The sequence below is a fragment of the Amblyomma mixtum genome, chromosome 5, assembly GCF_055824585.1.
Source record: "Amblyomma mixtum isolate Tamu chromosome 5, ASM5582458v1, whole genome shotgun sequence".
NCBI lineage: Eukaryota > Metazoa > Arthropoda > Arachnida > Ixodida > Ixodidae > Amblyomma > Amblyomma mixtum.
Window position 1 is genome coordinate 6497700 of NC_143016.1, and position 143483 is coordinate 6641182.

The 143483-nt window shown below is 46.5% G+C and overlaps 4 protein-coding genes and 2 long non-coding RNA genes across 9 annotated transcripts; 3 read left to right on the forward strand and 3 right to left on the reverse strand.

Moving 5' to 3' along the window:
* The first annotated feature begins 13272 nt into the window (after nt 1-13272).
* Nucleotides 13273-56301, forward strand: LOC149341224 (uncharacterized). Of its 3 annotated transcripts, XM_089543168.1 has the most exons (11): nt 13283-13602; nt 17371-17682; nt 19641-19796; nt 24729-25022; nt 32611-32871; nt 42644-42796; nt 44814-45012; nt 46457-46575; nt 47258-47496; nt 49524-49717; nt 50920-56301. In XM_089543168.1, exons 1-11 carry the CDS (start codon nt 13540-13542, stop codon nt 51174-51176), a joined length of 2247 nt encoding a protein of 748 aa, XP_089399294.1. In that variant the 5' UTR covers nt 13283-13539; the 3' UTR covers nt 51177-56301. The 3 variants fall into 3 exon arrangements, with proteins under 3 accessions (XP_089399296.1, XP_089399294.1, XP_089399295.1); XM_089543170.1 differs by lacking the exon at nt 49524-49717 and having other exon boundaries at nt 13273-13602; nt 50920-51140; XM_089543169.1 differs by lacking the exon at nt 32611-32871 and having other exon boundaries at nt 13292-13602.
* Nucleotides 56302-57705: 1404 nt separating this feature from the next.
* Nucleotides 57706-61322, forward strand: LOC149341225 (uncharacterized). Its single transcript, XM_089543172.1, has 4 exons — nt 57706-58061; nt 58155-58184; nt 58380-58409; nt 60332-61322. Exons 1-4 carry the CDS (start codon nt 57764-57766, stop codon nt 61246-61248), a joined length of 1275 nt encoding a protein of 424 aa, XP_089399298.1. The 5' UTR covers nt 57706-57763; the 3' UTR covers nt 61249-61322.
* A 12665-nt stretch (nt 61323-73987) lies between these two features.
* On the reverse strand, nt 73988-96523 carry LOC149341226 (advillin-like). Its single transcript, XM_089543171.1, has 24 exons — nt 96387-96523; nt 93911-93986; nt 93746-93820; nt 93404-93442; nt 93196-93261; nt 91230-91360; nt 89316-89418; nt 88023-88136; nt 86484-86585; nt 85271-85380; nt 84960-85038; nt 84320-84418; nt 83646-83799; nt 82899-82999; nt 82300-82437; nt 82094-82180; nt 81631-81702; nt 80089-80366; nt 79163-79256; nt 77140-77343; nt 75095-75217; nt 74817-74885; nt 74620-74736; nt 73988-74291 (listed from the first exon to the last, which is right to left on the reverse strand). The coding sequence occupies exons 2-24, from the start codon at nt 93980-93982 to the stop codon at nt 74178-74180; spliced, it is 2541 nt and encodes an 846-aa protein (XP_089399297.1). The 5' UTR covers nt 93983-93986; nt 96387-96523; the 3' UTR covers nt 73988-74177.
* LOC149341227 (uncharacterized) lies at nt 78423-82704 on the forward strand. 2 transcript variants are annotated; one of them, XR_016282881.1, is made up of 5 exons: nt 78423-79526; nt 79964-80023; nt 80096-80279; nt 80350-80487; nt 82077-82704. It is a non-coding gene; the product is annotated as an uncharacterized LOC149341227 (long non-coding RNA). The 2 variants fall into 2 exon arrangements; XR_016282880.1 differs by lacking the exons at nt 78423-79526; nt 79964-80023 and having other exon boundaries at nt 80030-80279.
* A 6791-nt stretch (nt 96524-103314) lies between the features above and the next one.
* LOC149341228 (uncharacterized) lies at nt 103315-104667 on the reverse strand. Its single transcript, XR_016282630.1, has 2 exons — nt 104468-104667; nt 103315-103557 (listed from the first exon to the last, which is right to left on the reverse strand). It is a non-coding gene; the product is annotated as an uncharacterized LOC149341228 (long non-coding RNA).
* A 17996-nt stretch (nt 104668-122663) lies between these two features.
* Nucleotides 122664-124161, reverse strand: LOC149341229 (uncharacterized). Its single transcript, XM_089543175.1, has one exon. The coding sequence runs from the start codon at nt 124096-124098 to the stop codon at nt 122695-122697; it is 1404 nt and encodes a 467-aa protein (XP_089399301.1). The 5' UTR covers nt 124099-124161; the 3' UTR covers nt 122664-122694.
* Between the last annotated feature and the right edge of the window lie 19322 nt (nt 124162-143483).

A 143483-nucleotide genomic window follows, 5' to 3' on the forward strand; every position in this document is an offset into this window, starting at 1 on the left:
TCGCTTAAAAGTATCGTGCAAGCGAGTGCTGCTAAGGCACTGAAGAAAAAAACATACGACGCCACAGCCAAAAATATGACCAGAAGAGAACAGAAAACTGAGGGCGGCGGGCGGAAGGGGGGCCAGGAGCTTTTCATAAACAGGTCGAAGGGTGTCGACATATTCGACATTGTACTGTGCTCGCAGAACAGGAAAGAGTTGAAAAAAATTCAGGGGGCACTTTGACTGTCTAAAGTGGGTAGAGGCGGAAGCGTTTTCCGCACCACCTTCGCTGTTTCTGTGGCACTGGTGGCGTCACATATAATTGAGTACTAATTACTAAGGGATGACAAATCACTAATCAATGGTTAATTACTGATTAATGTCTGAATACTAATTAACTGCTAATTAATGACGCTTAAGCTTCGCCTTTAGGAGTGGAACGCGACAGCGCGTTGTAGCGCTGCCAGGGAGTCCACGGAACGCCACCACCCGTTCGGCGCGATGCCTTGCCCTTTGAACGCAACGCTTTTTGAGGAAAGGAAATGGCGCAGTAATTCTCCGTCATCTCGGTGGACACCTGAACCGCACCGTAGAGGAAGGGAGGAAGTGGGAGTGAAAGAAGATAGATAGAGAGGAGCCGTAATGAAGAAAATGGAAATTGTATTTGAGGAAAGGAAATTACGCAGTAACTGTCTCACAAAATTCAGGGGGGCACTTTTTTGACCTAAAGTGTGGTCACTGATGTGTGGTTAAGATGTTAAGCATCGCCCCTAAGAGTGGAACGCGACAGCGTCTTGCAACGCTGCCAAGGAGTCCATAGAACGCCATCGCCCATTCGGTTCTACGCCTCGCTCGTCGGTAAATTGGTTTTTGAGGAAAGGAAATGTATCTGTCTCTCATTTGTCGGTGGACACCTAAACCTCGCCGGAAGGGAATGGAGGAGGATGAGAGTGAGTGAAGACACCGTATTCACTAGACGCGCCTTTGTTCATTCCAAACCATCGAGCTGGCATGGCGGAGTGGATAGCATGCTCGTCTCTCACCCCGAAGACCGGGGTTCGATTCCTGACCTCGACCAATTTCTTAATCGGTTTTATTTATTTATATGGCCTGACTAGTAAAGCTAATTAGGCTAACTGGGTAATTAAGCAATTAACTAAGCTCAGTCCCACTTACTTGGAACAGCACTATACGATACTAGTCAAAGTACAATTGGCCCCGTTTGAAATTCGCGCACTGTGACGTCACGTCCGTTTCCACCAATTGAAAAGCGTGACATCTTCTGTCGACAACTGCTGCTTACAACGATGAGACATTAAAGGCTTCCGCCTTAAAATTAAGCTCCACCACGCTCTCCCCGGAGTCCAAAAATATATGTTTTTTCTTTGGTCATGAATAGGCTCCCATCAGCATCATGTAAGCAGAACTACGCCGTTGGCAATATGAGCGGGTGGGGAATGCCCTGGCAAGTCAACAACTGCATACAAGCTTCCGCTGTATGTATGCGAGGCTTGGTTCTCATTTGTGTCGCCTACTCTGTGGCATTTGGCGAGTGAAACCGAAATGAGCTCGTGAAATGCGATTTTGTTCAGTTTTCGTGTTTTAGTACAGTAAGGGTATTAACTTCTGTTTGCACGCACCGATTTCAGCAATATTACCCTAACTGATATCTGGACAGCATGAGGTATCCTTTGAACCAGATACTATGATTTCCACCAAGAACTTCTGGATAGCGCTTTTTCCCAGTAAAGTCATATCGTTTCAGATTGGCTCAAATTGGCTTACAAGTTAGCTGCATACGCATTCTTCCGAGAACGACGTTGGAGAATAATCGGGTGCAAAGTAAGCACCCCCTATTACCACGCGGATGCGCACGTGGTCTCCGCATGCACTGGCCTCAAAAACACCGCGCTGGTTTGTAAAACTTCCTTCAGACAGGAAATATGTGCAATGCAGAAAACGTACTGCCCTGCAGACATGTACACAGATCGGTCACACGTAGTAAGCTTAGTAGGTTTTGTAAATGGATTGATAATGGCAACTTACCCCAGCATCGTTATTACGCAAGGAAATCCTCTACTTACGACCCATTCCAGCCATTTTCCTTTGCGTGAGGAAATCACTCGATTGTTTGAAAAACACGCTGCATTTTCCATGCCGCGAAAAGTATTCATAATCGCCACTTGACTCCAATGAGTTGATGCAAAGTCACGGACACGTCATTGTCAAGAAAAACCAAATCTTTGTAATTAGACCCCATCCAAGAATATTGTGAAGGCAAACTCATTATTTTTACTTGCGCACCGTCATAGGCACATGCACAAGGGAAGGGGGTGCGCCCCCCCCCCCCCCCCCACCCTCTAGTGCTACCGCCAAGCAGGTTTTTTAACGGCCAAAGACCTGTGATGTCGCGTTCCAAGAACATGTTTACTTGCCGGGTCATTTTGGAGGCAATCTTTTCAGTTTCTTTTTTGCTGTGACAGTAACCAAAAAACAAATCTGTCATAGTTTCTGTGGTCTACAGAGAACAGAAATTACTCCGGAAACGCAATGCTACATCAATGCTCCAGCGACGCAGTGACTGCCTTCCTCTGCCGGTACTCACGTGGTGAACAAGGGAGGGAAAGCCTCAGGGTGTTTGCGAACGTTTCAACAAGAGGACTCTCTTCGCCTGGGTGCAGACAAGACCTCTTGTGGAAACGTTGGCAATGCTCTGAATCTTTCCCCTCACTTGTTCACATTTTGAGCGTCAAAAAAACCAGCCGCTTATACTCTCTATACCCTATATTCCTCTGCCGATGTTACAGATTAAAATAAAAACTACACCTCTATAATATCCTGTACATTTAGCAATTCCATCATATGGCAATAAATGTTTTATAGTCATTCTTCATATTTGCTCTCCGTTTTGGCGGCAGGGGCCTAGGTGAGAGGTGGTTGAGGTGGGGGGCGGGGAGGGGGGACACTGCGCTTAAACTTGGCTCATTCTCATGTAGAACCCTGCGCACGCCTATGGACACCGTTCAAAAACTTGTCTAAGCATCTTAGCTGCTGACGCTATACAGGCACTCATCGTCTCAGCAGCAAGCGCAGGAGCACACGTGCGTAGCATTGGGGGCATGGAATATGCGTGATGAGTGACCACTTTCTTCGAGCATCGAAACTGCAAATTGGCCAAATAGCCCGACAAAGCCTAGGCAGCTCACCACCACATCTTTGCGAATCAGGCTGATGTTAGGGGAGCGACGAGGGCAGTCGCCGCGACAGTAAATCTCTCATCCCCTCCGTTGTCAGGAAACAACAGGCGGAAACAACAGGGGGAAACAACATCCCCTCCGTTGTCAGGCGTCACCGTAGTGCAGGTCTCCCGAATAATTTCGACCACCTGAGGATCTTTAACGTGCACTGACATCGCACAGCACACGGGCGCCTTTTGCGTTCCGCCTCCATCGAAACGCGGCCGCCGCGGTGGGGTTCGAACCCGAGTACTTCAGCTCAGTAGACGAGCGCCTTAACCACTGAGCCACCGCAGCGGGTCGACCCTTCTCCGAACCTGCTTTTCGGACAAAAAGGAAACGAGTCTGAAATTGCAGCGAGGTCGATGACTCCCGCACCGCACGCAACGCAATCCTGTTCGACCGGCCGTAAGCAGCCGTCGCAAGTGGAGTTCGAAGCCTTTTCTCTTGTCATTGACGAAAACACTATTACAGATAACGCCCAATGTGCCAATGGCGCAGCTGGACTTCGCCCGGTCGTCCCGGTGAGTGGAGCCATTCACCGTACAGGAACGGACATTTCGATGCTTGAAGCAGTTGTTGAACGCACCGGCTTGCAGTGGAAGCTGGTGGCGTGTGCGACAACCGACGTTGCGTCATCAATGGTCGCAAGCAAGAATTGTCTTGTACGGCGTTTGCGAACGAATTCGCTTGCTGGGCTCTGAGTCGCCGAGCAGTTTGCACGTGGTGCACTACATCTTGCTCCAAGGAGCACAGCGCAGCAAGACACCGAATATGAAACCTGTCGTGGACATTTTGTTTGGCGCAGATAACTTCGTTCGTTCGATAGCGCGCCTTTGTTACGAGAGGCAGAATGCAATCATCGTTGGTGGAGTCGCGGAAAAGTTCTGGAGAGATTTTTTGGACTACGCAGAGGAAATCGCGAAAGCTTCTCGAAGAAGAAAAATAAGCCAATTTCTTCGCTGTCAAACAAGAATTGGGTTCGTTTCCTTGCATTCCTCAGTATACGTGATGACCTGCACATCTTGAATTCAAAATTTAAGGAAAAACAAAAAATCATAACGAAAACGAGCGAACGCGTTCGTGCATTTCAGGTGAAATCACCTCCAACAGCGAATAAGCTGGACCCCTTTCCAACTCCCCAGTTTATAGAGCATGTCGCCCAAGAATTTTGTGATGTTTTCGCAGATTTGCTCCGCAATCTCCAGAAAGAATTTGAAATGCGGTTTCAAGACGGCCGCATCCTCTCCTAAAAGCTCGAAATTTCTCTTCCACCCTTCGTTGTGCGATGCTTACACCGAGTTTCAAATATAACTTTTTGAACTACGTGCAAGCACAACATTGCGACAGAAGTTTGAAGACGTAGGTGTGCCGGAGTTTTGCTCTTTTACAAGAATCATTTGCCATGTTCGGAAGCACACATTTGTGCGAGATTTGACCTTGGCTGGTTTGGAGCAAAATCCATGTCCAACCATAACTGGGCGTTGCGGACACGATGGTGATCCCCAAATTTGGCCTGGGTCATTCCGAAAAATTTGGCCTGAGTGACCCCCGAGATTTGACCTTGGACAATTTGGACCAAAATCGATGCCCAGTCATAACTGAGCGTGCCCGACATGATGGCGACCTCCAAATTTTTCTCCATATCTTGTTTCAAGGAAACGCCCAAAGGCGAACACTTGCAGCGGCGTCACCCGCGCAGTTGACAGTGCTGTGTCTGTGTGTTTCTTGACTGTGTCCTGTCCCTGCGCACTGTTTTAAGTTGACAAAAGAGCGAAGCGCGGATGAATGGCAGACGCGCGTCTCCACGCGTGGCAGCAGGCGTTGAGTGATGTTACCCTGGTGGATGTACACTCATGGTCTCAGGGTCAATACTGCTGCGTTGGGTGCTGTTTAAGGGGAACTCCTTAAGTCGGGAAAAATACGTGGTGGCAGTTATACCGCAGTGGAGGTACGTGGAATCAAGGAGTCGTATCCGTCCCTCGTGTCCGGTTCCACCTTTCTTTTCAGGAGGTCGCATGGGAGCGCGTGCTTGGAGAAACAGCACTTTAGCAGAACTCTGCAATGCCTCTGGGAAAGGCGTATGTGGAGACGGATGTGGCGGGAACACATAATAGGGGGGGGGGGGGGGGGGTAGATTCACAACACTGCCTCACATTTCTATGGACACCTCAACCGCGCCTTGAGGGTAGGGGTAAATAGTCTGGGAAGGCATACAATTGAGGGTGCATATGTCGTCGGTTCGAATCCCTGTCGCAGGCTAGCCTTCAACTTGACTAGCACATGTGACCTACATGCAACGAGTAATCGCGGGACTGCACTCGGAACGCTGTACGACAAACGGTTGCGCCACACGTTTGGTAAGAATGTTGTCGGGAAAACTGGGGCCATATGGAAGTCGACTGGTGGCGAGGATACTTACGAAGGATTGTCTGAAGTGGCGGTGCCCGGTTTTCTGCGTGCGTCATACAGCCGCTCAATGACGTCTCCCTATTTTTCTTGCCATCGCTGGGATCATTCTGTACCATCTGCAAGTGCACATACTAACACACACACACACGCCGCCGGTTTTTCTCGTAGTGGGACTAGTAATGCTTTCGCACTAAAGAAAAAAAAACAGCACTGTCCGCGAGTCCTCCCCCTCTCTGGAAGGGGGGTGGGGGCTGCTGTTGTAAAGAGAGAGAAGGGGAGGAATAACAGCTGGAGGAATACAACCCATCGCAACGCATGTAAACCATGTAAACGCATGTAAACTCGCCCACCAGTTCATGATGTAAACACAAGTTTTGAAAGTAGTCATCTGATTTCACAGAACACGTGCGACGTCATATCTTCGTTAAAGAAGTCGAGTACAGCCTAGAACAAAATTAGAAGTGCGAACTGTCATTTCCAAGCCGATGCACATTTGCTGCAATTACGCCCCCAAGGTGAGGGTACTGCGGGACGGAGTGTGATTGAAACAGATGCAAGCAAAACTTTACGAAATATTTTCTAATTTCACAGACCGCCTTTCAAGGCAGCCGTTCGTGAATAGCTGGAGAGTACTTATAGGAAGAGTATGAACAATTGTACAACGCCATTTCGAAGCTGATATGTTTTTAAGGCGCCAAGATAAATGTGTCGTGATACTGGACATACCCCTCGCCGCGTCTTGGCGTTCTTAAGTCCGACATGCTCCCACGTGTGCTACATTTGATCGCAAATGTAGTCTAATAAAGTTCTACATAGAAAACAGCTCAGACGGCATAAAAAAAATGGCGCGCCATAGTCCCCGGTAAGGTGCCTCGATACTGTATCGAGGCCCCCAGTAGGGAGCCTTCATAGTGCATGTACAGTCGGGGACAAAAGTCTCCGGACCACGTGTTCCTCTAACGAAGCCGATAGCTCTGCTATTGGTCGGCGACTGGAGACCACACTTGTGGAGGTAAAAGTTAAATTTTTGTTCTTTCATATCCACAAGTGCGGTCTCCAGCCGCTGTCTGATAGTAGAGCTATAAGCTTCGTTTGAGGAACACGTGATCCGGAGACTTTTGTCCCCGACTGTACGCTCCCTAGCCACCAGCGACCGCGAGCGCCCCTTATGTTCGAAAACATGCTGTGTCGGTCGAAATGATTCTAGCCAGAAGCTGTTAATCCGAAGTTCCCTCCCTTCGTTCCTACGCGGAAAACATGACCACTAAGCAGGCTGGGAGCATTCTTAGGTCTACAGCGCCAAGTATTGGGTTCGTTTGGACGCGGTGCACATTGATGTAGGAGTGAGTACTGCATGCCTAAAAGGACCAACTATCCTCCTTGGCTAGTAAGCACTCTCGGACGAACAATTAAATTCTCACGAGACGCGCTTCACTGACGCCCTTCGGTTCCAGTGACGTCACTGGAGCCCGCGCTAACGCTTCTCGGCCCCCTGTCCGAAGGCTGCCGAACGGGAGGGGCAGGAGGGGTACGCATCGCCGTCGCGCGCGGCGCGTGGCAGGGCGAGGCTGGCGGTGGTGCGGGCCCACCTCTGCCGCTGCGCATTAGCCGGAGGGAGGGTCACCCAAAGCGGACGTCAACAACGCCGCATGTGGGTGGGCGGCCGGCGCGACGCACGTGGTCGCCGCCGCTGCCGCGACGGGAGGAAGGGCCGCGGCGCCACGAGGGAACGGAGCGCGCGCACCCCCGCGCTTATTTTTTGCGCGCGGTTTTGGCGCGAAGGCGCTTCTCTGGCCTCGCGTCCAAGCGCCCGCTCTTCACTCTTGTGGAGCGCGACGGCGCGGCGAGCAGCCGAGAAGACGCTAGGGCGGCGGCGAGGAGGAGGCCTCGTATCGCGTCCGTCCGCCGGGGGCGTTCACCTTCTTCCCTCGAGCCCCCTCCTTCGGCGCCAGCCCCTCACAGCCGCCTTGGGGGCTGGGGGGCAAGTGCAGGGGAGGGGTGGGGGCAAGTGCCGTCGTGCTGTGCCGGCGAACCGAGGTTCTTCTGAACACGGAGTCGATGGCCTGGCCGCTAGGCAGCAAGTCGTTTCGCCCAACTGTTGCATTCTAGTGAGAGGGAGTAGACGAGAGTACTCACAAAAGGAAACAACCTGCTACATATCTTACCTGTGTCTCAGCAGCGGTGATTATCATCGCCACTTAAAACTAACTTCACTACCAAATTTGATCCCTTACAGCATTTAGTCCGCAAGTCTCTCTCGATAGATTCTTGAAGTATGTGTGCAGTGGGCAATTACTTCTTCTTTGCCACTGAACTTGACTGGCGGCTAGCCATCACTGAAGCCCACGCCTTAATATACTGTTATGGCACTTTTTAAACAGGGACTCAGCTAAACAAGGCTGCTTGCAACACTTGCCAAACCCTGCGTGCCAAAGCCTGACGCCTCCTCGCATTAGGGTGGGCGATAGGAAGCAGTAGACGGACATGAAATCTAAATGCATCCAACTTCAGCGTCGTGATTTGGAGTGCTGTTCGAATAATGCAAGTAAGGCTAGGTTACGCAGAATAACCCTTGCTCTTTTATGAGAACCCAGCGGGATAAATCCAGATGCGAATTTTAGATAGCACTGTGGGCATGTAGCACTACGGAAGTATTGCGGACACGCGGTAAATGTCTGCAACGACGGACGTGCGACGTGTGATGCTTGCATCGCTGGATGGGAAGCAGAAGCTATACCTCGCAGGGCGCGCCCTGGCCTCTTGCCAGAACGCAAAGCCAGAATCGTGAAGAAAGCCGGACGCTCGCCGTCGAGGCGGCCAGTACAAAGGCAGTCTCGCAACACGAGCTCGTAAGCAGAGACAAGTGCGAGGACTCCCGAAGGAAGGCATACAGTTAGCAACGAAGTCTATAGTGCTCTCGGCCTTGAGGGAACAGCGACGCGGGCACCTTGCATCACGAGAGCCTTCTTGATGTTGAAATAACCATGCATTTCCTTTGCGCTAGGTCTTTAGCTCGCGCATTGACAGCGGCTCGCGCGCCATGCAGTTTTCGTATTTCACGCAGTTTTTCTCGGGGCCTCATAACGAGTGAACGACTAAATTTAACAAGGATGTGCCCGGCTTCGCGAAAACGGGGTGTTAAGATTGAGGAGAGAGAGACTTTAATGAATAAAGGAGAGGTCTGCCTGGTTATTAACCTAGCATTCTACTCCAAAGATTGAGAATGAGGATGCTTGGAGATATGTGCGTGATCTCTGCTTGGTTCTCAGGTCTCTGTCATAAGGTGCACCTTGAACTTCGGCGCAAACTGCCAGAAACTAGTGACGGTGGCAGCAACGTGGATCTAGGACAGGCTCTTGGCAAGGAATATTCAGTCTTCGAAGGTCTGGAATTGCGGGGACATTTACCCGTTCCTTTCGTAACAAAACGTGGAACAGTATACCACAACAGGGGCGGCGATGTCTGATCTGTCAAGTTTGCATCTGGAGCACGCCATGGTTGGCGAGTCCAGGATGAAACGGCTTGGTTTTTCGATGAAACCCAAGGACATGAAAAGGGTCGCTGCAACAAGCGAAATACATATCCTCACTGCTTCCGTGGCCACTGTAAAATGTACACGTGTACACATTGCATAGTTCCCTATTCTGTGCAGGCGTTGGACGTTATTGTCAGCCGGCTTTTCTTTCTTCCAATAAATGGTCGATTCATACCTGCTTCAGTATGCAAGATTCCTGCCGGCAACAAGGAATTGTAACAGCTATATACAGAGGCTCCTTTTGTAGGTTTTATCAACATTATAAACGTATCTATACGCCACTGCAAGGCAAAGGCCTCTTCCATAGCCCTCAAATTACGCATGTTCTGTGACAAAGCCCGTCGTGCTAATAGGCGGCGCGGTGGGGCACTGTTAATTTTCACCCTTTTTCTAGCCCTCTCTAACGTGTGTCATGTGCCAGCTGCTGCCACCCTGTCCCTGCAAACTTCCTAACCTCATCCGCCCACCTGACTGACGCCCCCAGCTACGCTTGCCTTCTCTTGGAACCCAGTCCTTTACCGTATGAGACCATCGATAATCTTGTCTTCGTATTAAATGCCCTGCCCTCGCCCATTCCTTCTTGATTGTGACTAGGATCATGAACTCGCGTTATTTCCCTGATACATTCTGCTCTCTTGTCTCTATTTTCATTTCCATGGCTCGCTCCACTGTCCTCAATTTAAGTTATATTCTTTTAGATGGATGGAAAACTTTATTATGCAAGTGAGTTTGGACCCTTCAAGGCCTCAGGGCCATCGCACAGCCCTCATATTACGCGCATGTGTACAGGCCACGTATGGCCATGGCACTGGCAACCCGGTTCACACAGCGAAGTTGGATGTCCGGGTCCTGCGACGCAAGGAGCGCCTATCATTCTTCCATGTTACGATGGCAGGTTGTCCCTGCGGGGGAGGATAAGCAGGGCAGGCGAAGAGGATGTGGTCCAGGGTGGCGTGCGTTTCTCCGCAAAGAGTGGACAATGGGGCAACGGAGCGGAACTAGGATAGAAGCTGAGGGGTGGGAAAAGTTCGCTGGGAGCGGGACAGGCGGGTGTGAGGGGGGTACAGTCGACGGGCAGGGAATGATTGTGTGAGTTCTGAGAACGTGAGTGTCCACTCCCTGAAATCAGTCCTCGGGCTATGTTATCGGCGGCCTCATTTCCGGGGCTGCCATAGTGAGCCGGCACCCACGCGAGCTCAATACGCTTATCGGAATTTAGGGTGGACATTCTCAATATCTGCCACGCGGAGGGATGGACGCGTCCGCGGGCGAAGTTAAGATTGGCTGTTTTGGAATCGCTAACTACATAAGCCGCATTGGTTTGGGCGATGGCTAATGCTATAGCAGATTCCTCTTCTTCTTCCGAGGTACGGGGGGGTCTGTGAAGAGGGTGGCGGGGCTGCTAGATAGTAAGCCACAGCTACTGAACGGTCTGGACCACACGCGGCGTCCACCCAGAGCACATCCTCTGAAGTACCATATTCTTTATGGAGAGCTTTGGCTCGCGCGACTCGGCTGGAGTGATAACCCCTTCCTAAGAACGTCCTTTCGGTTAGCCTCCACATTTCTTCCCCATAGGTTAGTACAAGTAAGATAAACCTGTTATATATACTTTACTCTTGGGGGATACTGGCAAACTGCTGTTCATCGCGTGAGAGTGCTTGCCAAAGAGTCGAGTTGAGTTGTTCGACTGCTACAGGTGGAATGCACTCCACCTCATTATTTCATTCTCGTGGTCCGGATCTCGGCCACTACCTGCCCTGAGTAGATGTATTTCCTTACCACTTCCAATGCCTCGCTGCCCACCAAAATGTGCTTCCGAGACTGCAGAGCGTTACTTTAGATTTCTTCGCATTAGTTTTTATACCTATCGTTCTACTTTGACTGTCCCATTTTCAAGGCACAAAAAGAGAGTACTATATTCTTCATAAGTTCGCCAGTGATGTTTTATTTTTGGGTGCTGTATGCACTAGCGTGTCTGCTGTGTAATTAGTTCCTTTGTGGCACAGGCCCGCATACTTCTTGCCGCTTCCTCCGGTGCACCACGGAAATGCTATCTGAAGCACCGTCAGGGAATCTTAAATATTTATTCTTGTGCTCTCAAAGCAAAACGGACTGGTTGCAGCCCATTAAGACATATTCACACTAGCACGGCAAACGAACGCGCTTCTACAAAAATACACTTCGGTCAACCTAAGTATATTGCGATAAGGAAACTAAAAGACGACTGTTCCACTTTTCTCTCTATAAGTGAAAATGCAAAAGCGCGCAATACCAAGTGAAGAAGCATAAGTCCACGTGCAGGCGGCGTACGCAGCGGAGTAATATACTTTGCAACGATTATTTCTTCTTGTCACTTTATCCCTGGATGCGACCGCCTGTGACGTCAGGGCCGATAACGAGCAAATGCTGTCATTCGCCGGCTTTGCAATCAAAGTAGATATTGGCCCGAGGAAGAATGGATCAGAAACACAATCGTTATAGAATATGACCCCTGTGCGCAGCGTCACCACCACTCGCTTTGCTCGGCTCGGTGAGAGCACCCGCCTAGAAAATCGCCATTCCGCATGCAATTGCTGGTAACGCTCGACGTTTCGCTAGTTCTAAACGCGTCGTAAGTGTTGTTCCTTTTCACATTTTCGGCCCCGTCCGCCTGCCGAGCGGCACTTGCTCTGGAGTAGCAGCCTGAGCCTGCGTGCTAGCAGCGCGCGCAGGTGCAAAAGCGAAGCAGATCAAAGGGAAACCAAGCGCTGTTTAAACCTGGCAGCGCGGTACAAGCGCCGCCACTCTGCAGCGGCGGACCACGCGGAATCCGCGTGGCAGGCGGCTGCGCTGCCGGCGCTGCGAAAGCGCGAGCGACAGGGGCGGAACGTTGCGGGCGATAAACAAACAAAGGAGAAAGACGGCTGAGGAAGAGAGAGAGGAACGAAAGGGCGAGGAGGCTGACGCGTCGCGCCGGTCGTCGGCGGCACGGCACGGCCAGCTGCTGTTGCGCGCCCCGCCGGCCCCGCGCTGCGGGCAAGGGCGGAGTAGGTCTGCGGGAGAGCGCCCGCCCAGCGATTAGGGGCCTCGCCAGTCTACGAGCAGATGTGCTGTCCCCTTTTGTGGCACACTGTGCCCCCCTCCCCGCGCGGCCGCGTAGCCGGCTTGCGTGCTTGAACCGCCGCGGCCACCGCCACCTTCAAGAGCGCTAGCGGACAGCGAAGGCGCGGCGACTTTCGCACCATTGCTCTCGAAATTTCGCTCGTAGTCAGAGTTGTATAAGATGAGATGGTCGTTGACAAGGCATAAATCGTTTGTTATCGCCCTGCGCTGACACACGATAGGAAGTTTATGCGGCGTGGACACAAAGTTGCTTTAAAAATACGGCCAGGAAATGAAAACTCTGAGGCCTGGTGTAGAGGATCATATTGTTTAGCATTACCACAGAGCGTTTCGCGCACGCAGGCTAGCACGAGAAGTGTCATGCAGCGCAAATAATCCCCCAGGACCATGAAAATGCGCATTAATTTGAGACTACGTTTGCTCGTAATACTGATTTCGTGCTCAGAGATTCACCTCCGCTGCAGTCTGTATCTCGGCTAAGTCAGTCGGGTACTAACTGTGTGAGCAATTCTCATTCCCATATGCAATAGAGAGAAAAAAAATATATCCTTCGTTGGTATTAGTTTACCGAAAAAGCTCTGGCTGAGAAGCACACATGTAATGCGCATGCAGCGCAGCGTACTAGCTCCAAACGTTGCTCGACAGCAGGAGCCAACGGTTCGCCAATAACTTTTTTTGTACGTGCATATTTTTTTTTCTAACGTGCCCGAAACTTCCCACGCGCTCCCCCTAAATCTGCCAACCCGCCCGGCTTCACACGGGGTGGGTGTTGTTCAAAATACGAACTGTCCATTGTCCCGCCTGTAAGGCACGCCTCCCATGCAACATGCGCCGCCATTTTGAACACGCCTTTACGTATCGTAGGTGTGTTCATCCGCGCTGCTTTTCCGCCGACGCTTCTTTTGCCGCCCGCTTGCCTCCGTCCCACCCGCGCGCCTGCGACCACCCTCCTATCCGTCAACAAGTTCAGTGTGCGCATGAGTAATACAAATAATTATTCGGAACATCTAAACGCAGGACAATGTTGAAAAATGCTCGAAATTTGATGCTGGTCGTCTAGAGATGAGAGAGAGCGGTGCCGGGTAGGGACTACATTCTTCGCAGCCTGCGCACGCCTCCGCGCGCCTTGAGAGGCAGGCAGGTTGCTGGGAGGCCGCCGCGTTTGCCTATGAAAATTACTTCCCATATGGATGGCATCCTCAAGTGCTGTCCCCGAAAGTCCGAGTCCCCCTGGGACTCGGCATAGGAGACAGTGCGCCGTAGCTCAGAATGAGCACGACTACCGAAAGGAGCCAAGAATCGGAATACGTCGTTCCCGGTGCTAACTCGCAAGTAAGTGATGCCGTCGCCTTCGGGCCGACCCCAACCCATCATGGCGTCTCAATGACCTGCCCCTCATCCCGTGACCCCGCCTATAACTGTGGTGTCGCTTGCCCCCACGTTTCGGACAGCTCGCTCACCGTCTCAAAGTGGGTGGGGAGCCGGGCCGCGAGCACATGTCCTATTTCTCCGTAGCTGCGTTGCTCTTGGTTGTATGCAGGCATTGTGTAGTGTCAGTGGCCATCATAGCTGCTGTGCGGCTGCACGGCTTCGAGGCGAGGGGCGCCACTAAAAGCGCTGTCGCAACGAAATTGTGAGTTTATGTGGAACTTAACGCGACAAACTGCAACCAGTATGATTTAGGCGGTGGTTGGCGGTCATTACACGATCAGTGATGCTTTTCAGCGTGCTACCGACGGCCGTACTTGAAACATGCCTATCCGACCGCGTTGGGCGACAGGTCACCAGACATTTGTTATGACGCCGCCTCAGCCTTTTTGTTTTTGGTATATGAGGTGTTCGGCGTCATTTGTTTTGTTCCGCGTGCTGTTACTGACTGCTGGCGTGCGATATGCACTTAAATTTTTGGTGTTTGCAAGTTCGAGGCGTAACTGACAGCACCCAGCCGCGCGACGGTACTGGCCTTGCGCAACGTCCGCGGCACGGTCTACGTCACACTTTCTCCGCGTGACGATTACGAGGGGCTCGGTGTGGAGCACATGATCGCAGTCTTACGAGCCACCTGTTGAACATGGCTGGACACATTCAGGCTGCTAGGCAGAAAGCGCGCTGTCCAAGAATCGCCGACGTGAACACTTGTCGCCATGCGCATCGATGGCCTTGAGTGTCGCGCCCAGGCGAAGTACGTAGTACGACAGGAGCTGTGGCCTCCGTAACTGCCGGTAGAAGCAAAATGCAAGCTTCAGTTAGCGCTCTCTGCGAATGTGCAGATGAACTGAAATATTCATGTCCCCTCGGAAAGTTGCGCAAGATGCTGCGCCTTTGTCGTGTGGCTGACTTGCTCCGAAAGTAATGCATTTCAAACGATAGGTGCATGCGACAAGAAAAAAAAAAAGTTTCTCCACTACTTCTGCAAGAATTGTGGACGTCTTAGCTTTCCCTGAAAAAGGTATTTTTGACTGCGCCTATTGTCCCTGGCCGTTAGCATTTGCCTGTGCAGGCAGTTGGCGTAGATGGGACATTACCCACATTTAAGATAGCATGTTGTTTTGAAAGAAGCTGAACGCCGAGACAGTATTGTTTGTGTTATGGAATGTCAAGAATGATGTGTTTTGCATCTAATAATTGTAATGTAAGGCCTTACCTGAGCCTTCTGTTCCTTGTGTTTCTTTGTTGTTTGCACCGAAGGCTCGTATGCTAGTGCTGTTACGCTAATGATTGTGGAAGTGACATTTCTTGCTGCTCTTGAAAGGAAAAACAAATTTGATGCCTGCTCTGTGTGCTGTCGCAGTACCATAATGCTACATCCAGAGTATCTCGTAGATGAAAGCATGATCAGGTACCTTTCGTTTACCACTATTGTCAAGGGCATCTCATATAGTCATTTAATGCGCTAGTGAGATGCACAGTGTCTATCATTCCACATGAAACAGTTCATTGCTTTTATGGACGTTGCTGAAAATTGGTTGCAAGACCTGTGCATTATGCAGCCACTGATCATGCTTAATCTGCAAGTGATAATAATTTATAAACTGCTTTTTTTTTTTTGCAGTTTTGAATAATTTACACATCGTATATCCGAGTGAAAATAACGGCATGTGATGTCAGAAACTGCATAGGCAAGCACAATGACCCTTTTACACTTTCCAAATTTCGATGATTTTTGCTGCGATGGGCCGCTTCGGTAGCTCAGTGGTTATAACAGTGCTCGGCTTTCCATACACGCAATGTGAACTTGCTTTTTGGAGAACTATTTGCAGCCGTCGCTGTGGCTCAGTGGTTATGGCGCTCGGCTGCTGATCCGAGAGACGCGGGTTCCATCCTGGCCGCAGCAGTCGCACTTTGATGCAGGTGAAATGCTAGAGGCCAGTGCACTGTGGGATGTCGGTGCACGTCAAAGAACACCAGATGGTTTAAATTTAGCCCGAGTCACTTTGGGATGTTAAATTCCATAAACCATAACCATAAACCATTTGTGTGATGGGTAGGATTCCAGTAGGTAGCCATCATGCAGTTGTTCTCATGTACGACTGCTATCATTTTGAGCTCTAGCCCTCTAACTTGCTAGAGCTGGACACCGACGGCATTAAATGCTCAGTGTTTTGAAGGAGATGAGAGAGTGTGTGTTGTTGCTTGCATAGTTTAGAGTTATGTGCAGAACTGCTGCACGAAATTACAACACTCTGCAGGTGCTATGACCTGTGTGCACATGGTGGCAAACATGCAACAGTTTTAGCACCATTCTTGCAATGAATGAAGCAGAACTGCTTTTTAGGAGAAACTTGAGAAATTCTACATCATGTGCCATGATTAGCAGAGGCGTTTGTATCTCTTGGTTAGTGCAGTAATTTTATGGAAACCCCCCAATATGGAGTAGATTGCAGTTAATGGAGTAATCACTCATTAGCATTCACCTGAGCGCAGCCATACAAAGGAAAGCTGTATAGCTGGCTTGGAATCTTCGCAGTAGTACAAAAATTTGTTCTGGTCTGGGATGTTGCTTTCTAGCTGTGTGGTTGAACTCTGGTGGATACTGATGCATGATAGCCTTTTTAACTGCATCACCTTGATGCATATGCTATAGCTTGAACTTTGATTCCTCTGCGCTTTTAAGGCATCTGTCCATGCACCATGCTTATGCAACTGTGGTGCGGAGGCCAAATGTAGGGTGGCACTGGATGGCCCTGAAGATGCAGGAGGTTGTGCACCAAAGGCCGTGGGAGGTCGATGGCTGGTGGTTTAGCGTCTTATGACCTGGGAACACAAACAAGGCATGGCAGCACAGGTTGCAGGACGCCTGGCTTCGGCGGTCCAAGGGAGGCCTAAGGAAGCACAGACCTGCCGCCCGACAGCTGCCACCTCCACGCTTGAATGCCATGGTCCCTGCTGCAGTCCATTCCCCAACACCCCTCATATTCCCGACACTTCAACCCTGCGCTCCTCATGCCATACCGCGCTTCCTCGTCTTCTCTTTTTTGGGCCACACTTGTGCATGCACCGTACCACTTGCCTTGGCCAGCAGGAGTTATGCTCTGATGTCAGTGCACCACACACTTTTCTTCTGCTCACGCACGTCACATCACACGAATTACAATATGGACTTGTAACAAAAAAGTGAAGTGTGACTAACTTTTTTTTTTTAACTGAATGCTCCCAGCATCTGACTAGGAATGATCATGAAGTAGTCCAGAAGGCATATCCAATGTTGAATACTACTTTTGCGTCACTGATCTTGTGCTGCTTACAGTAGGAGAGAAGAGAAGCACCTTTGTAGAGTGTACAAAGTGTTTGTCGTACCCAAAGTGTTTTCAAGCGTGCAGGAACGTGGGTGGGCTCCGTTGCAGGCACAGTAAATTTGCTAATTGCCTTTTCTTTGCTCAAAACCTCTTGGTTCTTGTTACAAGGCATCACATCCGATCATTTCTCACACCATGTGTCAGGCAGAGACATATGACCTTAAAAGAGGTTGGGTGGAGAAATTTATCATGTTGGTGTCAATCTGGGAGGGTGCGCATCTTTTCGTAGCATTTGGTGAGTCAGTGGCGAGCTACACAGTCGCTCTGTGTCAGTGTGAAAAGGTGTGTTTCCGTGCCCTTGCAGGAAGTACAGCCGTCCCCGTTGGCTCTGCTGGCCGCTACGTGTAGCAAAATCGGCTCCCCAACGGATTCCCCAGCAGACGACAGTGGTGGCGGCGATGGCGCCAATGGAGACGCCTCGCCCGCCAAGACCAACAGCGCCACCGTGCTCCCCGCAGGAGCAGCGGGCGAGCTGGTGGCGCAGTATGTGCAAGCGCCCACGATGGGTGTGCTCAACCCAGATGGCACAGTCACACCCATGGCTTCACCCACAGTCAAGGCGGCACCACAGGCACAGCAGACCGTCTTCTCTCCTGGCACGCAACTTGTGGCACAGGTCAGTTTGAGGGGGCTGCCCTGCATGTGGGGTGCGAAATGGGAATGCTATGCCTAGCTGGGTTGAGAGGTGAGTGCACTTAATGTGTCACTTCTACCGAGAGCCGGGCTAGGATAACTTGTGCATGGTAATTGCTTGAAAGCGGAAGGCATGGAGTGACTTTCCAGGTAAATTCTGTGAACTGCTCCAAGTAATTGGCGTTATTTGCTTACCTTGATTGGTTCATCACTTTCCCGACAATATATACAGCCTAGCTAGCGCCACTGACAGGATGAAAAAAGCAAGTGCTACCAATATATGGGAATGCAATGCTTTGCTTTGCATATTGTCTACTGGGGCTATACGAAGAGGTTGCTAAGCAAAAGCTCTAAGGGTCAATGCCACTGTTGCTGAATGGTGAGCCCATCATGTTTTAAGAAGGTGACGAACAGGATGAGGAGTGGTGCACAGTATGGTGGTACCATCTGCTGTACACATTGTGCAGCAAGGGGTCTGCCTGACTAGTGGGTCAAGCGGCTTTGTTTCCTAACTTTTCCCGGATTCACTGAAAAGTCAGCCTGTGTATCAGTATCAGCCATCTCACCAAGTTGCTGCAAAAAAGTGTTAGTGCCATATCTATATTGTTAATTGGTAGATTATATGCGAAGCCGCCACGGTGGCTCAGTATGGCATTTGACTGCCGACGTGAAAGAACGCCAGGTGGTCGAAATTTCTGGAGCCCTTCACTACAATGACCCTCATAGCCTGAGTCATTTTGCGACGTTAAACACTCATGAACCCTTCATAACCAGATTACATGCGCAAAAGACTGAAGATCTGAGCCATGTTCATATTGCTGTATTTAAGTTGAATGTAAACATCAAGAAATAAAGAAGGAAATGTGCAAGGTGTACTCACATGTGTAAAAAAGTAAACAAAACATGCTGTACTGTTGTAACTACATATATGCCTGCCTTAGGAATTTCCCCTGAGTAACATGTTAGCATACTGCAGCTTGCTTCATCTCTCTTAGTCCATGGTTCTAGTTATTCTTACCGGTGTTCTGTTCTCGTCTGGCCGAGTTTACTTATTATGTGTGCTGCATCAGTCTCTTTGACCTTTGCCAATTCAATAATACATGGAGTGTTTATGGGCCAAGTGGCAGCCATAAGCTCCGAATCATCCTTCTAGACTTTTTATTTCTGCTACCTCAGGCTGTTCAGCATTTGCCACTTTAATTTAATAAGACTGAGTATTTATGGGCTAAGTGGCAGTCATTGGCTCCAAATCATCCTTCTGGAGCCTAATCAGTGCTTTCTCTTACAGATAATTTGTGGATTCAACAGGTAGTGCTTCTGCCACTCTTTATAAAGCTTATTTACTCATAGATTTAGCGGCAAGCAGAAGACTTTGATGTGGCACCTCTGAATGCCATCAGGCTCCGTATTATTGAAGAGGTTGCAACTAAAAGCTTGAGATGAGGATCGGTCACTCGAGCAGCAAGAGGAGGTGTTCAAGTACAAACATGTTTTCTGTTGTTACACTTGTGGTCCTTAGAGCACTGGGCCTTCTCTGAGAATAATTCAAACACCACCGCTCTTCTGTGGCTGTGAAGTGAGGCAGTGAGGGGTGGGCGCCTGTTTGTTCTACCAGCATGTTGCTCAATCGTAGTTGCCTGTATAAGTGCAATGTGCAAAGCACTGTGTGGAATTTAAGTGACCTCTGTACACTGGCAGAAGACCTACCTGGCCCATCGGTCTGCAGGTGTTTCAAGTAAAAGTTAAAGCCTGGATGAAAAGAAAACCTGAGCCTTTGATAGGGTTTACAGATTAATGTTGATACTTCAAAGGTGCTTTTTTGTTTTTCCTTTTTTCCTCAAAGGATACTGGCATTAGCACAGTGGAGGACAGTTGCAGCGTCATTCAGTTTGGATGCCCTGATGCCCTTGCTGATGTCGGGTGTTCTTTCGTTTGTTGCAGATGACGCCCAGCGGGCAGATAACGTACAACGCCATCCCACAGATTCAGAACATCCAGATTGATGGACAGGAGGCCATCTTCATCCCAGCCTCCTACACTGGCGGTCAGCAGGCCATCCAGCTGGCTGGCGGAGCACCCACCCTGCTTGCTAACCAGGTGCCTACAACAAATCTTCGGCATTTGTGGCTATTTTTGGGGCAGTTGAGGACATGCGAGGGTAAGGAGGCAGCATATCTGGCACAGAAACTTCTGGGCTGGCACTGAATGTGAGGCTACAGCCTGGTTTTTCAAAGATGAAAAAAAAAAATGAGAGAGAGATGACTATAGGGCATTCACACATTTGTGGTGAATTGCTCCCTGCAAAAGTTTCAACCCTGTCAAGCAGGAAGCAGGCAGGATCAAGCACGAAGGAGACACCAGTGAAGTTGTTTGCAGGCATGTTGAGATTAGAATTCCTATTTATGGTGTTTGTTGTTCAAACAGCTCAGAAGGTTTTTCAGTGTTTATTTATTTTTAGGTACTGTTATCTTGTTAAAAGATCATAAACAAGTGCGAACATAGCTTTGGCACATGCTGAAGGTTACACCTTGACACTAATAATGGTTCACAAGCCATGTTCTTACCCACTGAGTAACAGACTACAAATAGCAGCCAGACATCACTTTGCTGCAGGCCAAAATGAAGCCTCAAGAACACACCAAAACTCAAGTTTATGCCAGTACAGTGGTGGTGGTGCAAATGACTAAGTGCTGCACTCCACAGGCACGACGCGGTACTGGTGACCAAGTGCATTTAAGCTGGAACATACTGGCAGTGATTTGCAAGGCAAGGAATAATGTGGTGGAAACAGTGAAACAGCACTACGCTAGTCTCCACTTTCTTGCGGTAATTTGATGGGGTTGCAGGCAGTACTGCAGCATGTGCACAGACGCTACAGTACAGCAAATCCTCTGCAAAATCATCATCATTGCCGTGGCACTATCAGCTTTGCAATGTGTTCTATGGCAAAATAAACTACTTATAACAATGCTGTCATATTACATCGTCAGTTATACCGAATAAATATCTTGGGAGGCGACCCTAAAAGAAAAAAAATGCTTAAACACTGCGACCACACTAGCCAAACCACACATACAACGCAAAAAGTGCACTCGTATATGTGGACCTGCTGGTGCAATAAAAGTGAGAAGAGCGCGTAACCATGCACACGGGCACATCGGGTGTGCCGGGGAAGCTTGTATGCCACAGCAGTGTAGAGAAGGAACAAGGACTGATACTCACGAGTTGCATGTTTCCTGTGGGCAGCGTACTGCATCATTGCATGTGCGTTGCCAGCGTGGTGTTCCTAGTCTGCATTGCAGTTGCCTAAGTCCTGCTGGTCCTGCAAGTCCATTGGAATTTCCGCAGAGTACAGCGATGGAGGATCCTCCTCCAGGAAATGCAGCACAACAGCTGCAGAAGAGGAAATTAATGGCAACGCTGTTGGAAGTGAAGCAGAGGATTGTGAGAGAGCACAAGGACAGTGAAAAAGTGTGAAACTTGGTACGCAGGTGCGGCCGGCGTGTCGCAACCGACAGTTTCGACCATAATCTGGAAGGTGCTCAAGCTAACTGATAACGAATGCCATGCCAGTGCTGGCCATGGTATGGATGATGGCCAGAAAAGGACTTGGCATGGGGCCTACAAAGACATAGAAGAGGCGCTGCACCAATGGTTCCTTAATGCATGTGCGATGAACCTGCCGATTAGCGGCTCGATTAAGGCGAAGAACTTCACACAGCTCCTTCACAACACTGATTTCCAGCCTGGTGGTGGCCAGATTCGGCAGTTCAAGGAGAGACATGGAATTGTCTACCAAGCAGTCATGAGCAACGAGGCAGGGATGCTTGATGTCGATGCTAGACGGAAGTGGATAGAGGCATCTATGAAGCATATGCAGACCAGCACTTGTACTATGGGGACGAGACTGGGCTGTTCTTCCAAATGCTGCTGTCGAAGAACATGCACTCAGAGGTGATCTCTGTAAGGGTGGCAAGCAAAGCAAGTTGCGGGTTGCCGTTTTCATGTGTGGGAATATGGACGGCAGCGACAAGTGCCCCTCCTTCAAGGATTCTGGTTCGCTACCGTTGTGACAAAAAAATCATGGATGACACGTGAACTTATTCAAGAGTGGCTTGTCGAGTTCTATCAACAAATGTAACGCGAAGGCAGGAAGGTGGCATTGGTTGTTGACAACTAGACTGTGCATCAAACAGCCCAAAAACTGTCGAACATGAAAATTTTCCTCCCACCATATGCAACTGCAGGCCTGCAGCCCATGGATGCAGGTGGGATTAGACGCTTCAAGGCACTGTTTCGCCGACGTATGTTAAGCAAGCTTGTGCGTAACTTGGGCATTCCTCTGCGAAAATGCCGATTGCCAGACTTCAAGATTTTGCTTCTGATGGCTGTCCAGTTCATTTATGGGGCATGGGTGAAAGTTGGCTCCTCCAACTTCATGAATTGCTTCCGAAAGACAGGCTTTGCTCGGGATACCAGTGACATCGATGGTCGCAAAGCTCCTGCCAATGCTGCGATGACAGAACTTTGGTCTTCGCTAAGTGGTGATGACAGCGACGCAGAAGGGCTTGAAGGATTTTTGCATGCCAATAATGCGGTCTCTACAAACTAAGACCTGTCTGATGAGGCGATCATCGCAGCAGTCATTGGCATGGAAGCGACAGCAGCAACGGTGATGATGGACCGGAACCAGTGCAAGTTGTGTTGCATCATGAGGCCTTAAGAAGACAGAGTCCGTGCAACACTTGATTTTTGCTAAAAACTTTTCACTCATATGTACAGCAGTTGTGGACACCCTGCAGAAAGAAGTCAAGAAGATTGCCGTGAAGCAGTCAAAGTGAAAAGTGTAATCTACTTTTCCCTCGTTCAATGCTCTGAAGTTTTCATGTTTTCAATTTTTTTTTTTCGGTATAACTCAGTTGCTATATAACAGTGGCACTTCAGTGTTGTTGTATGTGAGATTGACTGCATATCAATGTTGAAAACAACAGCAGACTGAGAGTGGATCTCATGGGAGTGCCAGAATTGATAACTTGATCAGAGTAGGCTTAATGAGTGTGACAAACTGGCTCTAGTTAAACATGTGCTCAGATGCATTCTAATATTTTGTTTATTATGAAGCAACTCAACTTATGAAGCAGTTTATTGTTCCTCATCAGACCTTTTTTTCGAAATGACATTGAAAGCTTTGTGGAAATCTATGCATATAACTTCTGTCTCATTTTCTTTCACTGATTGCAGTTTCTTCGTAGACACACTCTTTCATGTGCAGTCCCACAGAGTGCTGAATGCAGTAGGGTGTAGGCAGCATGCTGTGCTAAGTCTCTTGTGCATTTTTACATACAGAAAACTTCTCCCTCAGTGCCACTGATTTTGCAAAGTACTTCTGATGGCTTACATCCTTCGTTCTATGACATTCTATGCTCTTGTGCTGGAGTTTTTCTCTAAAATATACGTTACACTGCTATGTTGCACTTCAAAGGTGTTCGTAACCACTTCACCTCATTAAGGAAGGAAGGAAAAACTTTATTTTACTCTAGTCCTTTTTCCTGCGGTTTGGGAGCATCTTCAGAGACGTTTTCTCCTTGATTTTACCCCCAGGAGTCTTCTCTGTCGAAGTCGTCCGCCTCTAATCAGTGGTCGGTTGCCCTCAGTCCAGGGCTCCGCTGGCCACTGCCGCCCGTTGAGCTCGCTGTACCAGACCTTCTTGGTCTTCACAGCGGTCGCTGGACAGCAGAGTCTCCCACTGCTCCGCACTCGGGTTTTGTATTTTGGGGACCACGTCTATCTTTTGGCAGGCCCATGTGATGTGATAGAGAGTAGGTTTTCCGTCGCACCAGGGACATTTGTCCGCGTATATGGTAGGGTGCATTTTGTTTAGTATATGTAGGTTTGGCAAAGAGCCTGTTTGTAATTGTCTCCAAGTGACAGCTTCCTCTCTGCTGAGAGATTTGTGCGGTGGGGGATACCGCAATCTTCTGCCTCTGTAGTTTTGTAGTATGGCCGAGTAATCCCTGGGTGCTGGCGCGAGTTCCGCGGGCTCATCGGATGCTCGGAAAGTAATGTATCCTCGAGCTGTCCTGTCGGCCTCTTGGTTCCCTGCCACCCCCGTGTGCCCCGGTACCCACACAATTTTGTGTGGGATCTTGTCGCTTTGTTCTTCCTGGTTTTTAATTCTGTCGCTCGCTGCGAGGAGTATACGGAGCGCGTGACGACCTATCCTGCCATTCATGTAATTTCGGCAGGCTGTTTGAGAGTCGGTGAGTATTGTTAGCGACCGCCCGGTTCTATAGCCCTCCGCCACCGCTAGAGCAACGGCTACTTCCTCGGACTCTGCAGCTGTGCAGCCTCGGAGAGACGCGCTGGTCATTTCGCGTAAAGACGAATCGACCACCGCCGCCACAGCGATTTTGGTGTCTCCTCCTCTCCAAGACGCGTCTGCGTACACGGTCGTGGCTTGAGGAGCCACTGTAGTAGCCTTTTCTTCGGAGGTCAGTAAAAAAAAAATTGCTGAGGCTCAGCTTGGCTAAGCCTGGGGAATGCGAAGCATATTAGTGGCTAGGCTTGGTAATACATGGCTTTCCTTGGTTGAATACTTGGTCATTTTAATACAACCACTAGAAGCCTTTGTCGTGGGGGAAGACAACGGCATGGCTACAGCGGAACGCCGACTAACCCCGAGACGCGCGTTGGGTGAGCGCCTGGATTGCCACAGAAGCCGCGTCTGCCTGCCCGGTGGAGCGAGCGTTTCACCTACACAGTGTGTGAATGCGCGTTCGAAATGCGCGGGTGTGACGGCTAGGGGTCCCACGGCGACGGCGCGAGGTGGAGGCCGGCTCTCTCATCCGATGTCACGTGGTGTGACGTCACGGTGTCACGTGGGGGGTCCCACGGCGACGGCGTGAGTGGTAGCTCTAGCAATATGCTTCGCATAAAAAAAAAACGCAAAGAAAGCAAGAACAGCCTGCTTCAGCAGATGTGGAAGAGAGTAGTGTGCAGCAGGTGTTTATCCCCCCCTCCCCTGTGCAGGGCTTCCTGCGGCCACAGGGCTTCACGCAGAACGTGGCCATCCGGCAGGGCAACGTGGTGCAGACGCTGCAGCTGCCACTGGCGCATGCAGCAGCCCCCGTCCAGCAAACGCTGCCTGTGCAAGTGCCCATCTCGACGGGCAACGGCCAGACCGTGTTCCAGACCATCCACGTGCCCGTGCAGACCATGCAGGCTGTGGCCACCCCACAGGGGAACATGCTGGCCTCGGGCCAGCAGCTCGCCGCCGCACAGGTCGTCCAGCAGCTCACACAGATGCAACCGCAGATGGCCCAGGTGAGGACCTGCCACAGAGCCTCCCCCTTGGCGGTCTGCGCTCTCCTTGAGACTCGCATTATCAGGCAAACAGTGCACACTTTCGAAATGGAGTTCAGACCACTGTGGTTCAAATAAAAACATTGTGTGATGCCTGCTATAACACTTGCTCCAGATGTCACTGTGACAAGCATTAAAATTAGAATTGTTGGCTTGAAGTCGGGAAGGCGTAAGCCCCCCTCCCCTCAAACAAAGTGAGAAATTTTTCAGAGGAAAGTCACATTAGATCTCATTTTTCAATTAAAGATAAAATCAAGAAATGCATGGTGCAAATAACACCGCCCCTTCCAAGAATGACCCATAAATCTACTCCTGTTTGGGGTATGCTGCTCAGTGGAACTCAACTAGGGGGAAAAAAAAAAACTGCCAGTGGTACCAGGGGGACTGGTGGAGAGCTGACGTTAAGGCTTTGAGGTTGATAACGTGTCGTGGCAGGTAGAGGATAGTGCTGATTTGATCTCCGTGGGAGGGGCCCTTGTCCTGTAGTTGACGTGGTTCATGAAAATAATGACGGGGGAACTGCTATTTAGTTAGTAACTGCTAGTTATCCGAATAGCAGCTGATTAGTAACTGCTAGTTATCTATTCAGCTTAGGAGAGTTCGTCAGAGACTCATGTTGTATCCGTAAACCTGTAAACAGTGCCATCTAATAAATTTTTTCTGTTTTTGTTGTGTGCTCATATTGCTCTTCGCGTTGTTGTATACATCACATGAAGAGACGCTCTTAATTAAGCTGGGCAGGGTTTGGCTAGCAAAGCTACAGCACATAATGAGGTTTACACGTAAGTCTGTTTGCACTCTATTTTTAAAAATTTGCATGCCTGCAGCTAAGCCACCCACTTCGGTGGCTCATATGATGTTAGGGTGCTCAGCTTCTGAGCCCGAGGGTACGTGTTCAATCTCTACTGAGTGGCCATATTTCAATGGAGGTAAAGCAAGGTACGTCGGTGTACGGCGAGTGGTAGTGCACATTAAAGAATCCGAGGCAGTCAAAATCTATTTGGAGCCCTCCACCATGCTGCCTCTTTCTCTAAATCTTTCTTTCACACCCTTCTTCATCTCTTCCTTGACGGTCACCAAGAAGGACAGTTATTGTGCCTTTCCTTTCCCCAAAACCAATTTTCATTTCAGCTAAACCCGAAATCCTGTTTTGTTAAGCTAAGGCATACTTATATTTTAATGGAATAGCATAAATAGCCTCTTTAGGAAAAAATGTGTTGTTGGTCATAAAATTCGCCCATTGGCTGGGCAGAAGTGATGTCATGAAAGCGAATAATTCCCATTGGCTGGAAGAAAGTGACATCACCAGACCGGAAGTGACACCGCTTCCAGTGAAGGCATCAACAGCTTGTAATGCTATTGCATTGCGAACACACGACGCTGTGTCTGTGGAAGGGAGACAAAGGCTAACAGTTAATTTTGCGCAGCAACTCAAAAGTTGGGCCTGATATAAAGGATTCATACCCTCACCTGGAAGCGTGCCTTGTTACAAGTTTTATTGCATCTATTCGGGCCTCTGTGTTTTAGCACTGAAGGCGATCTTCTCATTCACCCATTTAAAAAAAAGAAAGAAAAATGTGTTTGGTAGGTTCATGTACATGTGTGAATAAAATCTTACTGCTAATCCTGGCAATAATGGTGCAAGAGTTGCATCAGATAGCATGTAGTCATGTGCCAATGATGAAAAGCCACAGCGCTGTTGCTACATAACCGTAAACAGGAGATGATGCAGTGGGATGTTTCCACAGACATCTAGTATCAGACTTGGCATCATGTAGAACAGCAGTCGTCATCAGTTGCTGACGCTAGAAACTGCATCTCCTTTACCCTGCTGTCTTTGTATAATGGCTGCTATTGTGCCACCTGGTGGAATTAATAAGATGCAGCCTGCACTGTGCTGCCACTGTTGGCTCACAGAAACTATACACCGTATTTTGTTCGCGTGATAAACCTGCTTTTTTTTTTAACCAGGAAAGTTGACATCAGTTTGGGGGGAGGGTTCATTACGTGGGGAAAAACGTTGCAGGTGATTTTTTTTTTTGTGAGTCGAAATTTGATATCATATGTCTGTCCGCCCACCGGCCGCTTGGTTTGTTCGTCCATCCGTCATCCATCAACAAACACGCAGTCGACCATGTTCTTGCCGTCAGTGTTTAGCATCGTTCACTTCTGAAGTATTTGCTGTAAAGCCCCTCAAACTTCGTAAAGTAATGCTAACCATTGAAGAATGCTGCCCTGCAGTCCCCATTCCGTCTTTTATTCTCCCCCACGTTGAGCGCGGCCGTCCTGCGCCTCCCCAGGCATGCATTGGACGCCATTTTTGATGCATGAATAGGCGTTTCTGCGTCAAGAACGAGAGGAGGAAGCGGAGGAGGGGAGGGGAGATGTCTCTACCTTGCGAAGTTTTAAAGGTGCACTGAAGAGGATTCTGAACATGTCTTTTTGCCGCGGGAACTCTATCCACACGTTCCTAGCATTCTTAGAAACAGTGACTTATTGCCCTGTGTGGCCGATTTCCCCAATTAAAACGAATTAACGTCCGGCTCCCGCCTTTTTTTTTAAATTCTGCCTCGTATGGTGGGTGGAGTCGACCAACGCGTGGAGCGCCTTTCACCCAGTCCCGTGGAGGCTTTGCTTTCGCTTTATTTTGTTTTTTAGGTTTCCATGAAGAAATAGTTCCATTCGCAGATAATACCGTATTTACTCGTGTAATAGGCGCACTCGCATAATAGGCGCACCCCTAGTTAGGGCGCGAAAAATCAGATTTTTTTATTTCCGCGCATAATAGGCGCACCCCGAACTTGGCACTGTGATCAATACTGTATTTACACGATTGCAAGCCGACGCCTCGCCACCCCCCGTTTCCCAATCTTTATTTTAACGAAGTTTTTGCTGAACTGACTACTAGTCCCTACTAGTGCTGCTGCCGTTGCAGCTGCTGCGGACCCACAGCACGTACAACGACATCGCGTAGAACAGCCGCACACAGTTTTCAGGGATGCTCACTTTAAACGTCTGTTTGGAAAGCTTCATCTCCAGCCGGAAACGTTCCCGACTTAGGCCCGCGAAAACCTCGGCGCTTGGAGTCGCGTACGAAAATTTAGGACGGCGCAGTCGCAACTGCCGCACTTCTCGGCCACGTCGTATTTTCCGACCTGCCGCACGCTTGCCGCGTTCGAGAGCAAACTCCCAGCCGTGTAGCTGTTAAGGTGCTTGGCCGTCGAGCTAAAACATCAACGCTCCGCGGCAAAGCCATAAACCACGATAACTATCGCGCTACCGCAAATCCCGGCACTTGACAGCAACAACAACAAAAAAAAAAAAAAACGAGCTGCTGATGCTGATGGCGATATGGATAGCGAAAGCTCGCGGCGGAGGAAAACGATGATGATGATGATGAGCTTGGCCTTGGGCGGCGTCTGGAAGCTCCTGTGCGCGTGTGTGGCCTCCGCGATCAAGCGCCCGTTGCGCGCAGCCGGAGTCGATCGCGGAGGCCTCGGCGCGTGCATTCCGAAAGTTTTGGTGCGGCCCTTGCACGGACCTTTTTTTTTTTTTAACATTTTCTTCGCGAAAACGGGGTGCGGCGCGTACACGAGTGCATATACGCGGTGTGTTCAATTTTGCGAGTCGAAAAATTTCCGGAAATTTTACCCCGCGTAATAGGCGCACCCCGAACTTTGAGCCGGATTTTCTGGAAAAAAAGTGCGCCTATTATGCGAGTAAATACGGTATAGCCGGAAAATAAGCCCGAAGAAATAAAGATATGCGTGGACTATTTGCTACTACGGACTACTACGTAGGTATTACTCCGCCGATGGCAGAGCGGCAAGCCGCCACGGGACTGGGTGAAAGGCACTCCACGCGTTGGTCGACTCCGCCCACCGTACGAGGCAGAATTAAAAAAAAAAAAGGCGGGAGCCGGACGTTAATTCGATTTAATTGGGGAAATCGGCCACGCAGGGCAGTAAATCGCAGTTTCTAAGAAAGCTCGGAACGTGTAGATCGAGTTCCCGCGGCAAAAAGAAAAGTTCAGATTCCTCTTCAGTGCACCTTTAAGGGCGTTAGTTTGCTGTATCAACTGTGTGATCCAGTGTTTTTGTGACAATCGACTGAGCAGGCCAGTCGCGGCGAGGTGAAGTGAACATGCTGTGCACTGGTCCTAGAGGTCAGGTGCGTGTTTTTGAGCAAGTTTAAAAAAAGACCTCTCGGGATGCTTACGGGTGTGTAATGCAAACATTTAAGTGCTAGATGTGGTGTCAGAGTGGTTAGGCATTTTCTTCCTGATTGTGAGAGTGGCTAGGCATTTCCACTCCTGATCTCGAGCTTGTTAAATCTCTTCGGGTGGTTTGAAGGTCCTGCTTCCTCCATGGCATTTCGGTGTAGAGGCTGTTTTATAGCTAGGGGTTGGACTTGTCGAGACTTGTCGGTTTTTATTGAAAATATGACAGACATTTTGCAGTGTTTATTTCAGAATGCTGCTTTCATTTTTTTTCCTCACCGAATGCTTTTTTTCTATGGATGAGCATAAGCATACTGGCTTTCTAAGTAATTACTAGCTTTTTTGGCAATTTAATATGGCACTCATGTATGGTCAAAAGTCACTTAGAATTTCTCTTGACCTTTCTTTAAGCCCGATCATTTGATCTACGAATAATTGGCAGCGTAAAAATGGTCGTACTTGGTGCTAAGCTTGTAGGAAGAAATGCCATAGCCAATAAAAAAGAAATTGAAGTAACCATAAGACAAAAACGCAAGTGGAAGTTCACTTCTAAAAGCTAGGTTGTTGTGGCAATGTTGGATTTCTGCTGGGTGGAGCAAGAGATCACATGGCCTCACATGGTCTGCATGTTGACGACAGTAACGAAACTGCCACCTGACTCTCAAGGTAGCCGGAACATTTATTTATTCACAGGTCGATCAAGGTAGTCGCTATCATACGAAGTTGATAGCGACCACCTTGATGGGTTTCGCTCCTCATGAAACCCATTCAACTGACTGAGCTAATTAGCGCAAAGCGTACCAGTTCCTTATTCTTACTGGTGCTAGCACCAGGCTTGGCCCTGTCTGCTCTCTCCATCACTCGACCAAAGGCAGAGTCAGGTCTTCCCTTTTGGCACCAAAAAACCACCCTACCAGTTGCATGCTGGTGCCCACGAGGTTGTTTACACACATATGCAGCTCAATACACTCACTCAAAAGGACAGCGGCAACCGAACGGGAGCAGATTTGCAGCCGGGACTGTGTGCACTAGCTCACTTCGTTGCTGTCTGTCTCTGGAGCATATGGTCCTCGTAACGCTGCATGCTCCTGAATGTTGTCTGGGTGTCGGCTGCTTTATGGCCCTCTGCCCAGCGGCCCCCCAACTTTACTGCTGGAGCCTCCTGGTAGCGAAGTAATACCTCAAAACACACAACTGCACTACTTAATCTGTTAATTTGGCCCCGCCGCGGTGGCTCAGTGGTTACTGCGCTCGGCTGCTGGCCCGAAAGACACTGGTTCGATCCCGGCTGTGGCGGCTGAATTTCGATGGAGGTGAAATTCTAGAGGCCCGTGTACTGTGCAATGTCAGTACCCAGGTGGTCGAAATTTCCGGAGCCCTTCACTACGGGGTCCCTCATAGCCTGAGTCGCTTTGGGACGTTAAACCCCAATAGACCAAACCAAACCAATTTTCTTCTTTGTGGAATGTAACACTTGTTGATAGCCAGCTAGTGGTGGCGTGTTTCGTTTTCGTTTCGAGAAATGAATTCGGCATACTTTATATATTTATTTTTGTTTTGTTGAAGATCGAAAAGTCGAACTTCTGTTTACAGCATTCTGGTTTAAACTGCTATGCTCCTCTGCGATGCTGATGCTCAAGTGCTCGCTGGCTGTCTAAGCAGACATTGGTGCAGCCGGGCGCACAGCAGTACGCTGAGCAACCCACCTCCACTGGTACTCCTGTCAAATGGGTTACAACGTCTTGGCGATCTGCCAAGTTGCCGAGCATGCTGCCTCGCCCTCCCCCGCCTCCCCCCCCCCCCCCCCCCCCCCCCCCCAAACCTTCCCACCGAAGGAGCTCTCTTCAAAAGATCAACATATCATGATGTTATCGTCGCACAGCATCTTCATGCACTGCCACTGCCTGCACTGCAGACGGTGCAAGACCAAGGAATGCACTAAGAGAAGCTGACACATAAAAAAATTCTCAACGACAAAAGTGGGGTGGGCTCAATAACGCTATTAATTGCAATATGTTAGTCTCGACAAACGAGAACGGTCTTTCAAACGCGTTTCAGCAGGATGCTGAACTGCCATAGTTTGAGTGATGTGTTTAGCTTGCTTTTTCACTCTCTTGGCATTTTTGCAGGCACACATCTGAATGGTCACACCTTTTCTTGGCCTTGCTTGTTTGTCGTGGAGTTTGATGGCACATGTGTGCAAAGAAAATTGTTCTTGATATATCGAGGGAGTTGTGGATAATTGCTTTGCTGCTGTTGGTTATTGGGCGTCACTGTGTTGTGGTGTGCAGAGAATTTTTTAGCCTGTAGTTAAAAGAAATTTATAAAAAAGTGGTCGGGTTAGCTTTTGCTATCAGCGGCTGGAGTGGAGAACAAGGACTGGTGCCCTTAAAAAGTGTGCTGCTGTGGAAAAAGTGCACCTGTTTGTCACATTCCATGGCTCTGCTAAAAAAGAGCTCCTAGTATGTACACAGCCTCACTGCATGGCGGCATCATGGCTGCACTTAAAATTTTCAGTCGTTTAAATATTAAAGCTGCTATTTGAATAGGCTTGCTGTAGAGGGCTTCGTTTTTCACCAAACCTAAAGTTTTCGTTTTTCGGTGAGTAAGACTTGCTATATTGTGCTACAGTTTCATGCATTTTCTTAAAGTTGCGCTACTGGCACCTTGGGGTTTATGCACATGATGTCCTACAGTGAGCGCCAGTGGTAGTCCCCCCCCCCTTTTTTTTTATGCCTCTCTCTTCGCAAGTTCCAGCTTGTACCTTGCAAAGACTAGCGCATTCCATAATAAGTGTGTGCTTTTAACTGGCTTTGGTTTAGTGGCTGGAGCAAGCTGTTTGTATGTTGCTTGTTGAATCAAGGCACTAGCTTACTTCTCGTAGAAGTGAACTGGCACTTGCTTGGTGCAAATGGTGGACTAACCTTGGCTTGGTGTGTGGCACCTTAGGGTGGTCAGCGTTTCCTGGAAATTATTGAATTTCATTGAGGAGGCCCTGTATTGCACGCTTGTCAGTTGTTCATGAAGCATTTTAACTGGAACGGACTATCCTCACTGAATGTACATACATTGCGGCTGATGTCATAAGAGCACAGTGTGGCGAATTTCTACTTGTGCTGTGGCGAAGTTGCGCGCTGAGACGTATGCATTCAGCAGAAGTTGTGCACGCCTGTGCTGTATAGCCAGTGAGTTGCATGCCTGAGCCTCAAGGTGCCACCCACCCGGCCACTCTGCCTGCCTGCCCCACTGCACTGACTGGCGCCCTCTCTCGGTGTCTTGCTTTCCTCCTCTCTGCTGGCCCCCCATTTCTGGCTTGGTGGTGGTGCACAGCTGACCGCGCAGGGCCAACTGCAGCAGATCCAAGTCACAGCCCCCCAGCAGCAGGCCGGCCGTCCCCAGCAGCCAACGGCAGCTGCCACCCCAACGTCCTGGTCAGGGACCACCCAGGTGGTGATGACTTCCTCGGGGGAGGCAGCTACCATCACCACGGCTGCACAGCCACAGGCCACCGTCCAGAGTGCTGCCAGCACTCAGGCACAGCAGCAGCAGCAGCAGGCCCAGCAGAATGCAGCCATGGCCGCGCAGGTGCAGGTGCGCCACTGACGCCTTTCTTCCTCCTCACCCTTTTGCACCCACTGCTCTCGCTCTCCCTCTCTCCTCCCTGGTGGCTGCACCCCTTTCCATGGCTTCACTTGCCACGGCAAAGCCTAACTCAGTGTGGCGGAAACTGTTCACGCGGACAAGCTGTGCGCGCTGTTTGTCGTGTGCTTCCCTTCTGGGCTGCCTCCGTTGCAAGCTTGGTGCATCGCCTTGCTCCACAGCCCAAAATGGCGGTATTTGTGTGTGCCTTGTACTGGCGCTTGTGTGGAGAGCAATGATGGCTGCTACTGCTGCATCGCTCCCCTCTCGTCGTCCATGTTGTGCCCGCATAATTTGCATCGGAGGGGCTGCTAGGAGGCAGACTTTCGTCATGCATGAGGTCACTGTGGGCTGAGGAAGGCCATAGTTCATTGGGGAAGCTGAAAAAAGAATTATGTCAATTTTGTTGTGCCTGGCACACAGCTCTTGTGCTGGTAGCACCAATGCACTTCCGTCAAAGATGGTACATGTGCCTATCGTCTTCCGGTCAAGTTGGTATTTGGCTTGTGCTGTGTAATGTGCAAGCTGCCAGCTCCACCTTTACGCATCCTGGACCATCGTCTACAAACTGAGGTTTAAAAGGTTTAAAAGGCCTGCTGAGACAATCCTTGCATGTTGAAATCATTGTTTATAAGCGCTGTTGTCTGCGTCAGGCCGCAAATACACACTGTAAACATGTAAATTATTGGCTAATGTGTTGTTTCTTGCATTATGGCAAAATAAGCATGCTCACATAAAGACCTAATTTAGATTTTTTTTTGGCACGGTTTTTTAATGATCTGCGTAGTTTAACATTTGGGAGATGTGATGCTAGCCAAACACAGTGCTGGTCTGATGGTGCATATTTGCTCGAAATGATTTTTTGCACTTGTTTATTGTAAAACAGCTCTTGTTGCACCAAAGCAGGATGGAGATCAGGGAAGTGGTGGGACTAGCACTAATCGTGTCCTGCTCCTTTCACTTCCTTTGTTTCTTTGTACCTCTTCGGCACTGAAACTATTTCTCAGGGATGCAGACGTTTTTGTACCAGTAAATTCCCTGTGTGACAGAATCACTCTCGAATTAGCAGTTTAAAGAAACAGTGGAGGTTGCTGAAAGTTGTGGCACAAGTAGTGTTTCAGAATGTGGGAACAAGTGGGCGCCTGTGACCCCTCACCCCCTTTCCATCCCACCACCCTACCCCACAGGTAATGATGGCATCTAGCTCGTGGAGGTGGTGGTAGCTGCTGCTGCCATTGCATTATCAATGCATTTGCACAAGCTTCTTTTTTTTGGGCTGTGTTTCTTGTGCTGCTATGCCATTACACGAGTCTCCCCGTCATAAGTTAGTGCTTGGTTTGAGTATCAGAATTTGCATTGCAGAATAAAGCTAGAACGCTTAAGCTCTCATAATATGTGATCCCTGAGAATTTTGGCACTTGACTCAAAACTGTTTGTCTAGAAATTTTTCTCCATTTTTGCAGCCTCAAGTTAACTACGGGTACTATAGGACAGGGTTAATTGGAGAGATGTGGGAGAACCCTTTGCCCTGAAATGGGCGTAGTTAGGCTGGTGATAACGGTGACTGTAGTACCATGTGTATATAGTTTGCTTTAGCTTCCTGAGCTGTTTGAATGAATGCCAAATACTAGCTGTATCACATGCGCTATTAGTAAAAATTATGGGGCATAAATTGTTTGCAGGTTAGGCTGAGATTGTGGGGTGTTCATCCACAGGTACCTGAAGTCTTGTGAAGTTGATTGCAGATGTAATTGTTTTTCTCCATTCTGTAATCATCTGCTGTAGCATGGCTGTAACCTGTACATTTGTGTGCTGGGAAACGATCGCCGGCCTGAGTACTTGTACGTATAAAGCTACATGAGGCAGGCATCTTGATAAAATTAGACTGGGACAGACTTTGCGATAGTGAGGCGACAGGAAAACTAGGTGTTCTAAACTGGCCGAGAATTATATGAAAGTATAGAGGGGCCGTCTTCTGGAGTCTACTATTGGTGTTAAAAATAAGATTTTTAAGCTTGCTTCAATATTTATAAGTACAGTTAAACCTGGATATAACGAAGTTGAAAAAAGCTCCCGATTTTTCGTTACATGCAGGTTTTCGTTACATGCAGGTTTCGCGTGAAGGCTCGTACGAATGATGCAGAAACGAAATCAAATAGCCCACAACACTATGCCTACAACACTGTTTATACCTCATTATCACAATTGTTTTTATGACGTGACACGACTGTTCTTACGTCGCCGCGCACGTGAAAGTGCCTGGCGCGAAACGACTGCACCATGTGTCTGCGCACAGGCGACTTGGTGTAGAGAGAGGAACTCGAGTCAGACGCAGCGGGAAGCATCGCGCCCGCATGCTCTGCCGAAGCGCGATTGGTGGCCCCGAGAGGGACCGTTGAAAAAAAAAAAGCTGCCAAAGCAGCTTTGAGAGAACGGGAGGAGGAGAGGCGGCATTGGGCGAGGATACGTATGCAACGCCGGCCCGGGATCGGCCGGTGAAGGCACCCTTCAAATATTTTTTACACTGAAAAATTGCGTAATTGCTGCCTGCTTCTTCGGCACAAGTGCAGGCAGAACACGCCGCTCCAAAGAAGCTAAATCGTGTAGAGATCCTTCATCGTCGCGCGAGCCGACGAAACGGCGCATAACGTCCATTGCGTTCATCACCTCCTTTGCAGTAGGCACGTCACACGGATCTGCATCGCAAGCACCATCACCACCATCATCTTGCACGCTTTCAGCTAGTGCTGCATCAGTCATTTCCTCTGTAGCCACGGCGGCGTTGTTGGCAAACAAAAAGTCATCCAGTTCAACGTCGTCGGGTACACCACCGTTAGTGCGTAGCTCGTTCCACGCTTCGGCCACATCGGACGGAGTAGAAACGTCTTCCGCGTCATCGGCACCAGCCTGTGCGTTTTTTGCTATTCCGGCCTTTAAAAAGCAATTCCTAATAACCTCTGCCCTGACCTCTTGCCAGGAGGCAGCAAGCATCTCGACTGCTTGATAAATATCAATCTTCATCTCCCGTTCCAGCCGGATGTCGAGAAGAATCTTCTGGATTAGTCGGCGTCGGTAACAGCATTTAAAACTGTTAATGACCCCTTTGTCAAGGGGTTGTATTAGGGACGTGCAGTTGGCCGGGAAGTAGTGCAGTTCGATGTTCGAGAGCTGCAGGCCTTCGACGTGGTGCGCCGAGCAATTATCCAGCAGTAGGCAAACTTGACGGCCTTGCCGCTTGACGTCCTGGTTAAATTCCTTTAACCACTCTGAAAATATTGGCCGAGTCATCCACGCCTTGGAGTTCGCCACATACTTGACGGGCATACGCTTCGTTCCCTTAAAACACCTGGGACGGGCACTTTTGCCGACAACCAGCGGGACTCGCTTGTCTGTGCCGTCGAGGTTGGCGCACAGCAGAATCGTTATGCGGAGCTTGCTCTGCTTTCCGCCGCGGCAGTCATCGCCTTTTAGTGCTAGCGTGCGGCCCGGAAGCATTTGATAAAATAGGGCTGTCTCGTCGGCATTGTAGACCTCGGCCGCCTCGAAGCGACTAAGTATTCCAGGCAGCTTGTCAGCCACCCATGAAGCAGCAGCATCGCTGTCTGCGGAGGCAGATTCGCCGCTGATTACTCTCGACGACACCGTGTCGGCTCTTGAAACCCTGCAGCCACCCGTTGCTTGCTTTGAAATCGTCATGGCCCAAGATACACGCAAAGTCCTTTGCCTTCTGTTGCAAAATCGCGCCACTAATGGGCACATTTCTGGCTCGCGTGTCCAAAAACCACGTGAACACTGCCTTGTCCACATCAGCATATGTCGACGTCTTCAGTCTTTTTTTCTTCGAGCTTGTTCCCGACTCCACTGCGTTTCTGATGCTGTGTTCCGCACTCAAAATCGTTGATAGGGTGCTCGCTGGAATGCTGAAACGGGCGGCAATGTCCTCCTTCTTCTCGCCCGCGGCGACTGCATTTAAAATTGCAAGTTTGTCTTCGAAAGACAAAACTTTTCGTTTTCTGGCAGCAGAACTCATCATGACCAACCGACGACGCAGTTACAAGCGGAGACGCACGACTACACGCCGACGGCAGGCCTAGCACCTCCAAAACAAGTCAACGAACCAGCACGAGAGCACAGCTGACAAGCGCAGATGCAGGACAAACACAAAATGGCGAACGCAACGCGGCGTCTCGTCGGTCTCGTCCTCCTTTCCCCCTCTCCTCCTCCTTTCCCCCTCTCCTTCCTTTGCTCTGGCACGGCCGGTCTCGAGGGCACGGTGCTCGAGGGGGGCACGCTCGCTCTTTAAAGAGCGCGCGCCCCCCTCGAGACCGGCCGTGGCCCTGGTAATGAAAGAACCGGCCATCAGCGTTGCTTTTAAAGTGAATTCTTACACATAACTGTGTCTGAGCCATTGAAACAAATGGAAATCACAAAATAAAAGTGCTTGTCCTCAAATCCATACATAAAAAATGCAACAAAAGAAATCAACCGCCGCTACAAATGCCACCTGGTGCCACGCTACACAAGCAAAGCCTGAACAGGCTGCTACGTTAGCCACGGGGCGGCGCTAGCCGCGCGCTAGCCGTCGCTATCATCATCATTGCTAAGTTCGCTTGGTCGCGGCCAGTCGCGGTGATCCCAGGCGTTCGCGTAGCTGTTGGCTCCGTACAATATTAATATTCACTAATAAAGTGCATTTATTTGGTCGAATTTTCCTTAAAAGTGCGAAAAGTAATGACTGGTCAGCTTTGCGAGTTCGTTACATCGAGGTCGAAAATACATGGGCTTCAATGGGGGCAGCGTTGGGGAATTCAAAAATTTCGTTAAATCCAGGAATTCGTTACATAGAGGTTCGTTACATCCAGGTTTAACTGTAGTATAGCAACAATGGAATAAATAACCTTGAAGTGACTAGAGTGCACTGTTTATGTTTGTTATGCACAGGCTGCCATAGCACATCAGCATACTGCCCAATTTGTGTCCACAAATAACTTGCTGTGGCATTGTTGGACCCAAGTAGAAAATTTCTCGACTGAGCATATTGAAGGGCTCTAGTATGGCCCCTAACTTTATGCAGTGGAAAATTCTAAATTCCATGGATGCAGAATAAAGAATCTGCGAAATTACATGGGAAGCATAAGATGCATGAAAGAAACATGCAACTTCATTTTTTGAGCACATGCCTTGCATTCTATAGAGGTCCATCTTCTGAAAATGAAGGTGGCTGCTGTAACTCAGCATCAAGTAATGTTTAGAGTCATCTTCACTTAAAAAATGATGCTTGTTCAATACAAGGCTTCCATAACGGCTACAATGGAAGAGTGTGTTTCGGTCACTTCTTCCATTTTGGCCCAAAAAATGGGACATTGATACCTTCACCTTGTTCGTTGCTTAGAAAGAAACTGTATAAGGTCTCTTACTGATTTCAGCTCTCAAGCATTTTTCAGATACACTTGCCACTCGGCAGCTTGGACTGGCAATTCTGGACTAAATTTAGGCCTGCTTGCAAATTCCAACCATTTTCCTGGTTGAAGCCTGGTGGATCCTCTTTTGGCTATGGTTGGCCTGAGCAGTTTGGGATTTCGTAATGATCATAGTAATATTTCTTTTAAAATTTTCCTGAGGTCTCAAACTCTCCCTTGTGTTTTATTTGTTCAAATAGGATAAAGTAGTCATTTTTCTATTGTTTTGTTGTTCCTACTACATCCGTAACAGCAATTTTATCAAAATATAGGAATTTGGCTGATAACACAAAATTCCACATAAAATGCTCAAATCTGTGGTTTTTTCGCGGTGTCATGGGAAACCAGGGGCCATAGGCTGTAGTAACTGGAAGGGATGAAAGCTGGCAAAAATTTGGCCAGCGCACTGTTCATGTTCCCCTGTGCTGGCTGGAAGAGTATCAATGTGTGTCAAGTGGTGCGTGATGGGATGGTCAGGGAGGGTAGAAAAGAAGCAGGATACTGTACTGGTATGCTGTGCCGATGCTTGGTACCTGCTGCATCGTATATGACCCATACTCTCAGTCATCATTGGGACATGTTTTCCATGCTGGGGTTAGGTGCATGATGGCATAGTGACGCTAGAAAATACAGCTGTGCCCACGAACGCTCGCTTAGTGTAAGTGAAGGCAGTGGGACCATTATGGTACTTGTTAAGGCTATGGTGTCGCCTCAGTACGAATCTCCACTGACGAACATGCAGGCGTGATGACCTTGCTTGTGTTTGGCTTGCTGCCTGGTCACACACAGCCTTTCATTTTGAAGGTACGTGAGCACCGTGACCGCAGCAGCTTTCACTTTCTATGTGGAGGACATGAAAATGACACAAGGTACCCGAAACTACAAGATGAAAAGAAAGATTGCCACCTGTGTGTAATGTGCCACCGTGACATGCTCGTGCTTTGAGACACTGTTGAGAGGCTTTCCCTCATACAAAAGTAGACTTGTGGCACACAAGAAAAGAGCATGGCGCTCAAGGATAGACACTGCCACTTGCCCATCTCCCCCCAAACTTGCACTTCTTTCTACGGGTCATAACAGGCAACCATATTGCATGCCTCAGTCGAACAACGGGAAGACACACATGTGGTCCTTGGCGCGAGTGCATTCCTCTTTCATGCTAGTCTTTGCTGGAATGCCAATCTCCAGTTCCTTCAAAGCCAGTCTAGTGAAGATTGGCCTTCAAGTAGACGAAATCACACTCCGTAAAATGGCACATTGTATACTGTGCTTGCCTGAATTTGAGGAAGGTCGCCTTGCATCTAGGTAAGTTAGATGACGGAAAGACGGGCTAGTTGAACTGAACTATACATCATAGCGCTATAATGTAAAGTTAGATGAAGAAGCTTGAAACTGAAGAGTCCTTTGTGGGATTGTTCTCGCAATCAACCTTCCTTCCTTTTTTCCTTTAGGCACTTTTCTCTGTGGAATGGTAAAGGTGTGGCAAAGAAGCTCTTTCTGTAATAGAAAGTGTCAAGGCTGTTTTATCCATGGTAGTTTGTATCTAAGGTGGTTGAGAAATTCCTGCTGAAGAGCTTTGTTCTGGCTCGTGTGCATTTTGCGATAATACGGCTCAGTCATTCTCGGCAGCAGCAAGCTTGCTCTCTGACAGGTATAGATAGTCCTTTGGCAGAGAAGCTGTTATATGCTGTTTCTCGTGTCTAAATCTCACTGTCTTTTCCTAACTTTACTCTTGTTGGTCAGTGTCTTGTCGATTGGGATCAGGTCAGTGGGGGCGACTGCGGTCAGAACCAATTACAGCTCCTGCATCTGGAGTCTCTCTCTTTCTTTTTTTGCCAATGCTTAAGGTTTACCAAGTGTGTAGATGTAAAAAAAAAAATTTCTGCTGTGCATCTGCCTCTCTCTCTTTCTCCATTATCCATAGAATAGAAAGCGGAGATCATGCCACACATGAAGGAATGTGCTACAATGGCCATTGATGCTCCCACACATAATTTTGATTGTAACGCTGCACTCATGACTGGCACAAGTGCAGCTACAAGTGTGCTAGCAAGGGTGAGAGGGATAGGTTTTTCTTTTCTTTAGGGGGGTGGGGCAGGGGTTGTTATCTTTCTTTCTTTTATTTCTCCCCATTCTACTTATTGTCAGAATTTGGAAAAGAAGATATGTGCTGCATGCATAAAAGAACTGTGAACACTGCAGCTGAAGATTTTTTTTCTTCTTTTTAATGTGGCTTAGTAGTTAGGCCCCTTGCAGCTGGTGGTCTGTTGTTAAGGCAGAAGCCTTTAATGCTTCATCGTTGTAAGCAGGAGTTGTTGACAGAAATGTCACGCTTTTCAATTGGTCGAAATGGTCGTGACGTCACAGTGCACGAATTTCAAACGGGGCCAATTGTACTTGGGCTAGTAACCATGCAACCAATTAAAGGGATCATATAGTGATGCTCCAAGTAAGCAGGAATGAGTTTAATTAATTGCTTAATCACCCAATTAGCCTAATTAACCTTTCTAATCAGCCCATATAAATAAATAAAACCGAGTAGGAAATTGGTCAAATTTGGGAATCGAACCCCGGTCTCCGGAGTGGGAGGCGAGCATGCTAACCACTCCGCCATGCCAGCTCGATGGGTTTGGAATGAACAAATGCGCGTCTAGTGAATAGAGTGTCTTCAGACTAGTGAATAGGGTGTCTTCAGACGCGATTAGTCTTTGTTCACTCCCTTCTTCCTCCCTTCCCATTACCAGGAGGTATAGGTGTCCACCCAGATATCCAAGACAGATACATTTCCTTTCCTCAAAAACCAATTTACCGATGAGCAAGGCATACAGCCAAACGGTGATGGCGTTCTGTGGACTCCCTGACAGCGTTGCAAGACGCTGTCGCGTTTCACTCTTAGAAGCGAAGTTTAACATCTTAACAACACATCAGTGACACAAGCAGCAACACCGCGCTTAAGGCTTTCGCCTCACCGCACTTTAGGTCAACAAAGTGCCCCCCTGAATTTTTTCACTGACATTAACTGATTGTCTTCCAAAGCCATTGGATCGACTTCCACGGAAAGAAGGACCAAATTACCAAAGCCATCGGATACTTTCAGCAGTTTTTTTGTAGCTGTCCCACGATGACATGCTGTGATGGATGTTTGACACTCATCCATTAGATAGGAGCAGAAATTTCAGTTTTCCTAGGTATATTTGTATGCATTTAATGGCATGTTAGTTGGCGGATTTCTGGCGTACAAGGTTATATAGTAAGGAAGGGAACAGACATGGTCCTCCTACTGAAAAATAACTGATATTCTCTGTGACAGTAATAATCACATTGAATGCAGCAATTGAATTTATGAATGAATTTATTCAGAAAGGAAGGCACGAGGCTATTGCATGTGGACGGGAAGGGTACCTAGTGCAGCAATTAAAGTGACTTTTCAGCACATTTTTCTGATAGCAGTGGCGTAGAACCACCAAAAATCAATCCTGGAGATGCAAAACATCGATAATAGCAGTATAACGCCTACAGAGCTCGCAGACATTTGTTTCAATGTGTAAACAAGCATCTTCTGTCAATCACCAACAACTAATTGCTTTAATTAATGCTTATTTTTAGATGAAAAAAGCATTCCTTGAATACCTGTGTTCCGAGCGGAAAATAACAGTGTACTTGGCTCGCCATGGTTGGACTAGCAGCCTGCAGCAGTATTACTTATTGATTCGATTTTATCTTCATGCATGGTAAGCTTTGCACCGGTTTTGTTTACATCTCACCGGAAAGAAAAAAGCAAGAGAGATAAACAGTGTAGAGAAGCGTAGGAAGTCGTTTTCTTTTTTTCAGTCATTCTCTGAGTGTTTCCATTTCTTAAAAAAGATTTTTGGAGAGGATCCAGTAAACTTGCTCATCGCAAAATCGTGTTCTCTCTGGGGCGCAAAGAAGCAGATGGTGAGTTTGTCGCAGGTGCTCGCTGTTTACACTATTTTCTATCTTCACATTTACTATCCTTCAGAGGTAATCTGTTGACTTAAACTTGTTTCGTGTTCAGGTTTATGGTGTGTGTATTCACTGGAAGCAGAACTGCTGAATGCAGCGGTGTTATTTCGCACACACATCTCAGTATAAACAGTGTTTTCTGGTGACATGGAAGACATTATGGGATCCTGCGTTTTCAGTCTTTTCTGTGCACATTGAGAGCCCCCGTCGCAAGCTGCCGTGGCTCCATGAAGCATCCGAAGCGGATTGGTGAGTGACCTTTGTTTGACCTTGGGGTGCAGGCACAGGCGTTGGCCGTCCAACTGCCCTCTGGCCAAGTGGTTCAGGGCCCAGTTGGGCAGCTGCTGGCCGGAGGTGCAGCCTGGTGGCCCATGGGGGCCGCTGCCATCAACGTCTCGGGGCTGGCTGGTCTTAGATCACCAAACATCATCCAGGTACAGTGCATGCACTTGTTTGTTTGGGGGGTTTCCCCTGAAAAGAGCTGATGCTGATCTTGGGTTCAGTACTTGCCTGCAGTGTGCTTAAAAGTAGCGCTAACACCATTGCACAAATAAAAATTATGTGTAACATTGGAGCTGCGTACTTAGCCCTCAAAGTGTGTTCTGTGGACGCACTCCGATCTGAGTGCGTTCTTCAGCAAATGCACTTCGCGTGACACTTTTTCTAAGAGCACTTTATTTTGTGTCCGCCGCCGCGGTGGCTCAGTGGCTATGGTGCTCGGCTGCTGACCCAAAAGACGCGGGTTCGATCCCGGCCGCGGCGGCTAGAATTTCTTTGGAGGAGAAATTCTAGAGGCCCGTGTACTGTGCGATGTCAGTGCACGTTAAAGAACCCCAGGTGGTCAAAATTTCCGGAGCCCTCCACTACGGCGTCTCTCATAGCCTTAGTCGCTTTGGGACGTTAAACCCCATAAACGAAACGTTATTTTGTGTCCTTGACAGGGTTATTAGAATCACCTGATAATGCCTCGTGAGTGGTGTAGGTACTTGTAATAAATCTATTTACTACTCATCAAGGCCTAGCAAACAGGAGTCAAGTTTTGTGTTAGTGCATTTTGACTGAAGAACCTGCACCCAATCTTATTGTGTCCATCTATTGTTGTTGTGTTGAACTCTCTTTATGCTGAAAATGGCCGTGATGGGTCCTCGTCTGTAATAAGCAGTAAAGGTAGTCCTTCAAAAATCCTCGTATAGAAGTTTGGGAGCATTTTATGCATACATTGAACCCACATGCACTTTCACTCTGTCAAATGGGCCAGTTGGCTGCTTTACTCAAGCATCCTGCATTGGGCTCACAACCACTTTTTGCTAGGGGTAGCTTGCTTCATAGACGATCGGAGCTGCATTGTCTATGTGTATTCAAATGGATTTTTCTGTTGCCTCTGTCTCCCGAAGGCTTTACGAAGGGTTGTCGGTGGTTAAGGGGGGACACTGGTCTTAAAAAAAATATTTTTATTAATGAAGTCACAGTTACGAAATCTTCAGGGCATGTGTATTTTTGTGTGCTGATTCTAAATATGTCACTTAATTTCATGTAAAACAATTTCTTGAGCACTTATGCACTTTTTATGCTACTATTTTGCGGAGAGTTTTGAAGAAAATTTGCTGCGGGAAACTCGCTGAAACCTATGCCATTGGGTTCTCTTGACACCAAGGAATACAATAAGGGTGAAATTGTCTTCCTGCCTCTCATAGAACTTAAGTTATAGAGTTTTGAAGTTGTCGCTTCAGAAACGAGAAGGAAAGTGTGTATTCCTGTTTCTGAAGTGGCAGCTTCAGTACCCTATTACTAAAGTTCTATGAGAGCCAGGATGATAATTTTACCCTTATTGTATTCCTCGGTGTCAAGAGAACCCAATGGCATACATTTCAGAGAGTTTCCCGCAGCAAATTTTCTTCAAAACTCTCCGCAAAATACTTGCATGAAAAGTGCATAAGTGCTCAAGGAATTGTTTTACATGAAATTAAATGGCATATCTAGAATCAGCGCACAAAAATACATGTGCCCTGAAAATTTCATAACTATGACTAAATTAATAAAATTTTCTTTTCAAGACCAGTGTCCCCCCTTAAAGATTGAACAAGAGAGATGGTGTGCACCAGATCCAGACATGGGAAGTGGAAGTTGGAGCTCGGATTACTGGAATGCAAACTTTGTTTGTTGAGTTTCTTTGTGCCGTGTAGTGCTGGTTTCGGGCGATGTTGTGGTCATCCAGCTCTGCTGGATTTAAGATTGCATATAGCTGCATCTGTTGCATCTTAACTAGAGCCAAAGAGTGCAATAAGTTCATCTGGTAAGGTTTCAGTGTGGTTTAGGTACGGAGATGTGTACTAACTGCTGGCCTAGCATAACAGAGTCGAGTGGAGGATGTCTGCTGGTTTGCTGTGAGGAGGAGAATAAAATGCGGCCCTGTCTGTACAGCTCTGGGCGTCTCTGGCTGGGTGTGTGCAGGTGCAGAGCCTTCCTGGCATCCAGGTGCAAGCGGCAGGGGCAGCGGGGGGTGGGGGCCAGCCCCACATACTGGGGGGCGGGGCCCTCCAGGCACTGGGCATCACTCCACAGGGCAATGTGATTGCCTCCCCAATTCAGGGGGCTCCCCTCAGCCCCCTGCAGACCGTGCAAGCTGCCCTTGCAAACGGCCAACTTTTGGGTCAGTCTCTTCTGCTCCTGCACTCTGTGCACTTCCTTCTCGCTGGTTGAGGGGGGAAAATCTGGGAGTTTCTTTCATTTTTCTTACTGGTGTTCATTGCTTTTATTCATTGGTGAATGGCTGCACTAAACATGCGTACTGCTGCCTTTGTAGTTACTAATTATTGTTTATCTATTTTTTGTTTTCTTGAAGACTGCACATGAATTCTTTAGGGCATACAGATTAAACGCAAATCAGTTTTCAAAGTAAACACAGGGAAATGCGTCAGTTTTGACTGATACTTGTGCATGGTGTTCATGAAAACGCATATTTCTGGCATAGTCATTTTTGAGGACCCCCAGTTTACCGTGGCCAAAAATTTTTAATTCCGCTGAGTGAGAACAAAGAATCTGCAGTACTCTGCGAGAAGTCACCCGCGTGTTAACACATGCGGCCTTTCGCGCAGAAGCAGTTACTGACATGGCCTTGATGGCCCAAGGTTGTTGAGAAGTTGGCTTTTCCTCCCAGCTCACTGGCCAAGTGGGTGTGCTCGCTGTGAGAATCTCATAGAACAGTGAGGAGAAAAAAAAATACAAAGTCGCGCTATACTCGTAGTTTGGTTCCAGATATAACACAATAGCAAAGTGATCAAAGGAAAAACGCTTTCTTTATACTTGCGCAGTGTCTCTGTCAGAGTCATATTTCGACGGTGTACTATCATCGTCGGAACCACTGCTGCTAGAAGCACCAAAATAACCTTCTGCAGATGCAACAGAATCACATGAAACGGGATTTTTCTGAGCGCACACCATCCCGCGAATGCAGAACGCCAGAACCTCAATTTCAAAGAAGTTTCAAAAATCTTTGCCTTGCGGGAAAAATGCAAACTACACAAAAAACTAAAGTGTAGTGTCTAAACAACAAACTAGATAGCACAAAAAGTCCTCAACAGCCTCGGTAGTGCTGTAATCACGCTTCAGAATCCGGCGATCACTGGTGATCGATGCATAGGGGCATGGTAACGAAGCACTTAAAGGGCTGCTCCTGCTCCTGCGTTTCACGGGTTTCGCTGAAGTGCGGCCAGGCAGCATGGTTGTCCGGAGTCTGGTCAGTCATTCCTTTTGTGGTAAGGAGAGAGTTGACTTGTCTCTAAACTTGAAAAAAAAAGATACATTTTAGCAAAAAGAATTCGGCTTTTTATAAGTTGTTTCATGTAATATTCCTGCTTTATGTTGCCCCTGTCTTAACGGCTGTCACAACGCATAACTTGTGAAGTGGCTATTGGCTGATCTACAGTTGGAAACCTGGATAGGTGCCACTTACACATGTGTTGTTTCGCAGATCACAAAACTTACAGAGCTAGAGATGCCCGATTAGGTTGTCTGAATTCTAATGTTGCTGAGAGCACCTGCATTGGACTCTTGTTGTAGTGAATTCTGACTGTTTCTCGTGGGCATGCTTGCAGCCCAGCAGTTCCAGCAGGACCCTAATGACCCAACCAAGTGGCAAATGGTGACGGCACAACCCGTAGCAGCTCCCGCGGCCAGCACTGCCCAGACCCACCTCCAGGCTGCTGGACAGCAGGTCAGCCGTCATGAAGTCATGGTCTCCACTGCATGAGATCGAAAGGCAAAAGTCATTGCTGGTTGAAAACATAAGGAAGGCCACCTAACAAGTGTTGGTAAACTTGTAAGGTGACAGCCTCAGGTGTATTAGGGAGAACTGCTGTTCAGGCAGTAAGACAAGCTAGTCAGTTGCCAATCACTGCAAGCAGTTTCCAAGCCAATAGTTAAATTTCAGTAAATAATGACGCAGGAACAATGCTGGGCGTTTCAGTATGAGGAATACATGTTATCATTGTATCCACTCAAAAATGGTGGAAAGGCAGTTCAATGCTTTGGTGGGTTGCTCTGTGGAGGCATTCATACTTATTAGATCTTTATGCACTGTTCAGATGCCACCAAAGCCACCGACCTTCATTCAACAAATGAAGGTTCAGTGAACAACCAAATGAAAGCTGTTCACTGAAGTGTACAGACGGGGCTTTGTTGACATTATCTTGCAGCTGAATCAGTTTGATTGGCTCATCACTGATCTGCTGGACGCAGGAGGGATCAGTGGCAGAGCCTCTGAGAGGGCACAGGTCAAAAGTTTTGGGGTGCGATACAGACCCCAGGGTAGAAAGAAAGGGGGAAAAAAAAAGAAGTTTTAACGGAATACGCCAGCCTTTGTTCCCAGTGACTGAGACAGTGACGTACTGTTGTAGGTTCACCTGGTGCAGGCACAGGCCCAAACACTGACTTCGGCCGCAGGGGGTGCCTCGACCCCTGTGACGGATGGCAGCGGGGGCCTGGAATCCCCTGACCTGACGGACGGAGGCGCCTCCCAGGGGGCGGCCGAGGGGGGAAGCACCCCAACGGGGGCCGGCAGCAGCGGCAACGCTGGCCTCAGGAGACTGCGGCGGGTGGCGTGCACTTGCCCAAACTGCCGAGAGGGGGAAGGCAGGTGAGGGGTTGCATTCGTCGTCATCATCATCATCATCATTTATTTACCCTTAAGGGGGGACACTGGTCTTGAAAAAAAAATTTTTATTAATGAAGTCACAGTTACGAAATCTTCAGGGCATATGTATTTTTGTGTGCTGATTCTAAATATGTCATTTAATTTCATGTAAAACAATTCCTTGAGCACTTATGTACCTTTTATGCTAGTATTTTGCAGAGAGTTTTGAAGAAAATTTGCTGCGGGAAACTCGCTGAAATGTATGCCATTGGGTTCTCTTGACACCAAGGAATACAATAAGGGTGAAATTGTCTTTCTGCCTATCACAGAACTTAAGTTATAGAGTTTTGAAGTTGTCGTTTCAGAAATGAGAAGGAAAATGTGTGTTCCTGTGTGTGAAGTGGCAGCTTCAGTACCCTATTACTCAAGGTCTATGAGAGCCAGGATGATAATTTTACCCTTATTGTATTCCTTGGTGTCAAGAGAACCCAATGGCATACATTTCAGCGAGTTTCCTGCAGCAAATTTTCTTCAAAACTCTCCGCAAAATACTTGCATAAAAAGTGCATAAGTGCTCCAGGAATTGTTGTACATGAAATTAAATGACATATCTAGAACCAGCGCACAAAAATACATGTGCCCTGAAGATTTCATAACTATGACTAAATTAATAAAATTTTCTTTTCAAGACCAGTGTCCCCCCTTAACTATACGTTATGTGTGTGCGGTAAAATGCATGAGAATCAGAAGCAGAAAAAGCTTTCTCATATGGCACGATATGACTATAGTTGGATACAACAGCACAACGAACAGGGATGACAGAAAGAAAAGACGTGCGCTGACCAGTGAACCAACTGACCCAAATTGCCACTCTACTCTCGGCAGTGAAGATCTGCCCTCATTCGTGGCCACCACACAGAATTCCTCCTCGTAATGTGAACAGTATATTGCTTAAGTTTTTCTCACGATGTAAAAACAAGAAGCATATCAAAAGAAGAAATTATAAGGTCAAGAATTTTTATGCCTCTGACTTGTGTCATATAGTCAAAAATTAGGAATCTGATTTTGTTTACTGTTGTGGTAGCTCATCTGAGTAATACAGAACCTGATGGGTCATGGCCCATTTTTGCCAACTGCTGTTTTCTTAAAGGTGCACTAAAGAGAAATCTGAAGTCGTCTTTTTACCGCGGGAACTCGATCTGCATGTTTCGAGCATTCTTGGAAACCTTGAATTATTGTCCTGTGTGGCTGATTTTCATAATTTAAATCGGATTAAACGTCCCGGCTCCCGTCTTTCTTTGATCTCACCGCAGTGGTCGGAGGAGTCAACCAACCTTTCATCCAGTCCCGTGGCGGCTTGCCGCTCTGCCGTCGGCGGAGTGATACGTAGCAATCGGCGAAAGCAAAGAGTCCACACGTAGTTTCTTTCCGTGGGCCTAATTTCCAGCTGTGTAGTCTCTGACTGGATCTATTTGTTCACGGAAACCTAAAAATAAAATAAAAGCGAAAGTGAAGCCGCCACGCGACTGCCTGAAAGGCACTCTATGTGTTAGTTGACTCCTCCCACCGTGAGCGGTGAGTTAAAAAAAATGCAGGAGCCAGGACGTTTAATCCGATTTAAATTATGGAACTCGGCCGCACAGGACAATAGTTCGAAGTTTCTAAGAATGCTCATAACATGTAGATCGAGTTTGCACAGTAAAAAGACTAGTTCGATTACTCTTTAGTGCACCTTTAAGTTGCATCCTACTACAGTAAAAATTGGCTTCAGTATGAAGACTGTTGCTCACACCATACAAGTCTAGGCAGCAGCAACTCGTCTCTTGGCTGAATTACAATTGTTGGCTGAATTAGCAGATTGATTTGTAGAACATTGTCTTTGTAAAGCGTGCTTGCAGAAAGTAGTTTTCAGTTTTTTGCCACTGCTCTTTTTCTCGGAGAAAAGAGTGATCTGCCTTCATTGCTGCGAGGAGGAGAAATGTGAAGGCCCTTCTCCCCCCCCCCCCCTGTGTTGTTGTTGCGGTGTGCAGGAGTAGTGAGAACAAGCGGCGGCAGCATGTGTGTCACATTGCGGGCTGCCACAAAGTCTATGGGAAGACGTCCCACCTGCGGGCCCACCTGCGCTGGCACACCGGCGAGCGGCCCTTCGTTTGCGAGTGGCTCTTTTGTGGCAAGCGCTTCACGCGCTCTGACGAACTGCAGCGACACAAGCGCACCCACACAGGTCTGTCCTCTTCTCCTGCCCCCCTTCCCACCTCAGGAGTTCTCAGGACTGTTGTTCCTCAATGAAGCTTGCTGCTTAAAAACCTGTGCATTCTTTGAGGTGTACAGCAAGGCCTTGCAATTCAGTTGCGCCTTTTCAGAGACTTGTACACCTGCAGTCAAATGTTTTATGGAACGTGCTACAGTGGGTGCCCAATAAACGAAACTCTGTTAAAGAAAAATTACAGATAAACCGAAGTACGGTTGGTTGGTTTCCTATGTCTAGAGTAGTAAAATTCTTGAAACACTGCTTACTTGTTGCTCTAGATTATACAGCACAGAAACTAAGCATTTGGAATCCGCCCGGGCATATTTGTGCTTGCACGTGCCCGATATTAGTCTCACAACCGGGAACAAATTCTTCGTAGCCAACAAAAGAGTCTGGGCAAGTCAATCCAGTAGTCATCCATAGGCTTCACAGTCGTTCTTGTTGCAGCTGTTGCTCTGCGCTAAACCTATGTGCAATCTGTGTTTCAGTGTGGTGGAAAGCGTCAAGAAACAGCTGCACAATGCACTCTCACTTGAAAAAGTGTTGCACAGGTTCAGCAGGAGCTTGAGCGAAATGGCCTGTCTAAAACAGAAGTTGCGAAGAAATTTGACATCCGCATGTCAACGCTGTTACATCAAAAGTAGCAAACTTAACTTTTGATGTAGCCAGTGAAGTGTGGAGAAACCCTTATGTCCTTTTGTTTTACTTGGCTCCTGATGACTTTTACATAAAATTCTAAACACAGCTTGAAAACTGTATATTTCTCCTTGTGCAGCTGCAGTTCATTGCCCAAGAATGAGAGGTGAAACCAAAACGGAAATTTGTGAAGCACAGAAGTGCTGAATCCAGCTCTGGTTTAGCTAGTTATGAGAAGTGTAACTTGTTTGCTAGTCTGTTGAGGTGAAAGTCACCGGACCTAAAGAAATAAATGTGCCACCATCTAGAGTGCAGCATAAGTGTGTGTGTGGAACATAGCATGTGAGCGTTGAGAACATTGTTTATGCTATCCAGGTAGTGTTCAGTTTAGTTTCACAGTTATAAGGGTACCTGTCTTGTATCAGTTCTGCTATGCTCAAAAGATATGTGCTGCAAGTTTGATGTGCTCACAAAATAGCCACTGCCTTGAGGACAGCAGCAAGTAATTGTCTTGGTGGCGGTTCATAATTGCCTTGCAGGGGAGAAGCGCTTCCAGTGCGCCGAGTGCCTGAAGCGCTTTATGCGCAGCGACCACCTGTCCAAGCACCTCAAGACCCACCTTAGCAAGAAGGGCGCGATCTCCGGCGTGAGTGCAGCGGCCAACGCCTCACACGACGACTTTGCCCCGGACTCCTGTGACTTGGAGATGTCCGTAGATGTGTCGGACCACGACCTCTCCATAAACGAGTCGGCACTCGCTGAGAACAATGGCACCACACATGTCCTCTCCACGTGAAACCACATATCCAGCCAATCTTGCTCATGTCGTTGCGCATCTTTTCTTATTTCCCTCACATGACTCCTCTTTGCTGCATTTCCCATAAGGCCTTGGTTTCACAGTGCAGTGTGTCATCAAGATCATTTCAAATGTAGGAGTGATGATGTCTGCAAGGCAGCAGTGCTGAGTTGACTCAAATTGTTGATGACCTTGAAGCAGATCTTTTGGAAGCTCAAAAAAAAATGGCTAGAACACTGTAATGTGCAGTCTGCTGTGTCGGCGCACTTCACCTCACCCAGGAATACAAGTGCGTGTTTCCTTGTACCCCACTTTTCGTTATGTTTATGAGAAGCAAAATGTAGCGCAGGGGCATAGCCACTGGAGACATAGCAAACCTTGTCACTCTTACAGTTTCTTTTGCATCAGTATAACTTTATTGTATTGCTGAAGCTGAGAGACTACCGTTTATTTATTCCATTCGCGGTTAGTCAATAGCTGAAGGTCATTGTCATGCCCTTGTTGCAACCCAGATGGTGCAAAGGGTGATAAGAATAAAATGAATCCAGTAAATAGAGCTGTTTAATTTATACTCACCGTTGTCACAAATCTGTAACCACCAAGGCACCTTGTACACAATTTTGTACTTATTAGTAGAAAATGAGTAGCGGATGTTTCGCATTGCAAAACAAGTTGCCATAGACTGTTTGAGAGAAGAAAAAAAAACTGGACCATTGCGATACTTGGTAATGCTAGATTTGAGCACAGCTATCAAGGTATCTAAACGATAGGCAGTCGCAGATGACACGCTGTGCTGAACAGTGGCAATGCTTGGGTTCAGCTTTGGCCGCACACACATCAATAGGAATCTACAACTTGCCCCCGCCACCACCACAACCTCTGCTCTTTTTGCAGCATCAGTTGCAGACAGAGCACGGCAGATTCCACCACTCTTGCTATTACCTCCTCTTCCACTCTTCTCCTTGTGCTCCATTTGCTATCTCTGTACTTTCATTCTCTGGTTTGCTCCTCATTTGCCCTGCTGGTAATGACGGAGACATTGCTCAACGGGGATTTAAGCACTGCACTTTTATAACATTTTTCCCTCAGAAATTGTGAGTGCCATTTGAAAGGGTTAATCTGCCGTGTAGAGCAGGACTGATGCAGCAGACAAAAAGGCGTTAAAATTAGCTAAAACGGCAGCTTGGGCTTGCTGGTTTTGCATTCTGAGGTGAACAGCAAAGTAACGAAGTTCAGGGACAGGTGAAACGCATAAACAAGCGCTGTGCTTGTGGAGAGTTTTTCCCATCCTTAGCATTCATTGCTGCGCTGTTTGCCTCGGAATACTTTAATGGTACTCATTTTCATGATTCTGCGTGTGTCCTCTTATAGACACAGCCTCAGGGGCACTAAAAGCATTTAAATATAATGGCAGGCTCAACTGTTCCTGGCTAAGACTTCATTCCCACCCTGCATCGTATGATGGTTGCTTTGTAGCGGTCGTATGTTAGGCAGTAACCACCAAACTCTCAGCCTTTGGTTTGTTCTCTTGCTGGACCTGTAGCACCATCTTTTGAGAGCTCGTCCAGTAGGCATCTGTACACTTTTTCATTTTTCTGCTTTTTCTGCTACCTTCTGCTACCTTTTTCAAGGTAGCAGAAGGAGGTAGTGTTACACTACAAGACATGTAGCAAATGATGAGTCGAATTATCATCAAAAGGACTAGTGAACATGAAGACATAACACAAATGTTTCATTAACGATGTCCAAAACTGCAAAGCAGTTTCTGACCACAAAGGTTGAATGAGGGCTGTCATTTGCTAGTGTTCGAGGTAATAAATTCAGTGTGTGATGCTTGCACGCTTTTGTGGTCTGCAATACTGCTCTGGGGCTAGCAGTGATGGTAATGAGGCCCGGCCAGAGATTTAGGGATATTGCATGAAGAAACCGTAGGACAGTCTGCAGTCTAGCGACTGGCACCATTCGCAGTTTGAACGTCGCCATGATTGAACGTCTGATTCTAAAGGCCTTTATGAGAACTGCAGCAAAATGGAGATTTCTACAGTTGGGGTCACTGAACAAAGCATTTCGCTTATTGTCGCTTTTTGTGTTCTACAAGAACTCAACTAAACTGAACATATCGCTTAGCAGATTGGTGTTAAGTTGTTGATTGCACCATGTAATGAATTTTTTTTAAATTATTTAACCATCTATGCTACTTGGGACTCATTGCATAGGAGCAGTGGAACAAACATTGCTCTGAAATTGAGAAGTTATGCTTTTGAGATGGTGCAATAACCTGAAACTAAGGTAGTCCTCTTGGTGTTCAAGGGCTCCAAGGGCTGAATCTGACACTTCCATTTGGCTGTGACCCAACAGAGCTGCTGTTTTTGTCGGTGTTTTGTTCAGTGACTCCATTTGTGGGGAATCCATCTCCCATTTTTAATTTGATGTTGCCTGTGCGAATCTCTGGGGAATCACTTGTGTCATGAGTTTTTGCATATGTAAGCTGTGTTCATTCACAATCATCTCTCATAATCTATGAGGACTCTGTGGTAGCTGATTGTCTCGTGTGCGTACATATTTGAAGTGCGTGGCAAACTTTGGGCAGCATGAAATTTTTTCTTTATCTCTTTTTCCTCGTGTGTTATGTTTCTCAGTGCCATATTGGACACGTCTCTAGTAACGCCGAAACTGGCACCAAGGGCAGAGTCTGATTTTCGTAATTTTTTTTTATTGCTGGCTGTTTTCAAATGCATGCAGTAGGATTTTTCTGAAACAAGTTGTTACAGGTAATGTGTAGGCTGAAATTTTGAAGGTTCTCTGAAAGGGGCACTAATAAGCAAGAATTTTTTTTTATGCGCTTTGTAGAAGCCGAGTTATCTGTAGTGAAAATTTGAATTTCAGCGTCTTCGCGCGTTTCCCTCTCCTCTTGTGACTTTTTGCACGCTGGAAGGTTGGCGCTCCTCCATCGGCCCCACCTCCAGGTGCGGAGTTTCCTGACCTGCCGGAGCTACGTGGCCATGGTAGCTGCTTGACATCTGAAAAAAATCTAATCAATAGCCATCTCTCAATTTGTACACACAGGTGTGAGGAGTGTGTGAGGTTGAAAATGTCGCCGGGAAGGGTTTGCCAACTTTTGCACGTGATTTTGGGTTCTCTGCTGCGTGTAGAAGTGTAATATTTAGCCCAAGTGTTCACGACAACGTTCACGACAGTACATTGGAGTGATTGAGAGAGTTGATGAGCTCTCCTCGGATGGAGTTTCAGAGCCCCTTCAATATTCAGAATTGTGTACAGCTGCACTGGAGTAATGGACTCGGCAAAGGCGTTGCTTACCCTTTATTTCATCTGGAATGGTAAAATTCGCCTTTTTAAATGCATGGCGCTTTGTTCTTAGTTTTTTGCATTTAAATGAGTTTAGACGAAAAGCTAAACGGTGAAAGCAAGAAAGTACTAGAACAGTTTTTGCAATTATAATTATTGCGAGATTTGTTGTTAGGGATATAATTTCTCACTATATTTAATTTTACTTTGTGATCCTCATAATGCCGTTCATGTCTGTCATGGAAACCCACAGTGTGCTGCTTAAAAGGGACAAAAGATCTCACATGTGAATGGTTTATTTTCTGTATTGATTTTATTACTGTATTAAGAAGCTTTTTTAAAAAAATTTTATCTCATATGCACTTTCTGAATGGTATTTGACCAAAAGGTTCCATTGAATTGCAAAATACACTGTGCTCTTTTACAGTGATACATTCTCAATACACTGGAATGGACATTTATTTTTCGTGCTGTACAGCTGATGTCAAGTGAAACAAGCTCTCAACAACCTTGCTCTGAGTGTGTGCATGTCATGGCCTTTACATTTCAGTTCACTACCTCTTGCTTCATACACTGCACTCTTGCAGTGAGCCCAAAGTTTGCCTCGCTCAAACTGCCAGTGTCATTGGCAAGGCCGTACCGTTGTTTGCCCATGGCATTTCCTTGACTTGCCACTTCCGAGAAAGCGAGAATGAGACTTCCCTCACTCGAGGGGAGTACCTGCAATTTGCATTAGTCGGAAGATGGTGGCAGGTTTGCCACTGGTGCTCTGTAATGGAGAGTGTGACATATGAATTTCCTGCAAGCAGGAACGGGAGGGGGGGATTTTACGCTGATGGGTGTCACGCCTTAGGCATGTCACACTGAGTGACACACTGGTGCCGTTTTTGCACTTGTTTGTATAATCTTGTGAAGTACAATTTCTGTTATTAATATATACTAAAACAGCATATCTGCAGCATGCACACTGGGTGCCAAGTTCATGGTATACTCGTCTCATTTTGCCCAAAGACGAGGCTTTTTATTTTTTTCTTGTTATAAATATATATACTATATGTGTGCTTTTTTTTTCTGTTGATGGACATCTTTTATAGTCATTCGTTCACATCTTTTTTTGCCATGAACACGTTTTAATTGCTAGGCACAGATTATTGTGCTACTACCAGCTATTTAATTATCTTTCTTTTTTTTCACACATCCACACTAGCAACATAATGACAGTGCCTGTTTTTCATAGCTTTTCATCCAGCGTGTGTTTGATAGGTTGTGTTGTGTGGCGACCTTCGTGTGACTGATGTAAATATGGGTGATGATGCAGCGAGCTTTCATATTGCATGTTTTTGCACTTTTCATATTAGAAGAGATGAAGTGCTGCAGCCATAATTTGAATACAGGTACCTCATACCATCCCATATTTTTTGCTGTATTGCAACCCACCATAATGACTTAAATCCCATATTTTTTGTGGTATTGCAATCAACCATAATGACTTAAATAAGATTATGCTGAATAACTGCTGTCATATACTGTACAGATTTTTAAAGTTAACAGCTGCCACAGGAAATCAACATCATCTGAGATTGAAATGTGCTTGTTGATGTTAGCATTTGTTTATTTTTGCAGCACTCATTTTCTTTCTTGCAAAGCTCACGTGTGCATTGTTGATAAGAGTTATTGTGTACCCTGAAATTGTTGATGAGCACTTTTTGGTACATGTTTCTAAGCAGGGAAAGTGTGTTGCAATGCCAACCACAATGTCGCAAGCTCAGAAAGCATGTTATTGAGGTGTCAAATAAAATTGAGCCATGTTGAACACCTAGCTACTGTATTTTTTTCATTGTGTTCGTATCAGTCCTCTTGTAAAACCAATGCCTCTCATTTAGGACAGTATATGTTACTGAAGTTGCAGCGTCGCTAGCCAGATGTAATCACCCCGCGCTGCCCAAACAGTACAAAATCTGCATAAATATACTCAATTTCCCATTCTCTGCAGTCTGATGTCTCGGTCTGGGGTTTCAAAGTGCAGTGTTTCCTTTCCCTGCCCAAAGCACAGGGCAGCACTACACAGTAGGCAAGTTCCAGAACCACTAAGTCGGCCTCTTAATGCGGCGGAAATTCCTGTATCATGGTAGGGTAGTCTTATTTTGGGCTAATAGTTAAGAGCAGTGCAAGCATTGCCTTGTCAGAGCTGGTGTGTGCGCGCAGTACGTTGCGAGCGTCGTACTTGATTCGCTTAACCCCCGAGAGAGGGAGAGAAAGTGTGTTAGACTAACACCACCTAGAAGACTTCTAGGTGGTGTTGGTTAGACCCCCCTTGGGTCCCTGGACCACCGCACGGTCCCACTATACGTCGAAACGTTCATTTGGCGTTTGTTCATAACACCAGACTCGGGGCGCAGGCAGATGCGTGCGGGGGTCACGTGCGGAGTGGGCCAAGTAGATTTCGCACTGCACAGAATTGTCCCGTGGTCAGATTCCGCCGCCATTGTGCGGCAGTTCCTGCTGTGCAGGGAAGGTAACATGTAGGTTTTACGACATAGCGCACCACGACTGCACTAAAGTTAGGCTCGACAGCACGTTACTCGATCTACTGACTCGGATCTACTGCATGAATGGTGACATCCGGCGTTATTTGACGTAGGGCAGTGCAAGGATGTAGCTACAGGGAAGAATTTGCGCAACATAGTGGAGGGTTGCAGTTAGAAATTCTGCTTGAGCTTTTATACTATGCACCGGAATATCTGCACACAGACGTTTTTGCATTTCGCCTTCACCGATATGCGGCCTCCAGGGCAGTAATCGAACTTGCTAACAGAACTCAGTCACCGCGACTGCCTCGAACGGAACATTTGCTCGGCCGCTAACGCCCACCTCCTACTCAGCTGAGTTCTTAACAGATGCGGCGATCTGCCTGCATAGAGAACGTACTGCAAATATGGCGGCTGCATGCATGGCCGCTGTCACGAGTAGTAAAAGAAGACTCTCCGTCATCTAATTTTCTTCTCGTTCCATGCTGCACCGCGGGCATTCGAAAGTCCCTATGTATTAGTACAAGAAAAAGCGCTGGAGCTTTTTTCTAACCTACCACGGCACTTTTCAAAAATAAGAATGGCTGCCAACCCAGTGTGCGAGCATACGCGAGCGTGTTTTGTGACCATGGCGACGACGAGGAATCTCTATTACCATTGGCTTAACTTTACCACGTGGGCAACGACGATTCTTCGGCCCTCTGGAGGAAATGCTCTGAACATCGGCATCCATTTTAGTTTGACTGCTCGGGTATGCGTTTGAGCATGGAAAAGAAATGCTGTGTCAAGGGTTGCAGCGCTAATTCAAGTAAAGATGACACATCAGTTTCTTTCTTCAAATTCCCAAAAACACGTAGCTTCAGAAGAGTTTGGGAGAAGGCGATCAATGTGAAAGGCATGAAATTGGACGACGCCACACTAATATGCTCCCGCCACTTCTCCGGAGGCCACGTAAGGGTGAGACGCGGTAACCGTATTCTTAAAAAAAATGCTGTGCCGGAGCTGCACTTGAAGCCCGAAACGCCGCCACCGAACCGAAAGAAGAAGCTAGGTATGTGCGTGGATTTCATTTGCAAGGTGTCTGCTATCCAAAGTGGAGTGGTCTTAATGCTGCTCCTTTTCTTCTGATTCTTCCTACATTTAGCGAAAGAGCCGAAGACAGCAGAAAAGAAAAGTAAGTCACCTTCCTGTAATTCGCGTCAAACACGAAACATGTCGTCTCGTGTTAGTGCAGTGTGTTATGGTCGTAGTCAGGAGTGACTCGTAATGCGCCAAGGCAAGCCTAGCTGCAAGTTGTTCGCTGCAGTTGTTGCAAGTGGAGTGGTCTTAATGCTGCACCTTTTCTTCTCCTGATTCTTCCGACATTTAGCGAAAGAGCCGAAGACAGCAGAAAAGAAAAGTAAGTCACCTTCATGTAATTTGCGTCAAACACGAAACATGTCTTCTCGTGTCAGTGCAGTGTGTTATGGTCGTAGTCAGGAGTGACTCGTAATGCGCCAAGGCAAACCTAGCTGCAAGTTGTTCGCATGAGCCACTTTAGATACTGTGATCTTTCTGTTGGACATTTAAAAGTTTTTCTTCCTATATCTAGAAGGCTGTACTTTAGTGCAGTGCGCGCTTTGCAAGGTCTGACATCATAGTATGTGGTGGTGGTAGTGGTTTATTTAAAAATAAAAAAAGTGAAGCAAAAGAGTGTTGCCGGCCGTGGCAATTGCTATTTAATATCTTAAGCACCCGAGCTGCAGCCGGCGGAAATGAAAGGGAAAGGGACAGGATAGTGAGGAGAAGTATAGAGGGGAGCGACAGCAAGAAAGGACAGGGGAGAGCTTTGTACACTATTTACAAAATACAAAAGTAATCAAGTTCGCGCCGCTCGCGCGCTAATGCCCAAGCATTGTCCGAAAATAAGTGCGCGCGAGTGGCCACTGCGCACAATCACTTACAAAAGAAGTAAACTCTATGTACAGAGGGCAAAACGCATGCCTAGGACAACCAAACTGTGTTTCGGAGCTCCCAAAGCCGCTGCGACCAAGAAAGCCAAAAATGACGATGAAATTCTATGAGTTTAATAGCACATGTTTACATCCAGACCATTTTTAACCAAATCTTATGGCTAGTTATCGCGTGTTACGCCCGAAACACGCTCAGAGCGTGTTCTAGACATGCGTTTTGCCCTCTGTACATAGCAGCGCGCACGTAGCGTCCTGTCTCGGACTAATCGCGCGCGCGCGGCACACTGCACTAGCGGCCGGGGCGTCCGGCCGCGTATTCATAGTATGTATGCCAGAGAGCGTTTTCAGCCCGTTCGTGCATACAACAACCCCGAGCTTTGTATGCCTGAACGTGGCCGCGCTGCTACACCCGCGCTTGCACTTTGCGCGTTGGAGCGCGGCAGTTCGCCGATTTCGTACTGTTACATTAGCTAGGTGTCTGTAGCACCATTGTAGCAGGACTGGCTTATCACTGGAGCTTCTTTATGGCCGACGAAATTACTTTCTACACATCGTTTCGTTTGCAAACTTGTATTTCGATGGGGGCGAATACGCTTGTGTGCTGAGGGATGTCAGCGCACGTTAAAAAAAAAAACCAGATGGTGAAAAATTGGTGCGGAGCCCTATACTTTTTGATACGGGGCTTTTTTCGACAGTTAAACCTCGCATATCACTGCGTCAGTGGGCGATCAACATAAAATTACAGCTGTTTCTTCCGCACGTGATTTTGCGTGACGCACGCGTATCGCTGTGCGCGGCAGGGAGTAAGGGCATAAATTAAGCACCGTCTGAATTTTGTTTCATCGTGCAGTTGCATAAAAAAAAAAAATACAAGTTTCCCACTCTTCTATGAATATCAGCTATTTGTGTTGTGTTCTTTGCAAGCAAACGGTTCCGCTGTTAGGGCATAGCATTCAGATTCTCATGCGATCTCAGTGCTACGTTCTAGTTCGTCGTGCTTCTCCAAGAGTAGTGCATACCGTGATTTGCGGCGTTTCGATGAAGGCGAAAGGCACCCGTGTACCGTACGATGTCAATGCGCGTGCAAGAACCACAGGTGGTCCAAAATAGTTCTGTAGAGCTCCGCTACGGCGCCCCTCATTGCCCATGTGTCGTTTCGGGACGTTAAACGTCACAATTATTCATTTTTTCATTCTCTACACTAACGAAGTGAGAATAAAGATCAGGTTTGTAATTTGGCCCCCTAGGCCTTTAAGCATCACTTGCTGTTAAACTCGGCTCAAGTTCAGTGGCTCTAGAGAATCAAGTTGTATAACTTGGGGGTGCATTTTCTTTTTCGTGATATTGGTTCACTTGTTTTACATTGCAGGCTCAGAAAAATGTTTGGTTTGCCAACAACCAGTTTCTCTCATGATCGAGTTCCTCACCGATGCTCACACTCACAGAGCCTTTGCCTTGAAGAAGCTCATTTGTGGCCACTGCCTCCATGAATTCGAGAGTTTCAGTGACCTGACATTGCATATTACCAAAATTGGTGCCTCCAAGCAGTATGTGCCCGACAGGAGTGAAGTGGCACCGCTTCCTCAAGTGGCCCCGCGTCGACAGTATCCTTGTTCCCAGTGTGGTTCTGTGTTTGCGACATCCACAGCAAGGCTGTACCATGAAGTGACTCACAGCGCTACTGATGAGGAGGATTTCTGCAAGAAATTAAAGCAAAAAGCGCAACGTGCGAACGAAGTGGAAGATAGTCGTCCTAAGATGCCATTCAAACCAAGAAGGCATGTCAAGATCCTTGCTGCCGACCCCTCTGAAATCTATTTTGATGAACCACAAGGCAATGAACAGAATAAAACGCCAGAGAAAATGCAGCGTGTCTCGCCAGCGAAGAAGCAGCATGGGTCGCCAGCGAAGAAGCAGTGCGAGCCACCCACAAAAAGGCAAAATGAGCCACCTGCAAAAAAACTGTGCAAGGCAAACTCTCTGTCTGGTAGGAAGCAGCTAAATACCATCAGTTCCCTGCCACCTCATCAGAAGCAGCAGCTTGTGTCAGCAGTTTACTGCAACCAGTGTGAGCAGCAGTTTTCGACACTTAAGCTTTTGGACAAACACTACTGGTCTCAGCACTCAAACATGGATATCCCCTTGGACCTTGTCTTCGAAGTGGACAGTGGTGATGTGCCGCCCAGGGCAACAGTGTGCTCAGCATGTACGAAACGGACCGCATGCGTAAACACCATTGCAACGCTGCTTGATGAAACTGCAAAGGACATTGAAACAATACATTGAACCATTCCACTCATTGTGGATTAGTCACTATGTTACTATGAAATAGAGCTTAAGTTATGTGTTTCTCTTGAATCGCACGTTGTACTCTGGTCACTTGCTGCTGGTCTACTCTGCTTGTCTGTGCTTTAATGCAGCTGCTTAGCCGACTCTGCCCTAGGGCTTTGTGTTCACAAAGTTGCATTTTCAGGACCAGTTTACAGGTGCAAACAGCTTCACCAGGCTTACCTTGTGGGACGGCAGTACTGGTTCAGTACTACTGTGGACGGATGCATGCAGTTTATTACACCAGAAGTGCTGTTCTGTGAAGGTAATGCTTTCTCTGGAACTGTGCAGAAACAGAAAAGGCTGGTAACACATTAGAAGACCCGGTGTTTGAAATGTTATTTCATTTTGATACCTTAAAGACCCACTGGGGGCATTACATAAGGGGTGGGTGCAAAAAGTCAAGTTGAACAAGTGTTAAGAAGTGGTCAGTAATAGCTCCGGTGAAAGTGGATGGGCACTTGATGGTAGCGATATCGTTGAAGGGGTCGTTCCAGTCTACAGAAACGCAGTTTAACAAAGAACGAGCTCAGTTAACAGTATGGCCACGTGGGCAAAACACTTGAAAATGTTGGCAAAAGTGGCGAGATATGCCGGCTGGTGGGGAAAGGCAGGGTGCGCAGCACAGTGAACTATGGAAAAATTTATTGAATAGACAGAGGCTAGAAATACCATGACGGAGTAAAATGGGCACTAAACTGGATTCCGCTTTCAAAGATGTCACACTGATGTCATATGAATAGGAGGAATGAATGAATCTGGCCACTCTGTGTCTGGCGCTTCAGTGGTGCTGGTGTCACAGATGTGCATTTTGATAGAGCTCCTTGTGCCTTGAATGCGAGGATTTTAGCTAATATGCAGCGCTGCATACTCTTTGTCATTTCCTGCCAATCGCCTCGATTCCTGGTGAGTTGGAGGCTTATTTGATGCATTTATGTTCTTTCATTGCTTAAGCTGTTACATGGTGGGTTCCAGTCTGAGAATGGTGGCTGTCATTGTGAGAAGTGTCGTAGAGACAAGCACTGGATGACTTGTGCTTCTTGCATAGAGGCATGGATTGTGAAAAAAAAAAAAAAAACTGGCTGGCTGGCTGAACTAATGGGCTACTGATATCACTTTACACATTTTGTGAAAACTGGCATGGCAAATTTCAGTCAGATTGGCCAAGTGGCCAGCTTAATTGGCTCTTTCTTGTTGATAGTCTTTCATTAAGAGCACTAAGTTTCATATCTGTGGTCGGTGTAGGTGTCTACTTACTGTGCCAGTGGTGTAATGAGCCATTTCAAATGCATAACATTGGTTTCTGCTAGCCTTTGCACAAAGGGCAAAGGCTGCAGGGCTTTAATATTTTGTTGGGATGGTGTGCGCATCATTACTTTGTGACTTTTTGTGCTGCACAAGGAATTTTTTCCAACTAGTGTATGCTGAAATTGGTGTGTGGTTTGGCACAAATTTGCCAAAGTATTTGAAGTGAACAACCTGTCATGATACAACACGTTCTACTCTGCATACCTGATTTGCTGAAGCTTGTGGTCAATTGGAACCAAAAAAAGCATGTGGACTCATAAGGGTGACTTTTTGGTGAGTTGGAGAAGCATTGCGGACATGTGTTTTACAAAAATATGGATGAATGAAAGACAGATCTGACCATTACAATTAGATGTTCTGACCCTGGACGCCAATGCCTCCTCCTATTCCCTTGTTCTCTTGGCTTCAAAGCAACTGATTTACTGTCCAGGATAGCTCAAGGAGAAAGCAGTTTTTTTTTTTTTTTTCATTACAGTGAATTAGCTAGCCGTGACGTATTGTAAGAAGCATCCATAGATGGTGCCAGCTACACCAGTAACGAAAACTGCGGAAAGTTCGCACCTTCGCGTTCGGCTGAACTATTTGACGCAATCACATGGTCAAGGATGCTTTGCCTCGGTAACCTTTTTTTGCAAAGAAGTAATCGATTACCGGTAATCGATTACAAAAAACAGCAATTATGCCAAACATTATCGTTTGAAAATTTCAAATGAATCAATTGTTTACAAAATTACATAAAAATGTAATAACAAGTAATCAGTTACGTACAACTCTGGACAGGAGTGACTGCATGTTTAGTAAACAGCATTTGACATGCTGGATGCAAGATCGCTGCACTGCATGTTTGCATGTTTGTCTCGTGTGTCAGTGTGTCTCATCTAACATGATTTACTAACACTAGTACTAGCATTGCAGCCGTTTGCTGAACGCTATCGAAAGCACACCAGTGGAGTTGACTGAATAAAATTTTATTTTTCATTTCCTTGTAGATATAGCTTAAAATTATATGGCAGATTGTGATCAGTTCTGGTAAACATAAGTAGTGCTGAAACATAGACAACAAAACAATCATTTTCACACTAGTATGTCTTGAGGAGTACAGCCAGCAACAGACCTCTCAGGTGTGAGTGCACCCTGCTACACTGTCGCCTTCCAGTGCATTTGATAGCCTGCGACAGCTGATAGGCCTATTACTCATTGTTGCCTATCCCAATTACTCCTTCAGCTCAACAGCATTCTGTTCAGCCTCAATTCTAGGCGACTTTTTAATGGAACCCATGCTTACTGCCTGCCCTAATCTCGGAGGGCTTGCTGTCTTGTTCACATGCCACGTAACCTAATGGGCTGTCATACCCTGTCACATCTCCGACAGGATTGTGCATGCTCGTGGTGCTATGCACATACAGAATGACCAATGCAAAGTTGAAGGGCATCATATCTAGGCAGTTGCCTATTCATGGTCTTGCATTACAGCTGATGGCAATGAGCGCATCATTTTGTTTTCATTACAATGTTATTGTTAATGTCTTTGTGTGACTAACGCTGTTTGTGGAACATGCCAGTGACAGTGCAGCTCAAACGCTGAATGAAAATTGCAACACCTTAAATTTATTAGAAATAGCAATGAGTGCATCGTTAGACTGTTATTCTGCAGTGTTGTCGTTAATAATGGCTTTGTGAGACAAACGCTATTGGTAAAGCATGCCATTGACAGTGTAACTCGAAGGCTGAGTAAAAATTTCAACACTTCATTGTTAAGCAATGATGAGTTGTAAAAACCCTGTGTCCGATTCTCACTGCACGCTTAAAGTGCAGCAGTGTGCTTTGTTTTATGTTCACAGATTGTGATGTGCTGTTCATTTTGTATTCATTTCAGATGTACTGCATTTTTACATTAAAGGTGCTCAGTACATTCTGTCGAAGCTACTATTCATATGTGCTTGAGGCTTTCCTCCTACTCTTCGTATTGTTTGTGTGCTAAAACGTGTAGAAGCAGCACATGTAGTGTTTTGACAGTCTTACTTTTATCATGCTGCTTCCATTTTCACGCTATAGCGCTAAAGGCCCCATTGCCCAGAAAATCCGGTGTCGGCATTGTTGGCACTGTGAGCGAAAAATCACGAGCATGACTCGGGCAGGTGGTGGAAAGCAACCTAGGAGCCAGGTGGGTCACCTAGGTCACATGACCTTGCAGCGTCATCACAACCTGCCCACTGTGGAAGGTGGCAGTTATATTAATGATTGGCCGAAGAACAACAACCTGGGCCACAAAATGCCCACTGCTGGGAATGCCTGCCATTGCAGGGCAGTGGCGCATCGCTGCACCACTGCGCCAGGAGGGGTGTGAGGACTCCCAGGGATCTATGAATATTAAGTAGAGAATGACCTTGTGTATTTATGGGAATTGACCCATTATGCTATCGCATCACACCTTTAAGGCGGAGCTTAAGTGTCCTCTCCAATTTTTGTCGTCGTTTTCATTGCTGTGCTTGTGGACGTGAATCCCCTTACCCACCTTCCTTGTCTGGCCTGATGCCTGATGCTGATGTGTTACAATTGACTGGATGACTGTAAATATGCTGTCCTTCGCATATGCGGTAGCCAGGCTGTGGTGGTATTTTATTTAAAGTGCCATAACAAATGCAATATTAAAGGTGTATAAATGCCAATATACAATAGGTACATGAGGGACACTCAAAAAATTCCAAACCTAATACAAAAAGCCAAGAACTTAGGACTGCAAACACATTTTATTTTTCTGTCCTACTTATTTGAACATTAGTGTACTTCGCACATCACTTTCCTAGCGCGAATGCTAAAGAAAAAAAAAAAACCTTTGCCATGTGTCTAACTGTGTTCGGCTGGTTGTTTTAGCCCATCATCATCAAGAAAACTATTTTCAAAAGTGCTTCTTGAAATCTTGAATGGGAATGGCACCACTGGGGACAAGGTGGCTGCCAACTTCAAGCCTGCGCTCCTGTACAACATCTTATGCAGTGTTGAATGTGTGGGCTGGGGAGCCTCCATAAAGCAGAAAAATATTGGTGTTCACCTTTTCTTGGTGCTTTTCTTTGATTGCATGTTGCCTTTGAACCAGCTTGGCATCTGTTATCATAGTATGGGGTGTATGTATAGTCATACCCCACTCATTCCCTAAAAAATGTCATCTTTTCTGCCGAATCGGTCTTTAATTCTGCAGAGAGAAAAATTGTTTTCAGGTTATACTTTTTCATTAGCCTTCAAGGTTTCAATGTGAGGTCGAGGAATCATTCCTAGTACCTGACCATTCATGAAAGCTGTTTTTATGAACAGTTATGGTAGCTGTATTTTATTGCCACTCAATTTTTCATCATTTCATTTGTCAACAATTTGGCACCCAGTACCAACAAACCTTGGACATAAGCAGGTTTTTGCGATATCGTTACCACGGACCAGTATTATTGCTCAATCCTGTGGCAACGTGAAGAACCATTGTAGGTCATTTAATCTGCATCTTTCACTGCACAGCAAATTTCCTTACTGCTGATTTCAGCAGTATAACTGCCCGAGGGTAACCTTGCAAACACCCTTGTCATTCCTTGACACAGTGGCTCACCATATGATCATATATGATGATGCATTATTATCCGTACACGTCCGTCCCGAACAGCCGCCGCAGTGGCTTAGTGGATATGATGCTCGGCTGCTGACCCGGAAGACGCGAGATCGATCCCAGCCACAGTGGTCTAATTTCGATGGAGGCGAAATGCTGGAGGACTATGTATTGTGTGATGTCAGTGCACATTAAAGAGCTCCACATGCTCAAAATTGTCCAGAGGCCTTCCTTACGTCATCCATCATAGCCCGAGTCGCTTAGGGACATTAGACCCCTATAAACCTAAATCAAACATCCGTCCCGCACCCTCGAACACTTGCTGTTCCACCCTTAGCATACTTCTTGATAGTGTTCTTCACTTCAGCTGCCATCTAGCAGCATGAAGTACAATGAGAAAAGAGATGCACAAACCATGTTTATTAGGCAAGAGGTCAGTGTAACATGCATGTTGCAGGGCAAAGCACCCATGCACTGTACAGTGTCGGAACTCTAGGTAGTCTTGCAGGTAGTCGTAATTCACAGCCCTCTACTATGATGCCTATCTCTCTCTGCCTTCCACTCCTTCCTTCCACCTCCTCACTCATAGCACAGTTCAGGTGTCCAAGAAAGTGACAGTTGTTATGCTTTCCCTCTTGCAAAACATTGTTCTTTCTTTTTTTTTTGTGCACTGCAACATCACCATTCACCTGAATCATAGGCTTAAAACTTTCGGAACGCTTCTACTAAATAAGTAGACGCCCTTTAAGGGGAGTCATAACCAAATAATAAAAATCAAGAGGAGTAATAATCAAATGTCTTGATTTGCTAAGTGAGGAAAAAGCGTAGCAGTCGCATATCCATGACAATTTGTGAAACAAGTTCGCACGCTGCGAATGATGCTAGTTTTATGAGAGAAAGTGTAAGCTTAAAAAATCGCTTGAGATAAAAACAACAGCATGATGAAGCAACACACATTAGGGCTTTGGCCTGGACCATGCTTGTTGGGCTCGCACTCTTCATTCTGCTTGTGTTAATGATGAAATCTCTCTTCTGCGCTGTCTAAATAACCAAAATAATATTGGAGAAGCAGTGAGGAACGGCGGAAATCTTGTAAATCTTGCTCGGGTTATCTGGAATTCAGTTCAATTTCTTGATTCATATGAGCATAAATGAGGTTGCAAGAAGACATTTAATCATCTCTCAAAAATATTTTAAAAAATCTTGCATTCGGTCTCATTTGTATAAGCCTTTTCTATGACTGCTGCTCTTTTGCCGCACACACCTTCTGTACTTGCAACTGTGATGCTCCTAAAAAAGCCTAATGCTGGTCAAGAAGCAGAGTAGGCCTAACTCTATGTGACACGCAAGACCAGCCACACTTCACTGTTATCCTTGCCAGGCTAGAACGCTTCAATGTGAAAATCTTTTGAGGTATGCTTGGCTTTACCTCAAGCCTTGTGTTGAGTTTTCCTTGCAAAACCTGTTATCCACATTATGGGCCGCTAGCCGTATCGGGCATTGCAGGAGTGCATGTTTACTGTATTTATGTTGCATCTGTGGGTGAACTAAATTGAAGGTACATGAGCTCTTCAACTTGGAGGCTTTGACTCAGTGAAGTTTGTCTTGAAGGGGGTTCACTGCAGTTGGTAATGTGCTGTGCTCAGAGCAGTTACTTTTTACTTGGATGATCACCACCACGGCTTAGATGGGACATCCCTTTGACCCATCGTTTGGTGCTGAGTCATTTAATTTCATTTTTCCCTCAACATGCTTGGCTGTGAATTCAGACATGAAGGACGAGGGCCACATGCAGTGCTGCCAACCTCCAAAGCCGCTTCTCCCCCAATTTGCGACCAAAAATTCCCTACATTTCCCTAGATACAAAAAATAGTGTTCAGTTGTTGTATATTGTAAAATTGTATATTTATGCGTAGTTCAGTAGCAAGTTTTATCATGCAGCTACCTTATTACCAGACATTGGTAAGAAAATGAGCTGTAAATTTGAAATGAAAGATGTAAAATGAAGAACTTCTAAATGAAGTTACAAGATAAACCATAGCGCTCTTTGGAAATAACAGATTAAAGGCTCTATATCGTATGTCTTTTTTTTTTCACTGTACGCAAGGTATTAGTAAACATTTATCGGCATGTGGAATTAACTGAATTGTTTTCCCTCATGTGTTGGTTTAGACTTCAGCCGAAGGATACCATGTACAAAATGCCTGGAGGTCACTTGAGGAGTGTACGGAAACTGCGATATAAAAGCTGCTTGTTCATTTGCTGCGATTGCTCTAGAGGGTGGCTGACGTAAAAGTTTGAGTGAGTTAAAACAATGAAGCAGTGATTGGCTTTTGTATGCCTCTTGTGACCGCAACTCACTTTGTTCATCGTGGTGGAACTGGAAATTATGGTTTATGATTTCGGAGGGTCTAACGTCCCAAAGTGACCCAGGCTATGAGGGATGAAATAGTGAAGGGCTCCGGAAATTTCGACCACCTGGGGTTCTTTAACGTGCACTCACATTGCACAGTACACGGGCCTCTAGAATTTCGCCTCCATCGAAATTCGACCGCCGAGGCCAGGATCGAAGCCTCGTCTTTCCGGTCAGCAGCCAAGCACCATAACCACTCTGGGAATTGAACTGGGAATTGTTCCCTTAGTTAGACTAGCTCATATTTCCAACATGGCACTCCTTTATAAAAAAAATGGCGCCCTTGTTCTTTCCTAGTTATCCAAACAAACATGCAGATATGCTTACTAAATATGAATTTCACGTTGTGCCGCGAGCTCCAAATACAGCATGAGGAAACGGTGCGCGTGTTGAGGGAAGACTGTGGCCTGCCAGATCACATCAGCGGGTGCCACTGGCCACGTCAGGGACCATACACGTCCGACTACGTCTGTGTAAAGGCTGGTTCACATGCATGCAAGCGACTGAAAATCGATCAGTGCAGCGCTGCGAAAAATTTCTAACTTGTTGGAACATCACTGCTCAGACTGCTGGAGCCGCCGCGATGGCTCTAAACAGCTTTTGCGCTGCAGCAACAAAGCGTTTTCACATGCATGTGAAACAGGCTTTACTCGAGCGCGCGGCGGTGTTGTGTGGGCCACCGTCAGTTGTAGAGAAAAAGCAACGAAAAAGTTGTACTGTCTTCACAATTTGAGGGAGAAAAAAAAATAATTCTCCGAGCAAATGAAATTTCCCTAGATTACACAAAAAATCTTTTTCCCTAAACGATGTTCAAATTCCCTATATCTAGGGAAAATCCCTAGAGTTGGCAGCACTGGCCACATGTATACATTACGTATGTAGTGAAAGTGTCGACAGGTATAGTACAGAGCAAAATCGCCTTCCATTGATCAGATGGTAATAAACAGACAAGGCAAAAGTGCAGGTTTTCACACTCCTGGTGTCCAACATGGTGGCTGCTACATCATCTGTGCAAGCCAGCTATTGGCATAAAAAATTGTCGTATAGCTTTGAGTGAAGTGGCCAAAGATTCTCCTAATGGCAGTGATACAGGTATGAACACACTCTCACTGGTTCCCGCGCATAACATTAATGTTTGCACTGAATAAAAAGACCTTTTCCAAGGAGCAAACGGCTGCCAGGGAAGGCTATACTTTCAAAGAGATTCAGCTTCCTTGCATGCTTCACACGTGTCTGTACTGCGAGCCCAGATCTGCATAAATATTTAAGCATTGAATCCTGCATCACAAGTGTGTCATTGGCACCTCATATTTTCATGAGCTTCCTGAAGGTACATTCTGTGGACCATGAAATGCTCATAGTATGGAGGAGCCTGTAGCTTGGGGTATAAAGTTTCAAAGATTAAAAATTGGCCATTGCTGCTAGAATATTGTAGGAGTCAGAATCATGTTTATTTAACATTATGACGATGTTGGGTGCGCCAACAGAAAGCCACTGAGAAGGCTTGACGAGGCTGACACATCCCACAGAGGCATTGCAGTGGTACACATTGTAATAGCACTTTAAGAGAAAAACACTAAGAACATAAAAGATTTGGCATTTGCTATACATCAATTCGGACACCTTGTTTAGTTGATACAAAGAGAGAGTAGCTCAACATCTAATAACCGTAATTTGTTCAGATCTTAGGTACAAACTAATTTAATGTAGTTTGTGTGGAGTACTTTGTCTCTTTGCATTGTAATCCTGACAGCTTTACCATAGGGCTGTTCTTTTTATTAATGCTGGCTTTATACCGCCGTAGGAGTGAAGTTTCATGCAGCTGTGGCAAGCGGATGATTCGAAGTTCATTGAAAATCTGTTCGGTGTGTCCTAGTCAAGGAGTATTCATAACATTTCAAACAGCTTTCATTTGAAGGAGATACAAGTGGTTAATGTTAGTAAAAGACGTGGTACCCCAGAACAAAAAGTAACAAAGACGCCGCGGTGGCTCAGTGGTTATGGCGCTCGGCTGTTGACCCGAAAGACGTGGGTTCGATCCCGGCCATGGTAGTCGAATTTCGATGGAGGTGAAATTCTAGAGGTTCGTGTGCTGTGCGATGTCAGTGCACGTTAAGAAACCCCAGGTGGTCAAAATTTCCGGAGCCTTTCACTACGGTGTCTCTCGTAGCCTAAGTCGCTTTGGGACGTTTAATCCAAAAAAACAATAATTTACAACAGAAGAAAACATTACACAAAATTTCCTTAATATGCTTCGGCTTGAAATATATCAGTTGACATGAAATAGAGACAACCTTTGACAGTTCGTTCTTCACAATTTTGATGTGATCATTTAAACTCAGATCTCATTAAAAATAACACCTAAACTTTTTACTGCAGGAGCCATTTGGATGAGTGACATACCGATCCTTAAAGGGACACTGAGGAGAAATTTAAGTTGGCTTGTATCGACAGAATACCAGCTCCTGATTACAAAAACGCCACTCATACTGACAACAAAGCTCTTGTAACGTAGAAAAGAGCAAGAACCAAAATGCAGGTATCGCCGCCACAAGCCAAACTCGCAAGTACAAGCGTGATGACGTAATAGGACAAAACAGTGTTGCTAGAACCAAGACTGGGACACGAGATGCCACGAATCACTGAGGCGCACCCAATGCATGCGCAAATCTCCTTGAGGTCGCCAGATGGTGCCACGTACGCAGCAGCTACGCGCGCGCCTGCAGCATCGAGACTAATCAGCGCCTGCTCACTGGCGGTAGGCGGGCTCCCGGTATTCCGCTAACAGTAACAAGGTACACGGTATGCTAAAGGTGTCTATTTGCGAGAACTTCGTTGACGACTTCGAGAACGAGATCCATCGTTACGCTGGCAAAACGCCGGTGCAAACGTAAACGAAGCGACGGTAGCGACGGCCGCAAAAGTTGATAGATGCCTTCAACGTGCGGCCGGCGGTAGCTTTCTTTTCGGCTGCTGCTGGGCCGCTCTGCTGGCCGGCAGAAATCACCGAGTCTGCGTTACGTCATGTGCACGTCATGTTTCATGTCACTTAGTCCTGTGTCGTCATAAGAGAATCCCAAGTTTGAATCAGAGCGGCGGGAAAAACTTTTTCAACTTCAAATCCAAATTTCTTAGAAATAAATGCATCTTTCGCTGCCGGCAAAGTGGCAACGAAGCCATGAAATGCTGAACTATCGGATTTTGCTATAAAAAAAAATATTAATAGAGCTCTCCTCACTGTCCCTTTTAACAGTGGTGGCATATTTGTCAACTTGTTACGAGGCCTGAAAAGCATAGTCTTCATTTTTGCAGTTTTTGTATTTAATAAATTAGAGACCATTCTAGGAGTGGCTGTAAACATTTTGTGGCTTGTCTCTCAAGGTCAGGTAGCTGTGCAGCTCTAAAGACTAAAGTGGTGTCATCAGTGTAAATGATAAAAGATTACTAATACAGATGATGTCATTCACATAAAGAAGCAATGGTCCCAAGATACTACCTCGCAGAACACCTGGAACGATAAAGCTAATATAAGATAAATCAGTTTATTTTTACTTGTTGGGATAGAGAACTTAAATAAGACTGAATTATATCAAGAAATTGTCCGTGGAAACCATAGTACTCGAACTTAGCTAACATTATTTTGTGGTTGATGTGGTCAAACGCTTTTGAAAAGTCAATGTATGTACCAAGAGAGAAGTTTCTGCTCAGAGGACTGTAAAATTAGCTCTTTTCGTGTTAGCAGCGCAGTTTCGGTCGAAAAGTTCTTCCTAAAACCATGCTGACTGGACGTTTTGTTATATTTGTCTCAATAACTAGAATGGAAGGAACCACAGGTCCACTAAAGGCAGAATTTTCCAAGAAGTCGGCCTTCATGAAAAAAATAGACAAAATATCCTGATGCCTAAAGAAATATTCAATTTTCCTTGCAAGGAGGGCAATCGAAATGAAAAATGTGGAAGCTGAATGCTGTTTTACAAGATGAAAGGAGGAAGTTTGAGGAATGCCTTATATGCTTGGCAAAAAGGTTTGATATTTTGCGTAAATGGGCGATACTAATAGCTATGTTAAACCTCCTGGCATTCCGAGAAGACACTTCAAAGGGCAACTTTTCCGCTCTGGAACGGGCACCAGACAAGATGTACTTGTAAGCCGCCGTGGTGTCTCAGTGGTTATGGTGCTCAGCTGCTGACCCGAAAAACGCAGGTTCGATCCCGGCCGCGGCGGTCGAATTTTGATGGAGGCGAAATTGTAGAGGTCCGTGTGCTGTGTGATGTCAGTGCATGTGAAGAAAACCGAGGTGGTCGAAATTTCCCGAGCCTTTCACTACGCCGTCTCTCATAGCCTGAGTCGCTTTGGGACGTTAACCCCATAAACCAAACCAGATTTACTTGTCTTCACCTTGTAATTTTGCAGTGCTACCTGCATAATCTCTTCAGGGTAAATGGCATCTGAAGAGTATGTTGTAACTGAAAACTCTGTCTGTTTGCCAAAGGAAACTGCCGGCTGGTCCTGAGCCAGTAGGGACGAGAGCCGTACAGTCTGCCCTCTCAAGTACACACCATTTGTGCTATTTCCAGGTGAGCACGACAGCAGGTGCGCTGATGGAGAGCGGCAGTCGCTTCTTCGCCTTGGGAGAAAATGAAATTAAAGTTCTCTTGATTGTGCAGACCCTCACTTTCCGTATTTATCTGTGTGCATACTTTGTGCTTAAAGTGCATGGGCTTCAGTGGTTATTGCTGACAAAACTGCAGCACACCACGAATGAGGCAGAGTTACCTTAATTACTTTGCACCTATGTCTATAGGTTCGGGCGATCCAGCAATGACATGTGGTCCCAGGGTGAAGCTTCTAATGGTGTGCAGTTTTTTTATTAAGCATCACAGCGGCTGAATACATTGCAGGAGTTGTTCTGCAATGTTCCGTGGTTCTACTGGTACATAAAATATAAGAGAATGAATAGGAAAGCTAAGCAGAGGAATGTTAAATTAGAAATTTTGTTCAGGATCCCTCACAGTAATCGATCAACTTTTGCATGAAATAGCAAGAGCCCTTTTAAAAGTTCTTATGCTAAACAGAGCACTACCAGCTACATTTAGACCATTGAAATAGTCGAACCTCGTAACGAAGTTGAACAGGCCCAGAGGTTACTTCGTTATAACCCATGTTGACCGAGCTTCCAAGGGGAATTGTCATTTCTTCCTTATACCCATTATTTCGTTATAGTTTCATTAAAACGCGGTTCGACTAGTTTCAAGATGGCCACTGGGCAATCATTATGCTAATTTTGCTTTGCCTGCTTAAAAGTAACATGTCACAGTAGCATACACCGCAGAAAATACATTTCATAGTAGATGCACTGCAGCTTCATTATATTAGAAACTATGTTGGAGTCTGGCCTTTTATTGAGGCTTGGTCCCAGAAGTGAAATGTCTGGTATAAAATATTCTCTGTGGCAGGCTGCAAAGGACAATCTTGTGAGAAACAATGCTTCACAGCGTCAATCTTTGGTCGTTGGCTTGGGAAGGCATTCAAGGCACTGCCATCAATTTTGCTTCAGGCTTCCTCACTTTTTGCTCAGAAGAGCCCAACTTTCTTTTTGAGGTCAAGTTTCTTCCATCGCGGGAGAACATCAAACTGTTCATAGGTCATGGCGAAAATGCGTTCGAAGTCTTCGTCATTCAGGTATAGCTGAAAGGACAAAGCAAAAAAGAATGTATCAGAAATAGCTGTGCAGACAGAAAGCAAGATATTCAGTGTGTATTTGATGATTTGTGATCTTAGGCTTGACTAACAGTGTTGAAATGAGCCATTAAACACAATTTATGTGTCCGTGCTCTTCGAAATAGCCACAGAGCTTCATATTCACTGTATAACTAGCCAGTAGAGTACAACAGTTTACTTGTCGCCATATAGTGTAGAGAAAGCTCATCATCTGCAGAATCTCGCACACATTTACCCCAGAGTGGTGCATGCATGCTTTCGCTGGAATATTCCACTTGATAAGATTATAGGTTACCTCTTTGTTGGCTGGATCAACACAGGATGGCAGCTGCTCAGGATTTTTAACGTGCAGCTTATCAAAGGGAAACTTCTCCACCTCAGCCCTCGAGTTTCGGTACATTGCTGCTTGTTGCTGTAAAGCATTTTATAAAGGTCACATTTAGCTTAGCACAGCCACAAAACATCAGCAGAACAAAAGAAGAGCTTTTTTACCTGCATAGCCAGAGCTGTCTGGTTGCTTTCTTCGATTTCATTCTTGATGCTCTGATATGTGGGAAGTGTCTGAGGAGAAAAGGTAAAAAGGCCACGTTCGTGAAAGGTTGAACTGATCACCATCAATGCCGCCCAAGAGGATAAAGGCTTGCAAGGAAAAACAATGCACAAGTCGAAAGCTGTTTGCATGAGGCAGTGCTTATGTCATGCAAACTGTAGCCCCACTTCTTTCAGTGAGTACAGGCAACAAATTCAGCTTCGTAGGCAAAGGCAGTTACCTTCCAGAAGTCTTCATTCCAAGCACTGAACAGGCCAATGAAGTTTGGCGGTTCCACATTTTGCTTGACAGTGACTATTGGGATGGTCATTGCACGGCCACTTGGATCAGTTCGCAGGTACTCCTGAGTAGCAAGAGATTGAACTGCTGTATTACTGGGTTAAATTTAAGGCAAGCTTTACAAAAGCATGCGTCACACAATTAAACATTTGCTTAAAGTCAGCTTGTGGGTGTTGCACTGATTAGTGCGGCTGTGGATCAGGCTGCATTAAGGCCTACAGTGAAATGGTGAAGGTAATTAAGAAAATGCAATTCTTGAAAGACATGTTCCCTACTTTATTACCTAATTTTCACAACCTAGTCAACCGTACTGGATGCATGCTCTTTCTTTATTTCGGGTAGGCTGGATATGCACTGCAAATTCTATAATTTACCACAGGATGTGTGGCAGGGGTTTGTCACGCACTAGAAACTTCCATGAGGTGTCTGCATGACACTACACAATCAGTATATTTTGGATATTTAGATGCTCTATGGCAGCAAAGGTGCATGCTTCCAGATAGGATTCTGGTTTTTTACAGAGCATAGGCTGTCGTTATTTAACACATTTTTACTTTGTCACTCATAATAACACACAACTGCAAATGACCTTAGCGAAAAAACTTTTGAAGGATTTAGGTTGTCGATCTGGGCTTTATCAGTGGCTTTATCAGTGGGCTCTTTATCAGTGTGCTTTCATTTAACAAAAATGCATATTCATTGAACATATTATATAACCTGTTCTTTGTAAAAAATTTTGTTGAAGCACCTATTTTTGTTACTTGTTTTTCACACTATTATGTGCTCCAAAATAAATTTCTACATTGCACAGAATGTGTGGCACAATGAAGAAATTGAAAGCAGTTTCCACTGCTTAACAATTAGGCATTTCTTGTGGCACTTCATAACAGTACTAGAGACTGATATAAAAAAAAGTGCTCTCTACGTCCATTCTCCCTTTTCTCAACTCAATTTTTTTTTTCACCGCTAATCACTCCTTTCAGAGTTTGCGCTGTACAACTACTAGCCGAAAAACACCAATTTCCCAAAAGAAATAAACACAAAAACACCTGCCAAATTTTTTCAGAAATGAACTCTGGAAAGCTCACGGCCTAGCTATAAGCAATGAGTATTGATCAAAAATAATCTTTCAAAAATTGAGCAGAAGTCCCGTGGGACCTTTTTGCACCCTGACCTAACATGGCACCATCACATTATTAACCTTGCACTTGCTTCAGCTAACCATTTCTCTGACTTTCAAGTGCAGCCTAAACATAAACACACAATTCTAAACTGCCCTAAAATTGTGTATGCTTCAGCCATTTGGGATCCAAGCCACAGCTTTAAACCAAGGCACTTTTCTGACTAGTCACTGTTCCTTAATATTACAAAACTAAAATATTTTCAACATGGAGGACTTATCACTTCTCCACCTAATCACCTATCATTCGATACTTAACAGTATTTGCCACCACCCTTGCATTCACCCTGCCCTTTCCTAACTGCTCCAAGCCACCCTTCCACACACAGGTCTCTCTTACACAATGAAACATGTAATGCCACTCAGTTCGTTTTTGCCAGTTCATTTTGTCCTTTACCATACTTTGCAAAGTTTCAAGAGTTAATGTGAGCTGCACATAACTTAGCTGCCCACATAGCCTCCTGTGTCCAGATAGTACTATCCTGTACAACTCTTGAATCTCTGTTTGGATCCTTCATTCATCGCTTTCAATTTTTTATTCACATGCACTGACTTCTGCAGCTGTTTCAGCAGCTGAATCTGTGCAACGTAAGGATTCACGTGAGGCGCATAACCAGAATCACTTCGATAAGTGTTGCAAGGCCACTCTAACAGACAAGAATCTTATTTTTCATGTTGGAGTCAGCAGTTACATTATATACTAGTTTTGCCTAAGCAAATGGATGAGATCAAACAATCTCTTTTTCATTACCATTGTTGCCAGCTGCACATGCCAGGGCACAATGTATGGCTACATGCGTTCATACCTCAGCGCTGTGGTAAGCCAGCTTGCGGTGTTCTTTCTTGGCTTCGTAGCCTATCCAGAGGAAGAGCGTGTGCCAGGCATCCAGTAGCATCACCTCATCCTCGAGCAGGTCACTCTGGTCGAAGTCCACCACCTCACGTGGTGCAAAGTTGCCCTTTATGTCCCACAGCTGGAACAGTCGGGGTGCCCTGGTGCCTGGCTCTTCCTGCACAGTGCCGGCAGCAGGCATACAGCAATGACTGCCCAGAATATCACTGTCTGGACACACTTAACACTGCAATTGTTGCCTATGGACAGCAGTCTAAGTTACACTGCAATGCGACAACCTCATAATTTCAGATATTTCGCTCGCACTGCCATTATTGATGTTGTAGTGATTTGTGTTAGCTTGCGGCCTGTTTTCACAGTAACATCTTGAAGGTGAAATGACTCAAAGAATGCTACTAAACTTGTTCTTGAAGTATGTCATCTGAGATGAACAAGAATCGTCCGTGGCAAACTTCCTGGGTTGGACTACCTCACAAGAAAATGAGCTGGAAGATTGATTAGAGAACATTTTGGGAACCATCTTTAGCTGCAGAAAAATATAGAACTGCCGTGTTGTGGTGTTAAGGGGGGACGCACCTTTCAGCAATAGATTTTTATTTCTTGCTGTATTTACATGAAATTTTTTCACCATGTTAGAAATGGCTATTGCCACAAATTTCACTGTTTTATATCTCCAGAAAATTGTTCTATTATATATATCTGTCCTTTGAATGTTGTGAAAAGTCTGCAGAGTTAAGGTGTGGCAGAAGGCTGGCTCAACATTCAATGTGCGCCTATTGGCATGCTGCAGGTCAAGATTCTTAGAATTCTTTTTTTTTTTTTTCACTAAGTAAAAATTTTGATTTTTAATTTTTGCGATGCAGTGTCTGTTTACATATCTAGAGTGAGAAGAAAATTTCATACATAAATTTAAAATTCACAGTTTTCAATAACAAAGAATGTCTTGACCTGCACTACGGTCTTAGGAGTGCAACGAAACAAACGTGGTCAACATAGATAAAACAGTCATAAAGAAATCTTCTCTACAAGAACAGTATCCAGGCAGAAAACCTTAACTAAGAAAAACACCCATTGTTCGAGCATTTCTCCACAATGCAAAGCCACCGCTGTTCATGAACAATTTTTTTGAGGTGTACTTCTCTGTCAGTTTCAGCACTGAAACTTCGGCACAGCATAAGAAACGACTGATACAAGCGGATAAAACAATTTTAAAAGAATTCAATTTTTTTCGCCATTTTTGAAATTTCAAAGCTGCACCACTTCATTATTTGAAACAGTGATTTTAAGGTGGTACTATTTCAGTTCCTGATTTGAGTTTCTTTAATGTGGTGATACAAGCAGGATATGTTCATAAGGTAGTGAAAAGAATATGCAATGTAGGGTACTTCCAGTGTTTTTTAAGCTGTTTGTGATTACCATAGATGCTTGCACATGTACACAAAGTTGAAGTTCATGCATTGCAGGAGCCATGAAAAAATTTTAATTTTCTTGCGACCTTAGCATCCAGCTTGAAAATAGCAGGCACGCTGAAGTGCGTATTTGCATGATAGGGCACGCTACCATCGGCCGACCTCTTCTCCTTTGCTCTCATTAAAATTCCTTTCTCTCTCTCTCCCCCCGTTACTGAGGAAGTTGGCCTTTGTTGTAACTCATACTTTGAAAATGTGTGCTGCAGGGTTTACCTCTGGCACCAACAATACATATACAGGACACAAGAGGTGTAAAAGGCTTAATTTTTTCCACAGCACAGACGAGCGGGGTACACTGCATTAGCCAGTCACTCAGTGCAAATTGTACTACTATCAGTTTCATTGCTACATGTCCATGTTTTTGCAGATGCTTTTGCAAGCTTGTGGCACCGAGAGTACAGTGACTCATGTTCACATGAGGATGGGGATTGGCTTCAGCTCTAATGAAACAAAAGTGTGTTGGTTAGGTTTCATCGCTGAACTGCAAGCACAGCAAGGACAATTCACCTGAACGTTCTTCTCACTGTTGTATGGCAGCTTTCCTCCAATGGCATCCCAGAACTCTTGCTTCTCTTGTCCCTCAGACACCAGGATCATCTCCCTGCAATTTTTCACATTCTTCAGTTAACCCAATGTGAACGTAAAACATTGGTGAACTAGTACAAAAGTTGCAATTGACAATTGCTTTAGGACTGGTTAGTAGGCATTTGGAAGCACCTGTTGTGCTAAACACATTTACTAAAGCTAGGCCCTTTATCTCTCGGCTCCTTTCCAGCAGGTGTAATGCTATCAACAGTGATTCATGCGACTGAACCATACAAACAAGAATGAATTCCTAATGAATGCCTATGGGACACTCATGCAGACACTGGTGAGAGAAATGCATCACCGCTGGTGTGGACTATAGTTGGATACAGGTTCAAAAAAAAAGCGGCTTTTTCCTTTCCCCTTCCAGCCAATAGCGGCAGCAGATTCTCGTGAACCTACTAGTGCGGCACTGCAAGGAGGGACCACCCTCGAAAATACCACTCCCTGCATTGTCACGCTAGCAAGCTCATGAGAATCTGCCGACGCCATTGGCTCGAAGGGAGTCCTTTCATGAGGAAAAGGCGCTTTTTTCTCGACTTGCGTCTGAGTACAGTATTCAGAAAAGTAGTGTGCTCCTGGGAAAAATTATGTTACAAACTTTAACTGGAATGTTAAACCTTCTATCGCTTGTAAAAATGTTAACCTGTGAAGAAACGCTTACTGAACACCATTCATTGCAGCTTCTTATCAGTGCTTTTTGGTTGTCATCACTCATTTCAGTTTGGAACTAGGCGATCGCAGCGCTGTCAGCTGTAGCCAATGCACGAGCGTGAAGAAATGGTCAGCCCAGCTATTTTTCAGTTCTATTGCCTAAGGGCGAGAAAACAGGGGAGAGGACAGCTTGCCTTCCAGAGTTCGTGGCGATCTTCTTGGCCATTTCGCGCTCGTCACCGGTGCTCCTGCGTCCCGCCCAGAGGTAGACGACGTTGGACGAACAGAAGAGCAGGAACACATCGCCTGAGTTGAGTGAGGCAGCAGAGAAGGGCACCTGGACCGCCTTGGTGTTGTGCTCCGTGGTTCCGTGTACTTGCAGCAGGTAGGCATTGGTCGCATAGCGAGACCAGTCCACTGTGCCGTTGCCATTCTGCATGCCGCCACCATTGCAGATGGTGCTCTCACTGTCCTGGAGTGGCATGGAAGCACATCAGAAGCAGCAACACGAGCTGGATTGTGTGGTGAAGCGTATGAAGAAAATAGCAACCAGACAAGGCAACGAGAAAAAAATCTCATTGTGATCTGTTAAGGTGATGTCATCTTGATGAGGTAGTAAACGATATAGCACTGTTATAGTTATTGCTTTATTATTATGTTTTTCCATTATTGTTTTCATGGTTATAATTAATATTTATTCATTAAGAATACGACAGTCGAATCTCGTGTTAAATTTGGCATAATGTATTGGGTTATTTCCAAGAACCTAACGTACTGTAGTGTATTGGCTCACAATATGCATAGATCCCAGTAGCATGGCTTTCTCTAGTAGCAGATAGTATGTCGGTCAAAGTTGATTAGCTTCAAGTGCTTCTGTGGGTCTTGTGAGATTGTCGGCACCAGAACTGACTTGTGCCAGAGCCTCCGTGCTTAAATCTGTAGCTCCTTATACTTCCAGATTTTTTTTTCAAGCTGCTTGTCCTCAACCTTGGTACACCAGGCATGGCAATGTCAACAACACACACCTGCTCTTTTTCTATGATGGTTATTTTCCACAACGTTTCCAGGGTTATGATCCCACCATTTTTGTGCTGCTGAGAGATTACAATCCTTGCAAAGGTCCCTGTGGATTACCTCGGCCACTGTGCTGTGCTTTATTTTTTTTATCGATTTGTGCAATCACTTTGGGAAAGCTGAGAGCACAGCTGATTGTTTCATTTGCTTCTTTGCATAGCCTACATCAAACATCAATGCTTGTTTTTCAATGTTTTTTATGCAACCTTGTCATGTTACTTGTTTTTGAATGATGTGCACTCAGGGTGCTAGCATTAATTAATATGAATCACTGTTGTCCAGCCACTGATCTACCTGCTTGATATGATTCATACTGGTGAACAGCGCAAAAAAGGTGGGACAACGACAAGACAAGCGCTGTCTTGTTCCGCCTTTTTTGCGCTGTTCACCAGTATGAATGCATACCAACTCGCCCAGATCTCAGCCCTACTGCTTGATATGAGTAAGGAGTACATACTAGAAAACCTGAAATGTACATGGCAAAATACTGAAGGTTCTGCACTGCAGTGCTGAAAAAACTAGGGTAGTTGGCGAGCCAGCTGTGAGCTATTACTCCCTTACAATTAATATCACAGGTTGCACATGAGGCTAACAGTTATCAAAAATGTAGCTCTGGTTAAATACACTGATATGTTAATGTAAGCAGGCACAATAATACATACCTCAAAGACAATCATCTGCCCAGCAAATATCATCATGAAGTGCGGCGTTTCATGCCCCTGGGCAAGTTTCACCTAGGGAGGCACAAGCAAAAGGTATAAGTTAAATTGCAAGATCTTGTAACGTCTTATGTCAAGACTTTTGTTACCTTCACTACACCTTGGCGCACTGGAAATCTCAATGACGTCAGCAGGCATGTTTAATGGTAATACTCTGTTCTCAGCAGGTGAAAAAATTTTATGACAATCTTTTGTAGGGCCTCCAGTAGATCTACCACAGTAAGCTGCTGCGTCTGGCGCATAAAGTCAAATTATGTGTTATGCGAATGCGTAAAGACTATTTCTTGTGGGTAATGCTGTAATGTTAGTGAATGCTGACTTGTTAATTTAACAAAAGAACAGGCATTAGATTCATTTCATCTTAAAACTTCACTGCTCTGCTCATGCAGCCAGTGTCAAGACTTACCAGGACAGCTTGTCCGCTGAAGCGGTCATCCAGTTCAAGAGCCTTGGCCTCAGCTGTCACATGTTCATCACTTGTGGAATTTTTTCCCTGAATGCAAGACGAGCATTACTAGCCTCCAGTTGTGCTCTAAGTGCAGCAAATTGTGCTGATCATTGAAATTCACAGATGTGGCATGGTGGTAATGATGCATGCAGTTATATTCTCACCAGCCAGGAGTAGATGATGTACTCCTCTTTTGCTCCAGACTCGTAGACATAAACAATGACGTAGCAGGAGCTCGAGAAAAACCTTCCATGATCTCGCACGTCGATGGGAACCAGCTCCAGGTTCTTCACCCGGAAGACCTTAAAGAATGAACACATTCGCTTACTGATCTGCATGATTTCATCACATTAGCCACACAAAATGGTGAAAGGAGAGATACATGGGGAACAACCATAGCTAAAATATCTTTTTTTTTAGAGATCTTTGTGTCAGAAGACTTCATAGCCAAAAAACATACAGCACATTTCCTTGAGAAAATGGCCTTGCACTTAGAAAATGATGGCAGAAGCATATAAAAAACAACAAAGAAAGGGAAGAAAAAAATTAGTCCCTAGTTATTGCATCAGTGGATGTTGTTAAACATGTATAGGCAAGATGTTTGTTATCTTTAATAATGCAAGTCATACTTTTTGTTTGCCATTTATGATTTTTAAGGAACAGCCTGAGAAAAATTTCTCTTTAAACCGCCAGTTGGTTTTGAGTTTCCATCACAATAAGTATACTGAAATACTGTGCAGCAGCTATCAATCATGCATCGTACCTCTTTCTTGCCAGTCCCATCATCCACAACCCGCATCTGTGCTGCCAAGCTTGGGTTGGCTTGTAGCGTGCGGGCATCAAATTTTGTCTGGACCGTCTTGGCTGATCGCAGAGAAATAACAAAAACGTAATGAGTTCCAGAGCAATTCGCCGCATGTGCCATTTGAAGGAGTAGCAGAATTTTCCTGCATAACCTACCCTCCCTTACTATATGGCATTGCATCAACTGCATCTATTTAGTATTAATTTTCTTCAAACAAATGCATGCACTAACTCAGCAGTTATACTTGCTATTTCTAGAGGTATTGTACATTAAAGTCTACTAGCTTTGCTATCTCACAGTGATTGTTGCTGCATGAGGTGTACCTATTTGTTTTTGCTGAGCTAAATTTGTACAGTTTCACCACAGAAATTTTCTTTTGAACCTTGAATTTAGAATTTCCTTGTATACAAAAGCGGCAGTATATTGGGAAACAGGAAGAAGATACACATGCAGGAACGATTAAGAAATGTTTGATGGTATCTTTTGTCAGGTTCTTGCACATATTCATTTTCTGTGTCTCACCCTAACACTGTCATGTTAAACGGGACATATTCATTTTCTGTATCTCACCCTAACACTGTCTTCATGTTAAACGGGAGCAAAATTATCCTAATTGAAAATGAAGGAGATAAATCAAAATTCATTGCTGAGATACTAAGCTGTGTACCTGAGAAATATGCCGATTCCAACATTAGTAACACTTACCGATTTTGGTTGCAGAGTGCGTTTTTCCAGCACCCACTGGATGATCTGTTTCATTCCACGATCTGAAGAGGCACTTAAATTCTGTCGGTTCCCCATTTTCAACAACTCTGGCCACCTGTGTACAGTGTGGGTACCCCTTCTTCTTGATGAAGCCCTGTGTGTGCCATATCATGCAAAAGCAAAGTAAAACAAGATGAGCTCATATCAATGCACTTGCACTATGTTCCATTCCTCTATTAACTTTACTCAGTTTTACAGCCCAAACCTTGCTTTCGTTTCAGTGTCAGCTTAGAGCACTATCATTAAAAAGTGATGGCTGTCATTCCTAGCCAGAAAAAGACTACGTAATAGCGCAGCAAGTAAGACTTCACAGCAGCGGACCAAAGGACCTAGGTACTGCCCAATTTTCCAGGACAGACGTATACACTCTTGAGCCAGGTGTCAGATTAGCCTGCTGTGAAGAAATCAGCTTATATGACCTCTGCTCCAATTATGAAAGTACAGTATTATTATGGTACATAGTCAACATGCAGAAGTCAATACATCGATTTTTAAATATGGTTGCCTACAGTGGAACCCTTCAAAACATGTTTAGCTAAAAAGAATTCGGGCTTCCAGGCTAGTTTAAAGCATGGACTTATGTTTTCTCCCTCTTATAAGTAAATAAAAAGCACCTGGGCATTGCGCATGGCCTCTGTGCGCTCCTTGTGGCTAGCCTTCTTGCCAACCCAGACCCAGATGCCAGCCTCTGCATTGTCGATGATGTAAGAGTCCTGCAGGGGCAAAGCAGAGGGCCAACATCTCAGCACCACTCAAAGCACCAGCCTCAAAATCTGCATGCTCTGTTTGCAACTGCTGTTTCGTGTTCTCACTATTTTACATATTATAGATGCTGTCTTTTCAAGGATCGACATCAGCACTAAAATGGCAGCTTATTCAGAATAAGCCATGATTGTTACAGATGCGTTACTGTAATGATGATTTAGCTAGATTGTGTTCTGACAACATGGATATTTCTCTTGTAGTAACTGCATGCAGGCTGTTCTCAAGTGTCTGCAGTGTCAGTGAGAAAAAAAAGTGCATCATCTACTCTTGGCTGGTGAGAATTCAGCACGGTGTATCAGTGAATCTTATGGTCGGCACAAATCCTGCACTAAATAAACAGCATTGTGGTATATCTTCTCTAGTAGTTGCACGTTGTGCACTTGACTTTGACATCAGTTTTGCAAGACATTGGCCCGCAAAGAATGGCACTCCCAATGAACAGCCAATGGCCCAGTATTGTTGGGTACCATTTATGCCACCGCTTCTTACCTGAGTATTCAGATCTTTCTGATCGAGTGGCCCTGCCTTCACCTCGGTGACCCTCAGTGTGCCACCCTCATCCGAGCACCTGCGGAAGAACAAATGTTTAAATAGTTAAAAAAAACATATGTATAATTTAATTGCATTTTATTGCTAGTAGACATTGTAAATGCTGGATGCCTGCCATCAGTTATTTTATACAGTGAACATACTACAGGACAAACAATTTCACTGCAATATGCAAAGCTTCGTGATGTTTATTTTGTGATTCCTGTTGGGTAGACGCGCACCATTCATGGCGGTTAGAATTCAAAACTTGCCTGTAAAGCTTGACGTCCCCACGGTGATGGCTCTCAGCAGCATCATCTTTGAGCACCTCTCGGTGGCTCCTGACCAGCTTATCCTCCAGAGGCAGCAGATGGTTGAAGTACTGAATGCAGAAACACAAGAGTTGTGCAACAGTTTTATCATCTTACAGACTCTGCAGCAACAGAATGCTAGGCAATAAAATCAAATAACTTTCCAGAAAATAGTCTTCACAATCTGAACACTGAGCAACTACCTTCTCCTTGTACCACATTTCAATCAGAATTCATAGATGAATTATTCTGTGCGTCCACAATAAACTAAGGCAGGGCAGGCTCTATCAGAAAGTCATGTTTGCATTCTCGTTGAATGATCCCTACACTGCAGCACAGCAAAGTCTTGCAGGTAGAGAGAAGTACAGTTGATCACTGAATGGGATGTACAGCCCCCGTCAAAAGTATACAGCCCAAGGGGTTTGATCATCATCATCATAATCATTTATTATCCCTTAAGGGCCCTGGTTTGGGCATTACATAAGGGGGGGGTACAAGAAAGTATGGCCATGGTCATATTTATACAGACAAAAAAACACAACGAGGCATGGTGATGTACGTGCATTTCTATGATCCGTGCATTTTGAAATATAGGGAAAACAAACGGACGAAAATTACACAGGCAGTTATGGTCCGCATACTTTAACAAACAACAAAACAGTATATTCACACACAAAAAGGAAAAGGAAATTACACAGGCAGTCATGGTGTGCATACTTTTAACAAACAGCAAACAGTATATTCACACACAAAAAGGAAAAGGAAATTACACAGGCAGTCATGGTGCGCATACTTTTAACAAACAGCAAACAGTATATTCACACACAAAAAGGAAAAGCAATCGGGTACTGAACAAAAAAATGCAGTGTATTAGAGAAAAGTAAAGCAAAAGAAAAATGAAATCCTATTGCTGCACATCAGTTTATTTAGAAAAATGGGCGGATGTTAACTGCCTGAATTTTGAGTTGTCAGCGTGGCTCCCTAGCATATCTAGCAGTCCAAAGTTTGGCAGGATTGAGGACGCTATGCCATTCCTCATTCGAGAGGTTACGGTCGCTGAGGATGCATAACGAGGCACGCAGCAGGCTTCAAAAGCAAACCCCTTGGGCCGTATACTTTTGACGGGGGCTGTACCCCCTCTGTGCCAAATAGCAAGTGCCTGGGAAATGCCTACCTCCTTCTCTGGTGAGCCCAGAAGCTTCTCCTGTGAATCTTCAACGATGACGATAGTGCCCTCACCATGCTCAGCCTTGAGTTGCTGTGCTGTGACTGCACCCTGTTGAGGTGTTTGCATCAGGTGGTTAGAACCAGCTTGGCAGTGACATCTGAGACAAAATACAAACCTGCAGTATATAACTCGCATAAGGGACTAAATTTTGATTACTGATAAGTGGCATGTTTTACATGCCACAGCTAGGGAGAAAATTTTGGATGCTTTTATTTCAGTGAAACATGTGCAAAAACAGCCCATAGCTGAAATTTAGGCGCTAGACAAAACACACACACACCATAATGCAATATCCACCCTATGGCCTTCTTTGGTATATATTTTACCTCCTTGTATGTGAGTGCAAAGCATATACAAAGATTTAAAAACTCTGCCCTCTGGAGAAGATGAATGGCTATTAATTAAAGGTGCACTGAAGAGGATTCTGAACTTGTCTTTTTGCCGCGGGAACTCGATCTACACGTTCCTAGCATTCTTAGAAACTGCAACTTATTGCCCTGTATGGCCGATTTCCCTAATTAAATCGAATTAACGTCCGGCTCCCGCCCTTTTTTTTTTAATTCTGCCTTGTACGATGGGCGGAGTCGACCAACGCGTGAAGTTCCTTTCAGCCAGCTCCGTGGAGGCTTTGCTTTCGCTTTATTTTGTTTTTTAGGTTTCCATGAATAAATAGTTTCATTCGCAGATAATATAGCCGCAAAATAAGCCCGCAGAAATAAAAATACGCGCGGACTATTTGCTACTACGGACTACTACGTATTACTCCGCCGATGGCAGGGCGGCAAGCCGCCACGGGACTGGGTGAAAGGCACTCCACGCGTTGGTCGACTCCGCCCACCGTACGAGGCAGAATTAAAAAAAAGGGCGGGAGCCGGCTGTTAATTAGATTTAATTTGGAAAATCGGCCATACAGGGCAATAAGTCGCAGTTTCTAAGAATGCTAGAAACGTGTAGATCGAGTTCCCGCGGCAAAAAGACAAGTTCAGATTCCTCTTCAGTGCACCTTTAACTTGCCCAGATTATTTTTTTCAGCTTACGTTAAATTGACAGGTGTGCTATGCCTGCAAGAACTAAAACCAAGCAGTTAATGCATTCAAACAGGCTAGTTGGTGAGCACACTCTGCATTAATTTTTCTCGTGCTTAGGGAGGATAAGGGACGGAACAGAAAAAAAATGCATTTCAGCTCAAAGTCAAGCAGGTTCCCATGAAATACTGCCGGGGACATAAGTCTCTAGGATGCTCGGAAAGTGATTCGGGCCCATGGATGCCATGTTTTTCAGTGATAGCATCATTTCTCTATCACAGATTAAAGAAGGTGAGCAACTTTCACCTCCACAAGTGTGGTCTCGATCCGGCGGCTAATAATAGAGCTATTGGCTTTGTTTGTGGCTCACGCATCCTAGAGACCGTTGCCCCCTAACTGTACATGAGAGCACAATGTTTGCAACTTGCCACCCGCTCGTTTGGAACACTAGAAAATTTACCTGAATTTTCTCAACGTGGTTCGCATAGCGGCCAGTCCACACAAAGATGATGGTCCGGGCATCAATGATGAAGACATCTCCATCATTCATGTGGCTCCAGCTGACACCCGGCAGCTAGAATAAAAAAGGCAGCACACAATCTCTTAGGCAGGTGACAGGAACACCTTTTAATCTCTTCTTTGCTCCACGTCCCCACCACGGGCGGCAGTTAAAAATGCAACATGCCTGCCTGTGGGCCCTTTCTTGATTGGCATGCGTGTTTTACCTACAAATGGAGGTTCTTACAGCAAGCCTTGATATTGTTCTGTGCCATCTGTATTCCACAGACTCTGCGTACTACTATGCATTTATGATATCTATGGCTTTTGCTTACTTCAGTATGTTACTGCTTCTATTTGTCAGTTCTTGAGAGTACCCATACATAATATGAGTACCCATATTGAGAACAAATGGTTGCAAGTAATAATTAAGTTATCAAACACTACTATTAGTCTATTTCCATCGCACAACAAATCTAATTTAACATACTTCACAAACAACATATTCAGCCATTCTGCCATTGTTTGGGCTTCCTTCAGATTATTTCTTTTTTTCTGTGCATATCAGTTATGCACAATTTAATTAATAGAGTTTCATGCACCCCGGTATGTTATATTGCTAGCTTCTTTATTCTGCACGTATCAAAAAGGCTGCAAAATTTACATTTATAGTTAGTACTTCAAAATTATTTGATGCAACCTCAGTGTTGCATTTAATTCCATCTGTTCCGTGTTTTGTTTATGGTTGCAATGAACTTTGTGAAGTGAACTGATGTGGTAGCTCTGCTCAGAGTACTTGTATTAGCGTGTTCTCCCTTATCATTGCTATTCTGTGTGCATCTATAACTGTGTCCAGGGTGCCAGACACCCCATCAGCTTTTCAATATTTTATCCCAATGGCTTAGTATGGAGAAGTGGGCTTGTCAGTACATTACACAGATGCAGCGCAGCGCAGCACAATAAGCAAGGACTGTGCAGACCCTGTTTCAGATGCAGATTCTGCAGATGCACATTAGGCTGCTAGTGTAGTCATGACTTCTGGCTCAAGCAAATGCAGCCATAACTTGTGCTCAATATCTTATCATATGGTGTCAAGTTGGCCTAGTCTATATGCCAGCTTTCCTCAATACTTGTCGCACACAAGTTTAATATTCTTGTCGCAGAAATCACGACATTTTTATGTCATCAGAAATGCACTTCACTAAGACTAAGAAGTGATTGTTCATGTACACAGCGTTCATTTACATCTACTCACCTCTTTCACGATGGGCCGTCGTTTCCCTTTCACATGGTACATGCGTGCAACGGTTTGATCCTCAACATGTGTGAGGCCACTCGCAACACCTCCATTTTGAATCCTGCATTATCATTCCAAGCAGAAGAAATTCCTTGTTGGGTGGGTGCAGTCACATTAAACTCAGCCTCTCCATTACGGGCACAGAATAAACCCCATGAAGAGTGATACCTTAGATGCTGACACCATTTGCAAAGCTGTCAGAATGTGTTATTAAGTTATAGCTGCCAGAATGCATTGCAGATTGCATTACAGATTGAAGCCCTCTGAAAAAAAAAAAAAGGACTACAGGCTCCTTTCCTCAATAACAGTCATGCATTTGTTAGTTCTTCAATGTGCTCTCAGTAAAGGTAATAAGCTCGGTGCACCAATTGCATCAATTTTTGACAGTCCATCAGGGTGGCTTGCAGTATGAGCAACAATTAAGTTCAGGCTGCATCTAGGAAACAGTACAAATCACATATGGGAAATAACCACGTGTGATTTTAGGTTTAGGTTTGTGGTTTAACGTCCCAAAGTGACTCAGGCTATGAGGGACGCCATAGCGAAGGGCTCCGGAAATTTTGACCACTTTAAATAGCAAGATGAAGGCAAAGTTCAGTCTACACAGAGACAAGAGTAGTTTAGCCTCTATATTACAGCAGCTATTATTTTCTACAAACAACTTGCTAGCTTGTTTTGTAAACCAACTTAAATATGACAATGTTGTTGCCTGAAAAGCTTTAGCAGTGCAATTATTGCATAACTGCTTTTTTGTGTTTACAATTATTGTTGATTTCCGCTGAAACATCCTCCCCATCTGTGCGCTCTCTTCATCTTGCAATAATATTGTTTTATTAATATCAGTGCAACTCTTGTATTTGTCATGCTGATATGGTACTCTGTGCAATGAATGCGCCTCCCCACACTTTTAAATTTTTTTTTGACTTGTTCACTGCTCAAAATGCTATATTTCCTACATTACAGCATTACACTGCAAAAAAAATCTAGGGACTGAGATTAGCTGTTTAATTCAAGAATTATCTCTGGAAAAGATATGAAATTTAAATAATTGTTATTCACTCCTTTATTTGCACATAATATTCAGATTGCAACTGCGTACTGTTATCATACATTGTTCGCGAGACAAAATGATTAGTGGGCTGCCGCGGTGGCTTAGCGGTTACAGCACTCGGCTGCTGACCTGAAAGACGCAGGTTCGATCCCGGCCGCAGCGTCCAAATTTCGATGGAGGCACGTTAAAGAACCCCAGGCGGTCAAAATTTCTGGAGCCCTTCACTTCGGCGTCCCTCATAGCCTGAGTCTCTTTGGAACGTTAAACCCTAATAAATCAATAAACCAAACCTAAAATGATTAGTGGGGAAGCCTGCCTTGAAGGCGACAGGTCAGCCTTCCTCCAGTACATATATGAGTGCTGAAATCCAGACCACTTTCTGGGTTAGAAATGTCAAGATGGCATTTTTAAACTTTGTAGGATAACGAACACTGCACAAAATAAAGAGTTTGGAGGTGATAGTATTGGATAACCCTTACGATGAGCTGCATTTATGAACAGGCTTTCATGTACTTATGCTTTGTCATTTGTCATTAATGTCAGTAAACAATAAAATTTGACATTATGAGCATGTGCTGAGCAATGGTGTGCTTCGTTATAGTTAACTGAACATCGTGCACTGACATTGTCAACCGAAATTATTAAGGCAGGTCTGTAACATGTAAAAATGTACCTCAACTTTTGTATAGGCTCAGACTACCTTTCAATAAGCCGGGATAACAGTGGCGCGCACAGCCCCTCTTCTGCGTATGCAGCAAAAGACTGACTATGTAGCAATACAAGTGTCGGTGCCAAGCAGATTTTCAGTGAAAGGCAGTTACCTCATTCCACGAGGGAAGTAGGACAAGAATCTCTGGGACTCAAAGCCTTGCACCTCTCGATGCTGCACAGGGGAGCCGCCAAGGAAGTCGTCCAGTTCCACTGTTTTGAAAGCAGCCACACCTGCTTCATCCTGGGCATCCATTTGTGAACGCGGTCTTCAACCACTGTGCAGACCTTGCGCATATGGCTAGCTCAGGCAGTCTAATTCGTCAAATAAGCACAGCAAACCGTAGGATTTCTGCTACTGTTCATAACATTTCCTGTTTATCAGAAGGCTATTTTCACGCCATCTCGTGTTTATCCCTCACTGAGACCTTTACAACACTCTTGTACACTGCCACAAAAAATTCCAAGCATATTTTTCTTTGGTTAGTTGTCGAATGAGGCTTACCCAACAAGAAGTTGAAGCAATATCGTATGTGTGTAGTATTTCTCTATTAGATAGAGAAAATGATCTAGTGAAAGCTTCTTTGTAGTGCGGCACTGATAGTCAATGGCATCCATGTAATGTTGCAAACTGTGCACTGGAACATGGCACTGTCACTCTCACATTCCCTAACAGAAAGCAGATGTAGATCCACGCTCACAGTACAGCCTTAGCTTATATATTGGCAGTTTCTCCATGCCCATTATGCATGAAGGCCACTATGCATGGATTACAAGAATGACTGAGTGGCCACCATGGTGGAGCACTTTTTCAGTGACTAACTACTAGCATCATTAGGAGAAATCATGCACTCCATTGTACGGAGCACATGCGTTGGAGTACGGCAACAGCATTGATGCATATCACTGCTATTGCGTCAATGCTTTATTCTTCGTCTTGTATGCACGTGTGTAGTGGTAACATGAACACAAAGGCCATTGCTTTCTGGAAGGGTGGTGATGCAAATCTGCATTTTTTTATTTAATATGTCGGTATTTGCCCTTCATATGGAAAATTGATTTTCTTATCATATATGACAAATAATTATATCGTCGAATTCATTTGATTCTACTTTGGCTGATTTGTCATCTAAACTCTTCCACAACACATGTTCGCTACACAGGAAGGAACTTGTTATTCTGTACCTCACTGCCACAGGTTAAATAACTAGAACTTTTCAAGAAAGCTGACAGCAGATTACAAGCGACATCTGTTGTGGTAGAGGTAATAATTTTCTGACCAAATTATGGGGCCTGTGCTAGTATGCTCCAAGCATTTGTACTGCTACCTGCATGAACAGCTGGATAAGATTTCTGACATTATGACTAGCTGGACTCACAACAACAAGGTTTTAACAGCCACTCTTATGGCATATGCACAAAATAGAACTGCATCCCTTTTTATAACTTCTCTAGTACTGGTTTCTCATGCATGATGATATTGCAATCCCGCAGACACCAAACACTTGTAAAGCTAAGCTTACTGGCTAAGCGCAGTAATCATTGAAAGCTGTTATAGCTTTTGTTTTAGCCATTTAGCACTGCATTTGGTCATGGGAACTACATTATGCGTAAGAGAAAATGACATTAAGAAATATAGGTGTGAAGCCTGCAGCGGGTAGCTTATGACCAATGAGAGTACAGTACAATCTCGCATAGCTAAGGCTTTTCCACATAAAAATATGTGAAGGTCTGCCCAGTTCCACAAGTTGCTCCTTGGAGAACCACTGTCTTCAAATTTTTTTTTTGTCGGAAATCTGCTGCCTTGTTTTTATCCTTGGTTAGAAATGACCGGATGAACATTTGAGCAGTTTCATCAGAGACTAAATAACATCGCTAAAATGTAAAGAGGTTTCTCTTTACAAACCTATGCAATTTGCATGGCATAGCTTATGTTACGTATGTTGCCAAAGCTTGACACAAGCAGTGCAAAAAGATTTTCAAGGAAACGGGAAAAACGAGATATGTACCCTTGCTACACTGCACTCCACTATGCTATGTCCTCATGGGGTATAATTTTTCTTCCTATGGTAAGCTCACCTGTGATGTCTGTGATCCAAGCCAAAAGTGGATGTGAATGTCAAGGTTCCCAACTGCTTTCTTGCTCTGAAATTACAAAAAAGTACAGTAGCGCCATTAATTTGCTTAACTGTAAATTTGTGAGCTCCACACTGGAGACTTTGACTGTGGGGCTCAGTAAAAAAAAAAAAGACACCAATAAGACACCAATGAATGACATTTCACTTACCTTCATGTAGCAGTTTGGTTTTTCAGTGCTGTCAGAAGCCTGAAGTCAAAATAAAAGCAAAAATTCACACACTTAGCTTCATAACATGCCTTCCACTCAGTAATTAAGAACTAGAAATTAGGTGAGGCAATAAAGCAATTTTTATCTCACATTTTCTATGACATTAGTGACATTAGAGCAAGGAAGTATGTATTCTCTCTTTTTTTTGTGAAAGTGCAAACAAAACGTTCTCTAACGTATCATTTCCCAACATAGCTTTCTCAAGGAATTAGTGGTAAGACTGCCCAGGGCATCTTTTAGTCAAAGTCGCCTGCTTTTAAGAATCATGAAACACTGTCTTACCACTGCCACGATGTATGAATCTCCATTGAAGAAATATCCATAACTGTCCTTAGGAAGCTGAACAAGTTGCATTTTCTGAAAGTTGTAAAACAGTTATTTGGCAGGCTTAATCATGAAGAAAAGGTCACCCAAAGATAAGAAGTCAAGTGATATAGAAACACTTGCCTCGATTCTCCAGATTGTAAAGAATGTGCTGTTTTTTGGTAGTGACTTGAACATTGGATCTACAGACGACATGATGCTGCAGCAGAAAAGACAAGTACAGGCACAGTTAAACTCCATTATGTGCACAAAGTGGAGCTTTTTATTATGAAGTGCTATTTATTTTCAAATTAGCCGTGTCCTTAGCCAATACATCTCTTGAATATATTTATCTGTACCTCAAAAATCATGGTGTGCCTGTCACTAACCAGTCTGATGTGTAGTGTAATAGTAGCTGTGTTAGCACAAACTTTCACTCTTGAGCATAGACGTGCATGCCTGCAGGTGCTGTTGAGAAATGTGAAAATGTACTATATATATATATATATATATATATATATATATATATATATATATATATATATATATATATATATGTGAAATTGAAAAATGCTTCATTTAAGTAAACATTTATTGGGAGTCGATGTTTCGGACAGAGCCTGTCCTTTTTCAAGACGAAACGTCGACTCCCAATAAATGTTTACTTAAATGAGGCGTTTCTCAATTTCGCATCTTACCTCTAGCAACCAAGTATGTTTATCTTATCATGCTATATATCTAAATATATATATATATATATATATATATATATATATATATATATATATATATATATATATATATATATATATATATATATAGGCAGACCTCTTAATCCCTAGGTGTGCTGCTATTCTTATTTCTAAGGTGCATGGACAAGACAAAACCAGCATAGCATAACTCTAAGTGTGCATTCTTTCTGTCGGGGTGAATAACAAAGTCACAGCTGTCATTAATAGATCGAAAACTGATTGAATCACCGAACCCGGCAAGCGGGGCGGGAGTTGAAATTTAAATGAGGGCGAGGCGGCTTCTGCTGCGCGGAAGAGATGAAGGATCGGTAACCGCTCGAAAAGAAACTAATGCGTTCGATCGTCGCGGCGATAATCCACGCAATCGCGCATTTCCCGCTCGGAAAACTCGGCCAGATACAATGTCTCGCCCGCGGTGCATGCAAAATAGAAAGCGCCCGGAGAGGTATACGCATACCGACGCGTTTGTGTTCGTCGTTTCCGGACAAAGGGATAGAAAGAGAGAGAAAACAGGAAACAGTTTCCTAAAGTTCGCTTTTTTTTTTTTTGTCCGGCGGCCTTTAGACGCCCCGACACAGTGCGGCGATAATTTTTAATGCGAGTATGTGAACCAATCTCTGTCCATACGGAGCCGCCCTCGATCCGTCGTGAAAGTAGAGCTCTTTCAGAACTACTTAGCTTATTTGAATGGAAGATGTTAAACGGAATTCACAGGCGCACGTGCTGTACCCACGCCAAGCACGTTCTGCACATGAACACTCGTGTGCAAAAGACTTTCGGAGCTACGCGCGAGCGTGTGCTCGCAGAGTAAAATTAAATTAACGCTAACTTAATTAGCATGCGTTTTTCCTTCTCTACGGCGCCGACATATGTATGCCTTTGGAAAGGAATCGCGTGCCGCCTCGCTCGATGCCTGCACGGGGCGCAGCTGACCGCTCCCGAGGCGTGTCCGAGGCTAGCCAGCCCGACGCGAAAAGCTGTGCGTTTGGAAAGAAAGAAGGGGACGAGAAAGAACACTGGGACGAGCCGGACGGGAAAGAAGAATGGGAAAAAACCGGATGCGAGAGCCGCGCGATGCCACCGGCAGCGATGACACGCATGGCTGACGCCGCGCGGGAACAGTTGTACAAGAGCTCAAAGCTGTGGACCCAGAGCAGAACACCGCGGAACACGATCGCCTTTTTATCTGATTATGTTCCTCCCTTCCTCTGTCGTCGATTCGACGGAGAGGGCGTCACGCTCCATTCTGTTTACTGAGTTCGACGGCGGGCGACTCGCAATTCTAAAATACACGATCGACGGGACTGGGAGCAAACGGTAAAGAATTCAGACGCTCCATCAGTTAGAACAGCTCGAACGCGTCTGCCCGGCCTAAACTGCTCATTATTTTTCTTTGCTGATGTCCGATTGAAAAAAAAAAAAAAGAAACTCTCAACGTCAAACTACAGCAGCACTCAAGGGCCGTCCACTTTCGGAACCGAAACCGACCGCTACGCGTCAGCATTACTTCGGTTCCCCTCTTGCTAAAAGCGCAGCCAGCGACGAAGTCAAAATAAATACATTTCAACGCTACCGCGGCAATTGTCGGATACGGTAGACTACACAGGTGCTATGCCAGCGAACTACCTTTCCGCAAGATGCTCAAGAGACGGATGCGATACAAACGTACAAAAGGCGCCCCTCCAGCCGGCAACACCTGCCGCGCTTTCGGCAGCAGACGACAGTGGAGCGGGCGCACGGCGGCCGCTAGGCCTGAGGAGGCGAGGCGCCGTTCCAGAACGCGGCGAAGATCACCCAGCTTAATAACAAATCGCAGGACTGATTCGACTTGTCCGGCTAAGTGGTGACAGAAGAGAAAAATTACTCACCTTTTCTGGTCTTGCTTACGAAGATTAACTCCAGATAAACAGACGAAAAAGCAAAAGTCTCTGCAGAAACAACGAACGCGACCGTATCACAGCCCGCCGCTGGTTTCCATTTCGCCACAGAGCATCCCTCGTTCGAAGTGACTGCGCAACGTAAAGTAGTGCGCTGCCAACACACTCAACTCCGACTCGTTATCAAGATCCTGTAACCAGTAATACTGAGAGAAATTTTGTTTTAATGACGGCATGACTGCATTTTCGTGTTGTTTTCTTTGGTTAACAGATATCTCGCAGTGTCACAAACGAAGAAAAAAAAGTACCGATGTATTCCTCCGCCGTCTCGAAACAGAAACCTGTTGTGCGCGCGGCGGCGTTGCTGCTTTTGTGCGGCGCATTCTCCCCCTTCCCACCGCCGGTCCGGCCCGTCAGCGCACACAATGCGCTTCTCACCCTAATTTCAGTGCCCAAGAGCAATCATAGGCCACCCACTCTATTTTCGCTCTTCCATTTATGTTGCCGCCGTTTTCAGTTTTCAAGCCGATCTAGCGGCTCCACAACTTCGTTCTCCTCTTCTTCCGCATGCGTTGCATGGTGCATGTGCGCGTGGTTTCGTTTCGAACCGGCCTGCGCGTTACGTGGGTCATCTGCCGCGCCCTGCCCCGCCCCTTTCTGTCCCTTGTCCCCTTTGCGACCTTTAGTTCTTTCCTTTGTTTGAGTGCTCCTCCGACAATGGCGTGGCGAGACAAAGCGTCGACATGGATGGCATTTTAATCGGAGAATGAGGTCGGAGTGATATGGGCTCTGAGAGGGCTCCTTTTGCGGGCTGCGGACGACCGATAATGGTTGAAGGGCCTTCTTCTGCTGCCTGGCTGCACAGTAGTGCCGCTAAAAGAGTTCTGGAGAACGGACGCAGCGCGCACGCATAAAGAAACCTAAAAACAGCTCCCGTTACGGTTGTTACTTACAGCGTAAAAAGTAGCCACGTGGCTTCCAGTTCGGTAACAAGCAGTCCAGTTTCGTATTTATGTAGCTTTGCGTGACACGAACTCGAAATTAGAGCTTGTTTTTAATTCTGAAACGGGCACATTTGTATCCACCCTGCTAACATTCACATTGTAGGCGCATTGTGGAGAGGGGGAACAATAATTTTTCGTTATATCGTACTCATCGGACAGCAGAGAGACATTATGAGCGGCATTTGGATACAAGTGTAAAATACATACATCCGTATGTATTTTACACTTGCTTACACTTGCGCTTACTTTTACAATCCATCTGTACTTCTGTGCCGCGAAAGAGCTCAAAACCAACGTTCAAGGGAATGGATGTTCGCCATCGACAACGTGACATCAATTTGGTCCTTTTACAGGGAAAAAAAAAATGCAAGCGCTGTCTGCTGAACAATTCAGGACGCTCCTTGTGTGGACGCACGGCTTTGCGCGAAACACTGTTATTCGCCGCAACTGGGCTACACCCACTATTTTGAATTAGCAAGTACTGGCTCAACGTGAGGCTAAGGAAGTTCTGTACGCGACTTCATATGCACATGCCTGGGAGGGAAAGGCATTCCCCGTCCCCTTTTCTTCATGACGGACTGCCTAACCGCCCACATGTGCAGTAGTTTTTCAGGCGTCTAGTGGCACACGTCTCACATTTGCCTTCAGTCGCTCATCCCTCCCATTCCTATACTTCGTCGTTTCTTATTATAGACCTTCCCTTATCCCTGAGATTAGAACAGCGAGTACGCGAGCCGATCATGACGAAACCGTGTTCATGCTCATATATATACCGGGTGTTTCAGGGAACACTTTCAAAAATTCTCAAAAGTAGAATTTTCTTGGTAAAGATATGGCTTTTGCAGCATAGTATTACCAATGTTGGCGGACACCAGAAAACCGGTGAATCTTATTAGGTAGTAAACTGGTTCACTAATTTTTAATAATTAATTTTTTAACTATTACAGTTAGGCGCCTAGTTGCAATTAGATATTTGTAGCCGGTCGTTAGTAATAGCCATATCAGTTTTTAGAATTTCGAAAATGCGATTATCCTCGGCGCTGTGGCTCGACAAAATTTGGCTTTTTCGACTAGTTACGTGCACTGGAGGGGATGCTTTGCCTGCATGCTTTCGATAGCGCATGTATTTTTCGCACGAAGCAGCCATACTTTGTCGAGCCACAGCGGTGAGGGTAATTGCGTTTTCGAAATTCTAAAAACTGATATGGCTATTACTAACGACCGGCTACAAATATCTAATTGCAACTAGGCGCCTAACTGTAATAGTTAAAAAGTTAATTATTTAAAATTAGTGAACCAGTTTACTACCTAATATGATTTACCGGTTTTCTGGTGTCCGCCAACATTGGTAATACTATGCTGCAAAAGCCATATCTTTACCAAGAAAATTCTACTTATGAGAATTTTTGAAAGTGTTCGCTGAAACACCCGATATATATATATATATATATATATATATATATATATATATATGCATGCGAAATTGAGAAACGCTTCATTTAAGTAAACATTTATTGCGAGTCGACGTTTCGGACAGAGCCTGTCCTTTTTCAAGGACTCGCAATAAATGTTTGCCTAAAGGAAGCTTTTCTCAATTTCGCATTTTACATCTAGCAACCAAGTACGTTCATCTTTTCGTGCTCTACACACACACACACACACTATATATATATATATATATATATATATATATATATATATATATATATATATATATATATATATATATATATATATATATATATATATATATATATATATATATATATATATATATATATATATATATTACAGCGAGTGTGAGAAAAGTGATGGTCATTTCCCCAGTTAACAACATTTCCTTAGGCACCTTTGTCTAAACGATTTGGCATGAAGCGACCGCACAGCCCCGGCAGGTCTTTCTGCCTCGCGCGATTACAAAACGGGTAGGAGAGCTATAGTTATAAAGCTCGTGTGTGCAGACCTGCGTATTTTCTCCTTATAACATATTAAGCGCAGTTCGCAGCCACTATACGTACAATCCGATTAATGCAGTCTAACGCGTACTCTCTGGTCGGGACCGCGACAAACTCAGCAAAACGACTTCGGCATTAACGGTTGTTTACAAAGGCTATATTTATCACTCGACAAAGACAGCTTGCGGGAAATTAAAAAGTACGCAACACGTACACCCGACAGACTACAGCGCCCCAATCCGAACTGCGTGCGGACACGCGCTCTTTGGGGTGGGCCCCGGTCTCTTGCTCCAGTTCCCATTGCTGGCAGCAGCGCCTCGGGACTCACATTTTGTCTTCTTCCACTTAAGAAGGGGGACAAGTGACGCGTCCGCAGCGCTATGCCCGCGTAATTGCGGCGCGAAGCGGGTCGCGAAGGAAAGAAAAGACCCACCTCGCAGTATGTATACGCTTGCAGCAGCACTACCTGAGCGTGAGTGTCTACTCCTCGCGTGTGTGCGGCCGTCTTTGCCTTGCTTTATTTCGCTTTCGTTTCTTTATTCTCTCCCTGTCTGCCGCCGCTGCGGCGCGGCCACATTTTCCCGCAGAGGCGAGCGTTTGCTCAGCCGTGTGTCTCGCTGAATCTGCCTCCGTCCGCGTCTTTTCTGCCTCCTGTCCGCCGTCCCCTTTGTTCTTCATGCTACATCCTTCACTCTCTAACCTGCATGCACGCTTTCACTTAGAGCACTGATCTGCCTCCGCTCGTCTGAAGGAAATACGCAGATACTCGGAAGCAGAGAAAGGCGGCTCCGTGGGCAGCGATATCTTTCTGGGAGATCTCATCGTAACGCCCTCCTTGACTGTGGACCGTCTCGTTCCGTATTTCGCTCCTTTTATCTGCGCCCTCCCCACCTGTCTGGCTGAAGCCGAAATCGATGCGGATATATTTTCCTGGGGCCGTTCGTGTTTCAACGCTTTCTCACGAACGAGGGCCACGACTAAGCCGATAAACGCCTGAGGTGCCACCTACAACAGAAGTAACAAGCCTGGGGGTGTTGAGAGGTCGTCATTCGCATTGTTTATACACAAGGCTCACGCATGATTCGTGCTTCTCGATGCTCGGCCCGTGCTCCCCATTTTTGATAACCGTAGCGTCACCGATGTGGTAAAGCCTCTTGAAAACCAGCTGTTATTTTCTGGACCAAATACAGGCGTACTAATCTCGTAAAAACTATCGTTTTTTTTTTTTTTCTGAAAAGACAGCCCGCTTCCGTCGGTGCCGTGATGTCCGCTTTTGGACTCGCGTACAACATTCCCGCAATGTTTTACACCGACAGCTGTTAAGGGCACGTTTCCCGGTTATGCGGCGTTGGCGTAACACCGCGACTCGCTGGTTGGTCAGCATGTAATGACGTCATCACAACGCGCTCGCTGGTTGGTCAGCATGTAATGACGTCACCGCAACGCGCCACGCTGAGTGGTCCGAACACAGTGACGTCACGGTGACATCACACGTACTCTACCATTAAAGACGAGAAATAGTAATGAATCATATTCACCACTTCAAACAGCTGCCGCTGAATTTCCCGTTACGCAATGGTAAGCGTCCTGCAGCGTTTTAAAGCGTAGTCGCAGTGACCATCGAGCGTTCGCGATCACGCACGGTGATCACGCGATATCCGCACGAGCCCGTGCCTCGCGTCAACTTCGTCCTCATCAGGTTGGGCAAGGGGCCGTAAAAATACCCCACCAAACTCCTTTAAACGTCTCTCAAGAAAGCATCCTGAAATGGGAAACCAGCTTGCGCTGAACAGATCCGTAGTACCTCGCGAAAAACATTTAGAAAGGAGGCTTCACACTTTCTTTTAAAGCTCCTCCAAAACTAGGATCTGGACTCCAGTGGTGACAGCAGTTGACTATTGACTATTATTGGTGATTGTAGCGATGTAGATCAGCCAGGTCTCAGGCATGTGCCTGATTTGTGGACCTTAATTAACATTTAAGTGTCGCTACGGTGGAGCCATTGCCGGCAGAATCCGGAAGGCTAATCCCGCATGTAGCTTGCAGCAGCCACGACCCACCTCAACTCTCGCGGGTGCCCTACATATTTTTTTTTTTAGATGAGGGTGCTTAAAAATACGAAACCGTATTGCAACGCTTGCTGAAGCAGTGAGTCGTTTATTTTTTTCTTTCTCTTTTGCGCAGTGGCATGCTTGGCAGCAGTACCATAATGGAGCCGCTAGGGTGCGTCGATTCAACGGGGTAGTGCCTTGATGCAACGCCCCGCCATTTTGCAGCACGGGCTCATTTAGCCACATCAAAATATTTTTGCGAAACTCAGCATTTTCGCGCCTTTGACACTTGAGAGACATGCTATGTTGCTTCCATTACGAAGTCTTATTTCAGATTAAATTCTAGAAGCTTTCTCTCCATTGCGAGGGCCGGCGAAATTCTTGTCATTCAAAATGGTGTCTCCCGATCGAACAATGGCTGTCGCCACCCTACCAAAGGAATGCTACACCGAGGCAACGTTTAGGCACCGCAGAGTGTTGCACCACCTCCCCTCCGTAGTTTACCCTCCTGGCTTACTGAAGTTGCCCGAGAAATTGAGGAAGACCGTCCAGTGCGGACCGCGACGATGACGGTAAATGTGTTCTCAAAGACGCAGTTCTGGCTGTGCACTATATAAACACGAATAAGCCTATATTCGTGCAGGTTATGCTGTCCAAGTTCCGGAGTAAATGTCGATGACTATACGGAATGCTTACTCTTGGCAACGGGAGTATATTTCAGCTGCAAAGCATAGTAGCTTGATGCAGTTTGCAATAGAAGAAGGTTTTTAAACACGGCGCCTTCATGAGATTAGCAAACAGAGGGCATTGAAACTTCTATTAATATCTATTATATGCTAGAACGTCGCATTCTTTAAAGACAACATTTGTTTGAGTTGTCAACCGTAAGTATTCGGTATTTTTAGTGACAGAAATCTACTCCAGGGCTTGGGCACTCCCCCTAAAGGGAGTACGCTAAAGGGCAGTTTACGCCCTGTTTACTAGTTTCGTGTTTAGAGTGTGTCAGAGACTTGGACACTGTCTGAATGCGCTCCAGCCAGTCGCCGAGTACGCGGACACGAGGTGTATTTAAATAAGGTCGAATGGTAGAAACTTCGCTGGCGTGCACGTTGTTTCCCGCCCTGCTCAACTCGGACCAGGGACGTCGAAAATGGCTGGTCGCCAGGGCCCTTGACGCAGCCTCGTACAATGGTGTCCCGTACTAGAGACCCACCCGTTGCTTTTGTGGATAATATAGATGTTTTCAACAACAATAAATCCCGGGCCATATAAGCTTAACGTGTACTCTACGACTTCATTTCTTCAAAGGCACCTCTAACCCAGGCAGCACAACAACATTGGCCGAACGTCGCGCAAGTGTTGGCAAAACTTGGCACGAACATCGGTCCTACACTGGCATTTGGGCCGAGCGCTACCACTTCACACATTGGCCTTACTTTCATGCCAGTTTTGGGCCAACGCTCGGCCGATCAAGTGGCCAACGCAGTCCCGATGTTCGTTCTGCAGCATGGACCAGCAAAGGTCTCATACTGGCATCCAACTTTCAAACATTGGTAGCCAAGTTTCAAACATTGGTAGCCAGCTTTCGAATAATGGTTTCCAGCTTTCGAATATTGGCATCCAGCTTTCGAATAATGGTTTCCAGCTTTCGAATAATGGCATCCAGCTTTCGAACGCCGGCACATGCAATTAACCCACTCGCCAATGACCGGCACTGTGGATAGATGTACATACATAACATTCTACCTAGCAAATATTCATAAATGAGGGTGCGAAAGAATTCCAGAAAAAAGACCCGTTTATTGCTTTGAGTTACAAGAATCACGCTTCTAGCGCACACAGGATGGTTTGCGCTACCACCAGCCACCCTGGGGAGTAAAGAAAAGGGGCCCAAGAGCATGGTGGCAGAGGCTGTGGGAAAACAATTTATTTTCAAGTTTGGTGAGTGCCGATCAGGTTGGACAAAGCATCTCGGCAAGCTGCTGCGGCACGGCTAAGGCATCCAAAAAGCGCTCAACGGAGCTGTCCTCCAGTGAACTGATCAGTCATATCCGAAGTAATCGTTGCACTCCACTTGCAAGGGGGCTGCTGGACTGCATTCAAACAAATTCCTCGTCCAGTTCTTGCACGATGGCCTCACGAAGTGCCAAGCCTGCAAAGAGATGCATGATGTCATGGTAAGTTGAATTATGGCCATCACAGAACAAAAACAAGCATAACAAAGATAACACCGAATTTTGTGAAACACAGTAATCGTGAAGACACTAGCAACATATTTTACAGGATAATTTTTAATTTATTCTTAAGAACCAGCCCCACATTAGTTGCACAAAGTGGAATTTAATTTACTAAACTTCCCTTACACCAAATGGTTTAATTTAGTTTAATGCGTCGTGTCGCACTCCCAGTAAATATACTCAATGCGAGATAAGGAAATTAATGTGATATTGAAAACAGATTAATGTATTATTTTGTTTTAATATCATAACTTGTGTCTCTAAATTGCGAGGTAATTTTTTATTCCAGTAAATATGCACAGGTTGTAGCGTCTCTTCCACATGGACGTCAAAACAACATTTTTGATTAGTTTTATTTAATGGGGTCAAAAATGCGGCTTGCGACTTTTGACGAAATACGCTGAACGCAAGGAACTCAGGGCACCTTTGTTTTACCTTAGTTGCTTCGCATGCATGCTATAGTTGGATTCGAAACTGCAACTTGAAAACCACACAAAAATACTAGTCTGATAGTCCAGAGTAATGCCCTTTTTCATTGCGAGAGAACTTGGGCAAAAGCTTTAACCAGTAATTGCGGATTTTCTATTGAGTCTGCAAGAGTAGAAGGCAAAAAGAAACACTACGGAAGTATTACACATATCCTTACCAACTAGTCTGCAGTGGAAAATTAATTAAGCGGTTCTGATTTCCGTCGTGCATAAGCGGTAAAGGACATATTCCCGAATGCATCCTATCTCAATTCATATGAGTTCAAACCCGCTGTTAGCCAAAGTAGTGAATCTTTAGTGAGTTCATCTCACCAAAGACGAAAAATTAAATTCTCACCGTTCGGCCACAATTCCACTGCGCACGACGTCAAGCAAGTCATTTCGCAATGAGAGTGGGTACACAGAAGTCGTCCTCGTGCTTTTTGGCTCGCTCTCTTCTCCTGCCGAAAAAATAAAGGCGCATGTAGTCAAAGCAACATTTACTACAAAAACCACTTTAACTTCCAGACGTATATCAAGATAAAAGAGTTTTAGTACTTACAAAAGATCTTGCAGGCGGTACGAAGAGCGTCGGAGCTCTCCTAATATATGAGTGTGGCTTTTCGCGTGCGCAGACTATGAACGGTGCTAGCTCGAGTGTGCATGCATTTTCGTCGCGTTGGTTTGCACGTGGTTGAGCTCCGCCGTGCAGTCAAGAATGTCTTATTGTGATGAGTCGCGCGGTTCCAAGACGAGCAGTGGAGACGATGGTGTGGGGGGGTGGGGGGTTGGCTGGAGGGGAGAGAGGAATTTTCCTTTACACAGGTTTTGCGGTTCCGAGAAAAGTCCTCGAGCTGAAAGGTGGAGACAGGGAGGTGGAGGAACAGCGAAGCGCGTAGCTGCGCGCGAGGGAAAACAGGTTTGAGAAAGTGACAACCAGAAAGAAAAAATAGCGCTTCGCGGGGTGGGGTGTTAGCCCGCTACCTGGAAAAGGGCACGGCCGGGAGAACAGGTAGGGAGATATTGGACTTGAAGACTTGAAAGAGAAAGGGAAAGAGGCCAAAACACGTGAAAAGGGTTTGGAATTTTTGGAGAATGAGTCACATGGCCACAGGCAGTACAGAAAAGAATATCTACAAGAGAGAAGTGGATGGGAAACACGGAAGCGTCAAAGTATTGCTACAAAGCTGCAGCAAAAGCCTGAAAATTTTGAAGTGAAAAACTTGGAGCTTCAAGATGCATTTCGCCAAAACGACTTGAGACACTCGCGTATTTTGTGGGGCCGTATGATGTGGCTTCTGTTAGTTCAAGATAGCTTAAAATGTTACCACATAATAACAAAAATATAAAGCAAAAAAAAAATATCCAAGCAGAATGCGCGCTCTTTCATAGTTTCATGTACCGTACATGCGCCAAACAAGCTAGGTTAACATGCGTCTAACGCCAGTTGTCAGTCCATTTATTCAGTGGTCGTCGAAGAATCCTCAAATTGTTTGTTGGTGTGGAAGTTTCGCGCAAAAAAGCAAAAACAAACAAAGGCATGTTGAATTGTGGTTCGCAACTACTTTCGACGGTTTTCATCAATAAAGGTCATGTTCGAAAGAAAAAAAAACTTGCGAGTAAATATGCAAGGACGTGAGCAAGAGCTATATTGCCCCCAATGCAAATTACGCAACAGAAGAATAAAATGGTCAAAAACAACAATTTCCAACACAACGATTTGCAGAAAAGGAAGGAAATAGCAAATCAGAAAACACGGGAAAGGCGCAATCACAGGGCACGACGTAGGGAAGCGTAGGAATCGCTTAGCACGTGTCCGCGTGCGTTTATGAAGCACCCGCCTAATATTTCACGAGCGCAACGCATAATTCAAAATTACGAGGCGACTGCTTCGTTTCTGGACGTTGCCAAAACTGAGCACAATTTCGGTTTAGCGAATGCACTTGCGTTAATCTATTACGTTTGTATCGCGATCTCCCTGAAGCAGACACCAGCTGCGCACTGCGGCAGTGAATTCCTAGAGCGAATAAAAAAAAGTGATTTTTTATTCCAAAAATTTAATAAAATGAAACTTATTTGATTTTTGTTGAAGGCACCTGTTCACAATTTTTGGTGAAGGCGTCTCGGGTGTAATCAGAACGTTAATTCTGATCAACAGGACTTCGATCGCAATTCTAAACGTATTATTGCTGCTCACTGCGCAACCAGAGTGCAGTTTTTCCAACGGAATCATGGGTAGCTTTGCTCACAAACTGCAAAAGTGTTCGCTTAAAATATAATAATAAATAAAACCAAATCTTTGAACTCGCATGTTTTAGCGCGTTCGAAAATTATGAACTGCCGATATGGTACTCGACAATAAAATTAATTTTGAACCCATTTTAATGGATGACACAATGTTTACCAACGTTTGCCAGTATACTTTGAACACTGGATAAGCGGTGGTAATCCTAGGCCAATATAGCCAGCTCCCGGAAATGGCATAGCCAATTCTGGCAAAGAGTGGAGCAACACTGGCTAACATGGCCCATGATAGCCATGATTCGATGATGGCACAGCCAGCAATGGCAAACAGTGGGGCAATCCTGGCTAACCTGGCCCATGATAGCCAGGATCTAATGAGGGCTCAGCCAATACTGGTAAAGCGACGGACAACCAGGGCCATTGTTGGATGTGCTAAGGAGTGGCACAACCAATATCGGATGCTCACTGGCAACTCTGGGCCTAGTTAGGGCCACGCTTTGCCAGTGGATTTCCAATATTGGCCCGCCGTCGTGTGCTACCTGGGAAAGGCACTGTGGCAGCAGCATGGCCTCTGAGACGTCCTTATTTCAGCTACATAACGTTGCTCTTCGACTATAGTTAACATCACAATAGTGTGTGGTTGTTACGCTTAGGATCGAAAGAACTGCTCATATGCTTCAACGTTATGAAACCGAATTTTGGGCCGCCGCGGTGGCTCAGTAGCTATGGTGCTCGGCTGCTGACCCGAAAGACGCGGGTTCGATCCCGGCCGCGGCGGCTAGAATTTCTTTGGAGGAGAAATTCTAGAGGCCCGTGTACTGTGCGATGTCAGTGCACGTTAAAGAACCCCAGGTGGTCGAAATTTCCGGAGCCCTTCACTACGGCGTCTCTCATAGCCTTAGTCGCTTTGGGACGTTAAACCCCATAAACCAAACCAAACCAACCGAATTTTGGTTTCGTTTACATAGAGAGAACTCCACAGACATTCGTATATGTAATATGCTGCCTGCAGGCAGTGGCGGTCCCAGAGAGTGGTTTAAGGGGGGGGCGGAGGGGGGATGGGGGGGGGGGGGAAGCGGACAGACTTCTGTATACCAAAAAAAAAATAGAAACAACGTTTTTTTGTTTATATTATTTACACAAAAAATTTGTGTGCTTTGTTGTTGAACAATTAATGGCGAACGATATATATGTTATACCATTACTCATTTCCTGAATGTTAACGTTTACGCGAGCAATATTCATTTCGATACCAGGGGAAACAAGTCGACAGCTGAGATGTCCCGCCACGGCTGGTCCGCGAAGGTCAAAGCACTTGCCCCGACATTTCACCAGTGGGATTAGCGGCCGTCATTACTCAGTTCTGGGAAGTGGCTTTGTTCCGCCCTCAGTCCACTTATACAAGGCGGCTGGTCGGCGCTCCTTGTCAAGCCAAAAAGAGAAGATCCCCTCGCTGGCGTCGCTGTGTCCCATGGGGGGGGGGATAATGACATGAATGGGTGGCTCCTTGCCGCCCCCACGAGGTTGCTGGCCACCGCAACCGCAGGTGAATGGCACCGCTGTCGCCGTGGTCCCCGCGCCGGAGGCATGGCAAGACAGCGGTGGGGGCACGGCAGGAACACGATAGCTCGACTATCACTACAAATTGTGCTTGGTATAACTACCAACGTGTAGAACGTGAAATTGTGTGAAATAACACAGCCGCTAACACGGCAAACATACAAAGTAGGCGACTACTTGACACATCACAGGCGATAAAGCTCTCCAGTTCTACGTCAAAAATTATATCTCGCTCTATGAGAGCCCGAAAACGGACTTTCGGGAGAATCTGCAAAGGCTTTTAAGAGGGGGGCGACCCCCCCCCCCCCCCCCCCCCCCCTCCTTAGGACCGCCACTGCCTGCAGGCCCAAAAGCTCTGAACAGCACAGCGAGAGCGGATACTTTCTAAACTCCCAGAGGAACTTCCTACTTTAGCTGAAAGATCTGAGAAGAAAAAGAAAGGCTGAAGATTTGAAAGGAAAGTTTGGGGAAGCAGCCGCAGAACGGAGAAGCATTCCGCGCAATCGTGAGAGAGGAGGGGCTGTTTCGGCTCTAAAAGGAAGAAAGAAAAAATAAAGAAAAAGTGCACGGCGCAAGATCCCCGGGGCTTTGTGACCGACTACCCGTTTCCTGGTTGCGCGGATCGAAACTGCGGGCCGGGCAATTACAAAATCCGGGCCCGCATAGCTTCGTGAGCGTCGGCAACTGCCTGTGGGCTCTCCGCGCGAGAGGCGAAGCCCTCAACTTTGAATCAGTGTATACGGAGGGGGTGCCTAAGCGATTCAACGATAATACCGTGGCCCGCAAGCCGTCGCCAATAAAAATGAAAGCCCCCCAGACTTTCCGTCTTCGCTGCAACAAATAAATATAATGGAATAATAGGAGAAGCGTCGGACCTTCCCGGTCATGCGGGTTACCTAGCTTAAATCTCGTAACCAAAAGCACAGGCCGGGATTGCTCGTATTTACAAAGCGTAAGGTCAAACACAAAAAGGAACAAATTAAATTCGAGGTAAGTGGGGCCGCTGTGTCTCAAAAATAGTGACAGTGAAACTTTAAAACAATGCCAAATCAGAGATGGCGGTAAATCGCCTTCCCAAACACGTTGAACATGTCACCTGCACAATAAAAACGTATACAACCTCAAAAGACAAAGGGGCTAAAGGAAGCTGGTGCCATCGGGTTCACAGATGCGATATAATTGATATCAAGGTATCACCTGCTCCGCCTGAACCTTAGCAAGACTCACAGCGCTAGACTCGAGACACTCATGCATGATGAAAGCAATAAAAGTCGTCCTCGGCATACCCGGTACAGCAGTGGACTGTCTGATCAGGAAAACGGGTCAGCGTCACACTCGTATAACGTAGCTAATTTCATCCCTTTGAGGCCTCAAGTTCCAACGTCTGCTAAAAACATAACTAGGCGCTTGATTACATAAGAAGTACTTAGAAGTACTTGTGATTACATGATTACATAAGCACAGATACCACAAGTTGAGTTTCCCCTTCAGGTGGAGGTGTGGAGAAACACTTGAAGATGAATAGATGGTTTGGACTCGCAAACAATCACGTTACTCGATGGCGGAACAAGAAGGTTAACTATTTATTTACACAGAATAAACAAGCAAGGAGAAAAGTATTTACAACATGACTGAACCGTTGATTACACGAAATCAGCCCCACTTAACCGGGAGCGTTCCCTTTTAAGCCTTCTGTATCCGCCCTTGGCGGGGACAGCAACCAATAATAAACAGGCGTCACTTCTCCCCAATCGACTCCCAGGGAAAGGACAACAAAGCCTCCGTCAGCCAATCAAATACCTAGGAAAGGAGAGGTTCCGAGCACGCACACAAAAAGCACTGAACTCGCCGCGTTCCGAACCTCCGCCTTCCTCTTCGTTTCCCCTCCCGCACACGTGCATACGAAACGCACGTATGCCACGGGAACAATCACCGAAGGCTCCTTATACAATAAAAAAAGGGAAAGCTTACACGGGTTCGATCCCGGCCGCGGCGGCTCAATTTCGATGAAGGCGAAATTCTAGAGGCCCTTGTGCTGTGCGATGTCAGTGCACGTTAAAGAACCCCAGGTGGTCGAAATTTCCGGAGCCCTTCACTACGGCGTCCCTCATAGCCTGAGTTGCTTCGGGGCGTTAAACCCCAATAAACCAAACCAAACCCGTTTAGAGATCCTGTGGGTGCCCAGATAGGTACATTATTTGGCTAGCAAGATTAGTCTATTTTTACGCGCCGAGCACAGCCCAGCTTCGGGGCACGACGTTAAGGCTTCTAGAGCAACTCTGACCCCTGGGGCATATACTTAACGGGCTCCGAAATGTCCGTATGCGGGAGGAGGAGGAAATAACTTTTAATACTTCCAAGAAGATTTAGATCTTGGACGGTGCTTGGGCTTGCCTTCTTTCCTTCCGCCCTGGAAGGAGCAGTGATCAGCCCAGGACCTCTGTGGCTTTAACTGCGCGACGAGTCCGGTACACCGGCTTCTGGTCATCTGGGTCTGAGCGGCGCAGCACGGCCTCCCATTAAGAAGGAGTAGGATGGGTAATCGGTGCGATTGCAGGGTTCGCCTGACATTCCCGTGTCACTCGTTCATTCTAAAACAGCGCAAAAAAGACACGGACAACAGGAAGAGACGTACAAACAACGTTTGAAACTGGGCGTCATACAGTCTCTGCCCGAACTCTCGCAGAGGTAGGTGGTAATTGATGCACTACTTGCATAAACGTTGTCGTACATAAAGCTTTTAATTCGAGCCGAAAATGAATTCACTGATCTTGCCAGCCGTGTGTAGTGCTAGAAGTGGAAGCAAAAACGAAAGTGAAAAAAAAAAATAATATACGATTACAGGTACTCGTAAGAATGCATGAACGTTCCTGTGAAAAACAAGACAATAATGGTTGTAATTAGTACGCTCTAAATGGGTTAAACTGGATTAGCGCCACCACTTAGTCCTTGCGACGAACCGTTAATCCGTGTGGACTGTAATCACACCATACCATTCGACGTCCGAGATGATCTCGACGATGCCCTTTAAACGATGCGCCCGACCACGGTCACTCCGCGGTGGATACTCAGTCATTCAGGGATTGCTGGTAGAGAACTGGTTCATTAGGCTTCCCGCGATTTCCGCAACCAGGCTCCGGCAATCCTCTTGTCAGCCCACCGACGAGTGACGAAGCGAACGTTTACAAGGCGACTTGAAGCGCTATACTACAGGCACGTTCGAGATGATCTCACCCGTCTTCCAGCGCCGCATCCTTCCCTGAATCCCGTGGGAATCCGTGAATCCTATATTAAAGTGCAAACAAATGTCCTCACCAATCCGGCGCATCTCTATTTCTACCACTTCCATCTAGATCCGTCTTGTCTCAGCTGTCCCTCCCTTTATGCTAACTCTTTTCCTTTGTCCCGTCGCCATTCAGTCACCCCATTACCCTTACCCTCACCCTATCTCTTGGCAAGCCTATAGCTAGAGTCCTCCGCACAGGAGGATGAACTGGCCCTGGTCCAACCAGCCGCCGACTTCCATGGAGCGTAGTTTTGCAGCCAAATAAAGTTTACTACTACTACTACTACTACTACTACTACTACTACTACTACTACTACTACTACTACTACTACTACTACTACTTGTAAAATAAATGAACGAAACAACAAAAACAATAAACGATAGCGCTAAGAGTACAGTTCAGCGCAAAACCCGGCGTCGGCGTGTCAAGAAAAGCAGGTTGCACACCTGCCACCAAAAGTCAGGTAACCTTGTGACGTCATCGCAGCCTACATCGCGGCAGAAATTTTAGCATCCTAATAGGTGCAAAAAGGGCGTTCGCTTGTCTTAGGGCTAACACCCTTTGGGATAGAGAGAAAGGAAGAGGAAAGGCGGGGAGGTAAGTAGGGTGCTCCGGTTGGCAACTCTGAACTTGGGAAAAGGGAAGAGGGCCGTAAAATAAAAAGCGAAAGAGAGAAGTGCGGGGCCTGCCGGGGCAGTGGCGCATCGCTTACCGCTGTACCACTGCGCCAGTAGTAGTGCGAGAACTCCCCGCGATCTATGAATGTAAAGTAGAGAATGAACTTGTCCACATATATCATGGGCATACCTCGGCTACTGTGGAGTACTTGCGCGGGAGTGATCTCCAGTGATATCGCAATGTGCTCTAAAGGATAGGTTAAGCGTTATGTGATGATGAAAGAAAGAACAATGTCCTTGTCTGCGAAGTGATAGGCAGAGAGGACTCCCAGGCCGCTGAAGGGTTTTCTTGTTTCACTTTCTGCGCTGGTTTCTCAACTATAGGAACCCGAACCGTCAACCAGCTGGAGCCCAGTTTGCGGTCTATCCCATGAGGAGACTGACTGTGACCGATGCCCCTTTTCAGGGTGTCTCTAAGGTAATCATGCCTTCTCTTTGAGGGACTAACCCCTGCAATGTTTTTAACCTCGTCTGGCTTAGAATGAGCCACATAGCATACCAGGAATCAATACACACAAAATCACCCCAATGAGCGAAAGCATGATAGCTAGAGGATTACTGTCCTTTGAGGCGTTTATATAAAGGCGAATGAACACAGGTCTGCGCCGCATCCGGTCTGAGTAATAAACACGACGGCAGCATTCGGCTCCGTGCTGTGCACGCAGTGGGGAGCATCCGGGGTGATTAGATCATCTCATAAACGGTGGCATAGGCTCACGCGACGACTAGACGAAGAGGATCCATGAAGTTCAGGAATTCCCACCTTCACCCAACCAAGAGTTTTGATGGAGTGCGGAAATCTATTGGCCGGTAGTCAGGGTGTCGAAACGTAACTTCTGCGAGTTTGGTTCGGATTCACGGCTTTTGGTTTCGGTTTGGCTTCGCCTCCGAGGACACGCTCTTCTGGTTCGAACCGGTTAAAACGTTTGAAGAAAAAATCAACGTAGAGGGGTTTTCGAAGCCACTATTTAATGCCCTGTTGTCGTTTCTGCGTGACGTTGCTAGGCAAACTAAGATTAAATGAATGCACTGACATTGCACATTAAAGATCCCCAGGTGGTCGAAATTACCCGGAGACTTCCTCTACGGCACCTCTTTCTTCCTTCTTTCTTTAACACCTTTCTTTATCCCTTCCCTTGTGGCGTGGTCCGGGTGTCCGCCGAGATATGTGAGACAGTTACAGCTCAATTTCCTTACCTCAAAAACCAATCTTTTTTTCTTCTTCCAGTTCTCACATTGGCCTTTGTTCAGGCCATATATTAAACGTCGTGGCATAACTGTTTCCATGGCGCTCAAAAGCAGTAAAAGCTGCTTGTGATGTCAAACAATACTCGGCCATCCCATCAAAACTCACGCACAACGATCAAGGTTCGCCACGGGTAGTTACCCTAAAAAATTATTGCGCGTATTTCAGCTGTCCGAGCGGCGCCGTCAAGAGTGCAGTCCTCAGTGACGGGGAACGCTGGCAGTGCCCATCGCGATATAACTGTGCGAAGGAGGGGGCCTTGAAAGGCTTGACGCGCGCACGAGGTTACTTTCAATCGCGTTGAAAACCACTGTTGCCCCGCCACTTTTCTTTTTGTATTTCTGCGACTATTATGAGCTTCCTTGATTTGTTTAATGTTTAATTCGCGATCGCCTCCATTCCTCCTCGTTCCCATCTTCGATCCTCTCTCCGTCTCATACAAGGAAGGACAGAGACACGAAGCTGACACGAACCAGATCACTCATCGGTCAGTTAGGTGGAGGGAGCGCCGAATATTCCCGTTGCAACCTCGCAGTCCGCGGGCCGCTGCCAGAAAGGAGCAGCACTAAGAGCGAGATAAAGGAACGGCAAAACTCCCCAGCAAAAACAGCTCGTCATCGAGCTCGCGCACACCGTTATAAGCAGCACTTCCCGCCGTTACACGGGAGGATCATCGCCCCGTCGATCGTAGGCGGCGATCGAGGTGAAGACGGAAGACGTACGGGCTGCCCGCGCCGACACTCGCCGCGGCCGTTCACGCAACGGCGCGGCCGTTTTCTTCGGGACCGGTTCGGTCGCCGGCAGGTGCTTGCGCAGTGCGTGCACGTAGTACTGCGCGCGGAGACGATCGCCGATACACGCCCCCGAGTGCGGAGGCACCGTGTCAGCGCGGACGACGCGCAGGAATCGAGAGCGAGTGGCGGCGAGAGTTTTTGTGCACCAGCGCACGCACCTCGTGGAGTGAAAAAGGACGGGCCTGCGGAAGGAACACGGGAATCTTTGTTCTCCTGACCGCGCTGGCCCGCGCTATATAAAGAAACGTGGTGCTACTTTTCCGGGGCTGTTTGTTTGTCACGACTACTTGGCCCTTTTCTGGCCGTTTCGTCCGCCCGTAAGCCCGGCTGTCTGGCTCAACAAAATTGACGGAACACACACGGCTTCCGAGGGGCGTAATTTTCGACGGGGAACGCGGTAGCTCCAATGTGAAGGAGAACAGTCAATTTGCCAACATTTTGTTGTTACTTCGACAGCAAGGTAGAAAAATCATTTCTGGATTTTATACGTCGAAAGGAAAACTACCGAGGAAACGGGAAAAGAGTGCTTGTCATTCATACTTGTAGAGTTTTGAATGTTCATAATTTGTTGCCTTTCATACTGGTGCTGCCTGTGCGTAGACCAACGCCTAAAAAGATAATCGGCACATTCACGCGTCACTAAAGGCAACAGAGAACGACGACTGACCCTCGACCGAGTGAGCATTTTTTGTCACGTGACCGACGGAGCTGAAAGGTGAAGGGTACATTCGGGGTCACGTTCACGCCTGTCGATGGGTGTTGTGGGACGACACAGACCGTTTTTTACACTCCTGTCTTGAGACATGTTCATCTCTCGACAGAGCGAACGTGCTCGCTTCAATGCAGTAGGCGCAAAGGCTTTGACAGCAGCACTCTTGCACGGCTGCCGGGTCTGGAAACTCTGCGGTTGTGCTCCGTTGCTTTGGTAAACGCTGGAACCGTGAAATGCCTGCGTCTTGTTCGTAGACGCATTTGCAGAGTTTGCGGCCCCGTCACCTCGAGCTCTGTTCCAGAGCGCGCCTCAACGTGACAGAAGCGGGACAGGCGTCTTGTAATGTGTCACGCCAGAAGCGCAGCTATGCAGGGCCTCCGATAGGTTCGAGAACACTCCCGTGATAACCGACATTGTGTAGTCGTGCGCTCAAGCCGCCCGGTCACGGCTGCCATTGACGAGAGCAGCGCCCGGAGATCGTGTGGGTCAGCAATTGGGCTCTAGGACGAGCATGCTTTGTGACAGCGAGCTAGTCGCATTTTCGCTCTGCCGTTATTTTGAAATTCAGCTCTGTTTCGCGGCTTTCCACAGGATCCTGTCGCTATCCATCACGCGAATTAACGTTACTCAAGGAATGCGGGTTGAATGACGACGCAGCCACGAGAGACACGTCTGACCTCTTCAAAGAGTGGCCTGCCTTCTGGAACAACGAAATGCGCATAGCACCGGGGATTCAGAAATCGCCTGGAATCCGTTATTTGACATTGTGCGTAGTGTTTCTGGATATGTATAATTGGCGTCAAATGAAATGCGAACAGCGGAGCGCATGGCCAAAGGCCCATTTTACGTCGTCTGCCTGTCGCAATCGGAGATCGGCGCGCTCTTCCCGTTTGCAATTGCTTTGCCCGTTTTCTTTGACAGTCGTTTTCTCAATATGCCATTGAAGCGGCACGTGCTGGGACGGCGATAAAGTTCTGCGCACTGCCAGTAAACAAGCAATTCAGCGACGGCCACGCTGGACACCTAACGCAACTCGAGTGGTCTTTTCCACTGTTCGCGTCGCAACCAGACACTGATAACAGGGCTATGATAGTTCTAAGCAAGATCAAAGAACTGCAGGCTAATCCGCTGCCACCAGCGAAGCCGTGCTGCGCAAGTTGCGATCGGTGGAAAATACAAATGTGGCGCTACAGTGGCAAAACGCGAAAACGGACGCCAAAGAAAGCATGCAAAACTATCGCAAACCGGATGAGCGTGTCTACATCTGACGATGACAGGCAGACTGTGTAAACTGGACCTTTGGCTACGCGCTTCATTTGGCGCCGATAGTACGTGTTCCCCGTACGGCAGCCATAAACACTTCGCTTTATGCTTGGGCTGCAGCGTCGTGCGATTCCACAGTCCGCGACATGTGAGGCATTGGAACATATAGCCTCCAAGGTGAGGACACTTTGATTCTTCTGAAAGGGTGACTCATAGAAAAAAAAAAAAATTCACGGGTCAGGTAAGACGGCCTTGTCGGCTCTCCAGCTTTGCGCACGCAAACTCAAAAGGAGAGATGGGCATTGCTATTAAGGAACACCGAGTGGCGTTACTGCCCTTGATGATGGACTGCATGTTCAAACACGCTTTACACCGCTGCAGCTCGATAGGATGTGAGCTTCAGAGGTTCCACATAAAGTGTGCGCAGACTCCGCCACTGACCTGATCCCTTACCCTAAGGCTACGAAGGTCCGCTGCACAATTTTCTCCAAACTTCGTAATGGAAGGAAAATTCCTTTACATGAATCTCACTCCATTTTGGGGTATAAATCAGGGACATTGAACTAACAATGCTGGGGAAATTCGATCCGAATTCTACCGCCCCTGTCGAGGTCAAGAACAAGTGGTAGCGCTAATCCGCAGGCTATAGGACAAGTTCCTCTTGCATTTCGATCCCAGCCGTGGCGGTGAGGGGTCACGGGGGATTTAAGTGGGAGCGACGAGGAAGAATCCGCCGAGCCGTATTCATAGCCTGCGAGAACACTAGCTCGCTCAACAGACGTGTCATGCTAACTGTGGCCATTCTAGTGGCAAGCCTCGATCTTTGTAGATAGTTCAGCCCCTTGCAGGCAATGCAAGACCGTTTAAGACCTGTAATGTCGGCCAGAGTTGTTGGGCCGCTGAGCGCAGTGATAGCCCAACATGCTGATGGTAGGACGCATGCGAGGAAGACTGCGATTCCTCGTCTATCCATATCGCACTGTATGTATATTGCGAACTCAAATTCCAGTGCTTGGTCTTCTGGACTCTGCATTTCCTTCTCCGATTTTTTTATGTCGTCCCTTCTTTGCTGCGAGCACTGTTGATAACGCAATTTTAATGCACAACTATTTATATCCAGTGCTGCTTATCCGTATGCCTCTAGCAGTGAAGCAGGCCCACGCAGGCCCTGTCGCGCCTTCGCAAGCCATTGGGACGAACGTGGCAATCGAATTAGCAGCATTATGACGAACGCATTTCACCGCGGCTCTCGAGCGGCCCGGCGCCACGCTCCAAGGCAGAGCACCGAAGACGCTGTGCTGTGCGACCGATGGACCGGGATGACGCACTGGCGTGTGTCGCACACTCAGCGGCAGCCGCCGTCGTGACATTGTCCTCGCGAACGACGACGCAGGGGCCACGAGGAAAGGACGGCTTGCGATGGTGGATAGCACGCGGACGGCGTTACCGCACAAAGGGGAGGAAGAGGAGGAGGGTAGCGTCACGTGATCAGGGTCACGAACCGCCCCCACGACACGCGGCGGCCACTTCCCCGACGGCGGACCTGCCTTCTTCCACATGGCGCGCACTCCGCTGTTTGCCTGTCCGCCCTGCACGACCGTACGTCCTCACGGCGAGTCCGCTACCCACCTGCCCTCTCGCCGCTGGTGCGCCTTACGGAGCGCTGCTCCCCCTCTCCCGCCGGAGCGATGCGTGTGAGACGACGAGCGCGAGCTAACGAACCGGAGACGCGCTCTGCATCCCTCGGATGATGACACGGGCGTGAGCGGTGGTGTTCAGCGCGACCGCCGAAGCCGCGCTGCTTCCGTGCAGACCCCGCGAACGCCTTCCTTTGAGGATCGGGATGACTGGCCGCTCGAGTCTGGGACCACTGCGACGTCTTATCTCCGGTGCAAGGCGGCTCGTTTCTATGCGCTGCACGGAGCTAGATCCGGAGACGAGACATCCCCAGTCACTACTGCAGGACCGACAAGTTTCACATTTTATTTCAGTGCTTTTGCAAGCACGACTTCTGGCTGCACTGCGAGCTATCACAATGGCAGAACTTTAACCTTCTCATCTAGGGCTCACTACATTCTTCACATTGAATTTTTGATGTCCTTGCGCACGTTAACTCTCAGCGATTTTGAGGTACTTGGTAACTATTTAAAATTTTCTGAACCATCAAGATTCTACCAAGAACTAAACACTTCACCTTTCAGTCCGGGCATTGGCGTGTTAAAATATTTTGTCTGCTGCACACTATACAAATTTGAAACTTCCCTCCTGGAACTACAATGACCTACTGCGGCTTAAATGCTTGATATTTTGTTACACATTAATATTCAAGTGGAGTTGTTTTTCAAAGTTTTTGTCTCTAATTTTCCCATGTTCCCTCATGAAAAGATCAGCAGCTACACTGAACAGTCTCTCAATGTATGTACTGGAGGGAAGGGTGGTATTATAAATATAAATACCTTGTGCACCAGCTTGTAGTTGTGCACACATGCCGGTCACTGGGGCTTGCATGCCTGGTAACTTGTACAACAGAGTGCCACTTTCTCATTAAATGTTACTTGTTTTTTAGTCCACTTAACTGCCACTGCTACAGCAGGGTACCCCACGCTGCCATGATGCTGCCTGCTAGGGTTTCTTCGCACCTGTGTTTACCTTGGTTTGGTTGATTCTGGTAGGCTGTAGGCGCGTGCTGCACGCGTTTTAATGCTGCGGGCTGCGATCAACATGCTCTGAACTTGTGAAGAAGCTTGCAATATTCTCAAAATTGTCGCTTGGAAGACAATTTTTTGCTGATGAGTTTCCATTTACAAGCTGAACACCCATACAGTAATGCAAACTTTTCTTCACGAGTTTCCTACCACCGCCATGCCCAACCGGCGGCTTGATAGTATAACTTGAGAAGTAGCTAGTGAATCCGTAACTCAACCATCCATGACACACAGGCTCACACAAGGGTCACTCACAGTGGCGGGATCTGAACCCACAGGCCGATTTTTCAAGCTGTGAACCCGTGACAGCACCCGCCTCACATTCGGGAGGTGCTGGGTTTCATCACAAGTGCTGCGGGGTACCCACCGTTTTTATAACGGATGCACAGTTTCCCCGGCGTGGTACTTGGCTCTTCTTGGCTGAAATGCTCAGGAAAAGGTCTTATGGGGTGTCCTAAGGCCTAAAATCTAATAATGTTACCTCTCTCCATGGAACGATGGCACGACCATGAGTACCCCATGCCTTATTAGTTTTAAAAGGTATACTCAAATTACTACCACTGTCATTCGTTCCGCACATCAGCGGATACTAGCGACAAGAAAAGTAGATGCACTGCGAAAGCAGATTAAAATTTTTCTTCCCTGCAACTTGATATTGTAGGGCAAGTTCACTCTGTCAGCAACAAATACTTGTTTGGCAAAGAGCCATTTCCATGCTCCTGATTTCGTGGTACATTGTTAGGCTCTTCTACAATAGAACCTTAAAGGCGCCAAGTGTTCAACTTTAATTTAGTTAGTTGTAATACTGGAAAAAAAATGCAAGAAAGGAAAGAACGAAAAAGACATACACAGAGTGCTGTGTCTTGTCTTTTCATTATCTTTGCTGGGTTGTTACTTCTTCTGTAATAGAAGCCGAGGTAGCCCATATACTCTTTTTCTGATAACAGAAAACACTCTAGCAGTACTGCTGGTTTCAACAGCCTTTTTGCTTTATGTACCTTCTTGAGCTATACATCCACCTTCATGCTGTGCGGAATCCGCCGAGTTGGTGGTAGTGGTGTGTGTGGGGTGAAGTTGCGGTGCCATCTGACAGGATTAGGGGGGTCCATACTGTGCAGTACTGTGTTATTATTTCGGACAAGAACCGCCGTAGAAGATGACATTGACTGTGTTGTGGTCCGGACATGATCGTACGATGCTTCTCCGCAGCCGGTTCTTTCAAGCTCTGTCATGAAGGAAACATCGCCGCTAGCACTTATGTTTCCTGTCAGGTTGAGGTTCTCAAAGCTGTGGCATTCATTGATAAAAATTGATTTTGGAAAAAAAGTTAACTGATTACTAGTAATCAATGACAGAAAAAAGTCATCGAATTGCCCTGAACGTTACCGTTTGAAGAAAATAATATATTAATTACAAAATTATAAGAAAATGTAATTGATTACAATAGTCAATTACTTCTAATGTGGTATGAACTGTACAACTCTGACTGACACCTACACACACACTCGAGCTCATGACACTACGCTTCTGCTACTAAGCAAAAGTGCAGAAAATGGAAGTAGGAACAGAGCAATGGCTCCGGCATACTGCAGTAGGAAGGCCCAAAACTATGATGGAGACATACTGTGTTTTAGAGCGCAACTCTTAGGTGCCCGTTCCCGCATTCTGCATCATAGTCGTCGTAACACACCACCTTTGGCAGGCAGTAGCAGAGCAAACCACCTGCTACGGCGAGAGCGGAAGAATGGACAACTGGAAGGTAGCTGCTACAGCAAAATCCTGGACGGCGGCTAGCAGCATAACACGCCACCTGCCAGCCATGGCCGGTCATAGCTGCCACTGCTGAAGAGCTGCGCTCAAATTTCGCTTTACAGACTGCCGTAACCGTCTACCAATTTTTTATTGCTTTTCCAGTGTTCAGGTTGGCAAGGTTACTTAAATTTTAATTACCTTTGGCAGACATCACTTGTCTGCTGTTCGCTTTCTTTTTACAGGTGTAACTGAACTTAAAGGACCAGTGCTGACATTTGTAGGAAGTACTATTAATGTGGTTGTTTCTAGAAACAACTGAACACGTAGGCTTCGCATTGTACAGATCGTAGCAGTGATCTCATTAGGTGTGTATTGGCTACGCCTTAGTGTGCATGATTAAGCTGCACAAAATGCTTGGCTAGCCAAGATTATGGCACCAGATTACAGGAAAACAACCAGCTTGCCACTCTGCAAGGCAGCAAAGATCTGCATTCCCTAACACTCCAGTCCACACGACAGCTACAGTAGTACTCGTTTTACGATTACCAGCTGGCAGATTAGCTTATATTTCTTGCAAAGAAAGAGGTCACCCTTATGTGCTCACAGAATATACGGAAATCGCATACATTAGGGTTTCACTGCTTAATCCTCAGTATATTGGGCAATAGAACCAGTAATATTTATCGTTATGATTTTAACGCAAAAAAGATTATTTAACTCAGTACCTAGACTCCACTGCAACATCAACATGAAATTTGTTGTGGCAACAAAACATGAACAGATCATCATCAAAAACTAGCAGCTGTAAATATGACCCATGACCAAGATGTTGAATATAGCTAGGGCTAGACTTTTTTTTTTGAAAATTCGGCTGACTTTTTTGCATTTTTGTTTCAGAATCTGTTTTTTTTCTGCAGATATTATTTTCGATGAATGAAATACTGACTTTTTTCACTGATTTATTACAGTAGTCATTTGTCATCAAAAGTCAATTAAAGTTTTTAGTTGTATTTTGTAATCATGACAAATTTTCCAGTAATTAGCATGCAAGTGGCAGTACTTGGAGCTGTGCTTGTAGAAGAAATTGCTATCTTCAGTAAAAGAGTAACTAACGTTAATTGAGATAGCTGGCAGACAAAAACACAAGTGGAAGTTCACTTCTAAGAACTAGGTTAACATCATAATGTTGGGTTGTCGCGCTGGGTAGAGTGCAAGGGCAGGGCATTACGTGGTCTGCGTGTTGATGGCAGCGATGGAACTGCCGCCCAATTGTCGCAGTAGCCAGAACATACTTTTTCGTGATGGCCACGCACGGTTTCAAGCCAATGTCCTGCATGCAGTTTTTTAACCTACTTAACCGACTAAATGCTCTAAGCAGGTGATGATAATGAACAAACAGTGCTTAGCTGGCAGGAGGCGAGGATATGATGCTTCCAGGTCGTCAGAGGCATGTATTCTAGTGGAGCATTACCTCAAATAGCACAACTGCTCTGCTTATTCAACACCACTGTTGCATCATGACCGTCGCTTCCTGCTTACTTAATTTCAGCTTAGAGTGAGTGTAATTTACATTCAACAGCCAGCAACCTAAGCCTAACATGACAAGAATAATGACCTGTTCGGTTAAACCCACCACGGTGGCTCAGTGGTTACGGCGTTCTGCTGCTGACCCAAAAGACACGAGTTCGATCCCGGCCGCGGTAGTCGAATTTCGATGGAGGCGAAATTCTAGAGGCCTGTGTGCTCTGCGATGTCACTGCACGGTAAAGAACTCCAGGTGGTCGAAATTTCCAGAGCCCTTCACTGTGGTGTCCCTCATAGCCTGAGTCGCTTTGGAACGTTAAACCCCCATAAACCAAACCTTTTTCGGTTAAAACTGAATTTCGAAAACCGTATTCTGTGGACTTTTATCGGTGTTTCTTGGTTTAAACCGAATTGCCAACCCCTAAATATAGCAGAGCTAAGGAATGAAAATTGTTATGAGAGGGAAAGACTTACAAGCTTCTATCTTGCTCTCAACACAATATGTTTGTTCATTGTGGTGCATGTCATCTTTAGGATTTGTGTACCAATACTGCAATTAAGCTGGAGCCAAGAAAGCAACAGGACAGAATAGTCACTTTCGTCTTAATATTGTGCTATTTGTCGGAAATCATAGGATGCTCCAAGAGGCCCAGCAACATGCGCTATCATCTTGTTTCTTGAATTTGCTCAGTACAACGAAGGACATTGAAAGAATACTCATTTTCACTAATCTTTACCCTTCACATACACTTTAAGAAAGCAAACTGTATCCATTAAAAGGCTGAACAAGTTTCCTTTCATCACTCTCCACCTTTATTTGGCTATCTTGCTTCTTTCTTTTTCTTTGCATTCTTTGATGGACCACCTCCAAGCTGGAAAATTTGTTTCTGGAGCTTCTGTTGCCGCTTCTCTCGAATCTGCTTCTTTAGCTTCTTCTTTTTTAGAATACGTTCAGCCTGAGAGCCTTTAAAATTTGTATCCTCGATTGAAGCACTAGGTTGCTTTGACTTTCTAAGTCGCTGGACAGGATTTCCCCTTTGACTGGCTTTCTTGGCCGCTGCTTGTTTAGAGAATTCTGTCACCCTGATGGGTCTTCCACAGAGTTCTCGGCCAGCCATCTCCAGGGCAAGTGTGGCTCCATCTCGATTCTTGAAAGTGACAAAACCAAACCCTTTACCCATGCCGGTCACCTTGTCTCTGATGAGGCGTACAGCTGTTACATCACCACACTCCGCAAAGAATGTCCAAAGCTCTTCATCTTGTACTTCGTGCGGCAGGTTTCCTACAAACACTGTCTGGTTGTCATTGACTTGTGGCTTGGCGTCGCCAACAACATCCACTCTGATATGCTTTCCGAGTACCACGGAGCCATTCAGGACAAGGGCTTTCCTGACTGCCTCCCTCTCCCTGTATACGACGTAAGCGTTGACAGTCTGCTTGGTGGAATGCAACGATTTGGTGAGAAAGGCAACCTTTCTGCTCAGGCCTTCCCTGGAAGGTACTATGGATCGGAAACGGACACTCTCAATCGGCCCATACTGACAGAACATTTGCCGCAGCGTTTTTTGGGTAGTCGTTCCCGGCAGATTGCCGACAAAAACAGTCCTCTCATCCTTGTCAGGTGTGTCTGGGTGCTCTCTCTTTTTGCGTGGATCGCGTTTCTTGGTTCGCTTCTGCTCGCTTTCGGACATCTCTTCAGCCGTTTCACTGTTGACAGTACTGTCCACATCAGAACGGGACGCTTTCTTTCGTTTGCGACGTTCCATTGGCTGCACATGCTTCGAACTATCCGCTTCGTCGACAGTGCCATCACCTGCGACGCCACCCTTCCGTTTCTTCCGCTGTAGAGGCGAATTAGCCGACTTTGCGCCGTCACCGCCGCTAGTGATGGACTTTTGTTTAGGCGACACATGATCGTCACCGTCAGACGCTTCATCCGACTCACCGCTGTTGCCTTCGCTGAACTCGAACTCCCTGTTCACTTGTCTGGGTGTTCTCCCTTGTTTCTGTGGCAAGAGCTCACCATGGAGTCGTTTTCCAAGTTTCTGTGAGCGTCGCGATTCCTTTCCCGCCGATGAAGCTGCCTGGCTCTTGAATTCTACATAACGTGGAGCAAGCTGAGTCGACTCAGACACTGCCTCGCCTTTTTCAGGTGACTTCGCTGTACTTGCGCTTGTGCTACCTTTGCCGCCGACAAGGTCGGCAACGGCGCCGATCGTGTACATTTCAAAACTGGCTTTTCGTTGACATTAATCCACACACACGTGCAAACTACGCGGACATGCGCGCCGCCATGTTTGCGATCACGGTTGCTTACTCAGACATTCTCTTTTTAATATTTTCCGAACGTAAAATTATTAAAATAAATATTGTACGTATAAAGTGATTATTATTAGCCACACATATTTATATTTATGTTGCACAAATTAAATATTTATCATGTTTGTAATTTTAGTTTTAACAAACAGATGGCAGCACCATACTGTAACGTAACTAAAGCTGGAGCACGGTGTAAGAATATTCTTGAACCGTGAGCTGGAGCTTCGTTTACTACTCAGTCGCGAAACTTCTCATAGGGTAAGATGTACTGGAAAACGGTGGTCTGATTGGCTAGGATTCTGCGCTTTATGGAGTGTCGTGGTGTTTGTGGTCACTCATGCTACAGTGGTCAATGTGAAACAAGGATGATGGGCTGTGTTCAGCGTACAAACTACTTCGAGATTGTTGATAAACGTGCAACCGCCGGGAAACAAAATCAGTGAAACAAATTCAATTGCGAAATTCCATAGACGTAAATATCCGCGTGATAAATTAAGAGATAAACAAGCAAGGAATGTTAAGATGACAGCTTTTATTGGCTGTTTCTAGATAGAGCCACCATTCGTAAGTCTCTACTACGGCGCCTAGCTGGCGGCGCTGCCTGTCGTCGCTCTTGCGAAGCAGCGGCGGGGCTCGCAAAGGAAGGCGCCCGGTTGCAAAGGTGGCCATAAAGGTGGTCATCAGCGACTCTAAGGAAGCGATACGCAATTTTGATTTAGGCAGAATATCAGCAGCGGCAGCACGCTCGGACGCCTGCGCACCAAACCCTTCAAGGCAATGAGGGAGCCCACGAGCTCGCCCGAGGACTGACCTTCCGGCTGATCTCACTGACTCCGTCCGAGGATGGACACATTTCAAAAAACGAGCGGTTATACTCTTTCCGCGATATCACACAGTTCTACATGCTTAGTCGAAGAAAATACTCCGCACCGCACAAGAAGCTGAACAAGGAGGAGGAAGTAGCATGGCGGCAGTTGCAGGTGGGCACTTTTCCGAATCCAGCCACGCTGAGTAGGTTCATGCCCGGCTTCAATGACGGGAAATGTAGGGCCTGTGGAGAACGAGTCACCTTAGCCCATATGATGTGGGCATGCGCCCAATCCACACCTTCAGTGAGTTGCAGGGAGTCATGGGAGGTTTTGCTACGCAGCCAGGACCTCCAAGAACAAAAAGAGACCATCAGATATGTCTTCGAAGCCGCCCGGTCCCAGGGGATCTCGGCCGTCTGACAAGGACGGGATGGCGAGGCCGCCGTCCTGATTATCTGATAATAAAGTTTGTCTAAGCCTAAGCGACGGGGCTAATTCGGATTGTGGTGGCATCCCAACTGTGCCGTCTTCATAGCCTGTGGCTAACGTGGAAAGTCCTATTTTGCCGCGTCAACATTCAGGATATCGGAGCGGTTGCTGTATGTTTTGGGTGCAATCGCTCGCTCGAGCCTGCCGCTTACCCTGATGAAGGTTAAAGCGCTCATATTGCGCTGTAGGGGCTTCTGGTATATGTGATCCTTCGTGCACAGAGAAGTCATGAAAGGCGTATCACTTGCCTGCAGAGGCGGAAGGAGCCGCCATCGCACTTGTGCTGGCCTACTCCACCATTGACAAAAGCAGAAATTTGCACGGATTACCAGGCCGCATACCGCCACTCCTAAAGGGCGTGGCGACGCCGGCCACACATCATATTCTTGCCACAGCCACCTCTCTCGACCGAAAGGTTACTCTGGCGTGGATCCCTGCGTATGCCTCGATCCCCGGTAATCAGCGCGTTCATGCGCTGGCCAGAGAACTCTCCTTCCGGACCCCGGAGGATCAGGCACGCAACCCTGCGCCAGAGGCCACATCGGTCCTTTCGATATATTATCAATTCACCACATCTACAAACACAGTCGCATGACATTGCCACCACCCCACAGTACCTTGTCGCCCTCATCCAGCACCACATGGCGGCAATCCCCAATCCCACTCATTTTTCCTGTGAGCCTGCTTTACGGACCGCTCAGCCCGCCGGCCAGAAATGGCTGGCGAATCGGGCTTTACGTGAAGCTCAAGCCCATGTACTCCTGGACCAGTAGAGGATCACCTTGGAAGATTTCTTTTTTTGTCTAATAAAGTTGCTTCCATCCATCCAGCGACGGGGCTGCTCCCGCTGGCTCGCTAAAACGGTGGGCTCGCTGGTATACCCGCTGGCTTAATTGTTGCTGGTGTTCGCTGGCCATTTGCTTGTGTGTCTCTTTCAGAAACTCTACATACATGCATGTGCCGCCGTACGCAGTCTTTACGGATTCCAGTGAGAGGCAGGCTTAGCTTTGGAAACAACATTCGGGCGCGCTGTCTTCTTGATGACGTGATTCGCAACCGACCCATGACTAAACATTGCGAAAAAAGAAGCTGTTCTGGGGATGCGATCAATTTGAGTCTATCTCGGCCCCGATTTTCTTTGAACAGCTTTACGTTCTTAAGGACTGTTCAGAACTAGCTGTGCAACCGTGCGCTGGTATAACAAGCCTCATTGATTACTATAGGTGTCTTGGGATGTCTGCGTTTTATGCTGCCTATTTACCTCTGTCATGTACTATGCCGTGACATGTTGTGCTTCTGACTCATTCCTGTGCACTCTGTTAAACGGCTCATTATCTTTACGACAGGCGGATGTCCTTGCGATTTTACTAACATGGCTACACTACGGCACCTGCGCACGATTTTGCGAATGGTATAGCTGACGCTGCTCCGCAGCTCGAAATGTAATTTTCCTGAAGCATGGAACTTCATAGTGTACCTATTTGCTTACAATAATTTTGTTTGCAGTACTCCCAAAATATAGTTATCTCGTCTTTTTTTTCTGTGTTGATTGTTCAATATTTCTTATTGGGGGAAAAAGTGGTCTAACTATATATGTAAGATGATATCCCGAAACTCAATGCGGATTGTGAAGGGTGTCGTAGCGGAGGGCCCCGGATTAAGTTGGATCCTCCGAGGTTCTTTAACGGGCACAGCGCTCATGGCGTATGGTACCAACGGACTAAATGGTTCCTGGGAATCCCTAGAGCAACGAGTCTAGTGGTGAATGTACACGTGAGGAGGCCCAGAGATCTTTTAAAGAGTGTACGAATAAGGGTACCTATCCTACTCTTGGAGCGCTGCAATCAACATTGTGGTAAGAGAGACCATAATGGATTCGACTCATGGCCAGTGCCGTGACGAGGCGGATAGTGTCGTCATCGCGCATGCCCTTGCCCCTCGCAATGACTAGCGACAGGCCGTGTTATACAGGCGATATTGAGCATTTACTTGCATAGAGTAGCAGTGGTGTGAGTGGGCTTGCCATCATGCTGGACCCAAAGGCCTAACACTCGGATGAGTGGTTTTTCCTGTATAAGGTGGTCGTGAATTTGGAGCGTGATTGGGCCGGAGGAACGATATCCGGGACCGTGAATACGATGATTTCCGATTTGCCTGGTGCGCATTGCATACCGCTGGGCTGAACAAAATGCTCGGCCATAGTGACGGCTGTTTGTAGGGCTTGCTCTTTGGTGACGAGGGTTCCTCGGATTGACCAGGTGGTAATGTCATCCGCATAGATGGTATATCCGATGTCGGAGAGTGTGGAGAGCTGGTGGACGAGAGGGGCCATGGCTATATTGAATAGCAGTGGTGACAGGACGGCCCCTTGTGAAGTGCCTTTTCATGTGTTGGGAAGGGAGACGGTCTGGTAGATGCGATGTCTATCGACCAAGATATCACGGCCATGTCTGTGGCTGTGTCTTTGTATGCCGAGCCCCACATATACGCCTGCGCTGCTATAAACCACGCCAACACACCCCTATCTTGGGGCATCCTTCGCGGCACCGGACCCGGCGGCCGTAGAAGCTATCGCTATAGCCATCACCATCAAAATGAGCGACACCTAACACCACGGCTCCCACAGTTTTACAGACTCCCAAGCCGCCTGTATCCTAACGAGTGGAGTGTACCGCGCACGGCTCGTCGTATCTCCAACTTGGTCATGTCATCACCTGGGTCCATGCAGGAAAAAAAAAAAAAAAAACTCAGGAGGTGGCGTCCGCCGACAGCCTTGAAGCCTAGTCTTAAAAAGTAAAAAGGAGGGAGATCACATGACCTCGTGGCGTCATCACGACCTGCCCACCGGATTGTGAGGACGCTGACTACCACATCAGAAGGAGTTAAATTAATGACGGCTCACTAAAGGATACTCGGGAATAGCAACATGGGTCGCACAAGCCACATCGGGGGCAGCACCTGCCATAACAGGGCAGCGTTGCATCGCTTAACCGCTGCGTCATCGGGCCAGGAATGGTATGAGGATTCCCAGCGATCGGTGAATGTAAAGTGAAGAATGACCTTTTAGGCACATATGATCATGAACCCCTTAACTGATAAGTGTCCCCTTGAGTTTTTTTTCCGCGCTTTCATCTCTAACCTGCTTATTTTCTTATTCTTTTTATTTTATTACAACTTTTTTCGAGCCTGCCACTCAAAGTCCTTCTATTTGTATATTTATTTGTATATGTCGATTTTCTTTCTCTCGAAATTCGGTGAAAAACTTCATATTTACCACATTCCGTGCTCTCTTTTGGGTGATGGTTTGGTTTGGTTTATTGGGGTTTAACGTCCCAAAGCAACTCAGGCTACGAGGGACGCCGTAGTGAAGGGCTCCGGAAAGTTCGACCACCTGGGGTTCTTCAACGATTCTGAATACGCCAGTTCTCTTTTGGGTGAGAGACACAGGCAAGTGGCCTCCGAATTCTGCAGCTCGTCGCTGCACGTGTACTGAGGAGTGTGCGCCCTTATAGTGTGCAGTTTCGCATCCGAGAGGACGCCGATTCCACCAGCTAACTGAAAACAGCAGCTGTCGTCCGCCGGGATACAGAAGGGTAGAATGAACCACTCTCTGTATGCACCAAGAGACATACCTATCTCAAGCAGTGAAGACAGCACAAGTTGTCACTGGCGCCCTATAAGACGCACGCCCGTCACTCGAATACCGCGCCTTTGCACGCACTGTGTTTACTCGATTCCAACGCGCACCTTTTGTCCGGAAAAAAACCGTCTAAAAATGACATGTGCGCTAGAATCGAGTACGGAAACGAAATAACACCATCAACACTCTATTGCCATCGGCATCATAAAATGGCGACTTGGCACTTCTTGTGCCTCGATGCAGTGAAAGCTTGTTAATTCGAACAGCCGGCGTGGTTACCTGCGCACTCCTGACGTGCGCGCAACGAAAGGCGTGACAAAAAACGGATGACCCCCGCTTCCGAGAACATTTCGAACGCATAGTTTCGGTTTCGCCTTCCTGAGCATCGCGCCAGCCTTCGGCGACGGCGGCTGATTGATTGATTAATTCTTTTTATTTTAAAAACTGGCACTGGACTGAAGGCCTCGCTGCTATGGGCCAGGCATCATCCAGCGCCGTTTTGGACGCTGATTGGCGCTTCTGCGAGTTTCTCTGGTTCCCATCCGCGTGGTTCTTTTAGCGTGCCAAAACTGCGCGCTCGTCACGTGTCATTCGGTCTTTGAGCTGGAAGCATGAAAACCTGGTGGGCGTTACAATCGAAGACACTTTATTATCAGGCGTCCGTTGTCTCTACTCTCTTCATCCGTGTGTTTCTGTGCGCTGGAATGATGACTCATAATTATACATTGAATTTTTACGCGACAGCGTAACGGCCCCGTTCCGCAGAAAAGCCGGTGTCGGCGTTCCTGTTGTGACCTAAAATGGCTGTTGCAAGAGGCTCCCATAGATGGCGCCAGTCTCACCAGTGACGCATCGGATCTTCAGTGATTGGAGGAACCGCGAGCAACTCGCCAAGTGCACGGGCCGTCGGCCGCCGTCCTCCTCCTCGTCCTCACATGAACACGCCGCGTACGACGACTCACGTTACTATAGTAGGATAAAAATTTAAAAAAAAAAACAGTTGATTACACTAGGCCACAGTCCGCAGCGTCCTCTATTAGACCTCTGTCCAATCACGACAGTATACAAAACCAGTTTTTAACGTTTGACTACATTAAACAAGGCAGATAGCAAACTTCTAGAGCTGATGATTGTTTTCTTTTGATTATAACTTCTTGTTTAGGTAAAAATTAAAAGTTTTAACCAAAGACTAATTCTTGTCTTGTACGAATTTTATGCGGCCGTCCTGAATGTGGGCGGTGTTTCGCTGCAGACTACTGTCGCCGCCTCGCAAGTTGCTACGCAGCAGAACACGCTTGTAACCCCTGACCGTTTGGTTGCGAGTTGTGCATGCTACTGCTAGGCCATGCAAGCATGTTCGTACGGCTTCTTGAAAGCGGGGCTTTATGTGCATGTCGTATAGTCTATCCCATAATGATTGTGATTGTGAAAAAGGAAACAGCATCTGTCTGCGTGAGCAGGAGGAACTGCTGTCGCGCATACCCTAAAGGCGTAGCGAAGGACATCCAGAACGACGAATGTTTTTTTTTTTTTTTTTTTTTTGCTGAAGCAGTGCTACAGTAAACGCTATCGCCGTGTGTGCGATAAATGTAACGGAGAGAATGTCACCTTACAACGAGTTCCTTAACATCCACTTCGCTGGAGAGCCGTCTTATAGAGTAGAGAATAGGGTGCCCAAGAGCACGATGGTCCGCCGACCATGCGTACACCGTGTCCGATCCAGTCTTCAAGAAAATCCAGCTCACTGTCTCGCGGTAGCGCCGCCACAGGCGCACGTGTACACTTGGGTCCACCGTCCACAGGGCCTACACAAGCGGCCGAGACAGCGCTCGTGAGATACAAAAAGGAAGACGTACTTTCTTGGCATTGTGAACAGAAAAAGAGAACTGAAAAAAGTTGTTTTTTTTTTCTGTGGCACGGGCGCTCACTCGTGCAGCCCTATTCGGGGCGGAAGAAGAAATGAAGCCGGGAGGATACAGGAAGCCAGCGCTCCTGCACGGTTCACGTTCTGGCCAGGACTGAGCAGCGCGCATTAGCATTCGCGTAATTGTTGGAATGTCTCTGCCATTGAGTGCGAGTGACGGAAAACGATCCTTTCGAGCAAGAAATAAAGGGTCCTGGCGGCGGCGGTGATGTAATGGCCCTGCTCGCTCAGCCGATCTGGGGGCAGCCAAGCGCCCGGCGTCCACGTCTGGCCGGTTTCATTAATTGGCCGTGGCCTGCATGGTCGTGGCCCGCCCGCGCCGGAAACTTACGCAGGGCAGGAAAACGCCTGGGTAGCATTTACTGCGTTCGCCTAGAAACGCGTCTTCAATAGGTAGTTAGTCTCGGAGCTCTCGAGAGCAAACGGCCCGGATATGAAGTGCCGACAGGATACCTCTTAGGTGGCGCGGCGTGTTCGAGCATCATAGGGTGCCTGGATGCCCGCTCTCGCTGGCCATTGAGACACCCTATAGAGCATCATCAGCAGCGCACTCCTCGCTAGATCGCCGGCGCCGGCATATCACCTTCCGCCAGCGCCTCTAATTGTCACGAAGGGCCATTCTTGGCTAGTGTCGAACGGTTGCGTCTTTGAAGCCAGACTGCAGGACCTCCCACGCGGTTCTTTGGCGGGCTTCTTGTTGGAGTGGTTTGAGCTGTGGAACGGAGCATGCAGAGCTTGAGCACGACTTCTCGCAGCAGGGTTCGGCTAAGCGTGCGATTGTAAGAATGTTAACGAAAGTTTACACGCATGCGCGCTCTGCTGCAGCCGAAATTTCGTCCATGCTCTGTTCCACACAGAGTGAACGGTGACGGTGGCGTTGAAATGGAAGAATTATTACTAATTCATGTAGTCAAGGGTTCGACGGCATACCGTCTGGTCAGGAATCATGGCTTGATGAGATTCACTGGTCACTGACCATGGTCAAACAAAACAAGTTTACAAAATCGCCTGCGCCGACTGTTCATCAGTTTACATAGGAGAAACAAAAGATTTCACGAGGCGCCTGAAAGAACATCAGTACGACGTACGAAGAGGAAAAGTGACAACGAACGCAATCGCGGAGCATGCGCAAGAGACTGGCCATGAAATTAACTGGGACGAAGCAGATATAGTGACAACAGAAAAGAATGTATCAGCCCGCCGAAATCTCGAGTCACTAATAATCCAGACTACGCCTAACACAATAAATAAGAATGATGGCACATTGCACCCTATCTACGCTAAATGTCTGAAAACGATACTAACCGCTACAAAAAGCCCGGGACGACGAGCCGGTTGCTCATTGTGAACAAGGGAGCCGTAGCGCTCCCGAAACGTCATTTTTGTTTTTGTTTGACCATGGTCAGTGACCAGTGAATCTCATATTATTAATTCAACGCTCAACTCAAATTGGATATACCGATTATGTGCCGTATACGACGACGGCCACCTAGTGAGGAGTAAGCAGTACTGTGGGGGAAAGGCCTCTGCAGACTTTCTGAGCAATCCGCCCATATATGAGCACACCCATCCATCCCAATCCACTCACTTCCCTCCCCGTCTTCCCCACACACAACCACGCACACACTACATGATAGCCGGAAAGCTCGTCCCTATAGTAAACAGAACTTTTAATGCTATGGGATTAATCAAATCAAATCAGTCACTGAATACGCATGAAGGGAACCATGCATAGTGATATGCAGATAGGGTCCCATAGTCCGTGGACTGTACCCGTTCCCCGAACGAGTAACATATGTATAAATACAAAAATTGCACGTTCAGGAACTGCACAAAGAATATTAGGATAGGTAATTCATAAAAAATAAACGAAAGAACTCAAAAAATGAACAAAGGGTGCGAAAAGCTGTTACATTTCAAAAATGAAATCTTTTACCTATGTTTTGAATTCAGGAAAAGACGAACATGACTTCAGTGATAGTGGCTAGGCATTCCAAACTATAATGGCGGCAAATGGAAAACGTCATTTGTCCGCAATTACTATGAACCTTTGGTAGTATAATTTTGTTGTTTGTCGCAATCCGAGTGGTATTATGATTCTTTAGTGCATTGTTGTATAGATTAATTTTTAAAGTACTTGATCGTTGAGGAGCTGAAAAATCAGAGCGCCAGAATGATAAATGATGAATGTATAGAAAAGATGTTATTTCCACAAAGAAGAAAACTGATATTGGAGTGCAAAGGGGTGCTTGTCATGGTATGGATGTCTTGATTTTGCGTAAGCTGGATAGAAGATATATGGGTATTGCCCCAGGCAAGAATGCCGTATGTGAGATGACAATGCACTAATTAAGGCGAAGTAAAGAGTTAGTAATACATGATGTGGAAAAAATGACCGTGCCTAGATAGGTGCACTTATGCAAAATGCAGTTTATTTCTTGAGATGAGCAATGTGCGAATTAAACTCCATGCATGTATGCATCGAATTGAATACCGAGAAAAAATATATGAAAGCAAGGGGAAATAATGCTTGAATCGAGATGTAAAACAGGTTTAAAGGTAACATTTTTTGGCTTAACTTAAAACCATGAACTCAGTTTTCGAAGTATTGATGACTAAATTGGTTCTAGACACCATTCCTCTACTTTTCTGCGTAAAGCGTTTAGTTTGTTGGTTGCCTTGAATGGATTTATCGCACAATTAAATAGTGGTATCGTCAGAATATTAAGCGCAATGGTATGGGCTGTGATGAGCTGAAAGATTATTGATGTAAATAGTGAATAGTAATGGACCTAAAATAGAACCATGTGGAACCTATTGATTGATCGTTAAAACTGGGAGCAGACGCCAGGAATATTAAGCCTGTGTGGTTTATTGGATAAGGATTTAAGGAATCTTAATGCTGGACCAGCTAAGCAACGTACTTCTAATTTAAGAAAGAGGATACTGTGGCTAATAGTGCCGAACGCCTTCCTGAAATCTGAAAAAATAAATAAAAAATAGACCCAACAATATCACCCGCATCAATAGAGTGTTTGATATGAACAGTTAGATAAATAAGAGCCAAGTCAATATATGCTCTTGGACAGAATCCAGATTGGGAAGTATTCAGACGTTTGATAAGTAAATGCTCAATAATTTCACTTACGGAAGAAAGAATTGAAATTAGTCGGTAGTTAGTAGTTACATTTCTGTCACCTTTCTTGAAAGCTGGAATGACCTTAAAAAGCTTCAGAATGTTAGGAAAAATTGCGACTTTGAAAATGTTATTGATGACATGACTAAGAATGTCAGAGACCAAATGAGCAATGAGTTTTAAATGCTTGGAAGTAATACCCTCTGTTTACCCGGACTGGCAGGCTTCGCCGTCAGATCATATTGATGTGCGTGCTACGTTGAATAGTGACACTGATTTTTTTTCTTTGGTGCTGTCGGATCTCGCCTTTATGTATGTGGCGTGTCACCTGCAGAGTGTCCTCGCTTCTTTGCAACCGACCTAACGCGCGACCTTGAATGCTTCAATGAGATACCAACTGAAGCCCATGCAAAATGTGTTGTGCTACTTGAAGAAAACTGCATGTCAAGTGCAAGCAGCAGCCTGATAGGCTCATGATCCGAGCGACTTCATTGCTGCTATTCATGTAGACATACTGCGAAGACTGATTCGAGTTTCGGCAGTATTTAATAGCCATTTCGGGGGTTATCCACGGGAACTCGCTTTTTGACTGTCTTCCGCAGCGACAGCTGTTAAAGGCAGGTTTTCCGATTCTTCTTCACTGGCGTAACACGCCGTTATAGTTCGTTTGGTTTGCTTTACAGCGGTTTAACGTCCCAAAATGACTCAGGCTATGAGGGACGCCGTAGTGGAGGGCTCCAGATAATTTCGACCACCTCGGGTTCTTTAACGTGTACTCACATCGCACAGTATACGGGCCGCATTTCGCCTCCATTGAAATCCGACCGCCGCGGCTGGGATCGAACCCGCGCCTTTCGGGTCAGCTCTAGAGAACCGTAACCACTGAGCTACCACGGCGGCTCCGTTTCAGTTGGTCAGCATGCAGCGACGTTACGCATGACGTCACCGCAACGCACCAAGCTGGGTGGTTTCAAAAAAGTGGCGTCATGAGTGGCAGGATGACTGGACCCGCGCTCCAACATAAAAGTAAGGAATTATAATGAATAAACAGTATGATGGTCACCACCGTGAACAGCTGTCGTTGAATCTCACGTTGCACACTGGTAACCGTCCTGAGAGCTTCTCTACGTTCTCGGGACGCTATTCTCTCTCCCTTTTTTTAAAAAAAATTCTAGAGGTCACTGTAAGCAGAAACAAGAAATAACAGCCCCATCTCAGGTACCACTGCATTTATCCAAACTCGGCCAAAAAAAATAAACATAAAAGGCGAAACAGTCCATTAGTCTATACGCAGCATCCCCATTATTTTTGCTACTTGCGCGCACGTCTCGCGCTTGCAGGCTCGTTAATCGTGGATCGACGGCCGCGCCTGGCAACACGGCTGCATTTTCCGCCTCAACGAGCACCGAACAAAGGAAAAGAACCGAGGCTGAGCCTGGCGGGGGGAGTGCATTCTATTTTGATCCGCGCAAGTCGATGGGCTCATTTACCGCCCGCCGAATGAATCGTTCACTTGTGATTCACAATGCTTAAAATCTACGCACACAGAGTGGGGATAAAATAAGCCGTGCATACACGTGTAAGTAGTGCGTACACTTATCTTGCTACGTAGCGTCAAGTGTATACATGCTGTGTCGCGAATCTAAGAGAAATAAACGTGTGCGCGGTCAACTGCTTTATGACAGTAAAGCTTTCGCATATGACATCACTACGCTGTCAACGTCTTCGAGTTACTGGAAAGAAAAAAATGCAAGGCAGTAAAGACAGCAAGGAGTTACAGAAAGTTCTGAGTGAACACGAGTGCTACACAGGAATCAGTGTCGCTGTTATATAGTTGCCCTAGCGCTTGAGCATGTCTTATTCACGTCTGCAACTGGGGTGCGCTGCTATGACATTTCTTGACTGGTTGACCGCGGTGCAAAGAGACGCACGTATGGAGGAAACAACGAAGACAAACATCAGCCCCAAGACGTCGGCGGCGACGTCTGGCCTATGTCGTTCTCGCATCTCTCTCCATCTTCCATTACTTGTCAGGCGTGTAGTTGAGGAATACTGCGTGCAACTATATAGTGAGACAAAGTGCCCATCCAAAGCGTATACGCAACGCGAACGAAAAGCCCCCGCTCCTCCTTGGCGGTGTTTCACGTACGTATACACACAACCAGTGCACCAGCTTCTCTGAGAACAGGCGGCATCCCGCTTTCCTTGCTTGAGCGATCGCGCGGGCTGGTCCGGCGGCGACCGGAGTCCGTCGTCCGGAACAGGCTTCAAGCTGACGTGGGCCCGTAATTGGAAACAATGAAACACCCGCCAAGCCAGACATCATCATTGTGCGTCGGGTAGAATAACAAAGGCTAACTCCACGTTCGTTCGCCCTCCGCCGCGGTAATACACCTGTACCCATCTGTCCGCGCGATGCGAGCTTTCTCTCGCCGGATGTATCAGCCGAGAGCGGCTGTATTGCGAATCTCTCGCGCCCTTTTGTTGCATTTCGTCGCTCGCCTCTTTCCTGCCATCGCCCTTTCTCGATGACCGTGTTTTTTTTTCATCGCGGTGAGAACACGGACGAGCGAAAGTTGCGACCTCAAAGTAGAGGGAACAGAGCGTGTTCGCACGTCACTATAATGCGCTGCACGTTTCTTTGCAGGTATACCTTGCCGATATTGTTTCTGGCTCGACATCTACATTATACCCCTTCTTCTATACCTTTGAATCCTCTGATTTATGACGTAATCGCTCTGGCCAAAAAACGACGACAGTTTCAATGCGTCTGAAACGTTAAAAAAAAAAAAAACATCGCATAAAGGAACACCGCGCAAGGTGCTTATAAGAAGGCACCAACGAGGCAGACATTGATTCATCAGTCAAAATATTTCCATATTCTGTATTTGTGCATAGTGTACATTGCCGCCATATCCCTAACCTTTCTTACTATCGCTCTCCCTTTCTTTCCCTCTTCCTCTCCTCTCCCTGTCCTTTTTCTCACGCTAGCCGCAGCTCAGGTGCTTCATGTTTCGATGGCAGATGCCACGGCAGCAATAAATTTTCCTTCCATTGTTATTTTTATTATAAATGGCCACTAAAACAACAACGGTCAAAGAAAAGATACGAGGCGACGTTGATCATCGCCCGCCGAATAGGTTAAGGGCCCTCGACTCTAATTTCTTGTCGGGCTGGTTATGTCTGTGTTATGTGAAGGATTTTGACGCGCCTAAGCCGCAACATGGGCCGCAGGATACGCCACAGTTAAGATCTGCGGATTGGTTCCAACACCGCAGGTTCTTTATCGAGTATCAAAGACTCTGCACACGAGCGTTTTTCACCACCGTAGGCTATCACAAAACGCCAAGAAAATAATTTATCACCTATATACTGTGCTTCATCAATGTCATGCAAACACTCACAACACACTGGAAACACTTGATATACAACTTTAGCAATCTCATGAATAACGAAGTGTAACCGCCATAAACAATGTAAAATAATGGCCACACAGTGATACCACGCCTAATTCGTAATAGGACTAACTATGCAAATCGACCATAATTTTTTTATAGCTTCCAAGTTTTGCCCTGCATATGAGTACCGGCAAGATACGTTGGTCATAACCGTTTCATTTCAGAGATGTACGTAAGCTGCTGTTCATAACTTGGTAGCGCCAACCAAATTTTCTCAAACCCATTTTTATTTGCCTGCTAGTTCCTGTCTTGTGACCTGAATCTGCCGTAATTACTTGACCTGATACGTATATGCCAAGTTTTATCTTGGTTTTATCTCTCTTGTTGATCATTTCTTGTTATTCTCCCCCAATCTCCCCTTCCCTCTTGGACCCAAAGTCTACGGTATGTTTTAAATAATAAATCGACAAAATTCAGCAATAATAGCTTGCCTTTTTAGGCTGTGCCTAAAGCTACATCGGACGCACCTGAACATCTTCGCCGGATAAGTCAGATGGATCGGATGGCTGCGTCTTGAGGCTATGGCTAGAGGTACGTCGGAAGGACCCGGTACATTTTATCCCGGGGTGCGTCGAACAGATTCAGTCCATGTATTTAAAATCCGACGCATGTTACAAAACTTTCTCGTAGGTTCGGTGTCATGGGTATGACGGTCTGTTTCCGTCCACTATTACCATAGAGTAGAGTTTCCCCTTCACGTGGCGATGTGAGGAAACATTTGATGATGATGAAATCGGGTTTCTTGATGAATTGATGGTTCGGACTCGCAAGCAATCATAATTATTACTCGATGGCGGGAAAAGAAGTTAACTATTTATTTGCACAAAAATAAACGAAACGAAAATAATAATAAATAATAATAAATAATACACGAAAATAATCAGACTGGGGAAAGGATGTCAGCTAATCAAATACTTGGGAAAGGAGAGGTTCCGAGCACGCATACAAACAGCTCTGAACTCGCTGCATTCCGAACCTCTGCCTTCCTCTTCGTTTCCCGTTCCGCGCACGTGCATACGGGACACACGTATGCCTTGGGAACTATCACTGAAGGTTCCTTATAAAAAAAGGAAAGCTGTCGCTGAGGGGTCCAGCGCCCAGTGGCAACTACAGTTTAACTATGGGCCTCTTCTGAGTATCCGAAGCTCATAGACCCATCGGCGCCGCATCGCGTACCGATCATGCACCTTACACCTGCGTCCTCACACTAATCCGCAGGGAAGCGAGAAGGTTAAAAAAAAAAAAATCATCCACTGGCCACAAACACGACGACTGCAGGCATTCAAACACTGCACTGCAGGAAGCTGCGCGCTGGGAAGATATCTGTGGTAGGGAGGCAAGACGGAGACAGAACGAGCGCTCTGGCGACGGTGCCGCGCCACTCCGTCGTGCGTCCGCGGTTCCACCAATTCGATAACCCTTCGACCGGGGACAGGCGCACATGTCAAAGTCTCGCTCCGTGCACTGCAGTGTGCTGGAGGCTGGATGGCGCCGCAGAAAGTTCAGCGAACTTTACATATAGTAGCGCAAATTCAAGTTGACACGATTACGTCAGTAACGTAGCTGCATAAATGTCTATAGGCGGATACAGCTCAAGAACGAAACAACTTTTCCCCCCGAAGGACCTCCCCTTCCAGCCAAAGGCGTCGACCGATTCTCATCACCCTCCTAGCGTGACAGTACAGGGAGCGGCGCGAAAATGCAGGGACCTTCGTACAACGAAGGACAGCACAATACTAGAGAATATGTTGCTGTTACTACAAACAATTGAATTGTTTTTCAAGCTAAAAACGAAAAGTACTACAAAAATGTTTTGCCAATGCAGGGTTATTACGCTGCCTCATTATTGAATATCCGATTTCATATTGTTACGTGCTATAGCACGCACGGGGGTTTATTCACAGAGGGGATCGGTCGGAGCAGGGTGGAAGCAGGAAGCCTACCAGCGTCCTTCAGCTCTTTCTCTTCCTTTCTCACTGCTCGTCAGTTCATCTTCTGCTTCTTCCGTCGAGGTTCTGTGGAAGCACGTGACATTTCCCTCCTCGCAGACGAAGCCCGTCGGGCGAGTTAAATAGACCGTCTGGAATGGAATCGCTTGAGGCGGGCTACATGCACCACCTGAGACTGGCGTGACCGTCGACCACTAGCAGTTAAGGCGCGAATATAGTCCGACGTAACGCAAGCGAGCGCGCGCGCGCGCGCACGCTGCGTTGCGTTGGTGAAAACAGCGACGCACTGCAGCGGCCAACGCAACCGGCGGCTGCCAGCGTGCCCCGACGGGCCCGGCGCAGATTTGGCTCCTGCTCCAAATGCGCGCCGGCGCCGCCGACCGCGCCGACCCACAAGGCATCGCGCGGAGAAAAATGGCGGATGCCAGCGCGAGCGGCGTGAGTGGCGCGAGCTGCCCAAACATCGAAACCGAGCCGGATATCGTTGTGGAACGCTTTATTGAAGCTATAAAACAACACCCCTGTGTATACGACACAAAACGACTCGATTTCAGAGTACTTGAGATGGTACTCTGGGTCTGTTTGCCGTAGTTGTTGCACAAGCTGGTGGTACTCGCCTGTTGTTTTCCGCTGTGCGAAAATCTTTCGCACATACATTGAGCGCCTGCGCTTTCGCCGCAAGCGGTGGACTAGTAACACGAGAGCAAGTTTCTGTCGCGCTGATAACACCCTAGCCATATTTCATATAGTAGCCGCAATGGCGTGAATGGAGCGAAACGGATGAGGCGACGCAGAAAAAGGCCCGAACGGAATTCAAACTACCCGCCGGTCGACAATCGGCGCGCGAGTCGGCGGTCGTTCTGCGCATGCTCCGAAGCGGCGCGCGGCGTCTGGACGCATCGAAGTATAGAGGGGGTGGCGCTCCGGCCGGCGCAGCGAAACCGGCGTAGCGCGATGCGAACGACGCTCGCTCGCGCGCTGAACACGTCGGACTATAAACGCGCCTTTAGTCGTGATATAACGTAATTAACGTCACTTATGCACTCCAACACAACAAACGGCCCAGTGTAGTGGGATAGCAGTTTCTGACACAGACCACGCTTGCGTAGAGTGGTCCACAACCACACAATGTCACCAGGAACATAAGAAACTTCCTGGTGTTGGACGTCGTAGCGGTTCTTGGAACGCTCTTGCGAAGATAAAATTCGAACGCGGGCAAGCTGGCGAGCTTCTTCAGCTCTGCAGAGTGTGGTCGCAAGAGAAGGTTCATCGTGGATGAAAAATGGTAGAATGGTGTCAAGGCCGCAGCGAGGTGAGCGAGCATAGAGCAGGTAAAAGGGGCTGTAGCCAGTTGTCTCATGTTGCGCTGTGTTGTATGCATGAGTAATGAACGGGAGGACGCCATCCCAGTCCTTATGATCTGCAGCGACGTACATAGCAAGCATGGTGGTGAGCGTCCGATTAGTGCGTTCTACCACACCGTTCGTTTGGGGATGATATGGCGTGGAGTGGCGAAAACTGCAGCTGCTGAGGCGGAGAAGTTCTTCAACAACGTCCGCTGTAAATTGGCGTCCACGGTCGCTAATGAAAACTGCAGGAGGGCCGTGCCGAAGAATGACGAATCGAAGTAAGAAGTTAGATACTTCAGACGCAGTAGCAGCTGGTATCGCGGCTGTCTCACAATAACGGGTTAAGTGGTCTACGCACACAAGAATCCATCGATTTCCTTTAGAGGACCGTGGGAAAGGTCCAAGGAGGTCAATGCCAACTTGCTCAAACGGGGCTGTTGGAGGTGTGATTGGCCGCAGTTTGCCCGGTGGACTCGAAGTCGGCAGCTTAAAGCGCTGGCATTGCACACAGCTGGCTACATAGTGCTGGATGGTTGAACGCATGTTAGGCCAGTAAAACCGTTGTTGTGTGCGGTGGAGTGTGCGTGTCACTCCCAAGTGCCCAGACGTGGCGTCGTCGTGCATCATTTCAAGAACTGTGATGCGCAGGTTTTCGGGTACGACAAGAAGCATGCGTGCTCCTCCAGAAGCGAAATTCTTCTTATAAAGCAAACCGTCGCGAATGCAAAAAGTATTCTTTACAGAATCTTGAGCGGCATCAAACAAAGAGGTTAATGTTTGGTCTCTGCGTTGCTCAGTTCGGAAAACTTGAAGATCGGGGAAGGCTTGTGAAAGTGGTGCCAAGTATTCATCAAAGTTGTCTGCGGCGTCATCAGTCGTTTGAAGCGGCAAACGGGAAAGACAATCGGCATCTGAGTGTTTACGGCCGCTTTTATGCACCACAGTGAAATTAAGTTCTTGTAGGCGCAAAGCCCATCGAGCAAGCCGGCCACAGGGGTCACGAAGACTCACTAGCCAGCAAAGCGAGTGGTGGTCGGTCACGACGGTGAAAGCATTCCCGTACAGATAGGAGCGGAAGCGCTGTACAGCGAAAACAACGGCGAGACATTCTTGCTCAGTAACCGTGTAATTTATTTCGCTCTTACTCAATGAACGGCTGGCATATGCTACCACGTGCTGATCGTGACCATGGCGTTGTATAAGTACAGCGCCGATACCGATACCACTTGCATCAGTGTGCACTTCAATTGGTGCAGATGGGCAGAAGTGGCGTAGGATGGGGCCCGAGGTCAAAAGAAATTTCAGATGTCGGAAAGCTGCGTCACATTCGCTGGTCCAATTGAACGGTGCATCTTTATGCAGCAAACACGTGAGTGGGTAAGCGATGTCCGCAAACCTAGCTATAAAGCGTCGAAAGTACGAGCAGAGCCCTAAAAAACTCAGCAGCTCTTTCACTGATTGAGGCACCGTAAAACTTTTGACAGCTTCAATTTTTTTTGGATCTGGTCGAACACCTTCTTTATCAACTAAATGGCCAAGAACAATTGTTTCACGGTTCCCAAAATGATATTTCTTGGAATTGAGGATAAGGCCAGCTCGTTCCACGCAATCAAGCACAATATCCAGGCGGCTGTTGTGCTCACTAAACGTTTTGCCAAAAATTACAACGTCGTCCAAATAACATAAACAAATTTGCCACTTGAGGCCACGCAGGATTGTATCCATGAACCGCTCGAATGTTGCAGGTGCATTACATAATCCGAAAGGCATAACGTTAAACTCGTAAAGTCCGTCTGGTGTTATGAATGCCGTTTTTTCCCTATCTGCAGCGTGCATGGGGATTTGCCAGTAGCCGGATCTCAAATCAATAGAAGAAAAGTATGAAGCGGAGTGCAGACAATCAATTGCGTCATCTATACGTGGAAGCGGGTAGACGTCCTTCTTCGTGGCCGTATTTAAGCGACGGTAGTCAACACAGAACCTCCATGTGCCATCTTTTTTCTTAACAAGGATAACTGGAGCTGCCCAAGGACTGGAAGACTCTCGAATTATGCCTCGCTTTAGCATCTCTTGAACTTGGTCATCTATTAACTTACGTTCAGTGGCTGAGACTCGATAGGGCTTCTGGCGTATAGGAGGTGCGGAGCCGGTGTTGATCGTGTGATGAATACGACTGGTAGGCGGTGGTGTTGAATCGTCTTTGGCAAAGTCGAACACGAACACGTGCTTCAGAAGGAGTTCCACTAGAGTGCGACGCTCGGTTGTGGGAAGAGCCTGATTAATCATAGCCTTAACTTGGGTCTCCATATCTCTTTTCACGTGCTGCTCACTGACAGAGTTGGTTAACGTCGCGACGGAACCTGACACACCCTCCTCGAAACGGGCGAGTTTGAGGCCCCGGGGCAACACAGCTGGCTCTTCAGAGTGGTTCACTGTCCACAGCTCGGTACGGCCGCTCACCACGGGAACGACGCAACGAGGCACGACGATACTCTTCTTAGAGCAGGCGAGTGTCGTAGGCTCTACCACAGCTTCAA

Coding starts and splice junctions, on each gene's coding strand:
- LOC149341224 (XM_089543168.1), top strand. CDS start 13,540: ATGAGCACGACTACCGAAAGGAGCCAAGAATCGGAATACGTCGTTCCC. Junction 19,797..24,728: donor CCACCCTGCTTGCTAACCAG/GTGCCTACAACA, acceptor TCCCCTGTGCAG/GGCTTCCTGCGGCCACAGGG. Junction 49,718..50,919: donor ACACAAGCGCACCCACACAG/GTCTGTCCTCTT, acceptor ATTGCCTTGCAG/GGGAGAAGCGCTTCCAGTGC.
- LOC149341225 (XM_089543172.1), top strand. CDS start 57,764: ATGCGTTTGAGCATGGAAAAGAAATGCTGTGTCAAGGGTTGCAGCGCT. Junction 58,185..58,379: donor GAAGACAGCAGAAAAGAAAA/GTAAGTCACCTT, acceptor TCCGACATTTAG/CGAAAGAGCCGAAGACAGCA. Junction 58,410..60,331: donor GAAGACAGCAGAAAAGAAAA/GTAAGTCACCTT, acceptor TTTACATTGCAG/GCTCAGAAAAATGTTTGGTT.
- LOC149341226 (XM_089543171.1), bottom strand. CDS start 93,982: ATGTCGTCTGTAGATCCAATGTTCAAGTCACTACCAAAAAACAGCACA. Junction 85,039..85,270: donor GGGGACGTCAAGCTTTACAG/GCAAGTTTTGAA, acceptor GTTCTTCCGCAG/GTGCTCGGATGAGGGTGGCA. Junction 79,257..80,088: donor ATCGCCACGAACTCTGGAAG/GCAAGCTGTCCT, acceptor GAAAAATTGCAG/GGAGATGATCCTGGTGTCTG.
- LOC149341229 (XM_089543175.1), bottom strand. CDS start 124,098: ATGTACACGATCGGCGCCGTTGCCGACCTTGTCGGCGGCAAAGGTAGC.